This window comes from Pelodiscus sinensis, chromosome Z (assembly GCF_052426305.1).
Source record: "Pelodiscus sinensis isolate ZL-2025 chromosome Z, ASM5242630v1, whole genome shotgun sequence".
Classification (NCBI taxonomy): Eukaryota; Metazoa; Chordata; order Testudines; family Trionychidae; genus Pelodiscus; species Pelodiscus sinensis.
Window position 1 is genome coordinate 10,791,144 of NC_143085.1, and position 144,179 is coordinate 10,935,322.

Consider the following 144,179-nt stretch of genomic DNA (forward strand, 5'->3'; position numbering starts at 1 on the left):
AATCTTGCTCATTGCAAAAGAATGTGTGCCGATACATGCCCAGTAATATAAATATATCTTTGGGTGACAATTACATCATAAACCATTTGAGCTCCATTCTAATCCTGTTTGTTATGATGTCACCCAACAGATGTATTTATAACTTTGCAATTCACAATTTCCCACGAGAGTGAAGCGTGAGTGGTTTACAATTTCACCAGCATTTTGAGCTTGAACATGAGGCTTGTTGGCAGCATTCCTCGGTTTATGTATTGCCTGTAACGTGACTGCTCACATTAAGTCATGCCAGTAGGCTTAGGCCTTAGAACTCACGACAGCAAGAAAGGAGAGTCCATGTTTGTATCTTGCTTCACCCTTTTCTTTCCTACGAGCTGTAGCACTTCCCTATAGACACTCGCTACACTGACAGGTGGAGTCCTCCTGTTGTCATAGGTAATCCACCTCCAGCAACCTACTGTGGTCTACACTGAGGACTTTGGTTGGTTTAACTACACTACTGAATTGTGTGGATTTTTCGTATTCTTGAACAATGCAGCTGGGTTGACCTAATGTTTTAGTAGTGACTCTAGGCCCTCGTTTTTAAATAATCTAATGATTATTAAAGTGGCTCATGAGCCCAATGGTGACTGAGGTCTCATTAGGCTAGCCACTGTAGGTACAGATAATGAGAGAGAGTCTCTGTCCTGATGAAGTTGTCTAAATAGGCAAGACCAGCAAATGGTAGGTGAAAGGGAGGATTATGATCCCCATTTTAACAATGGAGAACTAAGGCCCCAGGACTCAAGTATTTAGGAACCAAACTCCCATAAAAATAAATGGGAATTGGATACCTTGGTATCTTTAAAGATCTAAATCGGTGATGTGTCCATGGTACATTGGAAGCATGTGACAGAACTGGGCATATAAAGTAGGGAGGCAGGCCAAGGCCCTTTCAACAATGCCATGCTTCCTCTCAACCCTGGTTGCCATTCCCTGGCCCTTCCTTTTAATAGCCCGGGTAGCTGACATCCAGCTTTTGAAAGCTTGCTGGCCTGGTTGCTGCCCTTGCTAACGCTCAGCTGGAGACTGAGCTACTTACAACCTTCACTTTGGATTATACAGACCCAAACTGTAACAGGAGCTGATTACATCCGTGAAGGCACAGAGGTACACACCTACATGACAGGCTACTTAAAGCTACACTACTGAAGGAATCGGGGTGAGCTTGCAGTGAAATTGAGCAGGCAGCTTAGTAGGGGTGCTCCAGGGTGACCACCAAGACCTGACCGTGAGTGGCACTGCATGAAAGCTGTGACATGGGGGAAGTGGCAGGATGCAGAAACACCGAACCAGACTGCCAAACTTCTCTGCAGAGCCCACACACTTCTCTGAACCATACACCAGGATGGAGCAATCAGAGCACTGGCTGGATTTCTGTGGCAGCCAATAGCCTGCCTGTCATTCTCCTTGTTGCCACACCAAAATGATGGAAGCCTGGAGTGTAGCTTCTAAATGTGGCAGGAACAAATGCACTTTTTGCCTATAGGGCTGATACTCTAAGTTCAGCCTGAGGATGGGGCAGGGGAAGGGGGAAGGCATCTCTGGAAGGAGCTGTCTCCTTTGGAGAGATCCACAGCATGGACAAGCTGGTAAACCAGTCAGCTACCACTTTGAATTAGACCAGTGCTGGGCAGAAAGTTTCACCCTCCCATTTTGTTAATGTACAACTGATATATTCCATCCCATGAGCACAGCACGAGGGGTTTAAATGTGTCACTAACTGTTTGGAAGATTGTCAGATTCTTTTCAAAGTAATACATCCAGAGTAATTGGCATGGCACACTTACATTCCTGGCATTTGCCCTTTCCTGCCAAATAAAATAGCAGATTTTGTTACCGCAAAACTGCGTTCTAGCACAATGAACTCCTAGGCATTGCTTTACCCCAGTGGCCTAATGTCTGGGGTGGCCAACCCATTAAATGAGGAGAGCTGAAACGGCAGCAGAAAAAAAGGATGCTGACCCTTTAAAAGAAAAGACAAGGCTTTTTGGCCACATCAGGCTCCCGTCGGCTGCTGCCATTCTGCCGCATCAGACAGCTCCTGTGCCCTGGTGAGCATACGGAGCCAGGGGTCTGGGACCATTTCTAGGGGCACAGGGGAAGCTTTGCAAGTCATGGCAGAGGCTTCACAAGCCTCACTTTAAGGGGAGAAGAGCCACATGCGGCTCGCGACCTGCAATTTGGCCACCCCTGGTCTAGAGAATGGCCTTGGGATGCAAGAAACCTGGAGTCAATTCCTGACTTGGCTGCTAGATGACCTTGTGCTAGTCATCACCCTGATCTGTGCCTTGATTTCCCCATCTGTATAATCAGTCTGACTGCCTTTGTAGAGTATTTTATGAGTTATGGATGAAAGGTGCTGTATGAGAGGTATTACTTGCTCTATGCCATTTATCACTCCATCTGTCCTTCTATCATCTAGTCTTCAATCTCTTCCAGGCAATATCTGTCTTATTGTATATGTGTACAGTGCCTAGTACACTGGGCCTTGAGCCCAAATAAAAGCCTAAAGGTGAAAATACAAAAATGACAAAGAAGAAAAATCATCTACTTAATTGGGGGTCAGGTAACAGAAACCTGTGAGACCTGAAAGGAATAGTGAAGATATTTAGCTAAATCAGAGGTTCTCAACAAAGGGGTCATGACTTTATGGGAGGTTAGCAACAATTGTCAGGGAATCATAAGCATCCTCCCTTTCTCATATTGCTAAATGGAAAGGGAACTCTGGCTAGATGGGAGGGGGGCTTCAAGAGAAAAAATGGGGTACTGCTAGCAAAACATATGAGAACCCCTAAGCTAAGTAACTGCAGTATGCAAGCTGGCTCTGTCTCTCTTCCTTTCTCTGTCAGCATCTTCCTTCATAATCACTCATTCTCTCTATAAACAGATTGCCTAGTAATGGTTTTCATTTTCTTTGAAGTGCCCCATTCATTCTCCTGCCCGCCACATTCATGTGTTCAAGATCCATTGACAGGGAGACAAACATCTAATGTGCTTGAAATATGCTTGGGAGAAAAGGAAGGAGGAGAGGGAAGAGAATAACCTACCTTAAAATTCTTTATTAAATGATGCTTTGATTCCTCTTTTACAGCTGTGCCTGAGCAGTGGTGAATAATTAGTAACATTTTTTGTTGTCCAGACATTGGCCCCAATTCAGCAAAGTGTTTCCACACATGTCTATTCCCAATCAGCAAATCACTTGAATACATGCTTAACTGTAAGCAAGTGCTTGGGTCAAATGGAAGTCAATGGATTTTAACTGTGTGCATAAAGTTAAACAGTGGTTTGTTGAAAGAGATGCTGAGCCAAATTTTCAGAAACCTTCAGAATCATAGAAATAATGGGACCTAGAGAGGTCATCTAGTCCAGCCACCTGTGCTGAGCCAGGATCAAGTACATCTACACCATGCCTTCTCGCAGGTGTTTGTGTAACCTATTCTTTAAAATGATGGTGAGTCTAGAATCTCCATTGGTATCTTATTCTACTACTTAACTATCTTTACAGTTAGAAAGTTTTTCCTAATATCTAATTTCAATGTCCCTTGTTGCAGGTCAAAACAATATTTCGTCCTACAATCACTGGATGGGCAGAGCAACTGATCCCCACTCTCTTTGTAATACTCTTGACTTACTTGAAGACTGTTATAAATTTTCCCCTTAATCTTTTCTCAAGACTAACCATACTCAGGTCTTTTAACCTTTTCTCATAAGTCAGATTTTTCAAAACCTGTGATCATTTTTGTTGCTGTCCTCTGGACTTTATCCAATTTGTCCACATTTTTTTAAAGTGTGTCACCCCACATTCATATGACAACCCAAATTTGACGTAGATCAGGCTTTGCATACAACATATCAGAGCAAGTTTAGCCTTTTTTTTTCTGCAACTGCATCATATTATTAATTCATATTAGGTTTGTAACCCTAAAAATACTCATCTGCAGTACAACCAGTACAGTAGTGAGTTATTCCCCACGTTGTAGCTGAGGGTATGTCTACACTACCCCACTAGTTCAAACTAGCGGGGTAATGTAGGCTTACCGCAATTGCAAATGAAGCCCGGGAAATTCAAATCCCGGGCTTCATTTGCAATTGTGGTATGCCTACATTACCCCGCTAGTTCGAACTAGCGGGGTAGTGTAGACATACCCTGAGTGTTCAATATTTCCTTCCCAAGTGTAGTATAGACGTTTGCACTGAGTTTTACTTAATTTTAACCTAATTGCAGAACAATCCTATAATTTATCAAGTTAATTTTTAACTCTTAATCTTGCCCTCCACAGTACCTGCAACACTTCTAGTATGGTGCCACTGAAATATAATTCACTTGTAAAATCAAGTTTATACAAAGTCTTTGGAAAAGAAAAGTCCATGTAAACTAAACAATACATATGCTTTAGTAACTCCCTCCTTTTTTTCATAGGTGCATTTTGAGCTGGAATTTTGTTACCATTTTCAAAGGAAGACCTTTCTTGGAAAAAGGCCACGAATAATGGCAATCACTTAATGATGTTTCTCTCTTGCACTTTCCTACAACCTCGTCTTCTACACACAGATTTTTTGCGGGTGAAACTATTTTAGTCAGGTTGAAGTCATTATAGCAATACAACCCGTAGGGCATCTCTACATTCCGAGATAAGGTCAAATCTAACATGGTCAGTTTCTGGACACCTGATTTTGAGAAGTCAAAGGTCCATGTCCTCACTAAGGGCAAATATCAAATGTTGTCCAAAGTAGTACATCCCCATTATGGAGCCTGCCATCAACTCAGAAAGCAATATGCTGTAGGCAGTGTGGTAGTCTGGGCTATACTTCTGGTATCCCCTGGCTTCAAGATTCTGTTGCTGTTGGTTAGAAAGGCTCATGTCGGTTGTGTCCCATAAGGCACTCCTCTAGCCCCTCCTCTCTTGTGCAAGATAAAGGGGATGCAGTGTGCTTGTGCTTTTTGTGCTCTAGTTGCTCATGCAGATGCCAGAGCACTGTGAGCATGGAGCCTGGTGTGCTGGAAAGCATCATCATGCTCATGGGTATTGTGGTGCACCTCAAGGCGCATGTTGCTCCACAAAGAAAAGGATGAGGACAATGTTCCATACAGCATGAAGGTGCAGCTCAGGCAAAGCCTGGTGCTCACAATAGCACAGCTGCCAGTCAGCCTCTTGGACACAGTACAACACCGATTCTGGTGCCATGAGATAAAGTCAGAAGTGGGACCACATTGTGATATAGAGATGGGGCGATCAGCAGTGGCTGCAGAACTTCCACATGTGCATAGACATGTTCCTGGAACACTTTGAATGGCTTTCCCTTGGCCTGCGGTGCCAGGATACCCATATGAGACTCTCTGATCATGCAGCAGTGCATGGCAATTGCCCATGGAAGCTTGTCACACCAGACAGCTGCCACTCAGTCAGGAATCAGTTTAGGGTGGAAAAACCTACAGTGGGGTCTGTTGTCATACAAGTGGCCAAGGCAATCAGTATCATTCTGCTGCAAAGGGTTGTGACTCTAGGAATGTGGACACCAGAATGGATGACTTTGCCACAATGGGCTTCCCTATTGCACATCCCAGTGTTGGTCCCCAAACACTGTGCCTCAGAGTACATCAGCTATAAGGGGTACTTCTCCATGGTGTTGCAGATGCTTGGGAATAACAAAGGGCTGTATCACTGACATCAACATGGAATGGTCAGGAAAGGCGCATGAGCCCCGTCTTCAGGAACTCCTGCCTTTTCAGAAAGAAGAACCATGGAACTTTTTCCCCAACCAGAACATCAGAGTTGGAGAGGTGGACATGCCCACTGTGATCCTGGGTGACTCAGCCTACCCCTTGCTCCCATGGCTCAGGAAGCCCTACCCTGGCAGCCTGAGCACCCTGAATACCATCTCCTGAACAAAGTTAGCTATGCTGGCAGAAGCACATTGACACTGGGGCCTGATCCACACTAAAAACAACCCACCCATTGGCACAGGTATTTTCTACACTGGAGCATTACAGTGGCTCAGCTGCAGCCATACAACTGTACTGCTGTAGTGTTTCATGTGTAGAAAAGCCCTGGGGGGTTTGTCAGCAGAGTTATGTTTGCTCAGGGGCGTGGCTTTTTCACACCACTGAGGTTATGTCTAGACTACGGGTTTTTTCCGGGATGTTTTTTCAGCAGGCATTTGAATATGGGCCACTGCAGAAATGAAAGCAATTATTACTCTCCTATTTATACTATTAAAGAGAACTGGAGGTTCATGTCAAAATTAACGGAGAATCTACTCTGGACAGGCTAAAGCCCTGTGCATGTGTGAATTTGTGCATGGTATCCTGGAAAAACTCTGCTGCATCCAGAGAACGTGTCTGCTCTTCCACTTTTTTTTTTTTTTTTTTTTTTTGGCAGAAGAGCAGATGTGCTCTTTTGGAAGCCCTGTCTTTCTCATTCCACGAGGAAGAAGGGCTCTTCCAAAAGAGGAGGCTTTTCTGAAATTTGGCATAGTGTAGACAAGACAAATTTCAGAAAAGCCTCTTCTGACAAAACTATCGGAAAAAGGTATGCAAATTGTTCTCCACAATTTGCGTACCTTTTTCCGATAAAACATTGCACTCTAGACATAGCCTGAGTGGTATATCTATTCAGCATTAGGATGCACAATGTAATTATCAACCAGCGGCAGATATAGGGCAGGGCGAGCGGGGTGGCTGCCCCTGGCCCCACACTGCAATAGGCCCCACACCAAGCCACTGAACAGGGCCCAAACGGCCACTTGAGCTGCTTGTTCCACACAGCGACCTGGCTGAGCAGCGCAGAACTCAGCTGAGCGCCACGGCGGGAGGCAAAGGGGGGCGGGGTGGTGATGTACATGGCCAGGGGCAGGAGGCGAAGGGCATGATGGAGGCTCCAGGTCCCGCCCCCTGGCTGTGTACATCGCTGCCCCGCCCCCCTTCGCCTCCCGCCATGGTGCTCAGCTGAGTTCTGCGCTGCTCAGCTGGGATGCCGCGCAGGGCCCAAATGGCTGTTTGGGCTCTGCGAGTGAGAGGCAGGAGGAGGAGGACTAAGGAGAAGAGAAAGAGAGAGTGAGGCAGGAGGGGGAAGAGAAGAGAAAGAGAGAGAGTGAGACAGGAGGGGGAGGAGACTTAAATACAAATGAAAATTGTTAATTCTTATTGCAGAATTTTGTTTAAGAATGGCTTACAATTTAATTAAAATAAAAATTATCCAACTAAATTAAGTTTCTATCAAATTTACCCAATTCACATTTAATATGAAAATAGCCTTAAATTTGCGCATTTGATGCCTTTTTTTCTATATTTTTTCCAAGGGGAGGCCTGGCAAAATTGTGCTGCCCTGGGCCCCACAAAAGTCTCATCCACCACTGGATGTACCCTAAGTGGTTTGTCTAACTCAGAGAGGGTGCCAGTGGAAAAAAGGAAAATTGAACCCAGAACACCACAGTTCTAGGGTAAGACCCAAAGCAATGGCTCTAAAGGGTTAGTTTGGTTTAACTCAAGCCAATTCTGTTTTCAACTGCAGTAAGATAAATCTGGTTTAAAATGAAATCATAGGTTTCACACAGGAGTTTACACTACATTGGTTTAAAAGCATATCTTTAGTTCGATTGGTGAAACTTTCCCAGGTTGGGTGTAATTGAACATTCAAGCTTCAAAAAATGCAATGAAAGACTAACAAATATCTATCTATCTATCTATCTATCTATCTATCTATCTATCTATCTATCTATCTATCTATCTATCTATCTATCTATCTATCTATCATCATGAGCTTTCATGGGCAAAACCCACTTCTCCAGAAGGCTTTAAGAAGGCTTCAATTCTTCTCCTTTAATTGTTTTCAACCTTTTGGGGAGGGGGGGGGGCACCTCCATATTTTCCAGTATAGATTGTGTTGATGTAATCAACATATGAGACTCCTGAAAATCATCTTTGGGGTTCATTTCTTGTAACAGAGTCCTTGAACTTCAGCTGGGAATTTGATTTTGTTTCAGTTGCGAGTTGTCTGAGAGGCGGGTTTTTTTTGTTATTTTTGGGGAGGGAGTGAGATGGGGAGAGGATTGTGATTAAAATATTGTACAATGGTGAGCTGATGGGCATCTAGTGTGGAGCTTGAAATCTGTGGAAGCTTTACCAGATTTTGCATTTTTTTATTTGTTACTAGGACATATGTGGCTTTGATTTAAGATTTATATTATACCTGGCTACAGCAGGTATTTGAATATGAGCCACTGCAGAAATGAAAGCAATTATTACTCTCCTATTTATACTGTTAAAGAGAACTGGAGGTTCATGTCAAAATTAACGGAGAACCTACTCTAGACAGGCTAAAGCCCTGTGCATGTGAGAATTTGTGCACAGAGGCAGAGGATTTGACTTGGAGGGATGAAGGGAATGTGGCCTTAGAATGAGGAAAGGGGTGGGGTACATGTCTGAACCAGACTTGGGAGAGGGCCAGAAGCAGGAAAAAAGGGAGGGGCAAGCCAGCCCCATAGCATTACACCAATGTGTTTTACATTGTAATATCAAACACTGCCAGCTCTGTATTTTCTGTTAAAGCAGGTAATAAAAGAGCTATTTAAAGGGAATTCCTCTCATTCATATCTCTATATATATGAAAACAAAGCAAAACATATGGTGTGCAGATAATACTGCTCTGTCTCCCATATACACACAAACACTATTGCCCTATTCATCTCAATGATTGAACAAGAAAGAACAACACTGATGTTAACAAAGGGAGGGTTTATTAATGTGATCCGAAATGGATTCTCAATTGGAGATGTTTTGGGGCAGGATGTAGGGTCACTGGATTAGGCAAAATCTCTCCCTCTCCCTCTCTCTCTCTCTCACACACACACATATATTCATTGAAGATACTAGAGTGGACAACCCCCTAGGCACTGATGATCTTGCTGATGATACCTGTGGCTGTGAGATGACAAGCCACATTCATGACCAAGTAGCTAAACCCTGGTCCCCTATCAGGGGCTGTAGATGTTCAGTTGTTGGCTTGGAGTGGGGCTGCCTGTCAGGATGGCAGTGTCTAACTAGTGGCAGGGAGCAGCTGTCATAGAGGCTATGGCTCCCCTGAAAAGTCAGTCCAGGCCTTTGTAAGGGGAATGGGGAGAAAATGTGGTGACACTCATTTATAAAAGGGCCAGATGGAGGGTATCAAAATGAGGATGCATGGAGCCAGTGGTGACACTGTTAGACATAAGCTAAGATATTGCTTAGAGCCCCAGTGAGCTCAAAAGCACCCCTTTAATATTTGGGGGGTCCAAAATACCATTCATCTTTTTGAATGGGGGCTTTTAAACAAGTGCATTAGCACATGCTATGTTGGCCTATTTCAGTGGTTCTCAATCTGTTTACCATTGAGGGCCATATCCAAAACAAACCTGGATGGCCCTGAGGGTGTCACATGGGCCAAAGCTCTGCACTGATTGTGTTGCGAGTGGCCAGTAAAGCTAATGCAATTAGTGAACTGAGGGAATGTGTGAGGGACAAGGGTGAGCAAAATTATTCCTGCTCATAGTCTCCCATTGGGCTAACATTGTCACTGCATGCTTCCCAGTTGGCATCTGCTCATTGTGGTGAGACAGCTGGATACAGTTTGAAGGGTCTCCAGTCCCAAATATGTGCCACACAAAGGCAGCTCCTTTGTCTACATGCAAATGAACTTTTCAAGCAGATGATCAATGAAGATGGTGTTATAAACATGGACAAGTAAAATGGCCAGACAGCCACAAATCCCCTTGCCTCACTGAGAATTCCTGGGAATGCTGGTAAAGTCTTTGACCGCCCACTATATCTTTTGCTTGAGTTTGCTTGAGTTTCTCCCTGGATTTTGGCCCCAGTAAAACATTTCCTAATAAGGTAGGTCAGGAACTAAAAGATCATCTCAAACCCTCTAGTCCAGGGCCCAGAGCGGGCTACCAGGGAAAACAAATAGGACAATTTTACCAGTGGCTACAGGAAGTGGCCCTATTAATAGGCATGAAAAGCTTTTATTCTTTTTCTTTTTGAAAGTAGAACTTGCTTTCCAAAATCTGGGCAACCCGCAATGGCTTGGAGTCACTGGGAAGTTTGGTTTTGTTCCTGCTTGTTTATTTCTTGGCATTTGTGCTTCAGTCTGGCAAGTGAACTCAGGGGAAAATGCAGCTGCAGGCTAAGGTGAAATGGCAGCGGAAGGACCTATGAACAGGCAATGTTGGGTATTTGAGCTGAGACTGGGCTTTTCTCTGAGTGGGAAATTCTGGAGCCGGTTGTGGTGTCAGTTGTGTTGTTCCCTGTCCGTTCCATAGAACTGGGATGAAAAAGGGTTAGAAGTGCTCAGCTGGGACTGGGAGTCAGTCAGCTTTGCTTTTTGGGGAGCAGATGAAAAAAACCGAGACGCCTCTGGGCATAAAGCCTCATTTCCTAATAATCCATAGGGCTGTGGATTGCTGGGCATTTTGCAAGAAGCCAGTTTCTGTCAGATTTGCGATTTGTTCTCCCAGTCAGTATCATGGCGGTGCCAGGGGCACATAGGGGTGACCTCGGGCCCGTCTGTAAAACTGGGGAGAGCAAATATATTTTGAGGTGGAGAGAAAGGACAAACTCCCCTTCTTGGGAAGCTGAAATTGATGATTTGACAGATCCTCAGGAGTCTAAAACTTAAATTAATGTAACACCAAAGTGTGAGGGGTGGGGAGGAAAAGCAGTCCTCCCATTATTCCGATGATCTCCTATTAGTACTCACTGAACATATCAGTCATCTTTTGTCCTGGTTTCTTCTCCTTCACCCACCCCGAAATGCGTGGGTTCTTGTGTCCTCATTGCTTGTGTTTTCCGGCGCGACTCAGGAAACAAAGAAACGAGTTAAAGATGGCTATAAACAAACCAACAAGCCAACGAAAACAAAATACTTTCGTAATGATCGTTCTTGTTGTGATTATGCAAAAATGTGCAGGGTTGCCTCACGCGGCCGGATTGAATTGAAAAGTAAATTTGTTGTTTTAAGATAATTTAGTGCAGATTTAAGAGTTTAAATGTATGTCAATTGTTGCCTTTCCCCTCAGTCAGTTAAAGATTACCCCTGGCATTTAAAAAAAAATCTGATCCTAAGAGCAGCTGCTGGCCGCAAATGTATACAGTTCTTTGTCTTGCAAGGTAAAGGTATAAAGTTTTATTTTACAACTCGCTTTCCTTGCAACAGCGGGACAGAGAATTTGAAAAATAGCCCCCTTTCCGTCCCCCCAGGTACTGGAAAGTCTGCTGGGTAGAAGTTAGTTCATTTAAACCGTATTCTTACACTGTTTGCCCATTACAAGGGGGGAATCTCCCAAACAAAACAGGGGTTTCTATCGTTTCTTCCTCCTTCTGCTCCTCTGAATCACATAACAATTTCGGAGTCAGTTGGCCTTTTCACTGCACAAAACAAAGAACAGAAGGGACTTCGCTGAGAGCACCTCAGAAAAGCTGAGGGTGGAGGAAGAGATCACAAGCCTGACGGATTTGATTGTTGTGTTTATTTTAGATCTGTGCAATTTTCAATGCTCCTGAACGGGAAATCAGACAGTTTAGCAACATCACGGAGATCGGCTTTGTTCATAACAAGGTTCAAGCTCCACTCCGAGGTTATAGCTTGTTTATTGATAGCAGAACAGAACAAAGAATAAAATCGCTTTATTTTTTTTCTGCATAATTCATAACACAGTAAATTTGACTAAACGACGGAGGTTTTAATGCCAAGAACCATGATTTGTGTATATGGGGGAGTTGTAATGTTGGAGGAGGGTCTGCCCCTGTATATAAATGTTGCGCGCGCGCATACACACAGGCACACACACGCGCGCGCGCGCGCTACGGTCCTAAGCATATTTGTTGGTAGATGGAGAATAATAAACCAGGAAGTTAAGGCTTTATTGGGGCTACAGAGCAATAGACTATAGACTGGGAAAGGAGGGGGAGAGTAAGAAGAAAATATTTGCTATTATGGGAAACATAAGCATGTCTTCAGTATTGTGATCACTTCCGAACACAAATGCTAAATGGGTTTATCTTTGCGAGGAAACTAAAGATTAGGTCAGATTAACAAACGCTATGCGTTTGTGTGTCCAGCGCCGATTACGGAATCTTTCCATTTTTAGACGCCTGCCAAACGCATTCGACTGCGATAATTTCATTAGTAAATGCAATTCACTGTCAGTTTCGGCATCTTCTCAGGCCGAGCAAAACTCTTGTCCTTTGACAAGAAAACAATCCTCAGATCAAAATGTTCCCAGCTCTTTCCTCCGTTGTGTGGATCGAAAAGCGAAGATCTCTCTAGCCCTCCATCTCCCAAGGAAACAGTGGGAGAAGAAAAGGTAGATTGTTTCAAAACAGAGTTGATTTCACTTTAAACAAACTTAATCCACATCCCATAATCGATAAAGTATTTTCCATGAGTGAAAGGATCCAGATGTTTGTTTTTATTTTGTTTTAATTTCTGATTCTCCCACCCTTCCCCAGTACAAATCCTTCCCAGGAGATCTTGTAAATTACAGGATGAAAACAACCGAACAATAACAAGTTGCAATAATGTTGAACGCGCACATTTTGTCTGCGTCCATCGTGTTTGTTTATTGTTTCCCATTCCACGAAGAGCGTTTTCTCTATTTCACACAAAATAACTGCAAAATCACCTTAAATGTCCCTTCGATTTTGGTAGCGTTCAAAGAGGAAAATTGATGGAGCATTTTACTAAAATGAGAGTTCTTTTAAACTTGGACTAATGCATTGGAGCCACTTGTATGTTGGGAAATTACAATCAGAGAGATTCGAGAAAGCGAGATGTTAGAGGGGTATAATTATTAAAAACACTTTCTTATAGAAAAAGAGTGGAATTAGAAAACAACAAAAAAGCAAGAAATGATCCAGATAGAGGGGACCTGACAAGGCGATACTAGGACATTACCTACAGGCTATAGGTACTCCTTGTATGTGCTTGCAGCAGGATACTGTGAAGTTGTTTTGGGGGTACCAGGAAAAAGACAGAAGAAAAATAAATTAATCGCTCTAAAATCCTCACCAAGACAACCTGGACATTAAGGCTGGAGAGACTGAATGTATTTGACTCACCTTCGAGGGATCAAACCAAATGGATGGGGTATCAATTTTTTGAGCTATAAAGAAAAAAGTGGAGTCAGAAAGAACTAGAAGTATCTGTTTTTCTTTTCTTTCGGGGATCGTTATCTAAAAGTTAACCAAAAAACTGTTCTAGCTCGGAAAAGGAACCCTACACACATTAGTTAAATTAGTTTGCTTTAGAGAAAGAAAGAAAGAAAGAAAGAAAGAAAGAAAGAAAGAAAGAAAGAAAGAAAGAAAGAAAGAAAGAAAGAAAGAAAGAAAGAAAGAAAGAAAGAAAGAAAGAAAGAAAGAAAGAAAGAAAGAAAGAATAGCTATGCATATATGTATTGATATGTGGTTGTAAGTTTATGTATATAGTTTTATCGTTGTATAAATATATGTCACTACCTATTCTATAGTATGTAACATCAGACAGAAAGACAGAGATAGATAGATACCACACTGATACTCAGTAGAACTTTATATTTTGATATCCTTAGTTCCATTTGTAGCCACAATTAACAACTGAACAAAGAAAAAGAAGTTTGTTTCCTTTTGCTCCTTTGAGACAGCGAATATAAATTGTATTTTTAAATACGGGGTAGCACTAGAATACAGGGTAGCGCTAGAGCTAGGGAGGTGCGATGGGAGCAGAGAAAAGTCCATTTGTTGTTCTTGGGAAAGGTACTTTAGCGGAACTTTAAAGCGTCCAACATGAGGAAAAGATCAAGCCTCATAGCCTAGCAGCTTCCAGCCCGTCCTGAGAGAACATTAAGGGTGGCTTGCCATGTCTGTTAGCCCTCAATTATAACTCCATTCATACCGCGAGTTCTGAGTGCCTATGGTTAGCCGCGTGCGTGAGGGACAGGAGAAATCTTGCAGCCGCAGCTGCGGGTCCCTTGCAAAGTGGACTTTCTGGCCAAGACGGGCGCCTGCCCTCGTTCAGTACTGGGCCCATTTGTGAATTTCTCCTGGTCCCGGCTTCCCCACCCCGCACTCGTATCCACTGGGAGGGCTGCAGTAGCCTACAACTTCGGTTTCTTTTCGCCCCACAGCAGGGCCGGGGGAGTGAGAGCGGGAGTCTGGCGAGCCGAGATGTGGATTCAAACTTGAAGCTAGACTGCTAGCGGGTTACTGAGAGCAAAGGCTGCCACAGAGACCAGGGCCTGGGGCAGGTAAACGGACATATTTTCAATAGGCTTCGTAGGATCCTAACGAAGGCGGAGCGGTGTCCGGTTAAGTTCTGGGATACAAGGGACCAGGCCCGGGGACCCGAGGGGCACACACAATGTGTCTGTGGGAGGGAGACAGAAGGAACGAGAGAGAGAAAGGAAAAATAAGATAAGACCAGTAAGTATAAGAAAAAGGAGCAAGATTGTGTGAGTGTGTGAGAGAGAAAGAAAGTAAGGCCGAGAGTGATAGTCTGCGCTTTTATGATTTATGGTCTTCTCTCTGGCAGGCCGGTGGAGCGAGGCACGCTTTCGGTAGTGCTGTAGGAAACGGCTTATGTTCCTTTATGGCCTTCCTTTCGCGGGAGAAGTCTATTACTGCAGGCGCGAGGAGAGTTTTGAAAAGCGGTGGTAAATATTTTCTCTTCTGGCAAGTTATTTATTGGCATTAAAAAAAAAGGCAAACGCGTATCTAGATATAATGTAAAGCTACATGTGGTGACCATCTAGCCCAAGACAATAACGTGGCCTTTCTGGGTTGAAGAACTGCTAATGTCATTAAAGTTCTTACCAGCGCGCCAGCGCGCGTTCAAAAGCCTTTTATCCTGCGCATATAGTTGGTGGTTTATAAAGTACAGACTTCCTTTTTCTTTTCTACAAGTGCATCAAGAGCAGAGGATTCCATGGTGCTGAAGCGGGGAGGAATCTGTTTCCAACTATATTCTGCTTGAGAATATCCCTGGTCAAAATAGACCCTTCACACTCCCCTATCCTCCACTATTTTTATATATTTCAGAGCTCTATAGATTCCTTTCCTCCCCCCGCACCTCCTCCCCCGGGCGTACATTCAAAGAGACAAAGAATTCTCCCCCTTTGCTTTACATAAGGAACCGTGCAGTCCACTAATTGTCCATTAGTGCTAAGAAGTGGCTAAAACAGTATTAGGAGATAACCCAAGCAACCTGTCTTCTTTATTTTAATTTGACTTACTGAGTCAGGAGCACTTTGATGAAGACCTAACTAGACATGTCCATGCAATCTGTGTACTAAACTTTTGGACTGTTGATTTTGAGGGTCAATTATCTAAGCTAAGTTCAAAGTGTCACCTGCTTTAATCCTATTTCTGTCATACTCTGTGGGAATTCGTATAGCACACAGTCCAGTTTTGAGAGCGTCTATTCCCTTCCTTTCCTCTCCCCCTTTAATATACCAAAAATTACATTTCTGGATTCTAGCAACTCTTAGGAAGACTTACTGAGTTAAATTATTAATAGGTTCCGGGTATGCTAGTTTAGCATGTCATTTGTAATATATATGGGTGAATTCTATCTGAAAAACATGATTAGGCGCAGGATGTTCAAATGTAGAACGCAAGAATTTGAAAACTGTGTTCTCTACCGTTGGAAGCTGATGATGCTAAAATTTCCACTTTGCTGCTTATGCAATTTATGGTGATATATGAGGGAACTCCCCATTTAGGAATGTAAAATATGCACGTAGAGATTATTTTTAATTACTTTTTCTCTTTCATTAGCGGTTGTGTTTGCGTTCTATTTGGAGAGTGAGACCCGCGAATGGTGATCTTCTCTTAATTAAGTTGTTTCTGCTGCTTTTCCTTGTCTTGCTTGTGCTCTGTGTTCCAATCAAGGAAGATGAAGGGGTGTAGATGTGATGGCACACAGCAGACATTAAGGGCTAGGGCTAATCTGATCGCATCCCCCAATACCGTATTTAGCCATTTTTGATCGTCAGGAGACAGATTTCTGAAACCATGCTTTTTGCTGTTCTGCTAACTCCACTGATGGTGGGATAATATTAATCAAATACACGATCAATTATTTTCCTTCCCCCTCATTATGGGTGGGTTGGTGCTCTGAGATGGTACAGAGAATTCTCTTTCTCGGGTGCTTAGCTGGTAAATCTTGTTCACATACTCAGGGTCATATTGATCTTCTAATTTCGGATTGAGTTCTCCTTATCAGCTGTTTACAGTTTCTAGTTTTTATTCCTTGCTACCCACTCCCTCTTTCCCCAGTGAAGTGTGTGTGTGTGTGTGTGTGTGTGTGTGTGTGTACACTCAGAGGGTTTTTGGGCATCTAGTAAAAAGTGCATAAGCAATTCCTAATTTTCACTCACTTTTCAAATTCTCTCTTTGGTTCATAACTGTTTTCAGCTTAGTGAAATTGACCCTGTTAATACATCAATTAGATACAACACTCATTTGGATTTTAGTCTCTTTGCACTTAAATGTAATGGAGTCATGATTCTTTGTAAATTTTAGTTCTGTGTTCAGTGCCTTTTTATCGGTTATGCTGGGTATGTCTACACAGCAGTGTTATTTTGGAATAAAAAGTGTGTCTATACAGCACGCCTTCATTTCAAAAGAATGGCAAACTGGAGGACTTCTTACTCTGACTCTTGTAACCCTCATTCCACAAAGAGTAAGGGAAGTCAACTTCCTGCTGTGTAGACAGTGCCAAAATCTGAGTTAAGCTATTTCGACTTCAGCTATGCAATTGATATAGCTGAAGTTGTGTAGCTTAATTTGACTTTTGCTTTGCTGTGTAGATGTGCCTGCTGAGGCCTAAAATAGAATTCCTTCAAACTGTATGCAACACTTTTTGAGTTGAGACATTAGCCTCTCTAATTTGTAGAGCATATTTTACAAGTGGTAGCATGAGATCTCACAATGAAGCTCTGAGGATGTTGCTAAATGTAAAATGGTGCTGTAAAGGACTTGCTGGTCCTCGAATTGCAGGCTCTGTTGGGACCCAACTGTCCAAACGCTTGACCACCAAGGGTATCAAAGCCTGGTTGATCAGGATGGTAAGCAGGCAGGAAGGGAGAGGGGGACTCAGGCCTGCCCCCGCCCTCTCTCTGAGTCCCAATCCAGGGCCCTAAGGTCAAGGGGTAGACTTCCAACCCTGGACCTGACTGATGGGGTGTTGCCCTTAACGTGCCAGTCCACAGGCTTATCTCCCTAGCCCTACACTGGGTCGCTTTCTCTCCCTTCACTCTCACTGGATTCTCCGTACTTCTCCAGTTTCCCCCACAGCATCCTCAGAATACCATACCCATTCCTCCACAGACCCTTCACCTTTGTCTCCTCCTTCCTCTGGGTCCCTTTTGGCTCCTTTCAGCTCCCTGTCTTTACCCTCTGTTTCCTCTGTCTTCTTCCCATCTCCACTCAGTGTCCTGGTATTTATATCCGGGGCACCTGCCCTCGCCCAATCCCCTGAGTCTCCACCCAGCTCGCTCCGCCCCCTAGCAGTTGGGGAAGCGTCAGGCTACCTGGCCACCCCAGAGCGGCTGGCTGCTGATGTGCCGGTGCCTCTGCTAGTGCCGGACTCCGTCTTCCGGCATTCTGCAGCCTCCTCTGACAGGGCCGGGTTTGGAGAGTTCTACAGCCCCAATCCCACCACGAAACTCAGCGGTATCTTTCTCCCGCCATTTGGCCACACTTCTCTGCCCGGAGGGGAGGGGACATGAGTGCAGGGCCGGCCTGTCCTGTCACAAGTGCAGATTGGAAAAAGTAATCGCATCTTTCCATTAAAAAATGATGAAGTCTAAACTATTTGTTTCCACTCAAGAGATCTTGGAGTCATCATGGATAGTTCTCTAAAACTATCTGTTCAATGTGCAGCAACAATCAAAAAAGCTAACAGACTATTAGGATCTATTAGGAAAGGGATAGATAATGAGCGAAGATCGCATAATGCAGAATCCCTGATCTACCTATATCTTGAATTCTGGGTGCAGTCTCCTTCCCAGGAAGATATAGCAGAATTGGAAAAAAATGCAGAGAATGGCAATGGAAATGATTAGAGGCATGGAAAGGGTTCCAGCTGTGGGGAGATTAAATAGACTGGGGCTGTTCAAATGAGAAAATAGAGGGTGCCAGCTCATGCCACGGCCCCACCTGAACATGGACAAATGCATAGCTGGAAACCAGTTTGACTCACCTGTCTGACCCAGTATGGCCATTTTTAGGTGCATAAAGAATAGTCAGCCTCTTCCCTAGTGTGATTTGATGGTCTCCAGTTGATGGCATGTAGTATCCCATCTTGTGCTTTATTGGTCAGAACATCAATCCATAAACATTCAAGATCCTTTGCTTCTGAGCTATCAGTGACAAGGACACTGAGCAATGGCATTTTTGACCATGTGCTACCTGCTCTCCCTTTTGCTCAGCTGATCCTTCTTAAACAGGTTATCTAAAAAGCAAATAATCAGTGATTTTAGCATTCCAAGCAGAAAATTCTTGCAAGGTTTCAATAATATCAAGAAGGTTGAATTTATGTTCCTAAATAAACAATTCTAATTGCTTTTGTTTTATCCCCAGGTTCCAAGCACTGGTGTATAGGCAATTCTCTTCACATCCCTGCAAATGGTCCAAGATAAAGGTGTCATAGAATCGGTTTTGGAACAATTTGATAAATTAAAGATTAATAAGTCATCAAAACAAAATAATAGAATCATAGACTTGAAGGGTACATCTACACAGCAGGGCTAAACTCGAAATAAGATATGCAACTTGAGCTATGCTAATCACCTAGCTTATGTTGAAATAGTTTATTTTGAATTTAGGCATGTCTACACAACACTTATTTTGAAATAGAGCACTCTTCCACTGACTTCCTTTGAACCTCATCAAATGAGGGTTAAAGGTTCCAGTGCTTTACCACCTTCTTAGTGAAATAGTTTTTCCTAATATCCAATCTAGACCTCCCTCACTGTAACTTGAGACCATTGCTCCTTGTTCTGCCATCCGTCACTACAGTGAACAGCCTCTCTCCATCCTCTTTGGAACCTCCCTTTAGATAGTTGAAGGCTGCTATCAAATCCTCCCTCACTCTTCTCTTCTGTAGACTAAATAAGCCAAATTTCTCAACCTCTCCTCATAAGTCATGTGCTCCAGACCCCTAATTATTTTTGCTGCCCTCCTCTGGGCTTTCTCAAATGCGTCCACATCCTCTCTGAAACAGAGGGCCCAGAACTGGACGCAATACTCCAGATGTGGATTCACCGGTGCTGAATAAAGGGCAATAATCACTTTTCTAACTCTGCTGGCAATGCTCCGACTAATGCACCCTAATATGCCATTAGCCTTCTTGGCTTCAAGGACACGCTGTTGACTCATATCCAGCTTCTCATGCACTGTAATTTCCCTGTTCCTTCCTGCTGAACTGCTACTTAACCAGGCTATGTCTACACTTCAGAGAAAAGTTGGAAAAAGATATGCAAATTGTGAACCACAATTTGCATATCTTTTCCCACTTTTTTCCAAAAAAGGCTTTTCTGAAATTTGGCCCCTTCTACATGGGGCTTAATTTTGGAAAAAACTTCTCTTTTTGATTATCTTTTATTCCTCTCACTGAGAAGAATACAGGAATGCCAAAAGAACACATCCGCTTTTTTGGAAACTATTCTGAAAAAGTGGACCTGTTCCCTGGACGTGGCAGAGCTTTTTCAGGATACCTCCAGTATCCCAGAAAAGCTCTGGAGTCTAGACATAGTCCCAGAGAGTCCCCAGCCTGTAATAATGCCTGAGATTCTTCCATCCCTTGTCCTTGTTGAAGATTTCTCATCAGATTTCTTTTGGCCCAATCCTCCAATCTATCAAGGTCACTCTGGACCCTATCCCTGCCCTCCAGCATATCTACCTCTCCGGCTAGCTTAGTGTCATCTGTGAACTTGTGGCGGATGCAGTCCATTCCCTAGCCAGGTGAATAGAAATTTGGCTAGAATTCATCAGGTTGAATGGGTATTGACCAATGGCTCGATCTCTAGTTGCTGGTCAGTATCAAGCGGAATTCCCCAAGGGTCGGTTCTGGGACCAGTTTTATTCAACATCTTTATTAATGTACAGTCCATTTATCTAATCCATACTTCCTCAACTTGCTGTCAAGAATACTGTGGGAGACAGTATCAAATGCTTTGCTAAAGTTATGGTATAGCATGTTCATCATGTGGTTCTCAACATCATGATTTAGTTTTAAACGAGTGCTCATTTGACCCCTGTTTTCACCCTTCTTTTTTTTGTTGTTAGTTTGATGCCCTGATGACTAGTTACATTCTGAGGAGATTGGTTCCTTTTCTTTGAGGGTGACAACATCTGAATTACAGAGGCCCTCTCCTCATAGAAAATGGCTCATTATTCCACAATACAAATCCATCTACATAGCCAGCGGTTCACTTCCAAAAGTTTTCAACCTTCTGTGTTCCTTCATTTCTGGGATAGGAAGGATCTCCAGAAAGATGACTTGGACATTCTTCTCCATTACTGCCATTAGCCTTCCCTGACATCATCTGTAATCTGTGAGCTATCCTGTGAAGCAACATTATTAGTACCAATATGCCCCACTATCACTAGAGTATTACCTGAAAGCTTCAGAACCCTATCTAATCTTAGAGAGAAGTGTCATTTGCAGCTCTGGGAAGGCAGCGCACCAGCCTTGTCATCTGCTGTTTGTTGCAGAACACCCTTTCTATTCTTCTTACTACAGAATCTCCTTGGACAGTTGGAGATCTCTTTGTGACTATGGATGATTTTCTATGCAAGTTGAGTTGATGAGTCCTCTATAGGCATGTCCCATAACCTTATCTTCCATTCAACCACCTACAATGTCACTGATATTTTCTGAAGTTTCTATACTGAGGACATGATAATAATTGGATACATCTACTTATGTAGTGTTCCTTCTTGTCCTCTTCTCACTGATGGTCACAACCTGCCTGTCCTCTTCTGCCTCCAACATGCAGAAAGCTATCTGGTCCTCTTGCCTCTAGTGTTCATGAACTGATGTGCCTTTTCTCTGGTTTCCACTTGTGCACCTGCAGCTCAAAATAAGCTACACAATTTGACATACGCACATTGTGTAGCTTATTTCAAGTCAATTTCAAAATAGTTTATTTTGAAATTTGGCACTGTCTACACAGCACTTATTTCTAAATAAATCTCTATTCCGAAATGTCCCTTATTCCTTGTGGCATTTGTTTTATAGCAAGCCCATTATATTTTGAAATAACCAGAACACTCAAAAGACATAGAATAGATACTTCTGGTATCCTGAAATAGCACTGCAGCATAGACGTAGCCTCTCTGTTTTTTAGGTGCCAATTCCTTTGCTTCTTGAATCTGGGATGAAGGTGCTTCTTGTACCTTGTCCAAAATCTCCTGATCTCTCTGTTGCTCTGTAGTATCTGTCTTTGTCCTTCAGACCTGATTGCTTTTAAATTCCAGTACAAAAACCAGCATGTATTTCATACAGAGGGAAATCTCCGGGTTCAGGCAGGAAAGAAAATGTGGCCCATCCAGTGCAGGTCACTGGCCACTACAGTAATGCATATAGAACTCTACCCACAAAGGAAGTCCCTCCCATTCCCTACCCAAACCTCCCTGTTTGCCAGTGTTATTCATGGTCATTGATGAAGAGTTCTCCATGCAACTGACTTATGATATTCTAAAAGCCTTGCTGCTCAGCTCCATCTCCTTGCATAACATGGAACAATTAACCACTCAGATGGCAAATACTGCAGCTAATCAAAGGCCCACAACCACACGACCCTTATTGGGACCAGCACAATATCTTGTCACAATTGGCCTGTTCAGGGGCCCACACAGAGAACAAACAGCAGAAGATGCACCAAACACACCACTCATCAAATCCCTCACCCTCTAAGATCAAAATCCATGGCTACACTCTCCAAAACACCCCTGTTGGGTGCTCCTGTTATTTGACTGTCTCTGTTAATGAGATATGTAGCAGCATTAATTTCCACACAGTGTCCATGCATTGAATGAGGTGTTGGTCATCTAACATCAAAGACTAGTTTAGCCATAGATTGCCAATTTGAGATGGGTCAAGTCACATCATCTTCTTTGTACCTCAGCCTCCCATCTACAAGATGGAGATCCTACATCATACAACTGTTCTAAAAATAAACCCAGCAGTGAGAGTTGTGCCACTGGGATCAGGATCAGTCCCCTCTCCCCTCTTACAGTAAAGTCTGCTTGTTAAAATATTAAGTGTCAGGATAGAATACATTAAAGTGAGTCTCAACAAGTGCAAACTGAGGCTATCTCTATTAGTATCAGATGAACTGAAGAACTGGCCCTAACTTTGGCAACATAATATATTTGCTATGCTAAATTTGTAGGGAGTGGAGGGAAATAAATTGAGTTTAGAAGCATAAAATGGCTTTGTACCTCCAAAAAGATTTTCTATTTTTTTTTAAAGGAAAACATCAGTGCTAATTGGAAAGTAGGAAGGAAAACAATGTCCTCCCCCACCTCCCCACCTCAAGTGCTACTAAGACTGTTTTTGGACAGTAGTTCTGCAGTATCATGTTTTAAAAGAACAGGACAGGCCTCCATTTACTACCTGCCCTAAACCTGAGGTATTTTAGAAGGAAAATGCCTGTCATACTTTAATGAGTAGGTTCATTAAGTGAAGGTAAAAAGAGAAGGATAGAAGAAATTCAAGCATCCAAATGTATGGGTTGCTAAGGAAGTATAAGGTAGATCTCAGAAAACAGGAATGGAAATAGGAACAGTGGCTCAGTGGAAACACAGTTGTTGCTTATACTCCAGTGATGACCTCTGAAGAAGTCTTACAAGCTGGCAAAATTACTGCAGTGTAGGCTGCAAGCCAGTTCTCTTATTCTCCTCAGTGAGAGTTGGATCAGACTGTTTTCTCAGAGACACAATGTTTTTATTACAAAGGTGAATGTGTCTACACGCCTTCAGAGGAAACAAGAAGCAGGAGCCAGCAGGAAATTCAGACCTTTGCTAACATCAGTGTGGGATCCAAGTGAAACAAGTGAGAACCAAAGCATTGAGCATCATCTTGTTCTAGGCTGGGGATTGAGTGACTGGGGGATTTCAGAATGCCAATGGCTGGACATAATTTACAAATCTAATTACATAATATGAATCCTCACAAACACGTTTTCTTGTCCCTAGATAAGGCAACTAAAACTCTGGTCAATGGCGTTTGCCCTCAAACCACAGTGAATGGGGAAGGAAGACGACAGTCTGTGTTTTACAGTGCTGCAGGTTCTATGTAGCATTTTTGAGTACGCTACACTAGCACTTTAAAAATGTCTGCTTAAGATAGTGCTTTGAAGTTGCAGCTCAGGATCTCAGGCCTAGCGGGAGTGGGGAATGCTTTACAGGGCAAGCTGCAACTTCAAAGTGCTGTCTACACAGCTGTTCTTAGAGCTCAGTCACAAGCTTCACTATCCCAAGTGAGTCAACTTGGGCTGAGAGGCTCGCTTCTGTGGGCTGTGTGGCCACTCTTCGCCTCAGTTCTCCATCTATAAAGTTGAAGGCAGTATCATTTCCTTACCTCACAGGGGTGTTGTGAGGAGAAATTTACTAAAGACAGTAAGGACACATCTACACTGGAGGCCTAAAATCGAATTAAGACATGCAACTTGAGCTACGTCATTGCATAGCTTAAGTCAAAATAGCTTAATTCGGCTTTTGGAGCCATCTACGTTAAGGATGTTAAATACCGGATAGCTTACTAATTGAGTAGTCGATGGAATTTCCATCAGCTACTCAACTAGTCGATAGGCACTTCCACATTCCTCCTTTGAAATGTCCTTGTACATTTCAAAGGAGGAATGCGAAACTCCGTGTGCAGCCCAGGGCCAGCAGGAAGTAACGCTGACTCCGGGCTCCATGAGGGCGCTTCTGCTTTGAAATGCACAAAGCACAATGCAACAGCGTTTCAAAGCAGCAGTGCTCATGGAGCCCTTACCAGACTCCATGCGGCACTGCTGCTTTGAAGTACTCCCTCTCCCCCTCACCCTTTGCTGCCTCTCTGTAATATAGTCTGCATGTGGGGGGGGGGGAGCAACTAGTTGACTAGTCCTTAATATCCTTAGTCCTGAGTGCCTTCTGCTCCCAAAAATTGCAATGGCTGCTGGTGCCAACAGCCTCTCAGGCAAAACTAGGTCCAGAGACCAAAACAAAGCAAAACCAAACAAATCCCCATGGTGGTAAAGGTCTTCTCTGTGGAAAGAGTCTGGACATGCTTACCTGATGAAGCATTGGTATTGAACTTATGGCTGGATTTTGGTTCTAGAACATGGCCAAAATTGCATGGTCCACAGCGGGCACGGGGGTGCAGGTTGGTCACCACTGCCCCACAGGGAATTTCAGTTCCTGCTGCCCTTGAAAAGGCACAATTTACCCCCACTCCCAAATATGCGGTAACTACTCTGGCCAGCAAGTATGGGGAGTGTAGCCAAGGCTCTGTTCAGTCCCACCATTCTGCACCCCCTTCATGGCCCATGTACTCAAAGGGGAGGGGCAATATTTAGAACATGCAGACTATATTACAAACTAGACCGGGTTCTAAGATCTGAATAGACTGAGGGGATGGGAGCCTATTTGGATGAGAAAAATTAGGACATAGTCTAAAGCCATCATCTCCAATCAACCTTATTCAAGACTGAAACCCATGGAATTGCTGACAAAACAGGCAGCTACAACACAATGTGATGAAAGCAAAGATGGCAGGAGAAAGTGGACCTTTGTGTGAACCAGAAGAAGAATATAAGTGCTCCATGTGCCACACATTAAACATGCAGACGTCTTGCAACATTTATGTGGACTGCAGATTTGCAAGCTAATATTTGGGCTTTTCCCCTTTAGTATCTGGCAAAAAAAGCTTAGAAAGGAAACCTGCAATATATAATCTCCAAGAGCATAAAGCCAAAACCATCACACTCAAACCTCAAGCCACAGGGCTAGACCAACAGATTTGCAACTGTAATATACTTGTGAATAAACTAATAGAAATAGATTCCACTCCCCCACTGACCTCCTTTCATCTGCACCACCCTCCGCTTCAGAAAGCAGCTTCACGTGGTAATGGACAGGCATGTAGGCTGCAGCATCAGTTGGACTCTGTTCTTGGCTCTGACAATGACTTGTTGTGCGATCCTGGTCAATCATTTCCATTTCTGGGTCTTGCTTATCTTGTCCAAGCTGTCTCTAACTGAATGTATGTACAGTATCTGATATAAGGGGATTCTGATCTTAGCTAGGTCCAGCAAGTGCTATGTAGTATACCCAATAAACAGCAGCTATTCCTACTTCTGCTCTGATGTCTACATTGCCGGGTCAATGAGAGACGAGCCCCAGCACAATCCCCATGCACCCCAGCATTTTACTCAGGAGGCATATAAGCGACTCCAAGACCAGAAAAAAGTGGGTTAGTGCTTTAGCATAGCCCTTGGTGGATGGATCAACAGTGAAGTTCATGCTTCACTACAGATTTCCAATGTGACCAAGGCCCAGATTTCCAAGGTTTTTAGAAACTAAATATGCAGATTATATCCTACTAGAATATTCAAAAGCATCTAGGGTGTCTATTCCTCTTGATTTTAATACTTTAAAAAATCCCACTTAGGCACCTGGCTGCATCATTAAATACCTTTGAAAATCTGTCTTTTCATCTCTTTATGCCGCAATTTCTCATCTGTAAAATGGGCATCATAGCCAAGCCTTACCTGTGGGAGATGTTTTAAGGATAATTACACTGCAGCTCGTGAAGTGATGGGCACCACATAAATACATTAGATAGATAGGTGGTAAGTAAGACAATGCCTCATGTGGGTTAACAATACATCAGTGGGTAGCCAAGACATGCACTGTGATGGGCAAGTTATCTACCCCAGGGAAACACATGTAGTTACCATGTGCATGCCTTTCTCCCCCCAACCAAATTAATTCTTCCCTTGGGAAGAGTATCCTTGTGGTAAGAACATAAGTTCTGTATGTTGCTTTCAGTAAAGCATGTCTATACTAATGTAGAGATCTAGCTGAGTGAAAATAAGCCAGCATAAGCCCACTTGCTATTTTGAGGAATTACATACAGAAGTATGTAGATGAGAATACATATCCTTGTATGGAAAATTTCATCAGGACTTTCACTCACACCATATATCTCAGTATCTAACCTCTCTGAAGAAAGGAATTCAGACTTTGTCTTTACCATAAATACAGAGAAGTTGAATGGGTCACATCTCCGGTGCTGCATGGTCCTCACTAGATTTTTTATGTAGGTACCTAAGGATGGAGTTAAGTGCCTAATATGAGGCACTGATGTGCAAAGGATACTGCTCTTACTTCTGTTGAGTAGCATTTTATTTTGCAAACAGACTTACAGTTTACAGTAGAGTCATTCAAGGACTCAGGGGCTTATTGACACAAGTATATACAGTATATCAAGCCCTAAATGTCGGCCATACTGCTAAGAGCCTTTCTTAAGTAGGCTTCCCACTGACTCCAACAGGAATATTGTCTGAGTAAGAAGTAAAGGCTTCAGCCCTGCATATACCTGGGGCTCTGTCATGACCATGAGGGTTAGCCAGCAGCCTGTCTCCCTCTGGGTATGTCTGCACTACTACCCTAGTTCGAACTAGGGTGGTAATGTAGGCAACTGGAGTTGCAAATGAAGCCCAGGATTTGAATTTCCTGGGCTTCATTTGCATATAGCCGGGCGCCGCCATTTTTAAATGTCCGCTAATGCAGACTAAGTGCTGCGCAGCTACACGCGGCACGGACTAGGTAGTTCGGACTAGGCTTCCTATTCCGAACTACCGTTACTCCTCGTAACCGTTACTCCTCGTAACGGTAGTTCGGAATAGGAAGCCTCGTCCGAACTACCTAGTCCGTGCCGCGTGTAGCCGCGCGGCACGGAGTCCGCACTAGCGGACATTTAAAAATGGCGCTGGCCGGCTTATGCAAATGAAGCCCAGGAAATTCAAATCCCGGGCTTCATTTGCAACTCCGGTTGCCTACATTACCACCCTAGTTCGAACTAGGGTGGTAGTGTAGACATACCCTCTGTAACTGGTGAGAAACTGCCCTGAGACAAAGGAGGGAAAAAAACCAAAATTTCCTTTGTCCCAGTTTGAAATTCCTACCTACATTTCTATTGGCTAACGGCTACCTGGTTAGGTAAGGGATATAGTTAACCCCTTAGTCCCCAACCTGCTGGCTAACCCTCATGGTCATGTCAGGCTCAGTTCTATTCCCAGTGAATCTAGGGCCTCATCTCCATTCACTACCACAAAAGCAAGATCAGGTCCTTACACCCTACCAGGAATTAGAACAGAAATGCCTGTGAATGGTATCCAGTGCTTTCTTGTATCTAGGTCTGGGAAGCTGCACTCTCTGTGCAATGCTGCCTTTCATCAGCTTGCCTATACTGTGACCTCTCTCACTGGTATGTCTACACTGCAACATTATTTTGAAATAACTAGTGCTATTCCGAAATAACTTTGTCCACGTCTACACAGCAGGCAGTTATTTGGAAATAGTGTCAAAACACTGTCAAGATGGAGGTCTTTTTACTCTGGTTCCTGTAGCCCTGATTGTATGACGAGCTAGGGAAGTCGGAGGAAGGGTGCTCTATTTCGAAATAAGTGCTGTGTAGACACTCCCAATTGCGAAGTAAACTATTTCGAAATAAGATACACAGTTGACATAGCTCAATTTGTGTAACTTATTTTGAGTTAAGTCCTGCAGTGTAGATGCACTCTTAGACACAAGGTGCTCCCTCTCCATGACTCAGCCCTCTGGCCAAGTTACTATGCAGTCCCAACAGACGAGCAATCTGGATACCACCTCAGATAGGCCTTCCACTCCACATCTCCACATCCTGTGCCACCTTCCCAGTGGCTGGTAGGGAAAGCGAGGCCTTTCCAGTTCTCCAGGTTTGATCCCAGGGATGCTCTGACTTGCAGTCCAGGTCTGCTCAGACTTATACCTACTGCTGCTCCCTGGGCTCCTTCCTACTCCACATCTCTGTCTGCTGTTTGCTAGGTTCCCCTCTTCTCCATGGCTACTTCACCTTCTCAGCCTCTTGCTAGACCTTAGAGCTTATTCTTCTCCTTGTCCCCAGTCAACTCCCTTTCCATTTAACTAGTCTACGTCTACACGGTGGGTGTTTTGTGGAAGAAGAAATGCAACTGGAGTGCTCATTTGCATATCTCACACTCTCATTTGCATATCTTCTTCCTATCCTTTTTGTGGAAGAGGTTTTTGCGATAAAAAGCCATGTGTAGATGGGACCATTTGTAGGTAAAAAAAACCCTTTTGCACAAGAGCCTGTAAACCTCATTTTTTACAGAAGATGATCTGCAAATGAGAGTGCAAGATATGCAAATGAGTGCTCCATTTGCATTTCCTCTTCCTCAAAACACCCAAGCTATGTCTACACTGACAGCTTCTTATGCAAGAACAGCTGTTCTTGTGCAAAAACTTGCCTGCTGTGTACACTGCACGTGCGTTCTTGTGCATTTAAATTTACAGTATAGCATTGTAAAACAGGACTTCTTCCAGAAGAGTTATTCCTCTTCCCATGAGGAATAAGCCCTCTTGTGAGAGAACTCTTCCACAAGAGGGCAGTGTAGACAGGCAACATGAATTTCTTGCACAAGAAGCCCCTATGGTTAAAATGGCCATCAGAGCTTTCCTGAACAAGAGAGCATCCACACTGCCATGGATGCTCTTGAGCAAAAGCACATCTCTTGTGCAAAAGCGCATGGCAGTGTAGATGCACTCTTGTGGAAGATTTTTTGCACAAGAACTCTTCCGCAAAACAGTTCTTGCCTAAGAAGCTGCCAGTGTAGACGTAGCAGTGTAGATGCTTTCCCTGATGTCCCCTTATATTGTCAGCTACATGGATTTCAGAGCTGCCTCAGCTTTTCCCCAACAGGGCTCCAGTCTCAGTTAACCCTGGTCTCCTGATCTCAGGCAATGCCAGGCCCCAAGCTTCCCATCACACTCTTTCTTTCTTTCTTTCTTTCTTTCTTTCTTTCTTTCTTTCTTTCTTTCTTTCTTTCTTTCTTTCTTTCTTTCTTTCTTTCTTTCTTTCTTTCTTTCTTTCTTTCTTTTCTTAATTATTAAATGCAAAAACCTATATCTATTGTTTCATCATGATCAATGCTTAGCCAAACACTGTGAAGTCATGAATATGATTATGGACTGGTAATATGAAAGATGAAGAAGGATACAGAATGTGTATGTGTGCACATGAGAGAGAGAGATATCCAATTAATAGACATCCATCTCTAATAATGAGCCATTTAGGAAGAAATGAAAAATGGCCAAAGCCTGGTAAAGTCAATTAAGTCACTTTCAAATAAGAGGTTACCCAGCAAGGCCAAAAGTTAACATGTAAAAGCTTATTGCCAGTGCAATAAAAATAAAATGGGGCTTGAATATTTGAAGACATTTGGTTGCTATTATAGACAAGTGAAGCTAATAGTGTGGGTACATTCACTGACCAACCGTGGGAGCTGAGCATTTGAGAAGGACACATAATGAGAAAAGACTGCAAGGTTCTCTGGCTAAATAATTCCAAAAGAGCCATTATAAAACCACTGATACAAGAAGTGTGGTTGGGACAAAGACCATTTATAATGGGAGCTTATCAAATAGATCCATAACCGGAAGCTAGCAGCATGAACACAACCAGAAGATATTTGCTTTTATAGAGCACACATGGCAAAGCTTTATGGTGCAAAGCCTTCTAATGATGTTTAAAGTGTACAATCTTGCCACTGTATCAAACTCTTTAGAAAATTAACTGAGTGCTTTCACATTCTTTAAATCCAGAACTGGGGGGAAAGTAACTACACCTTGCAAGGGAGAAAGAAAGAAAGAAAGAAAGAAAGAAAGAAAGAAAGAAAGAAAGAAAGAAAGAAAGAATTAAAATAAGCAGCCACTTAGGGAAGAGCAGTTAAAAACATAATTGCAAAATAAATGGACATGGTCAGTATTAAGACAATGGACCTGATTCCCAACTATGTTAGTCCAATTTAATGCTGGTATAATTAATTTCAATGGAATTAGGGGGTGGGTTAAAATGGATGTAATGCAGTAGTTAATTGATCCATGTTTTTCTTTGCCTTTTGGAAGAGCTTGATTCATTATTCCCTTACAAAAGGGGTAAAGAATGTTATTAGATTTGAGTGGTCTAGATGCTACAATCTTCAGGATAGATAAACATATGTGCTAAAAATAGTGGGTCAGATCCTCCACTGAGGAACATCGCTGTAGGTAAGTGTGTCAATAGATCTATCTTGATTTACTTCAACTGAGGAGCTGATCCAATAAATGTAAGTGTTTGTCTGGGTTTGTTTCCATTCTATGACCTCTAGTTTATGAAGGGACTTGGAATGCCAAATATGTAGATGTGCTATAGCCCTGTTGGTCAAAGGATCTTTGAGAGACTAGATGTTACTTTATCCACTTTGTCTCTGTAAATGTGTATGAGTTTGGTTTGTAGCTAAACACCACCCTGATTCTTCTAACTGCTGAGAAATGATGTGCTGCTTCTTTGTACTCATTTCTGTTTTAAATATGGAAATGGCTTTCCCAAAAACGGGAAGTGGAAACACCTATTAGATCATCTGGTTCGTTTCCTAGCCAATACAAGAGCTTTGTCCCTATTCTACTTTTACCAGTGCCTTTTCTAATCCATGTTTCAGTGCCCCCTAGCAATAGAGCTTCTCAGCACTTTTCTAAGGAGGTTATTCCTCATCCTAATAGAACTCACTGCCAGGAAAAGTTTCCTGCTATTCATCTTTGATGTTATTTTGCTTAAATTATGCCATTTATATCATTCCCTACTAATCCTCTTTATCTGCCTAATAGTCCCTCATGCTCAGAGCAACTCCGCTGTGAAATAAGGTAGTGCTACTTTACCCATGGTACAAGAGAGACACAGAGAAGCTATGATGCTTGGTCAAGAAGCCTGTAGGAAGCTGGGACTTAATCAGATCCATCTTCTCCTAAGCCAGGTCTACACTACATGAGCTTCTTCCACCAACCTAGCTATCCCTGGTTGGGGTGGTTTCATTATGTTGGGAGAGTACATTGTGCTATTGTGAGGTCCCCAGTGTAGACACAAAGGTGCCTAAAACTGAATGCAAGGGTAGGAGCATTATCTTCCTCCACACATTGTACCTCTTTGTGTTCAGTTCATAGGTGTGTTGCCCTTTGCCTGCAGAAATAAACACAAGTCTAATTTGCTGTGTTTGCCTTTCCATTCTGTGTACCTGATCATCAACTCTGCAGGGCTTTGGATGAAGCCCCATTTGAAAAATCTGTTTGTTGAGTTATTACCCCACAGCTGTATTAGACTTTGTTTCCCTAAATCTAGTCTAATGTATTATTTGCATTCAATATTTCTCCTCTTTCTATGTCCCTTTTATTTCCGGTCTTCTCATTTGCGCATACCTCCTCCCTGCTAGGAAGCATCTGCCAGCTTTACTAATGAGTTGCATACAACTTTCACTAGATCATTAATGAATATATTAGATAAGACTAACCAAAGGGCCTTGCAGAACCCCACCAAGTGCTTCCTGCAAATATACTTGATTTAAAATCTTTCTGTTTTCAATCCACAGAATAGTGGTGGTACTAAGATCACAGCCTCTTCTGAGTGCACACCCATTATTAATTAATTGATCAGGATCAGTATTAGTATGAGGTCTTAAACATGAAAATGCCTTAAATAAACGTGTGCATAGGGATGGGTATATATATATATATATACCCATCCCTATGCACACATATATATATATAGGTGTCTCACTGTGTGTTCAACTCGAGGTTTTATTCATAGGTAGACATGAATGACTGTATATAAAGCGTGTGTGTGTGTGTGTGTGTGTGTGTGTGTGTGTGTGTGTGTGTGAGAGAGAGAGAGAGAGAGAGAGAGAGATGAATTTCTAGGACAGGTCTCTGCGAAAGAAAAACAAAGGCTTCTCAGTTTGAGTAACTTTCAGAGCAGGGCATTTTTGAATTTCTCCCAGCACACAAACCCAGCAGCGCTGCTTACAGACTCCACTGTTAAACCCAGGCGAAAACAAACAGGCTTTCTCTGGGGGCAAAAAGACGAAGAAAGTTCCTATTGAAAAAGAAGTATCTGGCTATGTTGGTTTTATTGGCCTGGTGGAACCCTATAGATTAACAACCAGCAGCAGCAACCCACCCCTGAGCGCGGACTTTAGCAATCCAGTAGAAGGTGTGACTTCAAATTTGGTGGTAGGGATAAAGAGAAAGGAAGCCGGAATGTAGGCATTTGTGTGATGTGATTGTTACCAGAAATACCTCGACATCTCCCTGCTGTCCTGGAACTGCTGCCAGTAGTCCCGTGAAGCTCAGGGCTAAGGTGCTGACCGCGGACTAGAGACACACTGTGATACCTTATCAGCAAAACTCATTGGGTCCCCTAGTAGTTACAACCGGAAACGGGGCCAGTGGCCAAATGAAACTGCTGTCAGGGGAAGTGCAGTACTTATCATCCATGATCCCTCTGCCCTGGGGACGACTCCCTGCCCAGCAACACTGTCTCTAAGGTAATGTTCGCCCGCTTGGACCTTGAGCCTTTCCAAAGAAGAGGCGGGGGGGGGGGGGGACCTGACTTTTTGGCGATGACTGAGGAGTTTTCGGCAGGAGCAGGAGAGCCGGAGATGGAGAGAGAGAAAGAATCCCAACTTCAGGGAAAGAGGAAAACTTGGCGTGCACACCCCTAGCCAGAACTCCCCGCTTGCAGTGTGGTTTGTGCAGATAGCTGCGTGCTAATGTTTTGTGTGTGTGTGTGTGCGCGCAGCTGTTTCTATAGGCCTGGTGGGGAACACATCTAAATACTTTTGTGAACATGTATGTGTTTGTGTGTCGGATGTGTTTATGCGTGCTCTGTGTTTAGCTGTCCGCGTGCTTAACATGTGCCGGACAAGAGGTGACCCGAGATATTTGCTTCCCGAATGTATTGTCTTTTTATTGTATTACCCCGAAAGCAATACACGTCTCCGAAGCTGTGATACCACAGGGTAGGGAGAAAACAAAACACATTTTTCCTGGCTTATTTTATGTAAATGATTCCGTTTCCAAAGGGGGGGGGGGAGCAGGTAATCTGCAGCAGGTGTTCTGATTTAGGGCTACTGCTTGAAAGACGAATATCACCAATTGTGCACTTTTTTCACCCTGGATGCCAACTGCTCCCTCCTCCTCCCCTCCCCGGATCTTGTGAATTCTTTGGAGTCTGAAGAAATTCGCTAAGACAATTCATTTTCCACTTCATAGGCAATAAGTGCGATAGGTCAGCCAGTGCAAGAATAATAACAAACAATAAAGGGCACGGAATAAAAAAGATGCTGTTTTATTAAGTGAATTTACGAACATACCTGCCTGTCTGCAATGGTGGACGGGGGTGACTGGGACTAAGGGGCTGCCTTCCATGACTGGAGTGGGAGAGAGTGTGGGGGAAATGGAAATCCTCAATGGGAATCCCAGACGGCTGGGGATACGAGTGCGCGTGCTGTCTCCCCCACAGAACGCTGCTCGGGATTTCAGTCGGCGTGGGCAGACAGTTGCCTTCCAAGCCACAACACCACTTACGTGACACCCGCGCTCTGCTGTTCCACGTTTCAGGGTTGTGGGACTGGAGCGCGTGCGGCCTCGCACTGCCCCAGAGCTAGGACTGAGGGGCAGGTGGGTGGATCTGAGGAACAACGATCCAGGCTGCTGCCTCGAGGAAGCGGCCCTTTGATAATGTCTAGAGGGGGGGGAAATGTCAGGGCCAATACGTGCACATAAGGCAGAAGTCTCTCCGGGGAATAGCATATGGCCAGGCAGTGATAAAACATTTTCAGGGAGGTTTGGACTAGATCCACGAAGTTCTGTGTTGGCTTCTGTGGATGTCTAATACATATGACAACATGCCTAAGTGTATTATCTGAAAAGTATGAAAGCTATTATTCATATAACCACCGGCCCGGGCCCTGCGATTCCCAGTATGTCAATCAATCAATCAATCAAGTCATCAGGGAGGAACTATGCCTGAGTGAAGATTGCAGAGCTGGGCCATACTTTGCACAGGTATATATATATATACATATAAACATATGGGCTCAATTGAATATGCAATGTATGCAACAGATGGATGTATGCTTACAGATTAACGCTAAATAATAAAAACAATGTTCACAGATGGTGCTCATTGCAAGACAAAAAATACTACAAGCCTTCAATTGAAAAAGGTATTGCATTGAATAGGCTTGTGAGTAGAGAAAGGGTAGGGTACTTCTGTGTACACCCAGGAGTGCAGAAACTGCATTGGGAGAAAATGAACATGCTTGTACATTGCGTTGATGTTCACATGTATTTATTTTGTGTTCGAATGTAATGCTATATTAATGCACTGATATTTTTCTAAAGGCATTGGACACTATATTCGAAAGCGCCTTCGGGGCAAGTCCAATTTTCTTTCAATGAAGACTTCAGCTTTTGGGTCACTTTATAAAATTGTACCCAAGAACTGACAACTCAAGAACCTAATCCTGACAATACAGGCGATTCATTCTGAAGTATCGCTGTGACCACGTTCGTGATGTCACTGATGGTGTATACTCGTGTGCATCAGTATTTTCAGGATTGGACCCGCCTTTTGTTAATTTGTTCTTTTCTTATGTTTTTCAAAACCCAAACATTTTTTTAAATAAATTTGCTGTACGATCAATATATTTCTGAAACCCTTGCCGGTCTCCGATATCCTCCTCCTCATCTTCCTCACCGCCACAAGCCGGGCATCAACTTGGAACACCTGGAGAATATAGAAAAATATGTTGAACATTCGATGCTAGGTTTAATGAACGAAACCTACAATCGTTTTGCTTTGCTTGGAAATTTGGGTCAAAAATTGTGTGTACGAAACCGTTGTAACAAATTTGCGCCCTGCTGATTTTGAAGCAGCAGAAAGGAAACCAGGAGCAATAGTTTTCAGCCTAATTTGGAGAAAAAGCCCTGGGAAAACTCTTCAGACACTCATACCCGCAAGGGATCTGAACGGGGAAAAGCACATTCATGACTTTTCTTCAAGGCAAGCAAGTGCATTGCAGGAGCTTACAGGCACAGATGATGTATGTGTTTTAGATTATGGAAGGGAAAAGAAAAGAAAAAGTGAAGTGTTTTCCTTCTGTTGAAGTAGAGGGGAATGATTTTCTTGCGATAGATCCATAGGTAGAAGTGTGTTTTTGCTCTTGTGTTTCAGTAACAATTCATCATTAGAAAAGTACTGAAATAAAGAAGGGAATAAAATGACAATTTAAAAAAATGTTGTGTGTGTCCAGTGGTCTAGCTTGTTCATTGGTGCTCTAACTCAACAGCCAACTATGATAATCAGAATAGGCAGGAAGGTATCTCCTTTATGCTTCTTCGGAAATAAAGGACTCGGGTTTATTTCTGAAGTAACCTATCGGGCATACACCCAAACACTTAAGAAAACACTAAAATCAAATCCAGACCTGAATGTACTAAGGAAATCTATAATCTCGACTTGCTAAGTGAAGAAATCATTCGTCAAAGTTACTTCGAACACGAATTTGTAAAGTGTTCCTTGGAACTTTTCTTCCTTTCTCAGTGATAGCCGTGGAAATAGTCTCCTTCCTCCCCCCCAACACACACACACTTGTCAGATAAATCTCAGTGTTTCTATCCTTCTAAAGGATTCCAGGTTTGGCGCGAGGGAGAAGTGAATGTAATTTCAAAAGACGATTTATACAGCCCAAACAATGGAAACCATAACACGAGATGACTTTAGAAAGTTGTCGGGAGGGATTTAGGGACCACAAACACATTTTTTCGTAACCATACAATATGGAAACTCTTAAAGAGCTGTATCTGCAGACATCTTGCAATGACTGGTCTTCCTTGTCATCTGGAGGAGAAAGGGTAAAATATATTAACTGAAGACACAATCTAAAATTACTTATACATTTTAAACATGCTGGCAGAGGTAACTGCCTGAAAGATTTCCTTCTTCTGGGGTAAATTAGTTCAAGTCGTTTCACAAAGCGCTCTCTCTCTCTCTCTCTCTCTTTCTCTCGTGTCTGTCTCCTTTTCTCTCTTTCACGTTTTATAAACATTTTAATTTGAAATACAAGAAAATCCTTCACACAAATGCCAACATTCAGATTCTTTCAAGAAGAATACACCGGATTTATCATATGACATATATATAGACCCAATCCTGTAAGCAATGTGGTCTAATGAGAAAAAAGTATTCACCTGAATAACTTTACTTACATGTGCAAGAAATGTTCCCAAGACACAGACCCTATTTCCGCATGTGAAGATTGTGGATATGTACACATACATGTATATGCACATTATCTACCATCATATGTATGCCATGTGGTTACATGTTATACATGTGTGTGTCCAAAATACACTTACGAGAAAATGTGGTTTTTCTCTGCAAATGAATATTCTATCCAAGACAACTTTGCCCAGACCAACAATTGAAAAATACATGCTTCTTTGAAAACTGCCTCTATAAACAACTAACTGCATTCTAAATTTGTACTTCAAATAATGAATCTAAATTCTCAAATATTTTCCTTCATTAATGTTTAAGGGCTTTTTTTATTGGAATTTCTAGTAGAGAACAGTTTAAAAGCAGGAATTGCTTATTTTCTGCCTCTTTTAACTTTGTAGCAAAGTTCCTCAGAATCTCTTGGAAAATATCTTTGAGGGAAAGTGATTGATCGGAAAGCCCTTGTTTTGTGCCCACAGCTGTACAATGTACTGGCATTTGTGAAGGGCACGGTAATGCAGCGTATAAGGACATTTTTCTGTCTTTATTAAATCATATATGTTTGAATAACGCCTACATAGAGAGAGAGGTAGGCTAAGGCAGGGACAGAAAGTGGTATCTAGCATATTGTACCAAACATTGTGGGTTGTATCAACTGGTTCTGCACTAGGGACGAGGGGAAGAGGCGAGTAAGGCGTTGTGAGATTAAAAAAAGATGGTCCACTCTAGATTTCCTCACTTAGGGGCTGATCACGAGCCCATTGAAATCAGTGACAAAAGGCCCCATTGACTTCAGAGGCGCCAGTCGCATGAGTGCCCCCATGATTTCCATGGGGGCTATTCCTGTGCATAAAAAGAGCCCGATCCAAACCCCATAAAAGTGCATGGGAGTCACTACTTACTTCGGTGGGCTTCGGATCTGGCCCTAACTCAAGCGTGCCAGAATCGGGCTTTTGCTTTGTCAGCTTTATTCCCACCCTGCACCTCCATTTAACCCCTTTCAATTGCCAGCGTGTACATAAAAAATCCCCCCGGTGGGTCTTCAGGCTGCTTTGCATTGAACAAGAGGATTAAAGAAAACCTCTTTCAACTCTTTCAAGCTGAAATGATGTTGGTGCGATGAAATGCCCTTCTGTGTTTAACATTTCCAATGATCATTTGTTTCATTTGCTACATTAGCCCTTTACGAGAGCGCCTTTCGCCCGGGCATGTTGATCAGACTCACTTACGTAATATTTTCTTTGGGATAGATTCACTCAGCCTACTACATATCAATGATTTCCCTACAACTTCGCTGCACACCAGCTGCCTTGTTATCTGACCTTGCCCGAAAGCCAGTGATGGGAGAAAATGTTTGTTTTTTCTAGGGAAAGGGGGGGGGGGAACCACCCCACAGCCGCATATTGCGTTGAAAACGCTAAGAAATCTCCACGGAAGTGTTGCTAGGAAGCGGCGCCTGTACGCGTCCCTGACAGTGGTTTAAGGGGGCTGTAATAGAGTTCAGAGGGTATTTGTTGTGACTGAAGGATCAGGCCCAGATGTAGACCAGGTGATTTTCCTTTTTTGAGAGATCACCGCAACACATGGAACCAGCTTTTATAGCAGAAGGCGAACCGCGTACAAAGTGCCTCCCTCCCCTAAAAGGAGAATAAAAGTTCCACAACCCTTCTTCATCCAAGCGGCCCCCCGATTCACCTTTCGGGATAGAGATGTGCCCCTATTAGCGATCAAGCTGGCAAAACACTGCCCCTCAAAGAGCCAACAGAATTAGTTTCCTCCCGGAGTGAGCTCAAAAGTGCGCCCAATCCTTCCTTCCAAGCGCAAATATCCGGTGGGCGCACTTAACTGTGCGCTCCGCTTTTCTCAGTTCCAACCAGTTTGCGCGCTCCTACCTCCGACACTAGGCGCTGGCAGAATGGAGAGAATGCGCCTTTACAATTCCCCTGATGAGTATATATGTATATACACCCCGGCCTCTGCTTTCTCCCTGTGCATCCAGTTCTCACAGATTCCAGCTACCGCCATGCCCAAAGGGAAGGTATATCTGGGGAGGGCGTAGGGAGAGCCCTTTTCATTTGACATAACTTTATGGTGAGTTTTATCGGGATCTTACATCGTAAACACGCTGCCAGAGCTGGCTTGTATGTGCCGACATTTGAGGGATTTCTTTCCTGTAGTTCTCGTGTAGGGAGGGAGTTCCATCAGCACCAGCAGCCTCAGGCGTATACAATCTCCGAGTGCAGCTATTTCTTAATCCCTCCCCTCTCCTTCGCCCAGCAAATACTTTCCCGAGGAAAAGTCCTGTCGGCATATGGGTGCGTTCAGTCACCAGATATTTCCGAAAGAGTTGAGTCTATAATAGCGACCTACCTGCTAACGAGGGCAGGAGAGAGAAACCTTGTACGTTGTGGACAGGATCCCAAAACACGCGCGTGAGAAGGTTCGGGAAATGGAGGAGAACCCTGCCTGGTTCTGTCTCGCCCTGTCTAGACTCTGGTGTTCCGTGTAGACCTACAACGGATCCTTGATTTCATGGAGCCCCGCTCACTGGTTGCTTGATAAAACGTGCAGGGAGGGGATTTGTGTAGAAAGCCGGATTTGTGTAGAAAGCAAGTACACACACACTACTGAGTCAAACGTAGACCCAGGTCTGTGAGGCCTCACCAGCGTTCACAGCAGAGTTTATATCTACACCACATCAGCTCTGGGCACGCGAGTATTCCCACGTTCTTTTCACACCCGTATCGCCCTGTTTGCGAGCAAGACTGGGGATTGTACAGTGCCTGGCGTAAAGGGGCTCTGTCCTGCATTTTGGCTCTACCCTACAGCAACCCAAATAATAACGAAATATATCACATGCATAATTTACAACGTCCCCCACCCATCCTATGTTTAATGTGCTTTCAACTAAGCGCAATGTTGTAAAAGTTGCAACCACCTGTTAATCTAGCCCCTCCTGTAGCCATTATTCTATTGCCTGAAATTGATCGCTGGGTCACATCTTGTTCTACTACACAGGTGCAAATACAACATATTCTGGATTTACACCGCTGTTCCGGCCCGGGAAAGTGAATTAGGTTTATGTAGCCCTAAGCAGTCATACTAGAACTTGACGTTCTTCAGTGCCTACCTTGAAGAACATTCAGTGCCAGGGCTGGTCTGTAAATTAGGAGAACTTTAGTCTTATCATAGAAAATACGTGAGCCCAAGTGTGTGTGGCTCATAGAAACAGAAAAAAACTTTACAGCCGCCTCGTGGGGTTATAGGGTCGAGCTCTCCTGTCTCCCGCATAAAAGCCTCTCTTTTCCACCCCTATGCAATAAAATGCTTGTGACAGACAAACTCATAATTTCACCACAATTTCTCTTCTGCGGGACTCTTGTGTCTTTCAGTTTGGCTGTTTACATATTTTTTACCCTTCCTGCTACACAACGAGAGCAACTAAGTAAAATGTCCGCTTGGCTAGACATTCGGTAGACGAGGGTTTCCAAGCCTACGGGAACAATCATATTATTTTTCAGTTAATCCAGTCTGGATCATAGCACAAAATTTCGATCCCGAAGGGTATGGGTGACATTAATTGATTTAGGATATATCTTTATGGGGGTAAATGTGCCTTTGTACGTGTTATAAAGTGTGTGTGCGTCCCTATGCATGGCGGAGCACGTATATCAAGGTGAAAATGAATATTCCCATGAGCCATGCTGTGGGTTAATAGAATACATTGATTTATAAACTGCGCCAGTTGAAGGGCGCAGTAGTGCAGCGTTTGATTTAATCGGGACGATCTCCTATAGGATCGGAGGCTAGAGACCCTCGTCAATAAACTATTTTGCAATCTATTTGCATCCCCATTATAAACCTTTGCCTTCATTTCTGAAGGTTGTTTTCATAGAATCATAGGGCTGGAGGGGACCTCGAAAGTCATCAAATCCCATCCCCTATCCTACCGGCAGGACCAAACCCCTCTCTTTAATGCAGTTTTACATAGACTTGCGGCGCGAACCGACCATAGAAAATAAATTCAGTATTAAGAATTTCGACTTTGCCCATCCCTTTCATCTGGGACAAAAAGTCGTTGGTAAGTTACAAGTTCCAGAGTTCATCTTGTGTGCGGTTGTGTCTCAAGCATTGTTACGTGAATACACCAACACGTACACACTGACACACATATGCAGTCAAACATGCTGAAAAGTATTGTCTTTAATTCAGTGAGCTGCCGTTATTATTGTCTGTACTCTTTCAAACGTGTCATATACATCTATATATCACACGTGCCAACGCTAAAGTTTTACTAGCGGCAGGTCACTTGATCACAAACACAGTAATTTGAAAGTGTCTATCCATATATAACTGTGTATGTGTGCCTTTGATCTTACTGCAGAAATAAAGTCCTTAATGTATGGTTGTCGTGTGGTTGGTTAGTTAGTTAGTTAGTTAGTTCGTTAGTTAGAGAGAGAGATTTTGAGTGCGGTTGGTTGGTTGTCGGTATTTTGGGGAGAGGTGTCTACTGTCTTTTGTACTTTGAGAACAAAAACACACACTTGTTCTAGTAATACGGGAAGTGTGTGTCAGTTTTCTCTGAGTAGCTATGGCGTTTAAAAGGAGAGGACTTTATTAAACGTATATATTTAAACCTTGTTTATAACTATCAGTTGCGTTAGAAAAAGGCGTCCGTACATCCCATGCCAGTTTCTTTCCAGAGTCCCACTAGATCTTTGCTAGTTTAATTTCCCCAATAGTTTCTCAGAACGCGATTGTAAATAAAGCTTCGCTGCGAGCTGCGGGGAATGAGGAGACGTGTTTATTTTTCAGTCATTGTTGGCTCCTCTCCATTCAATTATTTTACGGCTGCAGTTTTAAGCCCATTATTTATTCTGATTCTCTGCAAGCTCTCGTGCTCTGGGATTTCTCTGTATCCCGGTTCTCAGCGCAGTGAAATTACAGGGCATAATGGAAATGTGTAAATTATAGGGTTATTAAAATGTAGGCAGCGCAGCCCTATAGCCTAAGCAGATGTAGGGTAGCTTTAAGTCAGCCCTCCTGACAAACAGCAGAGCACAAAAGCAGTGGAATCGTTAGGGGATGTCCTCTCAGGCAGGGAGGAAACTAAATCTTCGGGTGGGAGACACGTATTGCCCTTTAATAAGGATACTCCGTGCAGTGCAGGAGATATTCTACCTGCCGAGGGAAGTTAAGGCTGCTTGAGGCTAATAAAGCCATGGAAAAGGCAGCTTCAATCAGAGTTCTTTCCTATTACACACATAATGATCATAAAACAGCCAAGTACTTTACCGTGGGGCATTGTGGCTACAAAGGAATCGAAGGCGAGGCGGGCTAGTTTGTCATTCTACCCAGTATTAAAGATACCGTTCGTGATTTAAAAAAAAAAAAGGCCTTGTCAGAGTGTATAGTATCTAACACCTAACTCCCTCTCCTTCCTCAGAGTCACCCTGAGTTTGACGGGGAGCAAATGAAAGAACGTTTTCTCTTTCCCCTTTCCCCCCAAACTGGCATTGCGATGGATCCAGGGGAACTGGTTCATTTTGGCTAATTCTCACTTTATCGTTTGGCTTTCGCCAGTATTCATCACAAACGCTTTTATAGTCCTCTGATGAAAAGTAAAGAGTTATTGATGGAGAAGGAATTTTCTACCCGCAACAGAAAATTATTGAAAGCAGCGCGATTTTTAGCCACAAAAAGCATGTGTGTGTGTGAGAGAGAGAGAGAGTAAATTTTTCCAGCAATGTTAAGGGACATACAGATAGGAAAGGGAATCCTCAGTATATTTTCAGGGGTGGGAAATTAATGTGACAAAAATCATTCTCCAAGAAGCAAATTTTCATGGAAACTCAGCACAGTGTGCTTTAGAAGATGCCTTCTTCCCTGTATCTATCGTATTGTTCTTTCAATCCAGCCAAGTCCATTGGCTGCACAAAGGAGAATAGAGGCCATAAGAAATGCGGAAAGATCCCAGACGGAACCTGTCCTAGATGTTTGTTCTGGGCTAGTTGTTTCTCCTCCCTCCCCCCGGGGAGCAGGGGAATCCTGTCTTCTTTCTGATGTGCACCCAACAGAAGGTTTCAATATTCCAAATGGCCCCACCACATTGATTGACTTTACTGCAAAATAGCAGCGGCCGTGCCAAATCTCTTATTGCTGCAGGTTTTTCAATCACCCGTCTTCTTCCCAGCTTGAACTGGTTACTCTTTGTATAGCAAACAATGCGGTGTGATCTTCGTACAGAACTACCCTGGACCTCGTCCCGCACGAGCTCCCTCGTCCTCCCAAATCTGCCCTTTGATAGGACACAGCTGCCACCAGTGACGGACTTTGCTACTGCTGAGCACAGTACAAAGGCAATTTTAACTATTCCATCCTGGCTGGCCGGCCCCATACATAAGAACCCATGAAGGACATTTGGTCAGGGATTTCCAACATGACTGAATCTAGCTGAATATCAATAGGTTTTGGGCTCCAACAGATGGGAAATTCCATCCTTGGAGCCTGAGCCAGGCAAAGTCCAGGGAAAGACTTTGGTTGCCGTTAGTATAGCCTCACTATAAATCTCAGGAAATCCACAGCTGCGGGTCTGACTGTAGCCAAGACTTCAGCCACTGAAACTCTCTGACCATCTGTCAAGAGAACATGGTCTGAATTCAACCCAGCCAGGTGCCCTTATCTAACATCTGATCTGGCAATTGCCACCCTCATCTTACTAACTTGGATACAACCCTCTGAAAATAGAGTGGAAAGAACTAAAGTAGCACCAAGAAACTCTCTAGCCAGATTAGTTATGCTAATTTCCCTTGTTTTTGTGTGACCCAAAGTAAACATCTATGTAACACAGATTCTTATTATTAGGAACAAGAAGGTTTACCCAGAGTCCTTCAGAGCAGAGGCTGGGAGCTTGGGAAGTCAGGAGTCAAGGCAGGAGGTTAGGGAGGTGTGTGTTGGGAGGACTCAGGGCAGAAGGTGGGATGGCCAAGTGCTGCTGCCCAGCTGCCAGCGTTGCTCCCTTAGACGAGTCCAGGGGAGCTGGATCTGCACTGTCTGGCCAGTGACTACTGCTCTAAGCTAGTTTGGGGCAGTCAGGGCCATACTGCTTGGTTGCCTGATGCTCTGGGACTATCAGGACATGCTTGGTTGCTGCCCCTCTGTGGTCAGTCTGGAGTATAACTGACCCTACTAACAGATTTCTCCCTTTCTGTTTGATGAGAAACAATCACATTTCACACACATCTGATTGTCCTGGAACAACCAAACCATGATCTTGCTTTAAGGCATGATAAAAGGAAGTTGCACACCAATTTGGTGGTCCTAGCTCATACCATTTAGGGGGAGTTCTTGAGTAAACAGACTCACAGAAGGACAGACACACAGACAGATGCACAAACTCTCTCAAATATATAGGAGATGTAGGAGATGAAAGGCCAGATCCTGACTATGACCCAGAAAGAGCAGTAGGTACCTTACTCCCTGACTGGCTCCCATTGAAATCAATGGGACTACTCAGCAGTAGGATGAGTAAGGGTGGAAGAATCTGGTCGAAGGATAGATAGTACATTAAAAACCTACAGTACTTACTTCAGTAAAGCTCTAAGGACTATGTTTTTGGGGTCAGGGAGCATCTTTTTATACAACACCTAGTGGGGTGGAATCCTGGTCCATGACTGGGGATCTTAGCTACCAGTACAATACAAATTTGTGGCCTCTATTTCCTTTTCTACCAATCAGTGAGGACAGGCAAGTTACTTTGCTCATCTCTGTGCCCTTTTTGTAAAATGGAAACCATGATATGTACTTCCTTTGTAAAGTTCTTGGTGGTGAACTAATGAAAAGCACCATCTCAGAGCTAGGTATTATTATGCAAAGTTTCCAAACTATGGGCCACTGATTCCACAGAGAGATTACTTTAATGGCACCTTCACATCCATTCACATCACAGGCCTCTGGTAACGTCCCTCTAGCAACTACAGCAGTGGCTTGCATGGAAACACATTAGGAAAGTATTCAATGCATTCTTAGTTCACTATATCATGCAATTTAGCAAGAGAAATCAGTGAAGAAAGCCAACTAGGTGACTAGCAAGTTCTTCATGAATCACCAGTAGTCCAAAGAACACAGTTTGAGAACCATCATTATACGGTCATGGCATACTAGTCTTTCTAGGAGCTTTATATGTCCACACCTTCTCTCAAGGAGCAAGATGTTGCATTGGCTCTGCAGAATTGAATAATGAGAGTTATCACAGATCCCTATTGGTTCCCTAGTGGCTGAACATGTAAACTGTTACCATAAAAATAAGTGTTATTAGTTTTCTGTAGATTTCTGGAAAAAATTGAAGCAAACAATAATATGCTGTCAAAATGAGCATAACTGAAACATTTTAAGCACTCACATGGTCATTCTTTGAAAGTATGATACCTAGAGGACATGCCTCCTGTGTAATTTGTGCATCAAAATGGCAGACATCTGAGCGCCTCTCAGTGAACCAATTTAAATTCTGTGAATTGTATTCTTTGGTTTCTCTATATCACTGATTCTCCAATGGTATGTCTACACTTGCACACTCTAAAGAGAGGGATGCAAATGCAGCTGAGCGAAATTGCAAATGAAGTGGAGATTTGAATTTCCAGCACTTCATTTGCATATTTGTGTTACGGTGCTATTTCGAAATAACAAACGCTGTGTAGATGCGGTTATTTTGAAAGAAAATCCTTCTTTTGAAATAACCCTTATTCCTTCTATGATGAGGTTTACCAGTTATTTCAGAAAAAGTAACCGCGTCTACATAGCGTTTGTTATTTCGAAATAGCGCTATTTTGAAATAGTGCCATAATGTGAATATGCAAATGAGGCATGGGAAATTCAAATCCGTGCTTCATTTGCAATTTTGCTCAGCTGCATTTGCATCACTCCCTTGAAAGAAGGTACACGTGTAGACATACCCCTACTGTGGTTCAAGAATCACTCACTGTTGCTTTTCAGAAAGGAGCCTGTCACATGGTGGTGTCTCCTTGTACACTACGTTTCTGGCTACTCCACTATATTAAAACACACATTAAAATTAAGCCTTTTTCTAATGTTAGTATTCCATGTAAGCAATTCCAGTAGTAGCCACAGGGGTGATATGTGCTCACAAATGGAAAGGGATGATTCAGAAAACCAGGAATGGAAGGGGGGATGATGTCCATATGATCATGAATGGGAAAGGAGGTAGGGAATGGGGAATGGAAGGGGAGATGAAGCATAGATAATGGGGAATGGGCAAGAGAGATTATCCCTGAGGCAATCTCTGTGTTGTATTATAGAAAATCTTAATAACCTCTTATTTAAAAGAATGCAAAGCTTGATGAGTGCTTTGATTTTAATGAACAGTTTGCTATTTAAAAGGCATGTGGAACGGTGAGTTTGTGAAAGATCAGCACTGGTTCTTGATTTACAATTTCCATCTCCTTCTAAATGGAGATAGGCGCAGAAAAGGGCTGCTTTTGGAATAAAAATAGGCCTGTTTAATGTTTACCCCTTTCTCTAGATCATTTATAAATAAGTTGAATAGGATGGGTCCCAGGACAGACCCTTGGGGAACCACACTAGTTACCTCTCCCCACTCTGAAAACTACCATTTGTTTCCTGTCTTTTAACCAGTTTTTAATCAATCCATAAAAGGACCTTCCCTCTTATCCCATGGACACTTACTTTATTTAAGAGCCTTTGGTGAGGAACCTTGTTAAAGGCTTTCTGGAAATCTAAGTATACTACATCCACTGGATCTCTCTTGGCCACATGTTTGTTGACCCCCTTCAAGAACTCTAGTAGATTAGTAAGGCATGATTTGCCTTTACAGAAACCATGTTGACTTTCCCCCAACAAATTATGTTCATCTATGTGTCTGACAATTTTATTCTTTACTATAGTTTAATTTTTATTATATATACCTATTATCAGGGCTTGCCAAGTGGCGGCGAGCCCTCCTCACCAGCCACGTGGTTCAGCACGCTGCACATGCGCAGACTGTACTGCGCATGCACTTACTGCGCTGCATGGCTGTGCCGGCTTGTAATCTACTCATCATGGGCAAGTAGATTACACTAATTGTTGAACCCTGCCTATTATTATATAAGACAAGTCCCAGGAAAATCTGAATTTCATTTCCTGTGTGGCGAGCGGACCTCAGAGCAGGCAGCACACCTGACCATGAATGGCCAGTGTCAAATATGAGCTCCAGCATGGAGCGTGAAGGAGGTCCTGGACCTGATTGCTGTGTGGGAAGGGGAATCAGTTCAGGCAGAACAATGAAGCAGCAAAAGAAGCGCTGAGATTTAGGCCAAGATTCCACAGGGCATAGTGGAGAAAAGGTGACCAACAGTACTGGGTGAAAATAAAGTGAGGCGGGAATAACAGAAGAAAAGGAGGCAAAACAGATGGTCAGAGTCAGCGCTGCAAACATGCCACTTCTATGGGCAGCTGCATGGGATTCCAGGAGGGACCTGACCAGTTTCCCTACCCGGTCCATGTATTCCTGCAAAGACACTCCTCAGAACAAGGAGGAGAATAGTCTGCAGGTGAGTGGAGCATCTGATCTCAGGGAGAGCCAGGACCCTTTTATAACTTTAGAGTCAATCTCCTTCTCCTAGGATGTATCGCAGCAGCGCCCTGATGGCAGGGAGGGCACTTCTGGTGAGTTCACATTTTTAATCATGTGACATGTGGGGAAAGGCAATTGGGTGTGACCTATGGCAGCCACTCTGCCTACAGCAGGGTTCCCCGGGACAGGCTGTTCGTATGTCTGGAGACAGAGCGGGAATCCTCCCTGCACACCTCCATAAAGCTCAGAGGTTCTTTTATCCTTCTCACCAGGTCTCCAGGGAGGCCGGCGTCATTCCAGCCTCCACAGTAGGACCCCTTTCCACGCCAAGTCCGCAGTAAGTGGTCTGGTGTCGCAGAAGCACACCACATTGCAGCCTAAGGTCCAGGTTTCTGGCCACAGTCATTCAGCATCCGCTCCCATGGCAACTTGGATGAAGCAGAGGAAGCTCTGTAACTGATACCAGAGCAGTGCACTTTCATTCACTCATGCCCAGCAAAGCATGGTCTGAGCCCCTGCACTGCTGCCATACCTGGATTCCCTCCCCGTCCACCCACAGGCTCCTTGGTGTCCACATGAGCCCCTGCCTTTCCTCTGCACCCAGACCTCCTCCTGCCCACAGGCTCCTATGGGAAGGGAAATTTTCATTTTCCTAGCAAATGGGGGGGAGGTGTTGAACACATGGTTACCATGTGAGCCCCTGTCTCACCACCATGGCCCCCCTTTGCAAATGCAGAGGCCTGCCTAGCTGCAGGAGCTGCTAGCTGCAGGCACTGTGTTACATATGCTTTCAAAGCAGAAGCAAAAGAGTGAGCTCCAACCTGTCCCCTATCATGCCTGCCACCAAACCAAGTCCAGCTGCTCCCTTAAGATCTCTGTGATGTACCTGCTGCATAGTGGGTGCTTAACCGCTTAACTTTGGCCTTGTTTGTACCACATGCCTGTTGTCTTGAACAGATTTATTTTATGCGAAGAGATTAGGATCTACATTCCACCATGTTTCTTCTGTAAAGTTTGCCTGTCAAGGGGCTGATTCACCACTGTGGCGCCTCCAACTGGTAGCCCTGGGAATTAGCTTGTCAACTCACTGGACACCTTCCTCTAGCCTGTGTCTCCCCATGTTCTCACTTCCCTCTCCAGTCCAAACCCATGTCATTCTAGGACCACGCTGTCCTCTTCAGGATACCGCCCTCCATCAGGGCCCACTCCAGTGTCTCTGAGCCCCCTTCCAGGGGTAGGTGTTTATCCAACTTTGCACTTCAGGATCCTCCCCTCTCCAGGGGCACCAAGTTCTCCTCCCAGGGAACACCCAGTTCCCTTGTACCCACCCTGCCTCAGTGACCCCCTGCCAGAATCCATGTAGTCGCTGCATCAGAGACAAACTGCAGTCTGTAATGACCACTCTACACTGGCAAGGGGGTGTGGATCTGCTGCCTTTGCCTACCCTGGCTGCCTCCTTGCAGCCCTGCTAGACTCAGGCCTTGCATCAGACCCTGCAGCCTGAGAGCTTACTTGACCAGAGCTTCCCAGCTCTGCCTTCCTTTCCTAGGCAGGTCCCACCTGCTCTCTGTTCAGAGCAGCAGTAAGTCCTCCTCTTCCTCCAGGAACCCCTCTTTATATAGCCTCCAGCTGGGCCCTCAATAGTGACAACTACCTCAGCTGGGGCTTCGCACTCAGCCCTCACTTTTGGGTTTTTGCCCTTAAAGGGCCATTGCAGGGCAAGCACCCTGTCACACTTCTCTTCACTTTTTTTTTAAGGTGGGTGCAATAGCAAGCCTGCTGCCCACTCCCTTGGCTCCTCCAGCTGTTTGGCTAGCACAAATAAGAAGGCAAAAACATAACCAGTATGAAATATTCCATGAGGAAATGCAATCCACCTATTTGGAGAAGGCACAATTAAATGAGTAGAGGAGACTGCTGCTGCAGCAGATGCAAGCAGAGCATGAAAACAGGGAATGTGAAGTGAAGACATTGGAGAATGTCTTGAGCATCATGGCAAAGTTGATGACCCACCTCATGGACTCACAGGAGAGTCAGATGCATTGAAACCCCCTCTGGCCCATGCTGACCCACATTCCTTCCTCACCAAGTTCCACTGCTTCCTCTCCCAGGCACTCTAGAATGTTGGGAAGGGGGGAGGCGGGAAGGGAATCATAGGCATCCTCACACTCAAACCACAGGGATATGTCCCAGAACAAAAGGCTGCCATTCTCACACCCGTGCAACTGCTAAACAGGGGGATTGTGATATGCCACTTTCCCTTCTACTCTCTCCCCACTCCCCACCACAAAGCTTCCTCTCTGAACTCCTTTTCTGTCTTTGCTTCTTTGTATTCCTTAAATAAAAACACTTGATTTATTAACAACAGTATTGCTTGTGTTGCATGGGGGAGGGAATCACAAGGTTTACAGGTTTACAGGTGGAATTGTTTACAGGTTTACAGGTGGAGTAGGTCTAACCTACTCAATACATTGTGAAACCTTCCCTTTAAACATTTATCACCATTCTGCATTTGCTCCACCTGTAGTTGAATTGCTCCTTACTGTGGTCCAGGCAACCTGTGTATGACTTCACGAGCCACAGGAGCAAGGATAGGATGGGTCTCCAAGAATCATTATTGGCATGTCAATGCCTCCAGTGTTAATTTTCCAGTCTGGGAAGAAAGTTTCACCTTGCAGCTTTCTGAAGAGACTGGAGTTCCTAAAGGTCCATGCATCATGCGCCTTTTACAACCATCCCATGTTTAGGTCAGTGAAATAAATGGCCCTTATGATCCATCAATACCTGCAACAACACCAAGAAGTACCCATTGCAGTTTATGTATTCTTTGTCAAGGTGGTTGGGCGCCAAAATAGTATTATGACAGCACAGTTAAGGAATTGCCGCAAAGTCCTTCAATATATCCTGCATGTTTCCCAGAGTCATCATCCTCTGTAATAGAAGTGTACTGATTGCCTTGGCTACTTGGGTCACAAGAGCTCTCAACGTGAACATTTCCCTACTCTGAATTGATTCCCAGTTGACTAGTAGCTGTCCAGTATTGCAAGCTTCCACAAAGCTATTGCCACACACTTCTCAGCTGTCAGAGCAGATCTTTTTCCAGTATTGTTGCACTTCAGGGTGGGAGAAAGCGACGTGCAAACTTCCATGAAAGTGGCCATACCATGTAAAAGTTTTGCAACCATTGCTGATCGTCCCATACCTGCATAACTATGCAGTCCCACCCATCTGTGCTTGTCTCATGGCATCAGAACCAGAATTCCACTGGTATCAAGAGGACTGAGTGCCACCAGCATCTCCCAATTACTCAGCTCAAGTGCTTCACTCTTCAGTTCATGGCCTCTTCATATGCTTCCTCACTCTGGTGGGCCCTGGATAGGATCTGGACATACTGGAGTATAAGGTGTGAGATACTCGTTATGATTGCCATAGTACTTTGCTGCTGAATGGGGTTCATATTTGCCTTGCTTGGTGTCTTCATGAACAACCAGGGGAAAGGGTGCAAAAAGATTGTTGCTTTCAAGCAGTGGGGCATGAAGATGAGTGCACTGATAACATGCATCCAGACCCACTCACTGTACTGTTTGGTCCCATTGGGCACTGGTAGCCTAACTCAGAATGCAAAGGGGTGGAAAGAACAGTGGGATAGTTACCCACAGTGCATCACTGTCAAAGTCAACAGTAGCCACCTTGCTGGGGATGTACTACACTGAACCCTTGCACACAGTTGGGATGTGCTCCTCCAACTTTATAAAATCAGGTGCTTAGAAACCAATTTTAATTCAATCTTATCTCATAGTGTAGACAAGATCTGAGTGCAGATAATATTTCTCAAGTAATATGGCAATGCCATCCAGCAGAGGTTGTAAAAGTCTGGTTGTGCATATTGGTGCTGACATCTGCATTATTCCAAGTGCAACTGCACAATACATGGGAGATTGGTCTTCACTCATCTCAGGTTCCACTTGCAAAGACAAATGGATAATTCCACGACTGTCATGCAGACTTTATAGTTGCTGTTATACTCCATAAGAAGACTTCTTATGCTACAAATGCTTCTAGGATTATCCATCCAGGTCATGGCACAGGAAGTCACATGTTTTTTCATCCCCTTTCCTGTTGCAGTTGGCACACCTTCAAAAGATGCAGGGTGCATCTACACTGCACCCTTAGCTTGAAATAAGCTATGCAATTTGAGCTATGAAAATTGCATAGCTATTTTTAGTGTATTTGGAAATACTTTATTTGATAATTTGGTGCTGTCAATACAGCACCAAATTTTGAAATAAAACATTATTCCAAAATGTCCCTTAATTGTTGTGGAACGTGGTTTACAGGGATGTCGCAATAGCTCACCCATTATTTCAAAAGACATTTCAAAATAACAGGCCTTCTGTCAAGATGTGGAATAGCTTTTTTTGGGATACCACAAGTGTCCAGAAATAGTGACACAGTGTAGATGTATCCTAAGTTGCATTTTGATGATCTGCCAACAGAGGCCACTTTTGTCACAACTGTAGATGTTTATAGGTTGAAAGTCTTTTAAAGTCTTTGTTGTTGCAACAATTTATTTTCTCCATTCAGTGGAAACGGTTGTGTCTACATTGTTTTCTTTTTCAAATAATGCTTCTGTCCTGGTTGAAGCAGGCATCTAAGGCAGAGTAATATGTTTTCTTCATGATAAAGTCAAGACCTTCTAGTTCATGCACCAGCTGGACAACTGAGGGAGGGGCAAGGTGAGTGTGTACATATACTGCATGTCACTTCAGGCCAATAACTGCTTTGTCCATCTTAACAATTAATTTCCCAGAAAAAAATCCATTTCCTTTTTCTTCCTATCGGGGTTCTGGTTTTCCTTCCAGTTACTCATGATTAGATCTCTGTTTCATGTAGAAAGACAATATAAACAGATGGACTTTATAATGCAGTACTGTACTTCTTCAGGGTGAATTAAGGCAGGATTCCCAAATTGGTAGGCTCAAAGGACAGTAGTCAGGGGGCAGGCACAGATAATTTGAGACAGAGTAACAAGTGGCAGTGTAGCATACAGCTAACCTTTGAAGGCTGGAGAATCTGCAAGGCATGGTTTTGGCTCCCTCAGTTGGGAAGAAGATCCAGGATTCAAGGATGGGAGGAATATAAGGGTTCATGGCACAGGGAGGGGAGAGAGATAGAGAAAGATAGAAGAGTTGTAAAGGAGAACCAAAGCTGTCTTTTAAATGTAATAACTCACCTACTTTGTCTCTGAGGCAATATAATTTGGATCCATCTTTATATTCCCACTGACCGGTTTGGGGAATTAACTCTTTTTTCCCCATTTATAGTGGCATTATCAACATCTTTACATTTGATAGGATGGCAGGTATGTGAATACAAAATACAGAGCACCAAGGAGACCTTTCCTAAGTGCACAAATGAAACAAATCAGTCTTTTTCTAGAGTAGAAGTGACAGCAAGTGAAACAATCCTCAAATTTGGCAAAGAAGTGGCAATTATATTGCTATGATACTCTCTTGCTAATTAGCTAGCTAATCACAAGGCATACCTATCAATCTAGTGACCATTACCATAACATCTAAAGCATTTACAATGCAATTACTAGTGATGCAAGGTATCCAGACATGGAAATCATCATTGTATTATCAACAGGGGGAACCCTTAAGCTATATCCCAGTACTGTACTATGTGTTGCATTGTGAGCCACATTGTAAAATATTAGCCTATGAAAAAATCAACATATAAAACTATTGGTTATATTTTACCAGTGTTGCAAAGAAAGAAAGAAAGAAAGAAAGAAAGAAAGAAAGAAAGAAAGAAAGAAAGAAAGAAAGAAAGAAAGAAAGAAAGAAAGAAAGAAAGAAAGAAAGAAAGAAAGAAAGAAAGAAAGAAAGAAAGAAAGAAAGAAAGAAAAAGTTTCATACTGGTGCAAAGTGTAACTTACTGTCCCAGGCTGAGGTAACAACATATAATAAGGCTCATCTTACACCAATCACCCAACATTTAAAAAAAAGCCCACTTTAAAACAAAGCTATTCCAGCATTCCCACTATACTAGCAATTGGGGGGAAGTAGACTTGCAAGTCTTTCACCCTCTGAGATGCCTGATGAGTACTGTAAAGCAGAGTCTAAGACCAGCTATTCTCAGTACACACACACACGATCCTTGTCCTGCAGCTTCACAGGAAATTGAGACATGAAATCAAGGCAAAAATAAAAGTCACCATGTACACTGATCTGACCAGGTCAGTAAGAGCTGGGTGGCTGAAATGAGAGACATAGGACTAAAGAGTTGTAGGTGCATTTCCATAGTGCATTTGAATATGCAAAGCTCAATCTGGCTCTTGGAGGAATACCTTATGTGGACTCCTCTACAGACTGTGCCTCCAAATTCATAACAAGTACCTCATGATTGCATTGAGGTGCAAAATGAGGAGATCTGTCTTTATGGGAGGAAATATAGAGAATTTAACTTAGAGTCTTTCTCTAGAATTCTATATGGTGTTCAAACAAAAAGCTATACAGATGGTGCAGTGAAGACAGTCATGCACTAGGGACTGCACAGAGACCATGCCACTATTTTAACAATAGGATATGGAACAGAATTTCCAAAAGAACTAAGGAAGTTAGGTGCCCAAATCCCAATGAAATTGAACTGAGCACTGAACTCCTGTAGGTTCATTTGAAGCCCCCAGTCTCACCAGCCAATATCCTGCCCCAGAGAACTGCATATTGAGATTGAATTACCAACATTCCTTGAGAGACAAGGTGGGTGAGGTAACAACTTTTATTAGACCTGCAGGTCCCTTATTATTAACTGACTGTATAACTCACTGATGGGGAGCAAAGCGGAACTATGATGGGTGGGATATAACCATCTACCCAGGACCTCTCCGATTATATTTCTACTTTGCTACTTATTTGTGTCTTTGGGAACAAGAGGGGAGGGAACAAACGGTTTGAAGGCATTCTTCCGTATTGCTAATATCAGCAGCACTATACTATCTTGGGCGCTCACTGAAGCTAATAGCAAAAATAAAGCAAATGACCCTCCCCCCAAAAAATCCCAAACAAAATCTGAACTTCTCAAAGGAAGCGGGACTGGGCGCAGACGTTTGCAGAAATAACAGAAAGTATTGCGAGTTAAAGGGGGAAGAGAACGAATTATTTTGATGGGGCACAGATCTTTCAAGAATGATCATATCCCCCTCCTTATTTGGGGGCCCTCCCATGGGGTCATTGATAGGCAGACTGAGTCAATCCCAACACATCTGACCATTGGTTTTAAACGAGATCAGCCCCATTCCGGCTCCAGGCGATACAGGATCAGGAATCGGTCTATATTTGTTCCTATTTAAATCAGCAGGAGCTTTGCCACAGATTTTACAGGACAGGATACATGCCGCAGAAGCAAATGGCAGGCTTGCCAATGGTTTCCAAGGAGGAGCAGGATCGGGCCCCCTCTCTTGCAGCTGCACTAAATTAGAGTCGCACAAAAATTAGAGTCTCACTAAATTACAGCCATCCAACTGTAGCGCTTATTATTTGATCGTCACCGAGGTACTTACAACTGCTGAAGAGCCAGTTGCTATTAAGAGGGGAGGCTGTCCCCTCTCCATGTGTAAACTGGGTTTGTTTCCCTTCACCCGGGGCAGGTTAAAAGCAAGTGCAGAGTTAAGTAAAAGCTCTTATTACAGAAATAAAAATTGCCCCGGTCAGCCTGGGCTTGGGAGTGAGGGGGAGGGGGACGCATTTAAATCGAGGTTGAATCTGGAACTTTGACAAGACAGAGAACGTTCTACTTCAGCGATTCGCTTCTGCCCCAGTATTCTCCGGAGCCAGACTCGTTCCGCTAACCGGACGCGCCCGGCCCCGAACTGGGGTCAAACTTCACCGCCCGGGGGCAACCCCGACCAGTCTGTGAAAGAGTAAAAAGAGGTCTTGCTAACTCGGCTAATTGGCTTCCTCGCTCACTCCTGTTCAGTCCGGTCCTGGGAGTGTTTCCCTACATCGCTGAACAAGGACGAGTTTGCGCGAGTGCTTAATTTTGGTCTTCTGGGCTGGTCTGCATTGGAGACCCTGGTCCTATAGGAATCGATGGCACAATCCCAAGGAGTTCAGGCCGGCCAGAATGTTCACCCCTCTCCCCCACCCCACCTCCAAAAGGCTCTTGATCTCGTGCAGCCCTTACTCTGGAAAATCGATTTGAAATCGATGATCCCAAAAGGGAGTGAGTGTTGCCTGATTAATGGCTGCAAGAATGAGAGACTTTCTCGTCCCCCACCCCCTTTCTTTTTCTGGGGGAGCAGGAAAGTAAAACAATCGGAACATGCTGCTGTGTGAGCTTTACGCTGCGATGTCTTTCCGAATTCCCTGTCCTCGTTCCCGTCTAAACAGCAGCTCGCCCAGGGAGGTGCGCAAGTAAAGGCAAACCGAGCGTGGAACTGGCGGAGCTGTTTTTTTCTATCATTGTACAATTAAGCAAATTTTACGCGGGCACGCAGAGAGAAACCACACACAGCTCGCTCATTTCCCAGGACTCATGAGTTTTATGGGATAATTTGAAACAGAAATACTTTTTTAAAAATTTAAATGCACGTGGAGACATTAGAATAGTTCATAAAGAAGCAACAACTGGAGCGGGTTCTGCCTGGGAGAAAGGAGCAAATCCGGCTCCAGTGAAATCAAGGGACGATTTCCACTGACTTCAGCGGAGTCAGGTTTTCCTCACCGCTTTGCCGCAAGGCCGCTCGGAGTCCATAGATGTTTCAAAGGGGGCTTTGTAATTCACTTTTGTGGGAGCCGAATGGGGCACGTGATAGACAACTGACCTCTGCAGTAAAATAATGTTAAGGCAGAGAATTGCTTGTACTGAGGGAAAAGGGAATTATACTTATTCGCTCACCTCCCCACACAACTATTCTGGAGCTTTACAAAACACACCAGACACAAAGCCCGAATCCTCCGGCTCGGCCCTACCACACAGAACGCTCCCCGAACAGCCCCCATCCCAGCCATAAAGGACGCACTCAGGAGTGTAACACTAAACCAAACAGGCCGTTAATTCAGAATTCATTAATAAGCTTATTACCAGCCTGTAAGCGCACAGGGCAGCGGGAAATGGGTCGAGTTTGGCCGGAGCAGCCCCGCCTGAATGGGAACCTCAAAGAAGCATTTACTCAGGAGTAGGGGTCAAAGTAACCTTTACACCGGACTCTTTGAATCTGTTTGATTCATGCGCACCCAGCAGCGGTAGGTCACACCGTCCATTAATCCCCCATCCCCTGGGTACAAATAAAAGGGGTCTCGGCAAGTATTTTAGCAAAAAACTTTCCAAGATCCCTTTGGGGTTTGCACACGGAGTTGGACACGATCACGGAGTTTGAGAAAATGTGAACACGCGTGAATCCAACGGCAGATTGCTCTTCAGTCACACCATGGAGGAGAAAAGAAAGGCTGGGCCATCGGTGCAAAGCCCGGGACCCGGGGAGGAGGAGGGTCACCCAGCCACGAAAGCAGGTCTCAGCTCTAGGGTCTGTCCAACAAGGACTTGTAATTGTGCGCAGAGCTGCTCCGATGGTGGGGCGTGTTTCGCGAGGTGTGCGCGGTGTGTCGGCGTGCGCAACGTGCTTGTGTAAATGTCTTTGTCAGGGTGGATGTGGATGTTGACGGGATGCGCTTGTTGCGGGCACATGTCCCTGCCGGGGCATGTTTGTTTGTGTTCCTGTGTGTTCCATGCCAAGCCAGCACAACCGGAGAAAGTCAATGCGCTGCAATCTAGACTGTCAAAAATAAAACTGCAATCTAGACTGTCAAAAATAAAATAGTCAGAGAATCCCTACTGAGCCCAGCGAAGGAAAAGTTTCCTGTATAAGTAAAATACCTAACACACCGCTACCCGCTTTGGGAATAATCCTTTGATAACGTCTTCCTTCAGGGCTGTGGCTGCTCTTGCCTATGCCACACCGCTCTTTCTTTTCTATACGGTTAAAGGAAAGAAAGTCACTCAACCGAACGATGGCATTTTAATCTGGAACAAAGCCTCTGTCGCTGTCCTGTGTACCAGCCAGGAACGGTGTGTAGTGGATTAGTTTTAATTCGTATTCCATCGTTTACTGACGATTGCTGCTATCTGGATCAGTGACGAGAGCTGGCCCTTTTGTGTAGACTAACACACCCCACAGATAAGTTTGGGTTCCTGTGACAATAGGAAACATTTGATTGTGGAGCAGAGATCGAGAAAAGAAAGTTCCCCAGAGTTTTAATTATAGTGCCATTGAAGTCAATGGCGACACTTCTGATGACTTATGAATCTATCAGATAGTTCTCGCTCTCCCCTCTCAAAACTTAAAAAAACAACAACAAATATTAGAAACATGTAGGTGGTATCATGAGTTTTCTAGGGCACAACCCTCTTTCTTATGATACCATCTACACGTTTTATTAGTCTCTGAGGCTACTAATTGTTGTTTTTTAAGTTTTTCCAGTTACAGACTAACTCTGCTACCCCTCCAAAGCTTTTAACTATCTAGAGTTAGTACAGTTATACAGTATTTACACACGCTTCAAAAAAGACTTTCAGATTGGTTCTGAGCCTGGAACGTAACCTGGTTTTGGCTTGCATTTTCCCTCTTCTTCAAGCCCCCGTGTGCACCCCTAGCTTCAATAATCTCTTCGTTTCTACTAGCGAAGCTATTTTTCCATGGCCATGCTGCATATGGGATATCATTAATGAGAGGTTTTAGGGTCAGGAGTCAGTAAAATGGTGGGAATAGAAGCCATAAAGAAAACGATCTGGTCTCTTTTCCGAAAAAAAAAAAAAATGGTCCGGCAGTGGGTGAACAGAAAGAACACAGCGAAATTAGTTTGGAACATTATCCCTCAAATATCTGGCTTATAAGCTAAACCATCTACTCCTTTTTACTACTATTATTATTATTTCTTCTTGTTATTATTATTTTAGTGCCCCAAAAGGCCATAAACGAATTTAAAAGACTGTGAGAGTATATAATTTAATGTGGTTGGCACCATTAAATAGTATGGGAGGGCAAAAGTGTCAGTACAAGACACTCCAGAGCAAAGGGGGAAAACTGCAGCATGTCACGCTTCCAGTCTGAGAGAAACAGCAGTGCATAAGGCACAAGGGAGCAGGGGGTGGGGGTGGGGGCGCTGGGGAGGAGGCAGAGGTTTAGCTCCTTTGCGGCTGAGAATAGTGTCTAAGGAAAATCAGCGCTTCGGAGACCGTACTGGCAAATGACCAATTAGGGGATCTTTGTGAGATTCAGAAAAGCCTAGATAAGTATGTTTTATCAGCCTATAAAAACACCACTTTCACTTATCTGGAGCTACCTTCGCCACACAGCTGCAAAATATAAGGAGGAGGCGGGGGCAACCCTGTACGTGCACAGAGGAGGAGTTATGGAGTGGAACTGACATCCAGGGCTTAGAAATAAATGTTCTATTAGCAGGGAGATGCAGTTTCCCCCAGATCAACATTTCAGCATTTTAGCCACCTAAAAGCTCGCCGTGTTGGTACCATGTGTATAATAAGGACTCCACCAAAGGTGCGGTTCTGTCAGTATGGAGCTGTGACCTGCTTTTTTTGCCTTCCCTCTGGGGAAATTTCGATGGCCCCGTCTGAAGTCTATATACCAGACTGGGAATCAGTCAGATGAAACAGGAGATGAATTCTTTTGGCAACGTAAATGTATGAGATGTACATGTGCATAAACATGATTACTTGTAATTTATGCATGGCATGTACAGACATTTTTATACACACGTGTATGAATACACACAAAAACATATATATGTGTGTGCGCTCGCATTTTTGTATATACATATAGACATGTATCTGTAATTTCTCTCCTAGTGTTTTTGTGTGTGTGTGTGTGTACGCGCGCGTACATAAGTATATGCAGGTGCATAATAGCTATATGTGTACTATAAACACATTACATTAATATCTGTGTTTATGCATATGTTACACACACATAAACATCTGGAAAGGGACAGACATGCTCTCTGGCTCTCTCTCTGCATATACACACATCTCCATTTTCTGGCAGTGATAAATATTAATGGACGATTGTATATCCAATTGTGTCCGAATATGGCACTATATGATACCTGTGTCTGTATATATGTGAATCTGCACATATGTACCTAGATGTTTATATACATATACGTGTATACTATAAACATGTTTATGCATGCACCTACTCACACGTACAAATGTCTATCTACATATACACTTATATATTGAGGCTAGATACATATACAGCTGCACACATTTGTATATATGTGCGTATATGCGAATATGTACCCAACTACCCATCTCTCACCAATGCTACCATTTCCTATGATTGTTCAAGGGAAAAAAAGGTACTTTTGCTGCTTACTCTGACTGGCTCCAGTATGGCATGCGAGCAGTTGGAAAGCCATCGTGGAGGTTTTCTAAGCTGGCCATACCGGCAAATGTAACTCCAAGCAAGGAGAAGGGAGAACTATTGGACTAGAGAACTCCAGTCCTGGCAAAATACCAAGGCTAGGAAAAAGCTTGTTGGGCAGTCAAATGTAACGCTTTCCTTAAAAAAAAAAAGTATTTGCCCACGAGCTAGGTTTGAGGTATAAGCAAACGTGCATAACACGTGCATGTGTGCACATTTACTGTCAATGCAACATGTTGCCTTTTTACTTGGGATTCCTGGAATGTGACTCTCCAGGACTCATGACACTTTACAGGTTTTCAGTACAGTAGCTACAGAGCAAAGACAGTACACGAGAGACATTTTAAAGGTAACTTGGCATGTCCTGATTCGAACTCCACACACACATTCTCTCCCCCTCCCGCGAATCTAGAAGTTGCTGCTGAAGCGCATCTCTGGTGCCGGATGTAGCACCGAAGTGGGATATAGAAAGAGGGGGATGGAAAACTAAGATCAAGGTAGGTGACTCATGCAAAATTCTGCTTTCTCTCCACCTGGAAATAAATCAGGCTTTTGAAACTTGCAGGCAGGCTGGTTTTTAAATTCCCGCTTAGCACACTGCCATCCCGCATTCATGGGAAGAATGATCAGCGCACTCTCTCTATCCCAAAGAATCTATATCCAGAGATTAAAATGAACTAAACAGCTCAGAGGGAAGCTCTGGGGCTTTTGTTAAGCCTTGCAGTGAGCTCTTGGTTTATGCAGGCAAGGTTGTACCCACTGGGTGGTAGTGGGCCCCGGACCTTTCTGTGTTCTTACTACTAAACGAGATGTCCGCTTATTTCAGAACCTGAGGTCTAGGGAATCAATCCCCCCCGCCCCCCCCCCCCGCATCCTTCAGGCAGAAAGGATTCAAGTCGCAAATGTGTACAACAAAATCTGCGTTTCTTCTCTGCGAGTAGAACGTGTCTTTTGCTTTAAGGAGATTGACATTCCGTCATCGCTGGGGGGAAGAGGTAGCACCTATGTAGGTAGCATCGGGGACTGCCTGTCAGCCCCGCAGTGTTGTAATGCAGCCCATCCGCCTCCCCTGCCTGTCGGATTTGTCTGGTACCTTTTACACAGTTTTGCTGGAAAGACTTATAAATTCTTTTCCAAATATAGCGCGAGAGAGACCTTCTTCCCTTTCGACCCTCCCTGTGCGTGCCCTGCACAAATATAAACCGCGAACTCTGAAGTCAGACAAGGCAAGAAGGAGTTAGAAAACTAAAAGTATCGACAATAAAAACACACACCACGCAACTCCTGACCGAAAAAGAGTTAAATATTGCTGCACGCCTGTCACATTTATGACCTCTGATTGTTGTCTCCTATACCCCCTATCTCCAGCTCACACTCACTCACACACGGACTCTTTATTCCTAGCATTGCAATCAGGGAAAGACACCCCTAGCTGTGAACAGTTAGGTAGAATAATTTCGACTCAGGTTCACGTAGTGTGTGAAATATGATTTTAAATGTAAGATGAACAAGAGCGTTACCAAACGTCTTCGAGGAAAAGAGCAAGAAAAGTCAACCCAGTCCACTGAAGGCAAATGAATTTGTAATTAGGCAAGGAAAGTTTACATTTACCATTAAATCTAAGATTAAATTTACTCATTAAATTCAGGCTCTCACTATAATGAGCTTTTATTCTGGCGAAAAAAACCCTTTCAGGTGGTTTGTACTGGAGCCTTCTACAGCTGCGGAATAGGCTAACGCAACTTTCCGGAGGCAAGAAATAATTTGCAGTGTTATGGAAAAATCTAGCTTTGAAGGTGTAAAATATGAAAAGAATGGTTCTATAGCTTTTCTATGTGTAAAGCGGTAGCAAGATATAAACCAGAAATAAACTGAGGGGCATTTGGGACATAGTATATTTTTATTAAGTTACTTTATTTTTATTTATGGTTTTCATTCGTATTCTTTTAACTTCGGAGAGGTTTTCTTTATATCTTAGATCCCATAAATATCAGTTTGAGGATACTTAATTTATCTCTGATTGTATTTAAATCATGATTTATTCTGACTATTGAACTTAAATACAGAAAAAGTTACACAGAAAAGTATTAAAGAAAAGTAGACCATCTCAAATAAATTACTGGACAGACTTAGTTCGAATAAATGTATTCAGAGAGAGTAGAGACCCCGTTTTATCACTAACTACATTTTTTCCATAATCAATATTAGATATGATGTAGAATACAACTACACTAGTTTATTTATTTTAATTGCATCCACAAGAACATTACTATCTCTTTTAAAAATAAGACTTGATCGATTTCAAAAGAAAATATATCTGAATAAAATCAGAACCACGAACTTCTTCAAGTTATGTGAAAAGGAAAACAACCTTCGGCCCACAAAAAAATATCTATTGTCTATACAGAAGAAACCGATGTAGTCTCCTACATATTATTTTCCTTTCATTATATTGACATTCCTTAATTTGCATTAAGACAGCCAGCAAAACTCGAGCATGTTTTATACTTGCAATGTAATTAACAACGCGCAGAGCTCCAAAGTGACATCTAAAATTGCACTTATTCTCTTGGCTTTTCAAACTGCAACCTACCCCAATCTTTTCACCGTGAAAAGGGGAGGGGAACGGCTTGAGAAAAGCCTAGAGCTGCAATAAGTTCTTTCTTGTGTAGCTGTCTCACATTTTTAAAATTTATTTTTCATTATAAAATTCTTGCACTGTATTATTTCCCCACCAGCTTTTATTGGAAGATCAAGGCAAGGGCTTTTATAAAAAAAGAACTCTTCAGGTTAAACGTCCGAAAAGTTTGCAATTTGTTCGGCGCATTTTTTTAAAAGAGAAATATTTGATTGCCCCCACTAGCTGGGGGATGGGGTAGGAATTGATTCTAGATTTCTCTTTTATGTTGGGTCTGGTTTCTAGTGATTAAATTTCTCTCTTATGTGTACTGGACCTATGGACAATTGATTAATAACATGCCACTTGGCGCCAACACAGAGGCTCCAATGAGGTCCGAGGCCTTTAATCCGCAAGATGCTGAAGAGAACAGAGAGAAACAGAGCAGGACAAAACCAAAGTAACCTACCTCAGCCTGCTGCTCTCCGGATTTTTTTCCCCATCTATTCAGTATTTCCTGCTAAACTCGTAAACTTTATTTGATTTACAGCTATTTCATGAACTTGCTTAAACTAACATGTGTTCCGTCTTGTCCAACTGAACCATAAAAGCAATCTTGGATCCAAACAAGAATATTGTAATGTGCTATTAATGACAAAAAGTAAGCATTGTCTTGAAAACTAGCTCTCTCGGCCACTGGGAGTATGAATGTATGGATTCTATAGGCAGTCAGAAGAGGTTTGAGTACTCCAAGGTAACGACTGTATTCTTGACTGTACCTAACAAAGACTTGTGTGCAGAGGTTGTATTCACTTTTCAGGCTGATAATTATTAATTAGGAACAGTTTATTACGCATTTCGCCAAAGATACGCGTATATAAATATACAAAAATACACTCACACCCGTACACACACAAAACCAGGCACCCACACAGGTATAGAATGAGATGAACGTAAGGGTGAGATCCTTATTCAAAAAATCAGTTACCTCGTGATCAAACTATCTTGGGAGACTTTATAATTGATTTTTCTTACACAACCCTAAATTGAGTCCTTATGTGGAATAAGTGTCTATGCCCACTGATGCCCACAGAAGAAGCAAAACCTCTGGGAGTCAGGGGAAATGTGGCTGCTTAAATGGTTTTGCTCCCATGTAAGAGTATTTTTCAAAAGGAACTCTAGTCTCAAACATCTCTCTCTGCCAGGAAATCTCAGCACGCTTTGGACAAGAAACAGGCGCATTTTTTTCCAAATGAGATTTCTGTTTGTTTTATAATTAGAATCTTTTTAAAGTAATCTGTTAAAATTTGGAGGGGAAAACTGTCGTTCCACGGGGAAATAAGAGACAAAAAGAAACACCGACGTACAGGGGCCAAATGAAAAATTGATGCGCCCTTTCAGCAAAAGGATAGAGGATTTACAAAGATAAATTATTCTGCTCATCTGTGGAAGTAAGTCTCTGTGTGTCTCTGTCTCTGGTTCTCTCTCTCTCTCTCAATCTCTAAAATGCTACAGGACTATTCCTTGTTTTTACAAAGGGGGGGGAGAGAAAGAGAGAGAGAGAGACAAATAAAGAGAGAGAGAGAGAGAGAGAGAGAGAGACAAATAAAGAGAGAGAGAGAGATAAAGAGAGAGAGAGAGAGAGAGAGAAGAAGAAGAAGAAGAAGAAGAAGAAGAAGAAGAAGAAATCTGTTCTAAGTCTGATCACACACATACTATCTTGAATATTGACTAGAGAAAGATATGTTGCCTAAATGCCATTGAAACTTCATACTTTGGACAGGCGAATCACATGTAATGTAATATATGGGTTCCCCGCATCTAAGATATTATGTGTATGTGTATATGCATATGTTTGAGTTTGTGCTATTTGAGAAAGAAAGAAAGAAAGAAAGAAAGAAAGAAAGAAAGAAAGAAAGAAAGAAAGAAAGAAAGAAAGAAACCTGTTTTCCCCAGATGACAAAGTTGTTTGAATGACCTTCACGTGTTCTTCCATCCCCTCGTCTGCGTCCCCCCCCCCCCCCCCAAGTACTTGTCTTTCAGAAATAGCTGTACCGCAAATGGTATTTAGAGCCGTTCCTGACTTGTGTTATGGAAAAGAGGGAAAGAAAAATTGCAGGTGTCACTAGTGCAGCATTTTTCAGTGAATAATTCTGACCATTTTAATTCGGTTCCCTCCCAACTCCAAGGCTCTTACACTAGAGATCACTTTCAGCAAAAGGCAGAGGGTATTGAAAAGTTTACCCCCCCAATGCCCCTTTAACTTTCTTTCCAGGGCCGGAGTGACGGCCTTATCTTATTGTATTTTCTTCTTCAGACCAAGATAAAGTACTGATTGACACTGTGTTTGGCAATAGAAGATTAGTGTTGCTATTCTGGCATCAATAACGGACTTTTACCCAGCTGTAGAGTTAGTAATTGATTCAGGAGGAGTTTTTTTGGAGGGGGGAGAGGGGATTGTAATGGGGAAAGGTGGATTCAAGCAGATAAACCCAAGAAAGCATTACCTTAAATGACTCAGTTATTAAAGGGCCTGATTTAAACGCATAGATGTTAGAAACATATCCCAGGCTCACCCTACTGTCTAACACTGAAGCCCCTAGGAGCTGTGTACACATAGGAATACTCTGCACAGGTAACACTCCTTGAGTTATGTACAGGAGAGCAAACGTAACTTTGATTTTTCTGGCTTTAAACCAGCTCTTCAATATCATTTGAACTCTGGTTTGTGTGCGCGTGTGCATTTAATTTCCGAGGGGTTGATTTCCTTAAAACGGGTGTGGGGAATCTATTACTGAGATGTGTCTAGTCTCAGAGGCCCATTCCTGCTTAATCTGTAGCTGCAAAAACGAGAGGCCCTGTGTCACCTTAGAGATTAACAGATATATTTGTGCAGAAGCTTTCGTGGGTAAAACCTACTTCCCTAGATGCCTCTTGGAGGAGGCACAGAACCCTTGGCTGTTTCTGAGATGAACCCTGATACAGTGTTCTGGAGCTACATCCTCTCGGAACCAACAAAGATTTTATGCTTATTCCATTCGGTGCCTGACCGTCCATCTGAGAGTTAGGGACAAAATTTAACATCGGTGGGCTCTGTCTCGCCAACAGGTATTTTAGCGACCCGAACTCAGCAGATTGTGGATAGGAGAAAGCTAATGTCTCATTCCGTCTTCCAGTGGCCTCTTATGTCCATGTAGTTATAGGGAGTTTTCTAAAATGGGCAGGACAGAGGACAACGTTTTTACACAACCCCACTCCTAAAACCTACCATTCGTGGCAGTTTGTTGAGACCAGATTATTCTGGTCTGTGGACCAGTCTGTCATATCAGTGCATACTGAAGGGATTCTTAAAGTGCAAGTTATTGACACAACCGCCACAACACTGTATATCTAGGGGCGATTAAAAAAACCCATGCTGCAAAAAAACCATGGCCCGCCATACCACGCACTGACGGAGTTATGGATGTTCTGAAGATGAGTTACTTTACTTGTACAATAGACTTTCTAAACTTCAGTGTGTTTGCTCTTTTGCTTATTTTTTTTCATTTAGTAACTATGCTAAAGCTTCAGTTCGCACGAGAAATAAAAGGGTGGCAGTACAATGTTTGTCTTTTTTTAAAGTAGCAAGAGGAAGGAAGAAGACAAAAGCACCCTTGGAACTGAAAAACTTCTAAACCAACATACTGTCCACCTGTAATTTAAAAATTACCCGCCCGGGCTATCACAACCCCAGAAGTTTCATTCTGCAATAATCGAGTTATATACTAGTGAAAAACGGGATTTTGTAATGGAAAGACTGAAAAACCCCAGTCTGCCTCTAATGGCAGCTTTTAACTGTAAAATTATGAAAGACAGCCAGAGTGGGCACTATTTGCCACAGACATAACTCTGACAATCCTCAAATTAATACTTTAAGTCAGTGTATTAATCCCTAACAACCTAGGAAAGAGTGAAGTTCTTTAAATACTTAAGAAACTTAAAAACCCATATTTTCCCCAGTATATAAACAGGCGGGCATAGAAAGAAAGAAAGAAAGAAAGAAAGAAAGAAAGAAAGAAAGAAAGAAAGAAAGAAAGAAAGAAAGAAAGAAAGAAAGAAAGAAAGAAAGAAAGAAAGAAAGAAAGAAAGAAAGAAAGAAAGAAAGAAAGAAAGAAAGCTTACTGCTCTGATGTTTTGGAGAGAACAATTGTTCCAGGGAAGTTTGGAAAGAGAAAATGGAAAACTATCAAAGGAGGTATTTATTTCTCGATGCATTCTCTGCACCATCTTATTTTGTGAATATCATCATGGTTCTACTAAAATGCTCAAATATCACTCTAAAATGTGCGTGTGAAATCCTTTACCGAAAAGAGGGCCCTGAATAGTCACGAGAAAGTTATTGATATCTCGAGCCACTGCAAGACATCCGTTTTGCGATCTCCCTCTCCTTGCCTGAGTAAACATTTGGCTAAACAAATAACTGGTGCGATTGACACAATATAAAGCTGTCAGGACGCGCTGCAAGGCTTTTGCCTCTGTTTCTAGCTAAACGGGATACCATTTGCAATGTCTGCGGGGCACTGTAGGCACGGCAGGTTTTCGAAAGGTCCCCCAGTTAAAAGCCTCTTTGTAGGCCTGCCCCTGTAATCTTTACTCAGGCAACAATCCCACTGAAGTCAATGGGTGTTATTGCTGGCAGAGAGAAGACAAGGATCGAACCCCTGCAAATAAAGTGAGAGAATGTCACAGTATATACATACGTAAATGCAAACACCGCTATATATACCCACACGCAAAGGGTGCGCTTACCTATAGATCTAAATGTATGCACATACATTAGGTATGACCAATAGAAAAAACACATATATAAGCAGGTATATATGCGTATAAAGATGTATGCATGTACTTAGGTATGTATGCATGTTTCGTTGCTTCGTTTTAAAGCATATTTGGCATTGTTTGCAAACTTTAAAGAAAAAGAGTCAAAAATCCTCCCACCTGCTTCAGTAGAAAGGTTCCTTGCGCGAATGAAAAGGGAGAAAGTAAACTTGCCTATTCTCAAAACTAGAAGTTGATTTGATTATTTTGGTATTGGGAAGAAAAGGCTTAAACAGATTTAAAAAGTAATTGCAGCTACTCACCTCCTTCCTCTCTTGCTAACAAGAATTTGTGCATTTCGATACATGGGCCTGGAGTGGGGTGGGAGTAACAGAAACAGCGCAGTGTGTGAATGGGCATTTGTTTTCATTTTAAATAACACAGCGTCAAGACCCTTCAAGATGAGGAGCACAATTAAAGATTAGAACTGAAACTGCAAATAACCACAAGTGAATGCCAGCCTCATGCAGCCTAGAGGGAAGCAGGACCAATTGTAAAGCAAAACGTTTCCGAGGTGATTGCTGGTAAATAGTCCTAGATTGGCTCTTCATAAAAAAGGGACTAACTGCACGCGTGGAAAACGAGCATGTTTGTTTTTTATTTCGGGGTGTTCTGAGTAGGTTTTGCTGGCGACTAAAAGCGGCCATGGTCAGGCTGCGTAGATCTGTGGGGGTGTCCCCCCACGAGTTGGGGCTGCATTGCTGTTGCATGGCTTTGTGACCGGCCCACACTCCATTAAGGAGAGGGTAGCTCTGCTCTTGTTTGTTTGGAATGCTGCGGGAGGACTTGGAACGCTGCAGAGTCCGCACCCGCCGTCTCGTTAGCTCGGGGAGTACGGGGAGCACTAACTCCACCGGGGTTCTCTGGATGGAAAGCGAGGGTGCGGGGGTGGGGTGGAGGAAAGGCGGGGAACAAACTCGACCACTAGAAAAAGCCCGGTCACTTGCATGAAATAGGGGGAACTGTAGGGCACAGAATCAGTGAAACAATAGCTGGGACGCTCACGGGGTCTCTGCTATATTCACTTACCTCGAAGTCCATAGATCCTGCAGCAACTTCTTCCTTTGTATCTAGGGGTTTCCTGAGAGTTGCATGGTGTCCAATTTATTCACTCTCTCTCCCTCTGTCCCACTCTCTCCCTCTCTCTTTCGCTCTCTGTTGGAGGACATGGTATTTTAGCATCTTTTGGGAAAGCTTTGTGCCCCACGGGTGGGGTGAAATGCAACATAAACTGCACCAGTTTAACAGATTTGTTTTACAGGCTCTGGCTATTAATTTGCAGCGACTTGGTTAGAATTTAAGAGAAGTTTTTTCGGGTCAGTTTCTTTTTGGCAAGAAACCACCTCGATTTCCACTATTAATGATGAATGAATTATTGTTACCAATAATTATGTCAGACCATAGTCTCCCGAAGCATACTCGGTTCTGTGCAAATTACCAGGTTGTTCTTTCTACATACAGCCCCTGTGCTCCCGCCCTCAGAGGCGCCTCAACATTAATTTGACAAGTTTTCCTGTTAATACTACTTGCATATATATATATATTATATATATAATATATATATTAAAGAAAGCTGCATCGGTCAGTACCATTGGATTAGATGAGTTGATCGTGGTGAGCCAACGGCTTTTTGATAGTCATTTTCCTTTTCCATTCCGAGACAGCATCGGACTCTGATTTTCCAATCCTCCCCCTTTAAACGTATTAAGCGCGTTTGTTTGGTTATATTACTCCCCGCATCCCCCTCAGGCTGGCTGCATTTTGCATTGCACTGAGTGGTTTCTTTGCAGAGGGGGAAACCTAGCTGATAGGGCTTTAAAGGAAAAGAAGAATACAAATTAACCTTCCATTACTGCTGCAGTCAACCATGACAGAATGGGCCAGTTGCGTGTATGATGACGTCTCTGAGTCCTATAGGTGCAAGGGTTGGTGAGATAGAAGCTATCGCCTTGAACTCTCTTTATTTTATTGGAGTATGGCTGGTAATAAACAGTAATATTTAATTTGTCTGAGACCACAAATCGGCTTCTAGCTGGAAGGCTCCTTCGTCTTGCTATATACAGTCGTATAGCGTCCGGACTTGAGGTCCTTTTCTTAGATTGTTATTTTTTTTCCAACCCGCAGAAGGAAATAAACTCGAATTATTTGCGTCGTTTTCAACTTTCCTTCAAAGTCCTTGAAAAAGCTGAGAGGTGAGTGTTTCCATTGCAATACTAGAGCCGAGAGGCAGATGCGTTGCCTAATGTTTGACTGTAATGTCCCTCGTTGTGGGTTGCCCCTTAGAATAGATCATTTCTCCCTTTGAGTTTCTTTTCATTCATGCTATTTTTCTGTGGACTGGAAAACAGTCATTCTATGGATGCAACTTTCTATCTTCATTTTTTAAATCTCAGATTTTACTAGCAGTATCCCATTTCTGATCCTCACTGTTCTGAGAACCTGCGCAATTCTGGGGTTTTAGAAACAAGCTAATAGTTACAAAATAGACAGGAGACCTGACCCAATGCCTCCAAGTTACTTACCTGGAAACTTTCATTCAGAAGGCACTTGGGAACTGCAGAAAGGCAGAAATGTCATTCTCTTTACTTAACAACAACATGGATTTGAGCTAATGAATTTTACAAGATAAATATCAGGCATGTTCATGCTAAGGCCAAAGAAGAAGTTTGATTTATTATGGCATTTACAATATTCGTGGAAAAAAACACTTCTTTTGCATTGCTCGGCATAGAATTTTCCTTTTAAAATAATAAGAAAATAATACGTTATAATGCCAATCTTTAATTGGTTTGGTTATAACTGTAACTATGCACAGTTTAAAAAGAAGTTAGTACTTTGCTGATTTTTTCCAGTTGAAATTAAACTGAAGGACCCATGAAGAGTTTTAAGCAGATGCCAAACTCTGCACACACACCCGCCCACACACGCGCGCAAGAACACACACACAAACATTTTGCACAACGTTTTTTCTTATCTTTACTTCACTTCAAACTTTCATAGGAATCCAGAATTAGCACTTCAGGGGCTTGTTGATAGAAGTCTAGCTCTATTTTTAAGCTTCCATGAGAAAGAAAGAAAGAAAGAAAGAAAGAAAGAAAGAAAGAAAGAAAGAAAGAAAGAAAGAAAGAAAGAAAGAAAGAAAGAAAGAAAGAAAGAAAGAAAGAAAGAAAGAAAGAAAGAAAGAAAGAAAGAAAGAAAGAAAGAAAGAAAGAAAGAAAGAAAGAAAGAAAAGGTGGGCAGAGCAGATCTGAATGATGCCATTTATTCCAACTCTTATAAAAAATACAGCCCCCCAACCTGGTTCTCTTCAGGCTGCAGAATGCGACAGGGGTGGCTGTTTACCCTGCGCTGACCTATTCAACTTTACCCTCAAAATAATACATTAAAACAAGAGAGCGAGAGAGAAGGAAGATGCAGATGAAAACACATCCCGCTTCCCAACTGACGGCTTGATTATTTTAATACAGCCGAGCCTCTGAGCTTTTGTATATATTTGCATCTAGCAGTGGAAAGGTTGGAAAATTCCTGCTTGCTTGGCAAAGGTGGTGGGTGGGGTAGGGAGGAATCTATGTTCTAAAGAGAGCTTTGATCTTTCTGCAGATACAATACGAACTGCGAGGCACCCCCTTCCCTTTGTGTTCACCCCCTTTGGATTTAAGGGGGTTGAGTAACGAGGTGCCTCGCTTCATTCTTTGCTCGGGGCAGCCCTTTTATCCAGTCTGGCGTGGGACAAGGAGACCCCTTTTCGTATGTCAAAGGCCCCCAAGAGAACTAGAAAATATTTTTCGTGAGCTAGTTTAAAATATGTACCTATCTATTCTGCGGTGTTCGGGGGCGGGCGTCCGGGGGCGGGAGGTGGGATGGTTTGCATTAGGTTTCTTTGGGGGATTCTGGAGCTTTGAATTTGGTCTCCGGTTGGGAAGAGATGGATGGAAGAGGGAGGGAGTGGGGAAGCAGGCGCGCGGAGGGGGGATGTTACTAGTGAGTTTCATGGGTGTCTTTCTGCCTTGTTCTTGTTTGCCTGTCAGAAAAATAAGCTGGGGAGGCGGGGGGAGGTCTGAGAGAGCGAGAGACTCTTGAAGCACGATCAGAGCTGGTTGGACAGACGATCTCAGCCCTTCGCGAGCAGAGCTAAGCCTACCCGACGGCACCGCCCTCAGCTCGGCATCTATTTCCTATGTGCGACTCGCTCTGCTCTCCAGAGAGAGGGGAACTAGCCAAGATCACAAACCTGCTTGGGGAGGCTCCGTTTGCTGCACAGCGACCGCCCTCTCTCAACTTTGCCTTGTCCTCCCCCCCCTTTCCACGTCCTTAGGAGGGGGTGGGGTGGGCAGGGGAGACCCCGCATCCTCCCGATCAGGCCGAGAAGGACGGGTTAAGCTCGGTCTCAGGAACCTTTCTGGTGCGGCTGATAACCTGGAAGTGGTTGGCGAGAGAGGGCCAGAGGCCGTGTGGCATTGGAGAGCATTTTTTCCCCCTCCAGGCTGTGTTTTTTTTTTTTAATAATGCGGGTCGGAACATAAATAAATCCAAGGACATGCAAACCAGAAGCCTGCCGCCCCTGTAATTTCCATTGCAAAGGGGGGAAATAAAGGAGATGCTTTGATTGCATGGAGTTCAACAAGCAAGGTAACGGTTCTTCCACTGCCCTGTATGTCCGTCACTGTCTCTCTCTCTCTCTCTCTCTCTCTCTCTCTCTCTCTCTCTCTCTCTGTGTGTGTGTGTGTGTATGTGTGTGTGGAGGGGGAGGGGAGGCAACCAGAGCGAATACATGAGGGAAGGAAAGGAAGAGTTGATTGCTAACCCTCGCTAGCAGCGCGAGATGCATTTTTCATAGAGCGATCGAGGCCTGGTTCTGTCAAGCCCCATTTCCTCTCTGGAGCTCTTAGCTGGGGAGGAGGGAGGAGACGGGACTGATCTCAAATTGGACTGAGTCGCTGTAGCTATTCGTCCCCCACCGTTCCCCCGCCGCTTAATTATGTTTAAAACTGCCGACGTGTGGAGCTAGCCTGCACGAAATTCGTCTCTGCAGCGGCTGCTGCAGCCATCTCTGAGCTCTTTGTTTTGATGAACGTGCCTTATATCTAACTTCGCCGGTTGAGGGTAAATAATAGATACACGCGCGCGAGAGAAACCGATTAAAAATGCATAAGGGAGGGTGTCTAGAGCTCGTTTAGAAGCAGAGTAAAAACATCGCCCGAAAAAGGAGCCTTAAATGGTCCCTGTCTCTGGTGTGGCTAGAACAACCTAATTGCCATTAGCGTTCATGGTTTTTGAATGGGCCAGCGAGACACCAAATCCAGCAGTCATGGCTCATCCTTCCTACCCACCACACGCTTTTCTCACACACCTTCGCTGCAAGGAGACCTGTTTTCCCCCCCTCCTTCCTCCCACTTCGCCCTTCAGCCACTTATTACAAACCATCTGCCTTTCGTGTTATGGGAAAAGAGTATTTGAAAGGGGGGAGGGAAGAAGGGAGGAAGCGAGATCGTTTTATAAGATGATCTTTGGAAGAAGAAATGGCATGTGTTCCCCATTTACTTTTTAAAAATGCATCCTTTCGCCCACAAGTGCCAATGCAAACACACCACATTGTGCTTCTCTGCTTAAAGGAGATTGTAAATATACATTAATATTTAAAGAGAGTACTTTAACTACTGTTGGCGAAGCAAAGACCTCATTGAGACGCAATTATTGTATTATGTTTAAAGCACCAGTGCTCTGAATCCTTTTTTTAAAAAAAGAAAACAAGCAATTGAGTTGCTTTTATCCCTCATTTTTGCCTAAAGGATAATTTTAAAATATCTTTGAAATTCAGTTTTTACTGTTAGTATCCGATTGAATTAAATATAGATCCCCAGATTTTGCATTTCTGCTATAATATTGTAGAGAGATCAATTTAGAGACAAGTATAACAGACACATTTAATACATGAAATTATACAATAGCTTGATTTTATTTATGTATTCTTCGTTTCCACTCTAATGGCACTATTTCATATGCTATAATTGCTATGAAAGGCAACTTCACACGTTACTTGCACTTAGATGGGAAAGTCACTTTCATGTGAGAATGCTGATTGCTTCGTGTTTTCCCTTTGCAAGGGAACTTCAATTTTCTTTACAAATGTGGTTGTATAATTTGCTTCACGTGTCTAGGAGGTAGCCCTTTGAAGGAACTTGGTTCTCTCAAGGAATCATATTAAAGCAATATCAGCTGTAAATATCTCCCTAAATGTGGCGCTATTACTAGTTCACCAGTCAGGCTTGTATATTTTCTTTACAAAGTGAAATTTGTGATGAGCTATTAATTCCATCTATTAGTGCTCCCCCCCCCCCAATCCCGTTTCTTATCTTTATTGGTCTTTTCAGATGTAGTTTGCCAACACCTTACTGTGAGGGTAGCTAACCTATTGGTAGCGCGCGCGCGCGCGTGTGTATGAAAGAAGTATGATGATGATGATACATAAAAAATCTCTCTGTGTGTATGTTCATGGTGTTTGATAAAAAATTTAATTTCCTCTGTGGGCTGGAATAACAAGTGGAGCCGTCTATAATTTGCCCTCTCCAGATAAAAGATCCAATATTTTCCTCTCCAAGCAGACGAAGAAGAGTTGCTGCCAGAGGGCGTGTTGGGGAAGAAGGTTGTCTATATCTGTAGCTCTCTCTATACATTTGCTGAAATGCCAGCTTTGACTTATGTCTCTCTTATCTCCTCTCTCTGCTGTGTGCCTGCAGTGGGAGATTCAGCGAAGGAAGCTTGTAATATGGCGGATGCTGAAGAAGGCTTTGGGCTCGCTCATACGCCAGCTGATGCAGAGTCTAAAGAGCTCCAAGCGGAAACCAAACAAGATAGCCAGCTAGGGGCCAGCAGCAAATCGCCTTCCTCGCCGCAGGCAGCCTTTACCCAGCAGGTAAGCAGCGGAGGAGAAGCTTGAAGAGAAACATTCGCGGCTCGCCTTCTCTTGTAGCTGTTAGTGTTGGTCGGTTTGTTTCTGAGATTTGTCCGGTTTTACTGTGCTGTAGCGGTGGCTAATGTCAGAATATACCCGCTGCAACAACAATTAGGTATGCTAATAACACGCACATACTCATCTCTGCACAAACGGGCACAAAACTCACGCAAATGTACACACAGTGACAAACACACTCTCAACACACATATCCACGCCGCACACAATAATACCATTTGCACACCCACTGACCCGGGCATACATGCAACACATACACACAAAGCACTCACCTACCCCCCCCCCCACACACACACACGTGCGTATCTTCTGCTTGCCGCCCCTAGCTCCTCCGTGGCTCTCTTCCTTAAGTTGAAGGGTTTGTTGGAAAACTGTAGCAGGAAAGGGGGTCTCCCGGTGCGCGTTCCTTTTGAGACGCGCCGGCGGGCCGATGCTGTGAAGTTCTGAGGTTTGAACCGAACCAGTTCGGAAGGAAGTAGGCCAGGATGCCGGCGGTAGAGTTAGCGGGCTGTTCTGGCCTTTTAAACTATCGCCTACAACCAAAGCCTTGGCTCTTGTGGACTAGAACAAACCATTGCTCGCCTGGAAACAGGGACACACAGCGCAGCCCGTTCTATGCAGGGCAAAATGTTTTGAAGGCTGAAATTAAAGAGAGTCTCTCTCTTCTTCCCTTAAATGAAAACAGAGCGCAAAACGGTTGGCAGGGTAGCTTCGCGAAAGAGAACCTTGAGCACAGTTTAATATAGCTCGGTGATTCCTCCCAGGTAAATCTGCACACGGAAAATTAGTAGGGTGTGAGATGAAACACAGAGGGGAGAGAGAATCTCCAGTGTATATGTCTATCCTTATTCAGAGAGAGATCGTGTATGTGTCTGAGTGTAAATCATATAGGAAGAAGTGAATTAAAAAAAAACCGGAACGCCCTGAGAGATATACTTTCTTTTGTCGTACATTGCATAGATTTTAATTCTGTAAAGGGAAAATAGATGTCTAGGCCCGATCCTTTTTTCCTGGTGTAGTTTTTTGGGATGCTCCAAGACTGCAGACTCGGGGTCCTCTATTGCCAGTACTGTATTGTAGCATTTCCATTCCTCGCTCTGTACGTATAGAGCTACATGCTGGGCTGGTGCTAAGGACTGTCTGTGCTGGAGCTATGGCCCATTTATACTAGTATAGGAGCTGAGCAATTGGAATGTGCAAGGGGCTGCTGCTGGCTTTGCAGATGGTATTTTATTCTCTTTGTTGTTTGTTTGTTTGGATCGCCTCTGCCCACGATCATTTTCCTTCTAATAAACTCGCGTATTGTCTTGCCCTAATAGAACAATCTGTTTTGATTCTCTCGGCCCCGTGCCTATCTCTATAGACAGGGAGCAAAAGGCTACAAACTTCTCCGAACTCGGGTGCTGTGCAGAAATCCGGCTCCCCGCCGCATTGCTTCGCAACAGCTTTGAGTCCCCGCCACCCCCTCCAGAGATTTCCCTTCCATGAATCACTCCTTTGCGCTGTTCTGGGAGTTACAGTCTTTTAATGTCACGTCAGTTAGGACTGTATAGAAAGCAGAAGCGCTCGATGTTGACATGCCAAAGTTCAACCTCTCTTCTGGGTCTACTCTCCTGTTCTACCATCTCTCTTTGAAAGCTTGCAGCTCGCCCGCTCCTTTGTTCACTCATTAACTTATTTATTTGCAGGGTATGGAGGGGATAAAAGTATTTTTACACGAACGAGAACTGTGGCTAAAATTTCACGAAGTGGGGACAGAAATGATTATAACAAAAGCTGGGAGGTAAGGTTATAAAAGATCGCATGCTTCTATTTTTAAAAAGAAATATATATTATATTGTATTATGTTATATACACGGGTTCTTATTATGTACATACATATATACAAATATGTTTATGTAGAAGTATATACTTTCGTGTGTATACAGAGTATGAAAAAAACTTGTTATGACCATCCTTCATAGAGACATAATACACACAAATGTTTACATATATTTGTCTATTTGTGTGTGTTATGTCTGACACATTCGTGTCACGTGAGATTCAAAAACTCATTTTAAATCACTATAAAATCGGAATAATAATGTGTTATCAAGACCTTTTCACAAAATAGAATTAAAATAAATAGAAAGATATAAAAATATGATGATTGCCTATTTAAAGCTACAGACATTTTGATGACATTTTGGATGAGTAGCTGAAGGATTCTGGGTAGATTAGCGACAAAGTTTGCTTGGAATATTTTCAGAGAGAGGCCTCCAATATAGTATGTGCTACAAAGATTTGTTTCTTCTGGCTTCTTATTTAACCAGGATAGGGTTATTCTTAATCCATTTCATTGGAGGAATTCCAAACTCAGTCTAGTTGTAACTGTTTGGCCAAACCGTACATTGTGTCAGGCAAAACAACTCGGTGGGCGTTTTAATTTTTTTAAAAATACAAGGAGTACTTAAATATTTTGTATTTAAGTATTTTTCTCCATTTCCTGACATTTATTTTGTGTTTAGCTCTAGGCAAATACATACAGACAGACACATTTCCTAGTCATTCTGTTAGAACCTATATATATGATCATGAGCTATTTATTGTATCTGTATTGTGACATAAGGTTTGGAAATCTCCGTATACAGTGTGTGTGTGTGTGTCTGTGAGAGAGAGAGAGAGAGAGAGAGAGAGAGAGAGAGAGATCACGTCCATGATCATGGCCTGGTGAATCTAATCACTTAAAAAAACCAACTTCTGTTATGTGCATTTGGTGTAATTTAACATTTCTCTTGATATTAATGCGTTGTGGGCACCACAAAGCCCCCTTTGCTGAAGGAGCACTGAAACCAAAGTTAAACAGAAGAGGAACTGATGATCAGTTGAGATTCAGTATTTCCTAGCGCCATGCAAATTCCCATCATTTAGCTCGGGGAAATCGAAATGTATTGTTGTCTTCATGATATTACATTTAACAATGTAATCCTAGAGAGGGGTTCGTTAGATATGGGAAAAACGTCACCAGATGCGAAAATAGAAATAACTCAAAACTATTCCTATATTGCAGACAATCCAGAGTCAAATCTGCATTCTGTTTTGTTATATAGTACGGCCTCCCCAACTGTACTTCAGAGAGACAAAGTTTTGCAGTGGATAACAAACAGATCCGCATTACGGGTCGGTTTCCCGTTGAACATATGCCACAAATAAAGTGACATGGTATAAACAATGAGACTGAGCTTTTTAGAACCAGTAGGAAGTACGGTTTGCATAGAACAAAGTTGACTAAATGAATTGTTCTATTGAGCAGAGGGAAAGAGGGATATAGAATATAGACCCCCATGTTGTGGAATGGCAAGCCCGTTGACTTGTTTCAAAATGCCAGGAATAAGTTGCTTTGCAAATGATCAGAGTATACAGAGCAGTGAAGAAAAAAAAAGACCATCTCTATAAAATTCAAACAAATGTTCCAAGTATAGACGTGGATAAACGTCTCATTTGGATGGCAATGAAAAACATTTACAATGTTGAGCGTATAGAGAAACAATTGCATACTTCTCCCCAGAATAAATAAAGTGGTTTTAGCTATTTATGTAACACATAATTAATACACTACTAAAATAAAATGTTTGCGTCTTACTTGTTAGTTACATGTTTAGGGATCTGGGGATTCATTGTTCAGGTCTTCTTCTCTTTTCCTGCAAATGTTAAATGTCAGTTTTTGCTCTTTTTGATTATTTTAATACGGTCTGCATATGCTTCCCCCTTTTTTATATCACTCAACAACCTGAATTTCATATTGCAAAGATATGAAAGCAAATATAGTTTCAGAAATAAGTAAGTTTTTAAACTATAGGATACAGTTTCATATGCCTATTTCTAAACGCTGAGAAAGCTCAAATCAATATAACATTGCTTGTTATTTGCTTGTAGTAAAGGAAAATATTTCTAAAACTCACTTTTTAAGGGTGTTTGCATGTTTCAAAATATTGTCAAGTGTATTTATGTATATATGCATGTGTATGTATCCTATATGTATATATCACAGTCCCTACTTGCCCACACAGAGATGATAAATGTACAAGCATGTGTTTTATTAAAAGGCCAATATTTCTGCAAAAGCAATGACTCATATTTACATAAGTATAATTTACTCTTTGTAGGGATATAAATATAACTATTCCTGAAACACACTATCCACCTCTCTGTGGTAAAATAATGAAGAATTGAACTACTGAATTGATCACAAACACAAAGAAGAGATTTAAAACATCCCTCATAACAATAATTAATTAACTATTTTGCTTGGGATAGGAACTATAATAGCGGTGCAATACCCAGCAGAAAGAAAAAAAAAGTCCCTGTTGCATCATAAAGGGGAAGTTAAGTTTTGTGAGTCTTATTTTTGGAGGATACGGAATGGCATCTAGTTTAATATTATATAATAGTCTTATCGTATAATTTCATCACAAGTACCTGGGTTTGTGATTCTCTTGTTATGTTCTCTTCTCTATATTTATATTTATATTTGTTTGTTTGTATAGGCGTATGTTCCCCAGTTACAAAGTGAAGGTCACTGGACTCAATCCAAAAACTAAGTACATACTGCTCATGGATATTGTACCAGCTGATGACCACAGATACAAATTCGCAGATAATAAATGGTATGCGTGCATGGGCGGACGGGAGAGGAGCAGAGATCTTTGTGTCTGGCTTGCCCGGTTAGCAACGCCTAGTTCAAATGGCCTGAGAAATACCGTTTAACTATCAGCTGGAGTTATGAATAAACTGCAAAAGACGAAATGCTGGATGGGGGCGGGGAAAATGTTGCAGGGGTTCACCAGACTGTCCCGAGATAGTTTCAGCCTGCCAGCCAACTCCTTACGGGGTGGGGGTGGGGGGACGACAAAAGAGAAAATCTATTGTAATTAGCGAACAATCACTTTAATCCTGCTGGACCATGAGATTATTGGTGATTGTGGGGCCAACAACTTAATTGAGTTTAAGAGAGAAAATCGTCCTGAAGGTGAATGTTAAGAATTGCCACATGGTCTTTTCTTTCGTCGTCGCCTGACGCACGCTAATTAGAAAGAGGAGGCGACGTGGTTACATGGGAAGGGGGAGGAGATGAGGAGGGAGAATCCAACGGAAAATGTGTCAAAAATCTCAATTAACTTCCAGCACGTTGTGTCTTCGGGTCTCCTTTCCCTAAAAATAGGGTGCGACCATCCAAGGCGCATTTCCTTTGACATACCCCAGAGGCGATCGCTAGACACATTTCCAGTGGTTCTGTCCCGCGCTGCCCGTCCTGTGATTCTGGACGCGCTTAGCTGGGGCGGTGTGTAGGTCTGACGCGGGTCCGGAGGGCTAAGCTGGCTTTGTGTACATTTGGTTTAGGTCAGTGACAGGGAAGGCAGAGCCTGCCATGCCAGGCAGGCTGTACGTCCACCCAGACTCACCCGCTACTGGGGCACACTGGATGAGGCAGCTAGTTTCTTTTCAAAAACTCAAGCTCACCAACAACCACCTTGACCCATTTGGACATGTAAGTACCTCCGCGGGGAGACGCACTCCTCTGTCTGTTACCCATTCAGCTCCCCGGCGGGCTGCAAGTCGCCAAAACCCTTTGCAGGGCACAGAGCCTACATCTCCGTTCACCACTGAACGCCGCGGGTTGAATGTGAGGGAAACCCAGGGGGCGAGGCAAAGCCCCGGGACAGAATGCTTGCAGCAAAAGGCTGCCGGCTCAGGGCGCGTAGGGGAGGAGGTCGGGTTGTTGTCCAACACAGTGTCTGAACGAACCGGGGAGCTAATAGGCAGGCTGGTAGTTTTGGCACTGGTTTACTCTTTTTGTGGCATCGCTGTTTGTAACTCGAAATAAAAAGTCAGGACCGGGAGAGGGGGAACCTGAAGCGGGAAAGAGATTCAATACTAATAACATTGGTATTAATTTCATTAAATGGCTTTGGGTGCTTGCTGAGGGTTGACGAAGTCCTAGGACGGTTGTCAACAGTGGTATATAATTGAGCTGTTACTCTGTACGCTGCATTTTGAGACATTCCTATAAGACACATGGTGTGTGTGGGGGGTGGTGGTGACGCTTGGTGAAATATAAAACATGATCGCATGTCTCTGTGCAACGTGGTAAATTGCTGGGTCTGATCAGATATAGTCCCAACATCTTGGCAGCTGTGCTAGGACACTGCAAAGCACAGACTTCGGGCCTATTTAAAGAAACAGTAGAGAGTAATTCACAGGAAAAGGAAAACCTTAAGAAATCCGATTGGGGCCAGATGCAAAACTTTTGAGGCTGTGGTGTAAGGGAACAATGCAAGGGGGCGGAGAGGGCAATGGAATTAATTATCCTTTAACATAAACAGCATGGTACTTTTAGTATAAATGTATGAAGCAAAAATACTGATGTCAGCATTCTCACCCCCTTTTTTTTCACGCACCACCCATCCTATGTCAGAGCAGGTGGCTGGAGTTGATAACCTGTGACGGTCCCACTCTTAGGACTCTCTCGCTCATTAGGAAAATAATGCAAAATCCGCTCTGCGCCCTTTGTTTCATTTGCGCGCATTGTGGCCGGCGTGTGCGTCTGGCACTGCGCTGCCTAGTCTGTATTGCACGACTTGGTACGTTTGCAAGGAATGTAGGGGAAGTCGAGGTCATTTCCAAAGTTATACTGTTGGGAAGGTCTGTTTTGGTCAGCAGGCCATTGGGAAATCTGAATTCATGTTCCGTCTCAGCGTTCTTTCAAGCTGAGTATTTAGCTGTATGGTCTGTGAGTTGCTTAGGCAAACCCTTCTCAGGACTTGGACCGTGGCTCCATTCTTAAAACAGGTTAAACGCTCTAGGTTCCAGTGAATAACTATCTAATTATCTGTTTTTTAACCTCACGTGGCGCCTTAGAGCTTCAAAATCTGTTTGCTGTCTCCGTGAATTTGTCTCATAGGGGCAGCCGCGTTAAGTTTCCATGAGCAAAAACAACCAGGAGTCCCGTGGCACTTTAAAGATGACCAGATTTATTTGGGCAGAAACTTTCGTGGGCAAAGTCCCACTATGTCGGATGTATCTGACAAAGTGGTTTTTAGCCACAAGAAGCTTACGACCAAATAAATCTGCTAATCTCTAAGGTCCAACGGGACTCCTCGTTGTCTCTGTGAATTTAGTTAAAGGCAAAAAGCAACCAGACACAATTATTTAAGGGAATACGACAAATATATTTTGTGGTCCCCAATTCAAAATGCAACAAGGCTAAAAGCCCACTAACTCTTCATAAACATAAATGATCTCTGCAAGGCCCAGATAAGTAAATACAAGAAAGAAAGAAAGAAAGAAAGAAAGAAAGAAAGAAAGAAAGAAAGAAAGAAAGAAAGAAAGAAAGAAAGAAAGAAAGAAAGATCGCCCACGTGTGTGAATTGCCCAGCCATGAACAGTCTTTTTTCAAACGCCTGCCTTTGAACAAAAACATGTAGAACTAAACAACAGGGTATGAATCAAGATCCCCAGTGTCCCTTTCCAAGGGCGTATTTTCCAGTCTCTTTTCAACACTGCGATTGTTTTGAACAACGCATCTTGTGCCATTAAATCCATACACACACGGCCTCCACTGATGGAATGAATCCTCCACGTGGACCGCTATGGCAAATGGCAAGCAAAATGAAGGGGAGGAGGGGAGGGAGGATTATTAACTAAGGAACTGTTGGGCAGATGTGAGATCCCAACCTAATCGAACCCCCCTTCCTCTTAATGATCGTGTGTTTATCTCTCCTCCCTCTGCTCCCCCAAATAGAGCATACACTCTCCACGAGGTTCTCCAATAGACCAGGGTGGAGAAACGTCCATTCCAGAAACTGAGATTCTCTGTCAAACTCCAGTAGAGGGGGAATAATCCGTAGCTAGAAGATCTTGTACTGTATTTGGAGGGTTAGACTCCAACAGCAACCCCTGCCCCCCTTGAAGTTCTCCCACCCCGAGGATCTACGCTTTAAAGACAGAGTTTTCGGGAAAGAAGGGAGTGGTGGGCTGATAGCAAGTGCCCTTAGAAGAGAGAGGCCGCAGCCATATTACCCCCTACAGAGAACAGGCGGCGCTATGAAACAGTCTCTTTAAACAAACCTAAGGCCGTGCTAAACAATAGGCCCTTCAGAGAAGAGGTTGCATCAGTGGTCTCTCAATTAGAGTCGCTGTAATGAAATTAAAAATCATTAGATCGTTCACCGTTGATGTCCACGACTTACCGGGATGTCAAAGCAATTTGGCTAAATCCCCAGGATGACAGGGTCTTGCAAGCAAAGATGACTTGCAGGGGCCGGGACTGTCTGTCGCCAAGTACTGCAGCAGTCATTATCATTACAGAATACAACCCAAGGAAGGGTAAAAAGGGTGTGTGTGTGTGGGGGGGGGGGAGGGGAAGCCAGAGAGAAACAATCTTTTCTCCCAAAATTAATCCCAGTTGAGTGCCACGCTTTGGAAAGGGACATAATCTGGTTTTATGGTGGGACCTAGACAAGCCCATGTAAAGATGGGTGGCTTGTTTAAGAAAATAATTTAAGTCTCTTTGGATACTGTCAGCCCGGTCAGAAACATGTTTAGCTCTTGGAGAAAGAACTCCGGGTCAACGCTTAATCTACAATGGGGGCCATCAGCGACCAGCATTGTCCTGTATCCAAATAAGTAGCGAGGCTTGCTTATTGATTTTATATGTGGAAACAGCTGGAAAATGGTGATTCTCTCCCCAGTGATTGTTCTTGGGAAAAGTTCGATGCTCTTTCAAAAAAGAATTTCCTGAATGTTCTTAAAAAAGTTGTGTCTAGACTACCGTTTTCAAAAAGCTTCACTTGCATCTACACTGCCACCGCGTTCTTTCGAAATTAAATCAAAAGAACATGGCAGGGTTTATTTTTTTTGACAGTGGTAAACCACATTTTATGAGGAAGAACGCCTTTTTTTTTCAAAAGAGCTCTTTCGAAAAAAGAGGTTCTTGACCTCAAACAGGACTTTTTTGAAAGAAAGCGTCCAGATTGCCTGGGCGCTCTCTTTTGAAAAGTGGATCACTTTTTTTTTTGAAAAAGTTGCGCCTGTCTAGACGATCTCTTTCAAAAGAAGCTTTTTCAAAACATTTCCACCTGCTCTAATTTTTAGCTTTCAAAAAATGGACAAGTGTGAAAAGGACACAATAGGAGAGTCAAAGAAGTGGGGATTTCAGGGGAGAGTCCAGCTATATCTTAAGGCTGTAATGTATATACACAAACACACATTTCGACCAGTGCTAAATAGTCTTCTCCAGATTCGACAGAGAGAGACAGCTTCATCCTGTAAGAGGGCACTAAAGGGAAATCGAGTTCAGTTATCACGCCGCACGGGTCTTCATTTCAGGCCTTTCTCACAAGTTGAGCAATGAATAACTTATGATCCCCAGGAATTCTATTATGTAATTTCTGATGGGTCGGATTTCCTTTCGTACGCATCCCCACCCACAATAAATGTGACTAGCAGGGCAATAACTATAATGCGTAGGCAGTCAAAATAAAACAGGAGCCTAACCCTTCCACTGAGCTACAGAACCACTGAGCCAAATGCTTCAGTTTGGGGTTACACTGCAGCCAGGAGAACTGCTGGCCCATGGCTTTTATTAAATGTGAATATGTATGTTAGACTCAGGCACACGCAAGTCCCTCAAGTTCTGTAAAGTTATATTATTGCAAGATCGTGTTTAGCGAGGAACCTGATTTATGGCCAGGCGGTTTGTAGATTCCTTGCTGAGATGAATTTTATATTCCTGTTGGAAAATATTCCCACTGCTCATGTCTGCTTCCCGTGGCCAGGGGCTGGCTTTCAGTATAGCAGAAGGTCTGCCTTGTTCGTGGAAAAAAAAAAAAAAAAAGCTCAGCTATTTCTGCTCCTCGGGAGACCCATAAAGATGCGAAATCCACACATTTTTAGAGGGACGCAAAGTCTATAGATGCTAAATGCAGTTCGCCTGGGGTTTCCTTTAGGGCCCCCCTATCCGTCCCCCCTCCAAAGCCCTTGCAAACCTTAGCCTGAGGAAAGAGGGAAGGATCTTGGATCCTCGATGCTTGACACCCCCCTCCCCCCGTGTGTTTCTTTCTTTTCAAGATCATACTGAACTCCATGCACAAATACCAACCCCGGCTCCATATCGTGAAAGCGGACGAGAACAACGGATTCGGCTCCAAAAACACAGCCTTCTGCACCCATGTCTTTCCGGAGACGGCTTTCATCGCAGTGACTTCCTACCAGAACCACAAGGTAACTGGGATGGGTGAGCCATGGCACGTGCAAGAGTGAGGTCTGGGGCAGGAGGGGGAGGGGGGAAAGCTTTGTTTGCACTTAAAAGTTTAAAGCGCAGCAGCCTTAGCCAATTTGCCACTAACAGGCACAGTATTTCCCTCTGCCCCGCTCCCACAACCACACAAATCCACTTTCGCCCCAGAATCACACACAGACCCCTTCTTTCTTTCCACACCAGAAACTAAGCCTGTTTGCACAGGCGTGTTTTTCCTGGCATTTCAGAAATACTGTGTAAAGATGGAATTTCACGCAAGCCAAGTGGGGCTGGGAGAAAGAGTTAGTTGAACTGGATGGTTTACTCAGAGGTGAAGCGAACAACCCAGGACGGTTGTTTTATCTCCCCTCCACGCCCCCTGTAATCCGATGTAGGAGCAGAGCGCCCCAGCGGTATCTCTTTCAGTTGTCTCTTTTATAAGCCAGGCTGGCTGCATTGGGTCCTTCTATGTTAAGACTGGTTCCTTGCTGGCAATCTCTTCAAGCAGGCAAGGTACTTGCAGCTCAATAGCTCGTTTCAGGGCTTTCGGGGTATAACCAGTCGCTATCAGGGAAGCAATGGCGAGGCGTTGGCCACGGAATGCCTCGTTTTGCGTTTCTGCACGAGAAACCGCAGTGAGAGAGATGTGAGAGTGAATCACGCATAATGCACGTATATCGGCGCACAGGCGCGGAGACGTGCGCGCACACTCCTGTATAACGACACATTGACGTCCACACGCACCTATTGGTGCTTTTGAAACCCCATGGAACTGTGAGCTAAGGGCTATATTCCTCCTGTTGGCTCGCGTGTAGCTTTGGGGCGTGGGATTACTCCCTGACCTCTTGGGCTGAGGCAGACCCAGCAGTGCTTTTTACCTTTAAATCCTGGAGAATTTATTCCTGACACAAGAAAGTTTCCCAAGGACTGCAGTGGCAAGTCGTAGGTATTCCCTGCTGGTGAAGTGGTCCTAGCAATATGATGGGGGTGAAGAAGACTTAAAAAAAAAAAAAAAAAAAAAAAAAAAAAAGGAAAGGAGTTTTAGAAGGTGAAACACCGATCCAAGAGTAAATGTATTTTTTGGGAGGGGGGCTGAACATAATAAATAGCAGACACATGAGACCACTTATAAATGGGCTAATGGGAATGTGTAGATCTTTTAACTGGAGCCAGATCATTCTTAATTATTCATGCAAATATAAACCTGTGGCAAGAGAACAGCATTAGATTAGAGGCAAACAGATTACTTTCAAAGCAAGGAGGTCATGCTAAGGTAAAATTTAATTTTAAATTCCTCAGTAAACTGTTTATAAGTCAGGGCGAGGGGGCTTTTAATTACACTGCTGGATGTGTAGAATGGTTTCTTTGTGTTTAAAAAGTTAAATCATGTGGTTAATTTCAAACCAAGAACATGTCACTTTAATACTCCGGATAAATTATGGATCTTTTCCTGGAGAGGTGGCTACGAAACGCCTGAACCACTTCAACCATGTTTCACTTTCTCAATATCTTCAGTATCTCCATCAACCAACTAGATACAAAAGCAGACATGGGGTGATGAAGAAAAAAGCATCCTACTAACACTAAGGAGAAAAAGAAAATGGCGCCAAGCCCTTAAAAATAGGAGATGTTAGCACTAAAAGAACAATCGCTGTTAGCAAACTACAGTCCAACTGAGTCTTGGCCAATTTATGGCTTAAATTATAACCCTGCTGTGGATGCTATAAAATCTGATTTAAGTTCTGGTTACAGGTTCACCTATATTATATATATAAAATAGAATTTATGGTAATAAAAAGGACAGAATAAACCACTTTAAAATATATTTCCTATAGGAAATCAAACTCAGTTTTTGAGGTACTAAAATTTACCTGCTCACTGCCGGAGGAGTGTCTTATGAAAGTCCAAAATGTGTAAACTTCCATAGGGTGAGAGGGTTTGTAAATCTTCTGTATCTGGTTGATAAGACATAACACCTGTGTATTTGCCTGTCTGGAAATACACCTGTGTGTGTCTCGTATCAGCAAACCCATGAATTCATCAGAACCATTCAGGAACCACCCAATATCTTTTAGTCCAGGATACAGAACCAATTGAAAAATTATGTAACTATGTAATGATCTACACTAAATGGCATCTCCCTCCAGGGAGGGGAATAAAATTTGCTGACTGCCTAATTTCAGTAGGAGCCAGTTTTCCAAGACCCAGCACTAGCTAATATTTTAGTGCTTTGTGTGTGATGAGTGGAATAGCTTAAAATAATTCATATTACTCTAGAAAGAAAATGAAAAGCTATGTGAAAATGTAGGTAAATTTAATTAACAGTAGGGACTGATTTTTCCTATGGATGACATGTGGATTGTGCAAAATATATTTTCATAGTACAATAGTAAGCATATTTGTAGGCAACATAAGTATTCAGAGTCCCATACATTTGCCTAGTTTGTATATACATATAAGACACACAATTATACATATCAATCTACTTCTATACACACACATTTCCAGAATTATATTGCAAATGAATTCCAGTATTTGTTGTAAAGGGCTTTAAGTGAGCCTTAATTCTTTTTGCTGAACATCTATATGCATATCAGAGTCAGTGTGCTTATATATGCTGTTGAAAGACCCCAATGATTTCAGATCTGTGGATTTATTTCACTAGCACCACTGCAATCTCCCTGTTGGAGTTGTGTTTATTTCCCCTGATATTTTAGGCAGCCTGAAAGCATATTTAAACAAACTGGGTCTCTCCTCATCAAGTGAGGGTGAAACCACGAAGAAAGTTTTTGTAAGGTTTTCACTGCAGTTGTCAGCAACTCAGAGGAGACGCTCCCCCAAACACCTACCCCCCAGAAATATTTACCCCCTTAAAATAGGTCACATGCTTATTTCATTTCCTTGCCATTTTCACAATGGATGCATGCAATCAGGTTGATTCCAAAATATTAAACTTCCCCTGCAGTTAAGGGCTATTTTGCTGCAGCTTAAATCATTGTGTTACTTGCCCATATTTATTAGGTACTAGTTTTCTGGTTAGGACCAGGAAATGAACCCTAATAGACAGAAATAATTAAAGTTCTGCCCTCATGAGGTTTCTTTCCAAAGCAAGAATTCTCAACAATTATTCTCATTAATTTTTACAACCTACTGCCCTCCTAGCTGGACCCAGGCTTTATATTGACTTTCCCCCCTCAGGATATCCGGTTTTATGCTTATTTTTGTAAGTTATTTAACATACTTTGTAGCCCAGATCCTTTAAAGTACAGCACTAGGAAAGAACAGCTCTACTTGTTCATACACAGGTATGCTACAGTGCATAGAGATGTGCAGAGGACAATGCTTAAGTATACATTAGAACAGCATGTCTTCACACATGTCATGTGTCACTGGATGTTTTAAATGTGGGTTGTAAGGCTATATCTATATTACGTACAAAACTTCTATTAAAAGAATACTGCAAACATAATGGAGTCAAGAGGTTAGGAAATGCCATTATGAAGATTGCTTGAGCAATCATAATTTGGCTTTCCATGCATGTATGCATTATTGGACAGTCTCTAATTGCATGATCATACTAGTTTTTCATTGGGCCACGACCTCTTTCAGTGAACAGGATGGATGGTGCTCAATTATGAGCAGCTATTCCATATTTTATTTCATATTAATTGTTTATTATATGTCCCTTGGCCTTAGTTATGGCATACCATTCACATCTAGCTTTGAAGACAGGTCTCCAGCTCTGGAGATATTTAAGAGTAGGTTAGATAGACATCTGTCAGGAATGGTCTAGATGGTACTGGGTCCTGCCATGAGGGCAGGGGACTGGATTCAATGACCTCTTGAGGTTCCTTCCTGTTCTAGTGTTCTATGATTCTATGATTACTGGTTTTCTCAAGGAGTCTATGGCATTCAGTATCTGAGTGCTTTGCAAACGTTTATCTCTCTTCGAAACACCCTTGCACGGTGAAGAGTTTGTTTTATCTCCAGTGTTCAGATCAGGAGTGGAGGTAGGGAGATGCTCACCGATTTTTGGCTGCCCAATTTGAGATGCCTAGCACCTGGTTTTATACAGCACTTTAGATGCTTGAAGTGTAGCAATTCTGCACTCCTACCCCAGGTCTCAAGTTAGGCCCCAGAAAGCAAGGAACACACAATCAGTGACCACCTGTGAAAAAGATTGTTTAATTGACTCACCCAGCATCACACAGGGTCTCTGTGATAGAGGCAGGGACAGAATTCATTCCGCCAGAGCAGCATTCACTCACCTTAACCCAAGATCATCCTTTCTCTTCTTGTAATCCCCTGCCTTTTTTACTACCTATATTTCAACTTCAGCTACAATTGAAGCAGAGGTCCTACAGACAACAATCTCCTTTCTTTCACAACCCTAATTCATCCCTAGAGCAGAATACATTCTGACATTCTGTGAATTGGATCCTTGAGCAAAAATAGCACATGACCTCATAGTTTGCCAGCAAGCTTCACCTCCAAAATCTCTGCCACTTAAACTAATTGAGTAGCTGACAGCCATAAACAACTTGTGGTAGCACTCAGGAGGTGCGCTGCCTCCCTGTGCCCCCACCAAAATTTTAATTGCTAAATGGGGTGCCTCCTCATGCACCCTCCCTGTACCTGTGAGTGGCCCTTCTGCACCCCTTTCTACTCTGGCACCAGTCACCTATGCTGATAGCAATAGTAGGTTATCATCCTCCATGGAGACTAGCACTTGAAGGTGATGAGAGACACATTTTACCAGCAGGTTTCAGAGATATTTGCTGACAGCAGAGGACCATGAAACTTAGATCTTGAGTTTCATTTTGGGCCTTGGAAGCTCTGCCATTCTAAGCTACATTCTCATCTGTCACACTCCCTTCAACTTGTCCCAGTCCATCTCTACACCACCTCTGGTTCCTTATCCCAGTCTTCAGTCTCTACTAAGCAGGTTCTAGTCTCCTTGTCCAACCAATCCTATTCTCATACCAGGTTCATTGCGTGACTAATCCCAGTCATCTTTCCCAGCAAGTTCCTGTCTCCAACAACTTGCCCCCCGATGCTTTGCACAATCAGTTCCAGTTCTTCTGCCCTGGTTCCTCATCCTATGTGTCTCTCTCCCAATCCTAGCATCATAGAACTGGAAGAAATCTCAAGAGGTCAAGTTTAGTCCCTCCTACTCGTGGCAGACATAGTCTCCCACCTAGTCCCTGATCCTAGTCTCCCACCCTGGATTTTTCATCCAATCTCTTTCCAGGTCTTTCTAGTCACTCCCATCCCAGGCTGTGTGTCCCAGTCTCTTTGCCTAGTATCAGTTGCTTTTTCAAAGATCAATGTCTTCTCCCTCTGCAATGCCTGTCCCACTCAACTAGCTCTTAGACTTCTTTTCCCACCATTCCCAGTCCCTATCTCATTTTCCTCACCAGCTCCCCATTCCAGTCTCCTTTTCCAGCCATTCTGTCTCTCTCCCCCTACCTCCAATGGATGCCACCAGATCCCTTATCCCAGTATACTACTTTCCCTCCCCTAGACCCAAGGTTTTCTCCCTCTGTATCTGAATCAGTGGTCCTCTCCACTCTGCCTGGATGGGTACCAGCAGGAGTGTCACAGAGAGCACAGGGATGATAGGCCTCTTATCCTTAGCTCCTGTGTCCAGCCCACCCTGGCCTCAAGTCATTTCAGAGAAAGTCCAGAGAGCCCCTGTAACTCTGGGCTATAGAATACTTAGCGTTCAATTGCATGAAACTTAGTCAGTGAGTATGGAAACTTCAGATTTTAGCTGTTAAATTCAAAAAAGTCTCTAACAAACATATGCAAACTGCATTTTTTTCCCAAATTCTTAAAGCTTGACCAAATTTGGGCCAATTTTCAGAGGGACAGAAAAAGGTGCCTCTTAGTCACAAAGGAGAGACCCTACTCTAAAATATAGGGAGGCTGGAACTGTTCAGAGAAAAGATTTCCATATTTTTTAAACATGGGCCAAACATATTATCTGCTAGTCTTGTTCTCAGAAATGGCTGTAATGTATTGGCTGAAACGATTTAAAAATACCTTCAGGCACAGGAAGGCATAAGATGTGGAAAAATATCAGACTTGCTGGTTAAAGTTTGGTAAAGTTAAAAGCAACTGAAAATAGGGATTGATAGTGAAAAATGTTTATAGGCAGCACTAGGAACACAACACATAATGGATCTAAAACTGTACATCTATAAAATATGAATATATAAACATGGATATATGTATTTTCACTATTTCTCTCAGATGCTTAAAGCAAACAAAAGGAAGTTTTTCTCCATTTTGAGCACAGTCACCTCTGGAACTCCTTGCCAGAGGATGTGGTAAAGGCTAGGTCTCTAACAGGATTCAAAAAAGAGCTAGATAGATTCATGGAGGTTAGGTCCATCAATGGCTATTAGCCAGGATGGGTAGGAACGGTGTCCCTAGCCTCTGTTTGTCTGGAATCGAGTGACAGGGGAGGGATCACGTGAGGATTACCTGTTGTGTTCCCTCCCTCTGGGGGACTTGGTATTGTCGGCAGACAGGACACTGGGCTAGATGGACCTTTGGTCTGACCCAGTATGGCCATTCTTATGTTATATGAATGAAATATTATCATTATGGATACAGTTTTCAGGTGATCCTTTATGCACAAGCTCCCTCCACAACCTCTGTTGTGAAGTACTTTGTGCCCACTTTATCATAATAGTAAATTATTATTTACTTAAGCAGACTGGAACTCCCTCTTTCTTCCAGGCAGAAATGTCTTAGTAACTTTCCTCTTCTCAGAATATATGGCTAGATGTCTAAGCTATCAATATATTTTGATTACAGATTTGTTTTGTCACATAGCTGAAAATCACTTAAAAAGTTAAGTGAATCAAACAGATTGTCATTTCTCTTTGATATCTGAAATGACTGACAAAATAGTGCTATATTTATGTATTGTATTAGTCCTCAATTTAATGGGAAATCACATGGGTCTGTGATACCTGGCCTCATCAAGGCCTTAATCAGTGAAAAAGGGGCAAATTAATTCAATGGTTTTAAAAAGCTAGAAATAGCAAAAACATAGTAATAATTATGGAGTGAATTCATGATCCTGCTGAAATGAAATGGGAGTGTAGCCACTGACTTTAATACAGTCTGGTTTTCATCCCTGGATTCTTGCAAAGATTGTGACCTTCCAAAGACCTACAAATGTGCTTAACTTTATACATATGAGAAGTCTCACAGAACTCAAATATAATGACACTTCACACATGTAAAATTAAACAAGCATAGAATAAAGACCTGTGTACTTATCCAGCGTCAACAGGGACACTGGAGGCAGCATGGTCGAGGTGTCAAAATACTGAGGACCAGGAGAACTAGATTCTGTTCTTCTATCAGCTGCTATCAGACTGTGTGACCTTGAGCAAAAAGTATGTTTCCTCAGTTTTATAATGGACATACTTCCCATCTTTGTAAAGTGCTACATGAAAGACAGAGTAGGTAACTCTTAGCACAATCCAGCAAGTGCTACATGGGCCAGTTAGTGCAGAACACGGGGGTACACTTTAGAATTCACATTCCTCATCGTGCAGAAAAGCCCTAAGATGAAAAGTACTGCAGATATTTGTTGACTGAAAGAAAGGGGAAATTTTCTATTCACTTCAGTTATATCTGATCAGATGTATAAAATAATAAAGAATAATGGGTCCATACTCTTTGAGTTCTTGAGATGCCACTACATTATAAATTACTTTAAATCTAAATGCAAACTAATTGTCATATGAGAAAGGGCTAGCTCTGTTAAACCCCCACTCCTGTAAGTGTCTTTAATAACACAATTTTATCACAATGGTTGCAGAATAAATCCTAAGGTAGAGGGGTTGTTGACTGAGGACTTCTTGTCAGATCAGGGACTTCTAATTCTAGGAAGCTCGATTAGTAACGGCTAATGCTTTGGAGTAGTAATGAAATACTCACGATAAACCACTTCTGGTTCCTTCCTTCAGATCACCCAGTTAAAGATTGAAAACAATCCCTTTGCTAAAGGATTTAGAGGTAGTGACGATATGGAGCTACACAGAATGTCAAGAATGCAAAGGTAAAATCTTTATACATGCAGTATGAAAATATTTATTGCCATTGAAGCAATTTGCCTCATACACAGTACTTTAGTTGCTATCAAATTCAGTCCTCAATCCCACAAACATTTATGTGTATGCTTAACGTGATGAAAAACCCATCAAGAATGAATACAGAAAAGGAGAAAAAGATGACTTTATCATGGTTTATAAATACCTGTATGGGGAGAAGATTTCTAATGTCAGAGTTATTTAATCTAGCAGGCAAAACAGAACTGGAGCGAATAGCTAAAAGTTGAAGCCAAACAAATTCAGACTGGAAATAAGGTGCAAACTTTACATAAAAAGATAATTAACCACTGGAACAAATGAAATAGGGACCTGATGGATTGTGATGGAGATAATGTCTGGCTAAATGAGCTGCTTTAGCTCAACCACAAGCAATTGGACTTGATGCAGGAATCACTAGCTCTTTGGCCTGTGTTATTCAGAAGGTCAAACTATATGATCACAATGGTCCCTTGTATCCTTAAAATTGAAGAATCTATGAACCTCATTCATTTCATTGTGCTCAGAACTCTTATGTAAAGTTACTCACATGTGCAAGTGCTGGCAGGGTTAAGGCTTTTAATGGGTATGGAAATCATACAGCTGGCAACCAATAATGTCTCTGATACTTCAAAGACTTATGCATGTGATTGATCTTACTCCACTGGACAAACTTCCTCATAGGTGCAAGGGTTTGTAGGCTCATGTGCAACAGAGTCAAAAATAAAAAAGCTTCCTTATTCTCTTCTGAATCCAACTTTGTGATAAACAGACATTGTGTCCTGTGATTCCTTATCATATAACCTTTCTAACAGCTGCACAAATCCTAGCAGGTGGCATAAATATATTTTAGTTTAGTAAAAAATGCTTTTCCTTCCTTACTCCCACCTCCTTTAAAAACTGACAAGTTTTTGCTGTTCAGTTACCCTATAATCTTGGTGAATGTATAGTCATGAAATTTTACATTCATTAATATTTTTCCTGGGGGTAAAACACAAAAAAAGACTATTAGAAAAACTTTAAGACAGATAGAAATCATGGCACATAGCCATGCTGAGCTGGTGTTAAAGTGAGTCAATAGTTTTATGCAAACCACCTGTGGTTGTGGTGGTTTTAGTAAAAAGAAACTCTTGGAAATGCTAGCATTGGGAACTGGAGTAGTTGAAAGGGTTAAGATACGCAGTGCCAATTCTGCAAAATATTTTCTGATAGTTAGTTTGCTTCCCAAACAACTTGGCAGAGGACATAGAAAAAGTTCTTTACACTTTCAGAAAGCTGGGATAAGATTATTATTTTGACATGAAGAATTATTCGTGACCATTTCCTAAAGGATGCTTTAAGAAAGAGGAGTGACCTGACTTTTTTTGGTTTGTGTTGTGTGTATAAAACAGTTTTTAAAATGAATGGGCCAGATGCATAGCTGGGATAAATAGATACCGCTTCATTGACTTCAGTGGAGCTGCATCCATTTCTGCCAGCTGAGAGTATATATAGCCCAGTAGTGGGCAATAGCCAGCCTGTGGGCTACATGCAGTTTATGAGGGTTAGCCCTGGTGGGTCGCTGGTGCTTTGGCCACTTGAAGCTCCTGTTTACTGTGGACCATTGTTCCTGGCCAATGGGAGCTGTGGGAAGGGGTGTGGACCGGGACAACTCTTCCCTCAGCTCCAATTGGCCATGAACAGTGTGTGCAGCCAATAAGGGCTTCAACTGGCCATACCTATAGAGATGCAGATAAATAAAGCATCGGTGGACCACCAGGGGCTAAACCTTGTGAGCCATGTCAGCTTATTGGCTTATTGCCCACTCCTGATACAGTCTGATCTTTAGTGTTGCTACTTATTATAAAAAGGCTCTGAAAATATGTAAAAATAGACCACTAGAAATCAGTGACCTAAGATCCTCTAGGTTAAGGATCATCTCACTGAGTAATGTAGCCATGGTACAATTCCTTTCTCACACTGAAGGAAAGGCAGTGTTATCTTCTTCTAGTTAGAGCTCAGTTCTGTTTTGTTTTAAATATTTGTCTGTGGTTATTGCAGAAGGGCATTTAATGTACAGTAGTTCCAGTAGAACCAAAACACAATTTGCAAAACCATGATAAGAACAAAAGGGGACTATCACCTGCTTCTGGATTCCTGAGTCTCTGGCAGGGCCTGTGCTGGCACTGGTCACCATAGTGCAGAAGGCTGAGATCATAAGATACCATACCCCAGCTGAGGATCTACCTTAGCACAAAACTTCCTTCCCCATAAATGTCCGCTAGTACTGTGGTGGGAGGACAGAAGATACAGTGACACTACATAAGGGGACTTCTCAGCTCCCCAGCATCTTTGAACTACCAGAGTGGAAGAAAAAGGGCCAAAAGGCAGGAGATAATCCAGTCCATTGGGTTTAACACTTTCTGAAGTTGGTCTGAGTTTTGACATTCAGTTCAGTGGGAGCAGGACAGGCCAAACACTATCACTATGAACATGTATCTCTTTTCCTTGTGGGCACCCTTAGAAAAGAGCAAGTAAAAAGCAGTTTTGTGTCTTGAACTGCCCTGTCTCTACCAGGGTGACTCCTTCACATGAGAGGAGACATTCTGGCAGTGCCACCGTTATGTGTGATCTGTGCAGCCAATATTATCCTCTCCATAGTAAACAATGTAGGACAGGAATCTGAAAATCACTGCAGTCTTCAGGGACCTGGAGACTTACAGGGTGTCCTGGATACCAGGAGAGGAATGGGGGCTGATGGAGATGCAGCATGGCAGAATGTATGTGTGTAGAGCAGGGGTGTCCAAACTTTTTTCAAAGAGGGCCAGATTTGAAGAAGTGAACATGTGTGAGGGCCGTCCCCGCACTCTCAGCCCCAAGGCGGAGGGCCCGCGGGGTCGGAGGCGGGCGGAGAGCGCAGGGCACGCCGGCCTCACGGCGGCCCGGGGGCAGGGCGAACCCGCAGCCGAGCGGGGGAGCGGGGCTGCGGATGTGCCCTACAGGGCAGGCTCTAGGACCGCGGAGGCCATAGGTGGTGGCGGCGGCGGCACGGCCGGAAGCGGCGCGCTGTGCGCGCCAGTTCAAAAGAGCGCCGGGGAGCCAGGAGAGGGGGAGGAAGCGGGGGCCGTATTAAACCGGAACACGGGCCACATTTGGCTCGCGGGCCGGACTTTGGACATGCCTGGTGTAGAGGGATGCTACATTCCAAAGCCAGCAGTGGGCCTTGGTCCATGGAAATATGCAGCAGGATCTTTGTAGATCTTAGGCTCTTTGTAGAAGCTCCTCCCTCTGATTCTGGACCCTCCAAAGTATTCCCCACCACACACCATGGGAAAAGCTCAGCTTACCACACTTTCTCATTCGTTTATGCTCCACAGCTGTCTGTATTCTGTTGAGCTTCCATCTACAGAGAGGACGGGGGTGCGGGTGGGGGGGGGGGGAGAGCGCCTACAGCAGAATCATATGCTACTTGGAGTAGCATTAATATCCAAGGGCGTTTGGTGCAGTTTCACCATTTGGGGAAAGGAATACACTTTTATTCCGGTACTCTCCCCTGGTACTTCCTCCTCTTTCCTGGACATGCACATTTTTCTAGCCAGTCTATCAGCCACATGGATGTTTGAGATGGTAGGGGGCTTTCAGCTGTGTAGAGCACATATGTATGAGTTTGTGAGAACAAGCTGCTTTCCTCTCTGCATGGCACCTCCATTGGTTTGGTCTCCTCTACCTACACAGTAGAAGTCAGCACATAGGCCTGTCCAAGTAAAAGACTTCAGTCAACTGGGTGATCAAACCAACACCTTTCAGCAGCTAGTAACTCATCTGCAAAGAAAAGACTATGTCTGTAATGAGATCCAAATTCACAGGCCTTGGATAGGGATATGTCTTCCCCTCCCCTTCTCAATAGGACTATGCATGGTCATGTCAATTGCATATATATACTTTAGGAGTAAATACTTTGTGAGCTTTAGTTTGTGAGATCAAGTCTGTTACTTTTATAATAAGAACGTGTGTGTGTGTGTGTGTGTGTGTGTGTGTGTGTGTGTACACTCACACACAAATATGTTTTGTGTATTGGGTTACTGCTGAAATTCAAAACCTGTTCAAATGAAAATATGTCATTTTAATGCATGTCCATTTTGGGCAAGATATTTCTTTCACATTCATGCCTCCCACCTCCCACAGAGGGGGATCCTGGGTGCACATTTTGCCCTAGATCTCCCTGTCAACACCAATGAGATTTCAGCTTGGAGATCAAGTGCAGAATGTTCTGCAGACCCACAGCAGATGAAATTAAAGCCAAAGCTTGTACTGCACATTCCAGAGTAGAAGTTTGCCCGTAAACATCTCCATGCATGAGCTAGTGGAGGTGTATTAATAAACAATATCTACTGGGGGATTTTGGAAGGGGAGGGCATTGCACAAAGAGTTCAGATTTTTGTGTCTGCAGCTGGTAGAATACAGGGTGGGAAGAGAGTTTGAGAGTTCAGGGCTGAAGCAGAGTAAAACATTCTTTTAAGGCCCCTCATTTTGAGTCTTTGATGAGCACCACCAGCTCCTGTTGACTTCAAGTGGAGTGACAGGTGGTCAGTGTTTCTGAAAAGAAGTTCTAATTACCATTCAAACCAATTATATTGCTTTTCGTTTTTCATTGGGGAAGCTCTTATTTGGAGAAAGGATGATATGAAAGTAAAGCTTTCAATGAGTTAAATGGGTATCACTAGCCTTTATAATGTGTTGCAAAGATCTAGAATAGGGTATATAACAAAAAAAACCCCACACACAACAGAAAAGGCTTCGCATTAAATAGGTTTTCTCCAATACAGATAAAAGGGACATATTTTGCTTTTATTAGTATAAATTCAGAGTAACTGCCTTGGCTTCAAAATCTAATACCTGTATAGATGTTGGTATAACCAAAAGCAGAATCTGGTCCAACATCTATCATTGCTGTGTTTAGATTTTACCTTCACAGAACAGTTTACAGAACTAAATGAGGAGATGTCCCTTGGTTTGTGAGGAATGAGGATCAATATGGATCACAAGGTAGTGCCATGATTCCAAACTGGCACAGCGGAGACATGCATGTCAGTGTATATGCTGATGGGATTTTGGGGTGCATCTGTGGAGTCACCAAGAAGTGTCTTCTCAGGATGGCATGCTAAGACCAAATCTGCTTGCTAGGTCCATCATGCCTACCATTGTAACTCCATATTTTAATTTCTCATGTTCTGTCTCAAAGAAGACTCAGCAGATCCATGTGTTACCTTAAACACCTCCTAAGAGAACCCCCCCCCCTCCCGCCACACATTAGAGGTTAGCAATACCACTGGTCTCATCAAATCAGTTCTCAAGCCAGGAGGTGGGGGGAGGTGAAGGGGGGAAGAGCAAACAGGATATTGGAGTGTGCAGCTGTGGATATGGAATAGTGCAGCCCTATGGTGTCTCCTGAACTTTTAGCTCATTCTGTTATATGAACCACAGCCAATGGGATCTGCGAGGCTCCGTGCCTATGGATGCTTAGATAAACAAAGCATCTTGCGGCCTGCCAGCAGCTTACCTAGGGAGGCCCACAACCCAGCTTTGAAAACCCCTGGGGTTATGTCTACTCTGCTCAGTCTTGAGCACGAACATATGCAAATGAGGCGCGGCAATGAATATTGCCATGCCTCATTTGCATCCTTAATGAGCCACCATTTTTGTGCAAGGGTCTTTTGCTCAAGAAGGAGCAGTCTAAACTGCTCCTTCTTTTGCAAAACCCCCCTCTTGCGCAAGAGCTGTTCTGCTGCTTATTTTCAGGGGCTACATCTACACTGCAGGATTCTTGAGCAAGAACAGTTTTGCACAAGAATTCTTGCACAAAAGAATTCTTGCGCAAGAGTGGGTCCACACAGCCATGTGCTTTTGCACAAGAGATGTGCTTTTGTGCAAGAGCATCCATGGAAGTGTGGACGCTCTCGTGCGCAAGAAAGCTCTGATGGCCATTTTAGAGGGTTTGTTTATTCATCGTGGGGAGAGGAATAACTCTTGTGCAAGAAGCCCTCTGTTCTGATACTTTACTGTAAATTTACTTGTGCAAGAACACACGTGCAGTCTAGATATTCTTCAAGTTTTTGCGCAAGAACAGCTGTTCTTGCACAGAAAGCCTGCAGTGTAGATGTAGCCAAGCAGAACAGCTCTTACGCAAAAGCCCTGTGCACAAAAATGGCAGCTTATTAAGTATGAAAATGAGGTGTGGCAATATTCATTGCCACGCCTCATTTGCATATGTTCTTGTGCAAGACTGGGCAGTGTTGATGTAGCCCACTGCAGTAGGAGATCCGGGAGTCCTCTGGTGAGGGAATGTAGTGTGTAATAGCTTCTTTTCCTCTGGCTTCTTCCAGAATGTAGATTAATTAGATTCAGGATCCCAGGACACTCTCCTAAGAATGTTCTAGGATACTTGGGTTTTAGTTACATATTATTGTAATGCATGCAAATATATTAAAATGAATGCAAATTTACTCTCTGCAGGCTTTTGTTGGAGATGGTATATTAATGAAGTTTTCTCTTCCTCTTTTTGTATCAGTTGTGTCTAATCTCCATTCCTCTCCTGATCCCTGTTCCTAGCAGTAAACAAAAAAATGGCCTAAAATCAAACACCTTTGTGCCACATCTGCACTTAGATCCATCCCCAGTTTTGACTCTGTTGTGGTAGAGGGGGCATCATAAACACAAGCCCTCTGCCTAAGGTAGCTGATTAGGTCAGAGTTCAAGATCTTAAAGAGCTAACAGAATAAAGGGTAATTTCAGTGTCTTGGCAACTTTCCTTTTCAATCAAATCATTCCCAAGGCTGGTAAAATCAGTGGATGTTAACCATTGGGTTTGTGATTCCAGTATATGAATGCACACACAAGTCAGTGGATAACATTTTTGGCTATACAGAAGACCAGTCTAAGGTGTATGCATCATTTCAATCTGCAAAATAGGGGGTAAGTCAGATTTGATTGGTAACTAGATAAAAACAGAACAACGCTTCAATCTATATAACCTATCAAAATAATACAAAAATTGAATTCTGCCAAGCTTATTAATACTAAATAAACCCAATATGGGCATGTGAGCTTCACCAGCACTTTGCCTTTTAAAAAAGTGGTGGAGGAGTGGACTTATTGCTGATGATGGTTAGGGGTGGAGACGTGCCTCTCTCCACTCTAGCATTCTCAGCTGATTGCTTGTTCTGGTCACCTCTGTACTCGTGCCTCAGCCGTCTGGCCAAGTCACCTTTTAATTCCACCCTTTCTGGGGTAACAAAGTCCACAGACAACAATGTCTTTACAAAAATTGTTTAACTCCCACTCTGGGCCACACACAGCTCTTTCAAAGGAACAGGGGAACCCAGGTCCTCTCACAACACTGTTTCCAGTCCAGGACTTTATAACCAGCAACCAAGGACCACTGGATCAAACTCATTGCTGCTGCTTCTCTGGCTTTCTTTCTAGCAGATCCTGTCAACAGGCCTTTCCTCACAACTTCTCTAAGTTCACCCCTGGGCCAGGGCTCACAAGGTTCCCAGCTAGAATCCCCCTCCAAAACTCCAAACCAAAAGTGCAAAGTTAACCCAACTTCTGCCCTCCTCACGTTTGACTCTTCATCCCTCCCACATTTCCCTTATGCAGCTGAACGCTTCCCAAGAAGTTTAAATTCTGCCCTTTTATCATAGCTTCTCAGCACCACAGTTTGTTCCAGGCCCACAGGCCGGTCTGTGCCCCTCCTGTCACCTCCACTTAGGAAAGGACCTCAGGGCTAATTCTCCCCCGGGCTTCTTCCTTGATTTTCTTCTCTTCTCTTCCCTTCCCCCCATTATTTCACTTATTAGTCCTACAGCATTAGTGAAAAGTTCTTTCCTGCAGCTCTCATGTAACCCATATTTCCCTTCTTTATAGTCAACTCTCAGCTTCTTCATCTTTAAATAATCCCGGCCCTCCCAACAGGTGCAGCCAGGTAGCATAACTGGCCTCAGTCTCAAATGGACCCTTTTACTGCCTGAGCATCCTTTGCTGCATAGGCCTTGAAATTGGAAGTGTGTCTGTTGCTCAACTGGTAGAGCTTGGGGCTAGCATGGTAAAATTCCTTGTGATGTCAATGGCACCATGACCTCAGGATTGGTTCCTTTGAGCATGCAACGGATTTCACTAGAAAGGAGCAAATGATTCATCATAGATCATTTATTCCTCCTTCCCTGTCTCCCTTAAATGTTTCCTCCTTTCTATTCATGACAGAACCACTGGTAATTTTCTTTGACTCTCTAAGATCCCTGTGGGTTGTGGCTGAGTAGTTTGTGGTGAGGGTTTGTATGAAAAACAAGCTGATTTGACAGTTCACGTTGGACATGTGGCGAGTTCCCTACTTTGCACCCAATGAACTTGGCCACCATGTAGGGGAGCTGCTTTCTAGCACTTCTAGCTTGTCCATACAGAGACATTCCACATCCCCACCCATACAGGCTGCTTTTGGTGCTGTTGCTTGGCCGGCAGATGATTCTGCAGGAATCTCCCATCCCTTGATCTCCCTCCGCTGGTGGTCAGGGACATGATGAAGGACCCTCTTCACCCTACCTCCCCTCTTTTCTCTCTCCTTTCCCCTGTCAAGAGGGCTGATTCTGAAACAGCTGTAAAAGGTTTTAGCCATGCATTTTCCATTGGATTCAACAGGCACCAAGAGGCCTTGTGGTTTTAGCAGTGGATTCAGGGCCCATCTCCACTGAAAAGTTAAATCTGCACAGCTACATCTCTCCAGGGCATGAAAAATCCACATCCTTGAAAGATGGAGTTATACTGGCCTGACCTGGGATGTAGATGGTGCTAGGTTGAGGGACTAATTTTCACCTTTCAGGGAGATGGATTCCCCACACCGAGGTGAAAACCCCTCCCATCAGCGTAGGCAGTGTCTACACTGAAGTGCTGCACAGCAAAAGTTGTGCTGCTGTAGCAGTTTAAGTATCGACATCATAGCCTGAGACTCAGCAGAACCAGCATCTGCTACAAGCTTCCAGTTTGATCTTGAGCAAGTAATTTTACCGCTCTGGGCCTCCGTTTCCCATCAGTAAAAAGGTAATAAAACAAAAATAAGACAGTTTTCTGGCCAGGACCTCTGACAGGGAGGGGGAGAAAGAGGACAGTTGCTCTGGCCTTGGAAATTTTAAAGGGCTCTGAGCCACCACCGCTGCTACAGTGGTTGGCACCCCAGATCCCTTTAAATCGCCTCCGGAGCCCTGCGCAGTGTGCTCTGTGAAGGCTGGCTGCGGGAACGTAGCCCTTAGTCCTAACCCTTCTGCCATGTACCTTCAAGGTGGCCCCAAGCCAAGCCCCCACCTCCCCACATTGCCCAGGACCCAGTGAAGTCTGTTGAGAGCCCTGCTTCTGGCTACCTCTTCCTTGTTTAGACTGTAAGCTCTTTGGGGCAGGGACTGCCTCTCATTGTGTGTATGCACGTTGCCTAGGACAATGGGGTTCTGCTCTCAATTGGGGCCCCTCAGTTCTACTTTAAAACAGTAATAAAATACAGCAAGTGAACCTTTGCCATTAGTCCTTTAGAATGCTCTAAAGAGCTTCCCTCCTTGTAAATTCTTTCCTAAAACAGCCCTTTTATATACAATGTTTAATGTGAAAAAACCATAGTGCATTAACATTGTAATATAAAATAGAGCCCAGACATTCCAGCTGTGTGACAACAGTATCTCCTTGCTGCTCATAAGGCCAAATACACTTGCCAGTAGTATGCAGCTGTTCACAGTCTCCTGTCCCCCTTTATGCAGTTATTTGGAAAAGCAAAAGTCCTACTCCCGGTGATCTTTCTATGCCAGCAATAAGTAAACCCTTTCATTCCATTAAACCTTTGGCCTACGATTACAGTTGGCTATTTTTGGAACAGTCACTTTGCGGCACTGAAGAATGTCTAATGCATTTTTAAAGACCAAGGGGGCAATCTCAGATGATAAATGTTCATTGTACATATCAAGTGTGCTCTGCAAACATTAATAAATGTTTCAAGATGACTGCTGCATTAGATGTTGCCAGAGAAATCTCTTTGAGAGAACTTAGACACTAGAGGGAAGACCAAGCTGTCCCTTTGTTGATGTCTCTCTGGATTGACAGATGGGTAGATAAATAGTTAGGCAAGTTGAAAGGACTTTTTAAAGAGAGCTGGTCATAAAACAGGGTTCTTTCCAGGGAAAATTTTGACTTTCTGGCAAAATAACAAATTAATATAAATTTGAGCTGAAAATGGAAACATTTCTGATCTGACAAATGCCACTGAGGGCTCCCCATGAGACCTGTAGTTTGAGTTCTTTCTCCAGACCAGCTTCCTTGGTCAGACTACGTCTCCCAAAGGTATCGTCTAGGCAAGGAGAGCTGATGCACCATGGAAATGTCATGACCATTGTGCATCTTCAGGAAATTCAGTCTGATTGCGGAACCCAACCCAAGGAGGAGAATGGGAGCATGAGATACCCAAACTGCAGGTGGCATTTCTGAATAGAAATATTCCGGTTTTCAGACATTTGGTATTTTTTAACAAAACAAAAGCAAATGACACTTTCTGCTGAAAACAGATACTTTTTGCAACAAAATTCATTTAGTCAACCCCCCGATTTCCCATGGAAAAACAGATGCCATACAATTTTTTTGAGTATCCCTGGTTTTCCATTACTATTGTATACTGTGTACAGATGTGGTCTCCTCACCTCAAAAAAGATATTTGGCCTTGGAAAGGGTTCAGAAAAGGGCAACTAAAATAATTAGGGGTTTGGAATGGGTCCCATATGAAGAGAGGCTAAAGTGACTGGGACTTTCCAGTTCAGAAAAGAGGAGACGGAGGGGGGATATGATAGAGGTCTATAAAATCATGAGTGATGTGGAGAGGGTGAATAAAGAAAAGTTATTTATTAGTTCCCATAATAGAAGAACTAGAGGACACCAAATGAAATTAATGGGTAGCAGGTTTAAAACAAATAAAATAAAGTTCTTCACACAGTGTGTAGTCAACCTGTGGAACTCCTTGCCAGAGGAGGCTGTGAAGGCTAGGACTATAACAGAGTTTTAAAAAAAGATACATAATTTCATGGAGGTTAGGTCCATAAAAGGCTATTACCCAGGGGATAGAAATGGTGTCCCTGCCTCTGTTTGTCAGAGGCTGGAGATGGATAGCATGAGACAAATCGCTTGATCACTGTCTTCGGTCCACTCCCTCTGGGGCACCTGGTGTTGGCCACTGTCGGAAGACAGGCTACTGGGCTAGATGGACCTTTGGTCTGACCCAGTATGGCCGTTTTTATGTTCTTACGTATGTACTTCTTGAATGTGGTGGTCTATATTGTCTGAGTGTTTGTGTAACTTCGGTGTGACTGTGAGTCATGCATGTGACTAGAGAGTGGATGATCATCCATTTCCACAGAGACTTCTACTTGCTGATTATAATGTGCTGGGGATAAAGGCAATGAAAGGTCATCTTTATGTTCGCCAAAGCAGCCACATAGAGGGCTAGGAAACCAGGTGTCTTTGTCCTCCCACTTCAAGCCTAGGGGAGCCCTTCCCTCCATTTGACCATGCACAATGGAGGCTCTCCGAGGACATTAGGGCAGAGGGAAAATGAGCTTAGGATCGCACTCCATGCAATATTCTCTTCTGGATTCAATGGGAAATACAAGGGGCAATGAAAGCCTCCTTTAGCCTATGAGAGGGGTAGTATTTTGATGTAACATTGGGAGCCATGCTGCCTGTGGGTTGAGCACACTCCTCATTGATAATCCATGTAACTCCTCAGCTCACCTCCCCTTGTGACGGGTCTCTCAAATGCTGCAGGCCCAGTCAGGGGCTGTGTGCTTAGACTCTGGAGAAGCCATAGCTTGTTATATAAATAAAACACAGTTCTGATTTACACTTTGGCCATGTCCACAGTACAAGTTTTTTGTGCAAAAACCTGTGGTGCATCCACACCTCAACCATGGTTTTGCGCAAGAAAATCTACAGTCAATCAACACAACAGAGGGGTTTTTGCGGGGTAAGTATACCTCCTTCTGAGAGGAATAACTCCTTTTTGAGCTACAGCTCTTGTGCAAAAAGGCATGTGTGGATGCTCTGCAGGGGTTTCTTGTGCTCTGTTGGCCATTCTGTGAACGATCTTTGTCCATGCAGTGTGGACGTTCTTTTGCGCAAAAGTGCATCTCAAAAGCGATGTGCTTTGAGGTGTGGACGCGCTTTTGTGCAGGAAGTTTTTGCAAAAAGCTTCTTGCACAAAAACCCTGCCATGTAGATGTAGCCTTTATGTTCCTGGTCTCACTCTGGTTTTTGGAATATAGAGGGTGCAGCTTACACCCCAAGGAAAACATTCTTGGCTGCTGGCTGTGTTAACAAGAACAATAAAAGCAGGGACCCTGAACTCCCTGATGTTTGAGGACCATGGTCCTTTGCTCTTTCCACAATGCAAAACCTTTCCCTGACATGGAATAAAACCTGCACAAGTTAATGCCTGTGGGAGTGGAAGGTGCATCTCTGAACCCCTAGCAATATATAACTGCTGTTGGCTTCCCTGCAAGGGAAAGGGGCTGCAAAATCAGGCTGGTGCATTCATACCACTTCCCGTCCAGTGTTCTTTTCCTGTCCAGCCTGGGTCTCAGGCAGGTGAGAGGTTCCTTTGGGCTTCTAGCCCTTCCCAGCAGCAATACTGGGATTCTACTATCCCCTCTTGTGAGCTTACTCCGGGGAAGGGACCTCATCTTTGCAATGCTCTCTGCCTGGCAGACAACCAAAGCCCAAAATTTGGCTGGCTCCAGAACACAAGGCAAGACTCATTTATTTGGCTTTCAGCTCTTGGTTGACTTTTTTCTCCCCATGACAGCATGGCTGCTGGTGTTTCTGGAAGGGAACACTGCCTACTGAAGGGAACTTTATACACATGGCTTTAAGTTTTATAAATAAGCTCCTAGTTGCCACGGCGATGGCAAGGGGCCTGATCCTGCACAGGGCTCTGTCCTGCAACCAGGGGTCTCTTTGGATCAGGCCTAGACTTCAGCTCGCAGTCCTTAGTTGCGTGAGTAATCTCTGTGCACACATTGGAGGTGGATGCAGCAGAGGATTTGGAGAGTGAAGGCCTGTGTTCTGTTCTGACCTCTGCTACGTACCTGACGGGTGAACTTGAGCCATTTGCTGCACTTCTCAGAGCCTTAGTTTCCCCTTCCATTCTCGGCCTGCCCTATTTACAGTGTGAATTCCCTGGGGCAGGGACTGTGGCACTAAAGCCTCCCACGCCCTCACAGACAAAACAGTGAGGCCCTGATCTTGGTTGAGGCCTCTGGCGGCTGCTGTCACACAAGTAACACAATGGGTGCAGCTGAACTCACTGGAGCCTCTCCATTTCCTGAAGGGTGATAATCATGCCAACCCAGGTTTTTAAAGTGCTTTGTGATCCATAGATGAAACTGCCCTGCAGTCTTGCCTGCTGGAAGGTTTTCAGCTAGCAGGGTAGCTACAATGTTGCTTCACACCAGGTTGGTTGCAGGGAGCAAGTACAAGTTTATACTGATGCAGCAGGTCTACACTGGGGTTTGCATCGGTTCAGCTACACTATTGCTGTGCCCCCAGTATGGGGCAGGCCTAAGTGCTCAGCTAGATTATTTATATCTGACTATTTATCTATGGTAGTGTAAGTGGTCTAAGTGCCACTACATGCCACCAGGGGCGGATGAGAGTTTTGCGGGGCCAAGGGCCCGGGGCCTACTGAAGCGTGAGGCCCAGGGCAGCACAATTTCGCACATGCACTGACAGGCAGTAGCGCGTGCACAGGGTGCCCCGCTTGCCCTGCTCTATATCCGCCACTGCGTGCCACTAGGAGTGTGGGTTACAGTGCCACCACTGAATAGTGGCTGCTTTCTGGACACACTGCTCTGAGACCGTTATCTGAGGACAGACTAATTGATGGAGGTTGTTGGGAAGGAATAGAAACAGCAATAAGCAAGTGCTATATAATTTATATCCAAGTCAGTTTGATTCACTGTAAACAGTGTGGCAGAAGTAGGTCTGATTATTATTATACATATATAATAGTAGTCACAGGGTAGAGATACACGTTTAAAGAGACCTAGAGGGAATAAAAATAAGCTATGCCAGGAGTGTTGTACTGACAAAGCATGAGCAAGGCGTAGATTCTCAGGGAATTGTTCTATTGGTGGTTGGAGCAAATGGATGACACTAACATGCTGCATTTTTTTACCTGTGTTTTTCAGTAAAGAGTACCCGGTGGTTCCTAGGAGCACGGTGAGACAAAAAGTGTCTTCTAATCACAGCCCTTTCAGTGGTGAGACCAGGGTTCTCTCGGCCTCCTCCAACCTAGCATCCCAGTATCAGTGTGAGAATGGGGTGTCTAGCACCTCCCAGGACCTGTTACCACCTGCCAATACGTTCCCGATCTCCCAGGAGCATGGCCAGATCTACCACTGCACCAAGAGAAAAGGTCAGGCCCTGGCAACTTCCCCCTTATCTCGCTCATTGGTTCCCCATGCAAACATGCATGTTAAACCCATTTTGCATTCCTCACAAATACCTGATTTCCCAGCCATGGCTTAAAATTAGGCTCGAAATTGTCCTGTATCATTGTCACCGGTGTTACAAGCTTTGGGCCACATTCTCACACATTGTAAATCACTGCAGAAGCAGTGCTGAATTGCACTGGCTAGAAGTTGCCTCACGGCTGTTAGTCAGAGCAGCCCTAATGAAACACAGAGGTGGCAACACAGCTGTATACAAGTCAAATCCACATCTAGAAAGATAGCCAGTGGCTGAGATAAAGATGACTTATCAGTCTTTTATAGCCTCTGAGAAGGTCTAAAGCTCAGTCTAAACAGGCACTTACCTAATGTATTATGGGTTACAGGTGGTGTTTGATAGACACACTCTTACATTTGGGTCCAAAACATCCCAATGCAGACAGTCCATTTTAAATTTTTGCCCAGTGAATAGGGAACTGGACTGGGAATTAGGAGACCTAAGTTCTATGCCACTAACAGGTGTGTGACTTTAGCCCAGTCCTGCCAAAGCTTTACTGGGAACCCTGGATTCAGACTAAGGAGCAATTCCAGGCATGAGTGACCCTGCTAATATCAATGGGACTGCTTTTGGGAATAACTGCTCACCAGCAGGAGTAAGGAGTATGTGGTCAGTGGGGAAATGCTTGCAAGTTTGGGCTATATAGGGGGAGGAGGGAAATAGAGGCTTCCCCAGCATTGATTTTCAGGCATAAAGCTGCTATTGGTCACTTTTATTGGCATTATGGTAACTTCGAGAGGGTCCAACTGAGATCACCATACCCTTCTCAGTATTGTACTTACATGCAGTAAGACATGGTGACTGGCCAGAGGATCTTATAAGCTAAATAGAGGCAAAATGACAAACAGCAAATCAGTGAAAAAGTCAGGAACAGAACCCAGGACTTCTATAGCATGAGTCAACACCCTGTGCAAGTAAACCAGCCCCATTCAGAGACAGATTCTGATCCGGTAGCTCACTTAGTGATGAGAAATCTGCCACCCTTCCCTTCTCCCCCGTTAGTTTGAGCCCTGCCTCCAGTGCATCTGAGCTTTGCTCCCTTGCACAACTAGCTTAACCTTTGCCAGACCCTCTTCCCCCAGCCTCTTTTTTTTAAAACAAGAAAGCCCGGAGGACAACAAACACGCCGGGCAATCTTTGACTGCTCTGTGTCCTGGCCACAGAAAGCAATTCATCATCTGCCTCCACATTGTAAAGTGATAAGGAATCAACAGAGGTTTCCTTCCAGTTTTGGGATTCCCGCTAAGTGGTGGCTCCATGGGTGGTTTCCCTCAATCCCCCAATTATCTCACTTCCTCTTATTGTCACAGAAGGGAAGATATCTCCTCGGTAATAAGTGCACCAGCCCCTTTTGGCGTGCATGGTCCTGTGAAAGTGCAGGGGGGCTGGCAAAGAGAGCCCGCGTCTGGGCCACCGCTGTCTCCTTGCTATCTCTCCAATGGCATGAGTGGCACAAGCAGTTAAGGGCCTTTTATCAAAGCCGCCAAATGCTTTAATCAAAGAGCGGCAGTGTCCTGTCAGATATCACTGACTTCTTCCGTGAGCCTACGACTGTCCCTCTCAGGAGCCTGAATCTCTGCCTTTCTTTCTGTGCTTCCCCTCATGCATCTAATAAATCGAAAACAGCCATCATGGCATAAAGGGAAGAAACAAGAAGTTAATGGGAACCAGAGAGCGCTAACATAGCTGCCAAGCGGCTCTTTGCAAAGTGAGATTAATTAAAAAGAAAAGTAACAAAGAATGAGCAGACTGGTTGGGATAAATCAGAACCTGACCTGAGCTTTCACCTGAATCTCAGGCTGCATTTGTCACGTGTCACTTTCCTCTAATACTGAAAGAAGGAACTTTATTAGAATGAGGAAAACAGTCTGCCCCTAACATGCGCTCTCTCTCTTCACTTCCCAGTAGAGCCGCCAACTTTCCTGGTTCCAGCTCCTACCTGGCTTCCTGCTACAGTTTTAAAGACATAGTGCACATCACCTCACATCTTTTCTTCTCTCCCCCACTTTCTTTTCTTTGTAAAAAACTTTTAATGAGCTTGAATACTTAACAAAATTATAACCTTCAGAGATTCACTAATAACCCAGCTCTAGTCAACTTCTAGCCTTGAGGAAGATTTTCTCCAATTGATTTACTTGGTTCAGCAAATCCCCAGAGACATTAACTCCTTTATATTCATCTCAACAGGAATATCTCCTTTCAGCAAGGCTGTGCTGTGGGTACCAATTTGCTCCCTGTCCAGCTGGGTTCAGAACTAGCTGAAGATGCTGCTTGCCTCTTTCCCTGCTAAATACTTTGATCAGCTTCTACCATGAAGGCTGTTAAGAGTATAACTGCAACAGCTAGTCATGTCCAGTTTTTCCTTATCCATTTTCATCAGAAGTGGATCTCTCTAGGGTTGGTTAACTTTTGGTCTGTATGCCAAAGACTTAAGGAGAAATTCTGAGGCATTGCACATCTCTCAGCTACTTGCTAGGACAAAGACTTGCATCTCTGGTGAGTAGCATTGTTCTAATCTGTTGAGCAAAGCTGTGCTTACCCTGCTGACTGATATGGGAGTTACTCTGTAGGTGAGCAGTTGGGCTAATATGGGATTCCATTGATGTGGAATTCTTTTAACAATCTGTACTGCTCAGAGACCACACTGAATCTTTCTACTCATGGGTGACAAGAGCTGAAAGTATTAGGGTGAAATATTTTATCCCCAAAGCCTGTACTTGAGAGCTAACAAACTCTGAGAGAGACAGTTTCTTTGGGGATGGTAAAAAGAGAGAAGAAAAAAAAACTTTTAATTTTCCTCTAGCTCATTGACTTATGCATCTATTAGGAAATAAAATTTCTACAATATAGAAAAATAATCAGTGGTTCCCATTCATGTATGTCCCTTTTTGTCACACAGGTCTCTGTATAATTTTGTGTATACAAGTGATTCTTTGATTTCTGGTAATCCCATGACTCTACTTTGTTGTTCAGCACCTACCTATTCTAGGCCTCCACATCAGCATTTGGACCATCTCCTAAAATTTCGAGAAGTCCTTAGGTAACCTTCATTATTCAACATCCTGCAAAGACCAAAAGACTAGAGTACACGTGCTACAAATAATCAGACTTTCAGCTTTGAAAAGTTCTCATCTTTTTCTCTAGGAGTCACATGTTAGATGAGGATGCCCTGACAAGTAATTGGTTTTACTGGTCATCCGTATGAAACTGGATACAGTTTGTAGTTGTTTATCTAGGCTAGTATTACAGTACTACATTTCAGTGGCGAATCTGGCAGGCTACTTAAGAGGGCACCCACCTAAGCTCCTCTATTATATTAAACGTCTGCAATCTTCAGTATGATACAAGTCAGAACTAAGTGTTTTTCTGGGGCTCTATTTTGAATAAATCCTAATTTGAAAAAATTTAGGGGCAGTTTCAGGAGATAGCTCTAGGTTTTTATTGTTTTTAATGGCTTGACTTGCTTGCAGTTATTCTAAGCTTCATATAGAAAAATGAAATATTTTGTGGCCCTCTTGCATGCACATACAATGGACATTCTCTATAATTGGGCATACTTGATCTCAGCATCTGAAAGTCATCTAGAATAATATGCTACAGGCTTCCAGTCACCATGGTGTAACTGAGACTTTTGTTGTTTGTGTCTTCTGAAACTGCCGTAGTCTTGAAAACCTCATAAAATGGCAATATTAGAGATGAGATCAACAGAGTCTTTAGTTACTTCAGTGCATTCCTGTGTTCTGTTCATACAGAGTGTTTAAAGTAGTTCATAAAGAGAATGGTTTTTAGATGACAGGTTAGTTACACAATATTTAGCTCCAAATTGTTGTGCCAGCGAACTTGGAGATAATCCAATCCATGGCAGGAAAAATATGACTCTCTCTCCTTACTGCTTCACTAAGCCTCATTAGGTCTGCACAGATATGGAAATAACCATTTTTCTTATAATAGGCACTATTAGGGGACATGCCTCTGTCAATTCAGTATTGCATTCTTATACCATTCTGTCCCATCCTACACATTTCTTTCTTCCCTTTGGAAAGCAGCAGGATTGGTGCCTTCTCTGCATGCTGGACAAGTTAGCTATAGCCCGATCTTTCAATAGAATTTGCAGAAGTTCTCCTTTAAGGCCTCTCTCTTTTTTCCCCTCCATATATCATCCTTTGCCTCGGTGGTGCTGTTCAGTTAAAGCAATTACTTATGGTTATCCTGTTAATACCAAAAATACCAAATACATATTCCCTGCCATTGTTGCATTGGTTTTGACTTGACCATGTGAATTTATCTGTTTCTATAGGATATTGAATCCTACACCCTGGCATGCTTCACCTATGGGCTCTCTCCTCCATATTTTCCATACAAATTGCAGCCATCTTTGCCCCTGAATCTATTTTATGTTTAACAGCAGTACTGCAGATCTTTAAATTGTTGTACCAATAGAGCTATGCTGGTTTATAGGAGCATAGCAGTTGGTCCTAAGTCCATTTATGAGTCCTGGTTTTGAACCCACTTCCCACGATACAACCTTGCTTCCCTCAGATTAATTTTTCTCTTTGCTTCTTTTCATTGGCCTTATAACTTTTGGCTTGTTATTGAAACCCAGGGAGAGTAAACTAGACTGGGTGGAATAATAATAACAAAAAGCATTCAAGCCTTCACCATAAATTCAAATTGAACCCACCTGCATTTTTTGAGCCTGCTGAATGTGGACAAAGTTTTTCTTGTAAACAAAGCAGGACTCAATTCTTCATTGTCTTGAATCTAGAGGATCAGATCCTCATTGACTTGAAGGGAACAACCCTGCTCTACATCAGCTGAGGAGCTGACCCACAACATACAAAACCATCCATATAGTTTACATTTTTGTACCTCGTTCTGCATGGAACCAGCGACAGAAATGTGCAAATTCCATTTGAAAAGCTGTGCTTGTGGTATTTACGACCCAGCTGGAAGTCATAAATACCAAAAATCTTGAGTTCAATTATATTCAAGTCCTTTCAAGAAAAGGAGCACCAAATTCCTTGTGAGGAAGCCAGTTCTCCTGAAGTTTCCAGCTAATTTAGCAGTCTCCGTTTTGCTTGGATACACTTAGGAGAATCTTTGCCCAAATGTTGTCTGCTTCTCCACACACTGCAGAACCTTTGATCCTTTGAGATTTGCCCATAATAATAGATTGATTTTATGAGATGATCAGCAGGCCCAATTCCTCGTGATGGCAGCCAGAAGTCAGGGTGTTTGGCTCAATGCAAGACTGGGCCTAACAAGAATTAATATATTAGAAAGCTATGAAGGTATTAACATCAAGGAAAAATCACACAATACCAGTTCCTCAGATGATGTAAATCTGCCCACTTAAGATTCTATGCTCTGTTCCCTTTAAGTTAGGCTGAGGGGGAGATGTCTGGACAAGGGTTATGGCCCTTGGATTCTCGGTTCTGGCCCCAGAACAGTTTAGAGTTGTTAGGGGGTTGCTCTAAACTGCACTAGATAATGATGAGTCCATTTGACAGCTATAGGGCAGGGGACACAGGAATCCGATCTGTACGCTCTGTGCCTGTGCAGGGCTCCATGTGGGGACTTCCAGTGGGGAGCTCTAGGAAGAGAGGAAAGGGAGCAGAGCAGAGAATCTGGCCACATGGAACTTGGCATCAATTGCACAACTACACAGTGACATCTATTTTCAAGATGAGCCTGGCATTGAAGAACTTTTTCAGAGAATGAGCATGGGTGGGACTGGAAAGATGCTCCAAAGGCATCATCTGGGAACAGTGAGGATAAACTGCAGAATTATTTTTCGGGGCTGGTATCAGGGTTTAGGAGAAACTGAAGCAGAGAGCCTGTTCCTCAGCCAATATCAAGCAGCATAGTTCCAGAAAGGTCACAGGCGCTTTGCCAGTTTATATCAGCTGAGGGTCTGACCTATCGTGTCCTCATTTTACAAAATGAAAGTCAGGTTTATTTTTCCTCTGCACCTGACAGCAGATCTGGAAAAGGGCCTATAACTTGGAAAGGTTTGCCTGGTTATGCTGTGGTGGGGACAAGAATGTCCTGACTAAATGGAAAAATCAACAACGTAGGTTATAACTCAAGCAAATTCTCAGTACAATGGAAAAACACAGAGTTCATCTATTTTTTTCAAAGGAAAATAAACAGTAAAACCCAGGGCTAGTGTTTCCCAGTGCCAGCAGAGCATGGCTGAGGCTGTCTTACAGCTCAATGTTGAAAAATTTATTAGCAGAACAATGCTTCATTTTACAACGCAGTGTTCTCATTATTCAGTTGCAGTCAGAATTTTGAAATATTCAGGAGCATTCACATAGGATCTTACTCTAAATCCTTCTCCTGAGATAGGCCCAGATTCAGGAAAGCATAAAAGCATGTGCTTAGCTTTAAGCATGTGCATAAATCTCATTGGCTTCAAAAGAATTTTTAAATGTATGTACCTTTGCTGAATTGGAGCTTTCATGTCCATGCTTCCCTGACATGGGATGAGCTCTGTCATAGTATTAATGAGATCCATCAGATCAATGATAATGAGAATAATGCACTCTTATATTCAAGTAATAATTGTTTAGCAGCTGAAAGCATATAATATATCCACTGATTATCAGTGTAAACAATTTATATCTGTGTCTATAACTAAAGACTCAGATTTCTGATGTTTGCTTAAAATGTGGATGTGTTGAAGATAGAATTGCAATCCTTTAGAAATGAATTTGGCCACAAATATATGAATTTGGATATATGGGAAATTGTTTACAAAATTAAGGAGCCCAATCTTCAAAGCAGTGAGCTATGGGAAGTCCTGCAAAAGCTTGTTTCACTGGTTGCATCAACAAAATCTTATATATGCATATTTTCCTCATGTCCCCGTTTTCCTCTGTTGTCTGGGTATTGCACAGGAACACATTTGCCACTATAAAATGGCCAGGTACTCCCATGATGCACTGTGGTGGTCCAGCAAGAGGGGATCATGGGAGGTATAGTCTGAGAAGCAGCATGTGCAAAGGCTAGATTTTGCAGGCACCCAGGTACATGGGCATTTTTTCAGGCACAATATGTTCAGACTTATATTTGCAAGAGAGTATACATGTGCAAAGGTAATGGTTGTACAGTACATGTATTTTGAGGGTAATACGTGTGTTCACATATTTTGGTGTGTACTATCACATTCATTCTTCACTACAGCTGGTCTGACAGTGCTCATTCCTGTCCCTTCCCTCCCCACATGCCCATGACAATTTTGACTTCCTGTCAAAAAAAAATCCAACATTTTTAGCCCCCAAAAAGAACATTTTGATTTGAACAAATGTGACTTTGGTACCTCATAGGAGTTTCAGTTTGCAAGCCACATGCCTTGATTCTCCTCTATAGAATGGGATATCAGGGCAGATTACATCTCTCATGATGCACCAGGCTCTCCCCCTCCTGGTGGACCACTGCCGGGGATCAAGGGAATCTCTGGCCTCTCTCTGTCATGGAAAATGAAGTCTTGTTGCATAACCCAGGTTAGGAAGGATAATAGGGACCCAAGGAATATAAAATACAACTCCTCTGAGGCACTGTGATGATAATTCCAAATAGATTTTTTTTCCAATTTCGAACCAAAAACTGAAAACCTTTCTATTCTGAAGAGTTTCATTTTTCAATGAGAAGTTAATTTTAGTGTGTGAAAAGCAGATACTTTTCACAGAAAAATCTTTGAGAGAGAACGGGGTTTTCAATACACCATTTAGATAGAAAGTTTTTGACCAGTTCATCTTTGCAACTTTCTTTGAAGACTCGGCTTCAGGAGTCCATGTTTCTAGATATTTTCTAGACGTGATTTAAAGTATGGTGGGTTCTCCAACATTTGGAGTCAAGAATGGCTGTTTATTCAAAAGAGATGCTACAGCCACAATTACTAAATGAGGTTCTACAACCTGGATTCTGCAGGAAATCAGGTTAGATCATAGACTAGATCCTCACCAAGGTCCCATGTGTCGTTAAAAATACAGGTGAAATCTTCTCTTGTAGAAAGCAATGGGAGTTTTGCACCTGGTTTCAGTGGAGCCAGGATTTCAACTGATGACTAAATACATATTTATTTAGTATTGCTCCTGAGATTTGCATCTCAGCTATTTCTCTTATTCCTCTTACTGCCATGAACTCAACCACTGATGCTGCAGAATCCAAAGACAGCCCTGGAAAAAACTCTTTATAATTTAGTGGTAGAAGCTGCTTATGTGTTCATCACAATTGATTAAGGGGTGTAAGCCCTGAAATTAGATCTCTCCAATCAAGCCTCACTAATGTGACCCCCAGGGTGGGTTTATGGTGAGCTCTATATTTATAGCTGAAGTATATCATTATGTATTATTTGAATTACAATCAAACTTAGGGGCCCCAGCTATGATCAGAAGCTTATTGTACTAGGCATTATCCATACACATAACACTCTCTGGATTAAAGCATTTGAATCTAAACAGAGAAGACAGAGAAAAGGAAGGGAGAAACAGAGGCACAGATGTGCCATAGTTTACCAAAGGTCACACAAAGGCTCAGTGACAGAGCAAAGATAATATAATCCACATCTTCCAGTGCCAGGCTCATGAACTACCCACTGTCTCTCACCACATGCCTACACATAAACTTAGACTCTAACCATGAAATTTTTAAATTGCTGCTGCCCATTTCTCATGTTTATTTCCATAGGATTTCCCTGAGACTAAGGGGTTAAGGTGAACTGTAAGCACTTCATGAGGAAAACCTAGCATAGCAAATAATTTAATTACATTTTGCTAAATTCTGTTCTGGCTGGTCCCTTTTTATGCAGTAGACTGTTTTCCTTTCTAAAATACAAAGTAGTGATCTTGGATGCTTGGAGACATGAAGCCAAATACTATTCGTGGTTTCACCAATATAAATCTGGGTCAGATCCATGGAATGGTTCAGGCTTTCCAACAGGGCATCCAACATCAGAATTTGACCCAGCTCGCAGCAGCCTTGGTCAAGTCACTTAATTGTGCCTCAATTTGTCTTCTGAAAAATGGGGATATTGATGACACTGACGCACCTTTGCAAAGCACTTTAAGATCCTAGTTTGAGAGGCCTAACACAGGGAAACATGTTCTTATTTATAACTAAGCTTTTTATTTCTTAGCAGATGAGGAATGTTCCACCACTGAGCATCCATACAAGAAACCCTACATGGAAACCTCCCCAGCAGATGAGGATCCCTTCTACAGATCCAGTTACTCCCAGCCACAAGGACTGAATACCTCATACAGGACTGAATCTGCCCAGCGCCAGGCTTGTATGTATGCCAGCTCTGCTCCCTCTACGGACCCCGTGCCCAGCCTGGAAGACATCAGCTGTAACACGTGGCCTACTGTGCCATCTTACAGCAGTTGCACAGTGGCTGCCATGCAGCCTATGGACAGACTACCTTACCAGCATTTCTCTGCCCATTTCACCTCGGGTCCTCTTATGCCCCGTCTTGCTGGTGTAGCCAATCACACATCACCACAAATAGGGGACACACATAGCATGTTCCAGCACCAAACATCTGTCTCTCACCAGCCCATCGTCCGGCAGTGTGGACCTCAGGCGGGCATCCAATCTCCTCCCAGCATACAGCCAGCAGAATTCCTTTATTCCCATGGGGTGCCCAGAACCCTTTCACCTCACCAGTACCACTCAGTCCATGGAGTGGGCTTGGTGCCAGAGTGGAGCGAGAACAGCTAACGAGACAATAAGAAAAATGCAAGAAATCTAGCCATGAAAAATTTAAAACAAACAAACAAGATTTTGCAAGACTCCATTAATCGAATGTTCACAGTTAGCACTCGAGAGATGGACACTGATCAGCTGTGAGAAATCACAGATTAAATAGTAGCCATCCTCATTGTGACCTTTTTCTATTATTTTGTTCCAAAAGAAAATCAGCAAAAACAGCGCACTTCCCCCCATTCTCTTCCCCAGACACACTTGCACAAATTTTGTGTTATTGCTTCATAAAATTTGTGCCAACCCCCCTTCCATTCTTCTGGTTTTCAAGTGAACACACAATTCCTGCTGCCTTTCTTAACACAATCTGAGTGGTTGGATGAAAACAACTAGGATGTTACTTTTTTGGGGGGAAGGGGAGTATGTTGACATTGTTATATAATAAATAATAATAATATATATATATATTCTTGCAATTATCTCATAAAGACACCCTCCCTTTTTACAGAGGCCTAAAGAAAGTGGATTTCAGTGTGTATTATCTTTTTTTTAAACTAAAACAAACGACACTCCCACAAATCAGAAAAATAGGTATCTACCTCTGCCACGTGTTGTTTCATGATTGCAATTACTCACTGCATTGTGCTGTGTTCCAATATAAATGCGAAATGCCTGAAATTTGTCTCTAAAAGAAGCTGTCAAGTAAAATAATTTCCTTGCCAAGCTGGGCTCTGTATTTCTCTCTTTTTTCTTCCCTTCATATTTCTCTTTCTTCCTCTTCAACTGACTGGCTCTTATAAACCTTATGTCCTGGACTACCTTAAAAGCCACGTTGGTGTTCAGGAGTAGTCTTAAAGGCAACAAGGAAACAAGGCTTTGGGTCAACCAGGGAGTTGCAGACAGCAACAGCAGTAAAAACCCTGTGTTCTTAAGAATTGTGAAAATATGGCTATGTCTACACTGCTGGCTTTGCCAGCAGAGAATATGCTAATGAAGCATTCATTAGCAACTTCTCGTGCTTCATTTGCATATTTTCTGCCCAAGACTTTTTGCGCAAGAGGTTTTTCCGCAAAAACAAGCAGTGTAGACAGATCCGTTTTGCGCAACCCCCTCCCTTTTGCACAAGCTCCTTATGCTTCAAAAAAGGAGGTATATAGATCTTGTGCAAAAGGGGATTTTTGCACAAAACGGATCCATCTACACTGCTTGTTTTTGCGCAAAAAACTCTTGCGCAAACAGCATTGGCATTAGCATACTCTCTGCCAGCAAAAGCTGGCAGTGTAGGCATAGCTTATGTGTAGAATCAGTTCTTTCCTTTCAGTCTTTATTCTTCTTTCTCTATCAAAGAAAAGAAAAAACTGTAGTTCACATATGTTAAATGAGACACTGAACAGAGCATATTGAAAAAGTGTAGCAAATAATGAGGTAGTGGGAAAGCAGAATATGTATATAAATAAAAACTTCTATTGCAGGGTTCTTCAGATGTAATATTTTTACTGGTACTATTTATTTATAAACACGAGTTCTTATAAGTAATAACAGGTAATAAAACCAGCAAAGGAGCTGGTTGAGAGTCATTTTATTTTATTGATACTTGAATTCAAATATGGTTCCTTTTCTTTTTTCAAACTGTGCTACATATATAAATTAAAAGTGACCCTAATTAAGAGAACAGGGTATTGATGGATACGAAGGAAAATGAGGATGTGGGTGAATGGTGTGTGACTATGGATCTGTATGTGGGAGAATCTACAGAAATGCAACCACAACTATGTTGCTAAGGGTGGGGGGGGGGGGGGGAAATCCCTAACTATTCATATCACAGTCTTGTGTGCCGGTTGATGTCTAATAAATACCATGTGCTATGAAGTACAAGGTACCCAGACATCCATCTTCTGTTCTTTCTAGCAAACATCCATATGTTACATTATTATTTGTTAGTATTATTCTATAGTAGGCTCCAGTAGAGTTTGAGACCCCATTTTGCTGTACATACAGATAGTGAAAGACACTCCCTGCTCCAAAAGGCCCACAATCTAAACAGGGAAAAGATGGGACAAAGGAAATATTATCATCCCTATTTTACAGCTGGGAAACTGAGGCACAGAGAAAATTAATTGTAGTGGGTCATAGCAGGAGTCTGAGGTTTAGACAGGAATTTTACCCAGAGCTTTCAAGTTCCATTTCTGTGGCTTAAGCACAAAACCAAGCTTCCTTCCAGTATAAAAGGAGTTTTAATAACAGGTGATATTTGGTTTAATATTCTTTTGTTTTGCTTATCCTTCTTTATGTTCTTCCATCTACCATTCATTATCCAACCTAGAATCTATCCTTAGCACCTTCCGGAGGCTAGATTCCACCAGCTGAACTCTGCAAATGTAGTCAGCAGAATAAGGCACAATGAGGTTGATTAGGCTGCAGCATGGTTTCAGTAGAGGAGTAGCAGAAATACCATCTCTTGGACAATTTAAAGCAAGATGTGAACTAGTATTAGAAAATATATTGTAAGGAGCAAACTGGCATTGACTCCCACACTGGGGATGGAATGAGGTGACCTAAAAGTTCTTCTCTAACTCTATTTTATATGGGCCTCATTCTGTTCCTATTAACAGCATTGGAAAAGTTCCCTTTAACTCCAATGGAAGAAGGCCACTGATCTTGTGACTCCCTGTGAACCCACCTTTCATTTCCATTGTACTTTCTGATGTTGTTATCCTGCCATTAAAGATGTCATCAGCTTATCACCAAATGGAAATGTACCTGTAATTAAATGACCATTAAGTAACCATAGTAAAGGACTTATAAGAAATTTGTGCTGTGCATGTTAATAGCATTAGGGGAAATAAATCCATATTGGTCAATTATTTCTCAAGCTCCTAAAAAGCTTTTGACTCAATTAATTTAATTCCTTGTTTTGTTCATCCTTATTTTCTTAACAGAAAAAACAAACAAACCCTGAAGTCCATTTCTGGATTGTGTGAAATTGAGTTAGGGTTGGTAACTCTACTTTATATATTATTTACTTGAATTATGGTAGCTCCCAGAGTCCACAATTAAAATCAGGGCCTGTTTGTGCTAGGTGCTGTACAAACACAGGGAGAGAGAAACAGCTTCTGTCTCAAGGAACTTGCAATCTAAATGGACAAGACACCCAAAGGGTGGGACAGGAAAAAAGAAGTTTGTTTGACTTGCCTAAGGGCACATAACTAACTGGCAGTCCCAAGAAGGTGTCTCAGATCTACTGACTCTCAACCCACTTTCCTGTCCTTAAGGATAGACCATATCCATGTCTAACTCCTATGCTCCCTATGGAATTCAGATCCCCGAGTTAGGGGCCCAAGCACTATTCCTAAGAAAAGATTCCCAGAAACCGCAAGCTGAGCAGCGAGTTACTTAAGCTACACAGGAGCAAAATGCAGAGAAAAGGGGCAAGTGTCCAGATCCTCAAAGTTACATAGGTCCCCAGCTTTCACTGGTCTAGCCCTCAGGTAACTGACTGATATGCCAGAAGAAAGTGCCCACCTCTGCTCTCAACCCCTCATCCTGGAGTCAAGCGCCTAATCCAGCTCAGCCTTTTCTTGCAAAAATGTCACCCAGTGCCCCCTCCCTTTATAAACAACCCCGTGGTTTGAAAGGCTATCAGGAGGGTGGAAAATCTGCTTGCAAATCCCTGCTCTGCCTGATTTGGATCAGGGGCTTGAACCCACATCTCCTACGTGGCACAAATGTGCCCAAATCTGTGGGATATTGGCTATTCTGGGGTGTTTATCTGTGTGCGTGTGTGGAGTTTCTCCTGTTGGAACGTTCCTACTTTGTGTTAACTATTCAGCAGGCCGAGAATGTGAGATTGCTTGGAGGGGGAGAAGAAAAGGGGCTGGTATACAGGCAGGAAGGGTGTGCTCTGGGAATACGTACTGGCTCAGGCCTTGCAGGTGAGATAAGATAGGGAATGTCTCACTTGAGAATCCCATCAGAGTTCAGGCATGAGCTCAGGTGCCAAACAGCATAGTGGCTGAGGAGTGGATCAGGACTTTGGCAGTTTGGTGCATGACTCCCTGCAAAAACTTAGGCACCTGTGGCTCAATGGTGGTTTGTGCATGCTAGTGGCACCTAAATGTTGGATTAACATATCTAAAGAAGCAATTAGGTGTTTAAGTTCCTTTGCAAACCTGGTGACTGTGAAATATTAAGGGAGATTAGAAAGGCTATAAAAACATAAAACCCTCAATAGTGGTGATTTCAGCTCTCCCCATGTTGACTGGGGACATGTCACCTCAGGACGGGATGCAGAGTTAAAGTGTCTTAACACCTTAAATGACTGCTTCTTGGAGCAGCTGGTTCTAGAAACCAGCAGAGGAGAGGCAATTCTTGATTTAGAGCACAGGATTTAGTCCAAGAAGTGAATATAGCTGGCCTGCTTGGAAATAGTGACCATTATATAATTAAATGAAACATTCTTGTGGCAGGAAAAACATCACAGCAGCCCATCACTGGCATTTAATTTCAGAAAGGGGAAGCTACACAAAAATGAGGTGGTTAGTGAAACAGAATTTGAAAGTACAGTGCAAAAAGTAAAATCCCTGCAAGCTGCATAGAAGCTTTTCAAAGACACTATAATAGAAACTCAAATGTATACCCCAAATTAAAAAACATATTAGATAACCAAAAAAAAAGGTTCTGTGGCTTAACAACCAAATAAAAGAAGAAGTGAGAAATCTTTTAAAAAGTGTAAGTTAAATCCTACTGAGGAAAATAGAAAGGAGCATAAACTCTGGCAAATGAAGTGTAAAAATATCATTAAGAAAGCCAGAAGAGAATTTGACAAACAGCTAGCCAAAACCTCAAAAAGTAATAGCAATTTTTTTAAGCACATCAGAAGCAGGAAGCCTATTAAATAATCATGGGAGCCATTGAACGATCAAGATGCTAATGGAGTACTCAAGGACGTTAAGGTCATTGCGAAGAAACTGAATTAATTCTTTGCATTGATCTCCATAGCTGAGAATGTAAGGGAGATACCCAAACCTGAGCCATTCTTTTTAGGTGACAGATCTGAGGAATAGATTGAGGTGTCAGTAGTGGAGGTTTTGGAACAAATTGATAAATTAAATAATCATAGGTCACCAAGATCAAATGGTATTCTCTCCAGAGTTCTGAAAGAATTCAAATGTGAAATTGCAAAACTACTAACTGGTTTGTAATCTACCCTATCTCAGCGTCTGTACCAAATGAATGGAGGATAGCTAATATGTCACCGATTTTAAAAAGTACTCTAGATGACTGTCATGGAGAAATTGAATAAAAAAAAGTTATTTACTGCTTTCTATAACAGAAGTACTAGGGGTCACCAAATTAAATTAAGCAGAATTAAAACAAATAAAAGGACAAATTTCTTCCTCACACAATGCACAAACAACCGTACACAGCCAAAGTTCCTGCCCACAGTTCCCCTGGAGGATATTGTGAAGTCTAAGACTATACTAGGGTTCTAAGAACTAGATAAATGAATGGAGGAGAGGGCCATCAATGGCTATTAGCCAGGATAGACAGGGATGGTGTCCCGACCTTTGTTTGTCAGAAATTGGGAATGCGCAACAGAGGGTGGATCACTTGATGATTGCCTGGTTTGTTCATTCCCTCTCTCGCACCATGGCATTGGCCACTGTCAGAACACAGGATACTGGACTAAATGGACCTTTGATCTGACTCAGTAAGGCTGTTCTTATGTTCTTCTATACTTTTTACACTTTTCACATTCCCTGGGCTGACACTAAGGCCATGTTGACACTAGCACCATATGTTGGCAAACTCAAGGATGTGAAAAAACCTCTTCTGGAGAGGCTCTCCCACCAACCTACTTCTGTTGCTCATGGAGCTGGTTTCATGAGGTTGGCGGAAGAACTCTTTTCAGTTGGCGTAATGTGACTGCACAGGCTCTCTTACAGCAGTGCAGTTGTATTGGTACAGCCATGCTGCTGCAAGCTGGTAAGTGTGGACATGGCCTAATACTGATAGATAGATAGCTTCTCTTATGTGTGTTACAATATATTATTATTGATTCCCCTAAAGCTCCCCTGATTATATTCTTGAGGGGCTTGAAAGACAGCAAGGACATTTTATATTAAATACTAGGAAAATATAGAGAGGAACTATTTAGGCTGTTGAAAAAAGTAGTCAAAGAAGGTGTGGAAATCATCTTCTTCAAGGATTAATTGCAAGAGGGGGTGCTTGGCAATGCAATCCATCCTGCTTTGGAGCAGGGGATGGACTAGATGCCTCAGCAGATAGAAACATTTAGTCTGGAATGGCTATCATTTGCTAAATGGAGGTTACTGGCTCTGAGACGTCTATATTACAGAGGAAGATCGAAGCTGCTGCTGTTGATCTTCCAGGGTTTGAATTAGCGATCTAGTTAAGACAGCTCATTCAAAGTGAGAGGGCTCTCCAGTCTATGCCAGTAACACTGCTTTCACGAGGAGTAAGGGAAGTTGAAGAAAGAGTGTAATTCAGCTTTGTCTCGCAGTGTAGACATACTCTTAGGCTTTGTCTACACTGCAGGGTGTTTGCACAAGAAGCTTTCTGCGGAAGAGTTCTTCCACAAAAACTTTTTGTACAAAAGCACATCCATACCTCAAAAGTGCATTGTAAAAGCGATGCGCTTTTGCACAAGAGAGCGTTGGACACTCTTGCGCAAGAAAGTTCTGATTGCCATTCACAGAATGGCCATCAGAGCACCTGTGCTTTTTCTGATAGGCTCTTTTTGTGCAAGAAACCCTTGTTGAGTGTCCCACATGCCTTTTTGTGCAAGAACTCTTGCACAAAAAGGAGCTATATATATATAGTATCATGAGCTTTCGTGGGTAAAACCCACTTCCTAAGATAAGCTGGAAGCTGGACTGGAAATAACAGGAACCAGAATTTATAACAGAAAAAGAAGGGAAGAAAAAAAGGTACCTGTCAATAGTAGTGCAAGTGCTAATGAGGTTAATTGAGCAGGCTGGAATGTCCTATACTTAGCTTTTGATGTCAATTATGTGTTAAAGGCAGGGGAGGCTGGCTTTATAATGCAACATCCAGTTAATATCTTTGTTCAAGTCCAGGGATGAAATGTCAAATTTGCAAATGGAGGTCAGTTTCACACCCTCTTTCTGTAGTTGGTTGGTGAAATTCCTTCGTAGAAGAATGGCTACTTTTAAATCCATTCATGAGTGCCCAAGCAGACTAAAATGTTCCCTACAGGTTTCTCTGTGCTATCATTTCTGATTAATTGTATCCATTTATCCTTTTCCTAGAGACTATCCGGTTTGGCCAATATACATGGCAGAGGTGCCTTCCTGGCATTTGATGGCATAAATCGCATTATAGGATGTGCATTTGTATGAGCTTCTGATGTGGTGGTTTACCTGGTTAGGTCCTGTGATGGTGTCTCTTGTATAGATGTGTGGACAGAGTTGGCACTGGGGTTTATTGCAGGGGTAGGTTCCTGAGTGAGTGTGTCTGAGGTGTGATGTGTGGCTGCTGGAAAGTATTTGCTTCAGGTTAGGGGGTTGTCTGTAGGTGAGGCTTGGCCTTTCTCCCAAGGACTGTGAGAGTGAGGGATCGTTTTCCAAGATAGGTTGTAGATTGTCAATGATGAGCTGGAGGGGTTTAAACTGGGGACTGTACGTGATGACCAGTAATGTTCTATTATGTTCATTGTTGGACATGTCTTGAAGAAGCAGAGACCTGGGTTCTTGTCTGGCTCTGTCAATCTATTTCTTTACTTCCCCAGGTGAGTATTTAAGCCTTAAGAATGTCTGATAAAGATGTTGTAGGTGTTTGTCTTTGTCTACGGGATTGGAGCAAATCCGGTTGTATTTTAGGGCCTGGCTGTAAACAATTGATTGTGTGATTTGTCCTTGATGGAAGCTAGAGGCTTGTAGGAAAGAACAGCAGTCAGTAGGTTTCTGTCAGTAACTACAATCAGTAATTGTACTGTAGTGTCAAGGAAATGGATCTCTTGTGTGGACTGATGGCATTTTGCAGTGAGCTATCTTCACAAGTGAGCAGCTGTAAAATAAACCAGGTATATTACCACTGGATAGAAACCAATGTTTTCTATATTAGTTGTTATTAATAAATGTGTTCTGCTCTACCGCGTAACTAGAAAAAAATTATTTTTAAACATAGCGAGGGAGAATATCCAACCTGTGGTTATGAGCTCTCTATTTTTTCAGCTGCCTTCCTGGGCTAAAATATTCTCTGTGTATCACATAATTTCTGCCTGAAGGGGCTGAGGAAGTACAGACTGGGCAAACACAGGACTCTTTGTTTGCTTGCACCAGCCTCCTTTCAATTTTCAAACACAAGTGACTTTATTTCATTCCGTCAATAAACACAAAGGCAAGACTCCTTGCACTTGTCCTCGATTAAATGCTAAATATTGAAAGTCTGTCTTACAGTGTTGCCAACTCTCACTATTTCATCGCAAGTCTGAGGATATTTGGCATTTTACTTCAAGACCCAGGTCCTGGAAGCCTGTGATTAGGTGGGGATCTTAGCTGCTACTTCTCTTTTTCTCCTTCATGACTATGGAGTAAAGCCTGAAAATGCAACCTGAGTACACTCTGGAGGCTGAAAAGCCAGAAGTCAAATAAAAAGAACCCCTACAAATGATTGTTAAAAACATCCTATGATTTTTAATGCAATCTCACAGGGGTTTTTGGAGGGAGGGGAAAGGTGAAGGGTGTCTGACTAATGAGTTTTAAATGTTTGGGTTTGGCAATACTGATTCCATATACAGATTAGCTTGGGCCATGTCATTTGTTTTTGGACTTTCCCAAAGTTCAGGAACATTGGTCTATTTTATAGACTGATAGACCAATCATCACATTGAAATCTGAATTAGGTCCATATCTGAATTTTGATAAACTTTGGGATTGTTTGGATTTGTGCTGTAATCAAACCTTTATAAAGTTGGCTCAGTGAATTGTCATGCTTTTTGGACTGTATACTCAAAGATTGGATGTCCCAGTAAATACATCAATGTCCTAACATTGCTTCATGACAACATGAAAGCAACTGTTCTGAGGAGAACTGGCTCCCAGAGTGAACCTCTCAAAGTACAAACAGAAGTCAAAAAGGGCTGCATCATCGCCCCAACTATGTTCATGGTCTTTATTGACATAATTGTTTACCTAATTGCTGGGAAACTCCCAGCTGGTTTTGGAATCATCTATGGAATGAATTGAAAGCTGTTTAGGTTTAGCAGGCTGAAAGCTAAGTGTAAGATTTCCACCACATCTAATGTGGAATTTTGGTATGCTGATGACAATGCAGTTTTTGCCCATTCTGTGAGAGATCTTCAAACTATCCTGAATGTTTTTGCTGATGCTTATGCACATCTTGGTCTCACCCTCAACATCAACAAGACCAAAGTGCTCCATCAGCCCTCTCCAAATGAGGTACCATATGACTCATCTATTAAAATCAACAGAGAGACACTAGCGAATGTCGATAATTTTCTCTTCCTTGGAAGTTATCTTTCAACCAATGCAGATATTCATAGAACCATATAATCACAGAATACTAGAACTGGAAGGGACCTCGAGAGGTCATCAAATCTAGCCCCTTTCCCTCACAGCAGGACCAAGCACTGTCTAAATCAGTGGTCCCCAACCTTTTGGGGCTGCCATACACTCGGAGCGGGGGCTGCGCATGTGCCGTGTACTCAGGGGCGGCACTGTGCATGCTCCACGTGCCCGTGGCAGGGGCCGCACATGCACCAGGTACCTGGGGCCCAGGGCGCAAGAATGGCTCAGGACAGCCCTGGTCACTAGGTGGCGCACATAAATGCCCCAGTGGGCGCCACGGCACCCCTGAGCACCACGTTGGGGACCACTGGTTTAGATCATCCCTGATAGATGTGTATCCAACCTGCTCTTAAATATCTCTAGGGATGGAGATTCTACTATCTCCCTAGGCAATTTAATCCAGTGTTTAACTACCCTGACTGTTGGGAAATCTTTCCTAATGTCCAACCTAAACCTCACTTACTGCAATTTAGGACCATTGCTTCTTGTCCTATCATCAGAGGCCAAGGAGAACAATTTTTCTCCCTCCTCCTTGTGACACCCTTTTAGATACTTGAAAATCGCTATCATGTCCCCTTTCAGTCTTTTTTTTCTAAACTAAACAAACCCAGTTCTTTCAGTCTTCCCTCATAGCTCATGTTTTCTAGATGTTTAATAATTTCTGCTGCTCTTCTCTGGACCTTCTTGAAATTTTTCTTGGACTGTGGTTCCCAGAACTGGACACAATATTCCAACTGACCCCTAATCAGCATAGAGTAGAGCAGAATGATTTCTCGTGTCTTGCTTACAATACTCCTGGTAATACATCCCAGAACCATGTTTGCTTTTTTGCAATAGCATCACACTGTTGACTCCTATTTAGCTTGTGACCCACTATGACTTCTAGATCCCTTTCTGCAGTACTCATTCCTAGACAGTTGCTTCACATTCTGTATGTGTGAAACAGATTGTTCCTTCTTAAGTGAAGTACTTTGCATTTGTGCTTGTTAAATTTCATCCTGTTTACCTCAGACCATTTCTCTAGTTTGTCCAGATCATTTTGAATTTTGACCCTATCCTCCAAATCACTTGCAATTCACCTCCACCCCCTTCAGCTTGTTATCCTCTGCAAACTTAATAATTGTATTCTCTATGTCATCATCTAAATAGTTGGTGAAAGTATTGAACAGAACTGGTCTCAAAACAGACCCCTGTGGAACCCCACTAGTTATGACCTTCCAGCATGATTGTGAACCATTAATAATGACTCTCTGAGAATAGTTATCCAGCCAGTTATGCACCCACCTCATAGTAGCCCCAGCTAGGTTCTATTTCCCTAGTTTATTGATAAGAAGGCCAAATGCAACCATGTCAAATGCCTTACTAAAGTCTGGATATACCACGTCCACAGCTTTTCCCGTATCCATAACACTTTTATCCTATCAAAGAAAGCTATCATATTGGTCTGACAAGATGTGTTCTTTACAATTCCAGGTTGGCTGTATCACCTTATTGTCTACCAGATTAATTCCTTAATTACTTGCTCCATTATCTTCCCTGATACAGAAGTTAAACTGACTGGTCTGCAGTTTCATGTGTTTTTCTTATGTTCCTTTTTATAGATGGACACTATATTTGCCCCTTTAGAGTCTTATGGAATCTTTCCTGACTCCCATGATTTTTCAAAGATGATAGCTAAAGGTTCAGATACCTCCTCTATCAGCTCATGCAAGATATTCTGGTTGATCCAAGATGGTCTAAGCCATACTTTCTATCTTTCCTATGCAGTGAACTGCTTTGCTTTTGGGCTCTTAATAATATCCCTTTAATAAACTTTCAACTCTCTTCAGTTGTTTTTCCTCTTAGTCTTGTTTCCCATGGGACCTCACCTACCAGCTCTTTGAGTTTACTAAAATCTACCTTCCTAAAACCCATTGCCTCTATTTTTCTGTTCTCCCTTCTACCATTCCTTATAATCATGAACTCTGTGATTTCATGATCACTTTCACCCAAGCTGCCTTCCACTTTCAAGTTTCAACCAGTTCCTCCCTATTTGTTAAAATCAAATCTAGAACAGCTTCCCTCAGTAGCTTTCTCAACCTTATGAAATAAATTTTTTTCTCCTATTTTATCCAAGATTTTACTGGATAAAATGAGTCCTGCTGTGTTAGTTTCCCAACAGATGTCTGGATAGTTGAAGTCCCCCATCACCACCAAGTCCTGCACTTTGGATGATTTTGTTAGTTGTTTAAAAAAAGCCTCATTCAAACCTCTTCTGCGTGGGCAGGTGGTCTGCAGTAGACTCCTAGCATGATATCACCCTTGTTTTTTACTCATTTTAACTTAACCCTCTCAACAAGTCTGTCTCCAATGTCCATCTCCACCTCAGTCCAAGTATATTCATTTTTAATACATAACACAACATCTTCTCTCTTTTTTTACCTGCCTATCCTTCCTGAGCAAGCTGTACCTTTCTATACCAATATTCCAATCATGTATTATCCCACCAAATCTCTGTGATACCAATTATGTCATAGTTGTGTTTATTTATTAGCACTTCAAATTCTTCCTACTTATTCCCCATACTTCTTGCATTTGCACACAGGCATCTAATATTCTGATTTGGTTTTGCCCCCCAGTTCTGCTTTGTCCCTCCTTTATCTCTGCTATTATAGCCCATGCTTCTTCCCATTTCTGAGCCATCTCCCAAGTCTCCATGTTTTTCATCTACCTGTGGGCTTTAGTGACCTGCCCCTGTCAAACCTAGTTTAAAGCCCTCCTCACTAGGTTAGCCAGTCTGTATCCAAATACTCTCTTCCCCTTCCTCGATATTGGTGTAGAAATCCAACATCATCTGTGCTGTGCCAGTTCAGGCTTTGCTCTTTTATGGCACTGGGTTTTTGAAGATCATGATATTCAAAAAGACACCATTTGTCTATCAAACCATCATTCTCCCAATTGTATAGGTCTGAAATTTGGATAACCTACAGACATCACTTGAAAGTCCTTGAGGTATCACCAACCCTGCCTCCTCAAGATCTTTAAGATCAAATGGGAAGAGGTGCATTGACATCAGTGTTCTGGAAGAGGCAAAGACCACCAGTATTGAGGCAATGATCATCCATCAGCAACTTCACTGGACTGGTCACATTGTTTGGATGCCAGACTATCATGTCTCAAAACCGGTCCTATTTTTTCAGTTGAAAGAAGGATACCATAACATAGGAGGACAATGGAAACATTATAAGGACTTGCTAAAGGATAACGTAAAGAAGTGCAACATGCATGTTGACACTTGGGAGACACTCGCCCAGGATCACTCAAAATGGAGACAAGTCCTATGCCCTGGCTCCCTGCATTTTGAATTTGTTCACCAAGCTGAGGAGGAGAAGAGGTGCAAGAACCAGGGGAGACTGGCTTCTACTCACAGTCAACAGCCTTCTGCTATACCTAGAAACATCTGTTCTCACTATAATAGAACTTGTGCTTCAAGGATTGGCCTTATCAGCCACCTGAGGGTCCACAACTGCCATGGAAGATGATCATACTTGGCAACAAGTGATCACCCCTCATCAAAGCTGGCTTCAGAGCTCAATCTGAATATCCCTAAAATTCAAGGGGGGCCTTGGACCCTGTGTTCTGGTTTGAAGCAATTTCTGCGTTTATATCAGCAAAGCACTGAACAACATGGCTAATTTAAACTTCAATGAGACTACACAGGTACTTAAAGTTAGGCCCAGTCTGAAGCAGCTTGCAGAAATGGAGCCCTTATTATTCCAGATCATAAGACAATAATAGTTAACATTTCCCACATGCAGCCTTCATTTTCCAAGGTGCTCATTAATTTGGGGTCTCAGTTTGTGTGGTGCCCAACTTCAGACACGTAATGTCTGGTTTCTCTGGCTGCTATCTGATACTCTCAATAAGTAAAGTTGGAATCAGACTTAAAGCTATTTAGCTACAACATCCCTTGGGGAAGATATGCAGATAACAGATGGAGAAACTCATGCAGAGGACTGGAATGATTTATCCAGAACCACGGAGTGGTTCAATAGAAGAACCAGGATTCAAACTCAAGACATGCTCAGCCCTAGTGCACACTGCTTCTCATGCAAAGCATTCACCTACATCTAGACTGCATTCCTCTTTCAACAGAGGAATGTAAACGAAGGACTTCAAAATTGCAAGTGAGGTGCTGATTTACAAATTTCACGCTTCATTTGCTTAATGGATTCCGATCACTTTTTCACAAAAGATTTAAAAAAAAAAACACCACGGTCTAGACGCGGTTCTTTAAAAAAAACCACCCTTTTTTGAAAGAATCCTAATGCCTGAAAAAATGAGGCTTACAGTTCTTTAGAAAAAGGTGTGTTTTTTTTAAAGAACCACATCTAGACCATGGGTTTTTTTTTGAAAAATCCTTTGTTGAAAAAGTAATCGGAATCCATTATGCAAATGAAGCGTGACATTTGTAAATCAATGCTTCATTTGCAATTTAGAAGTGCTTCATTTACATTCTTCTGTCGAAAGAGGAATGTAATCTAGACATAGCCTTAGAGTTGAGGGAAAACCATTGTTTTTGGTTCATTGAGGTTAATCTAAATATGTTCTTCAGTTCCAAGCTCCCTCTTTTCACACCCACTGAGAACTACTTCAAGTTTCAGATTTGAGTAGCCCCAAATAACTCAGTCAAAAATGTCTGAATTTCTTTTGGCCTTGAAAAGGAGATTGCGAATAAAATTGGCCCAAAACTAAAGTAAAGTTCCCTTGAAAAGCTCATGAATGCCAGTAACCCCCGAAAAACGAATTGTGCATGGAATTCATAAGGAAATTAGAAATGAGGAGAATACCATGTGACCTGGGATTTTATTGTGAACATATCACCAAGTTCTGCTCTCTCTGATGATAGTTAGACAGCAAAACTCTTTATGTTCCTGCTTTTGTGTTTAGGTACATTTATTCCAGTAATATGTATTTCTTATTCTAGCAACAAAAGCTCCGGATATAAAGTGGCACTTCCCATATACTGAAGTGATAGTTTCAGTTTCAACTAGCTCTCTTCCAGTTAGATACTGATTGGCTGTGTCAGGGTTTCATCTGGCTCAGCACTGACTAGTTTTTTTTTTTAAATTTTTAGAACTCATGTGTGACAAATATGAACTGTAAATGCTTTTACATGCGGCTGTATGGTGCATTTCCTTATCAGTAGTGAATGAGGCAGGGGAGTAGACTGTGCATATTGGGGGTGATGATAGCACGCTTTCAGTGGTCGTACAAGGCACAAAGCTAAGATGATTTTCTGACCATCTCAGAGCTGAAATAATCCCCTTGAAATGCATTGTCCCCTGAGGTCTGGGAATGAATGTATATAAAAAAGGGGAATAGCCAAGTGCTGTACATTTCCTGACAGCCAGATACATGGGGATAAATCCTGAATCCTTAAGCAGTCAACACTTCCATTGATTTCCATAGGGAATTTTGCCTGAGTGAGAACTTCAAGATTCGATCCATAGGTTGTATGGCTACAAAGTTGTAAGAATTGTGAAAGCAGTCGTGCAGTATTGCTTATCTTAAGCATTCAAAGATCATGAGTCACTCCACCACCCAACCCAAATGTACAAAACAGACTTTAAAATGTGACATTAAAAAAAGACGTGGTGGTTTTTTTGTGTGCGTGGGTAAGTAGGGGAGGGTGATTTATATATGTATGTATATATATATGCATGTATTTCCTTTCGTGCTTTTTAACATTTAGAGGCCACTAGCTTCATGTTTTCAGGCCTTACTTCTGCAAACACAATGGCTAAACATGTGCTTAAAAATGTGAAAGCTGAGATTCTCATGTAAACACTTGCCTCCTGGAGCTGAGGATTTACAGAAAATGTCATATATTGCAAAACTTGCAACAAAATTTAAGAGCTGGCAAACGTCTTTCATTCTGCAGGAACTATGGGTGGGACTTTCCAAAGGACACAACACTGGCTTACCTCTGCTCCCACTCAGTAAACTGCCAGGGAGCTCAAGGAGAGCAACGTGAGGTCAATGCTGTGTGCTTCTTCTAACTCCCTCCTGCATATACATATCTCCCGAACTGCATTGCAATTAATGTTGTTAAAATGGTCTTAACATCATACATCTCTGCAGACCTATCTGGCTCAATGCCAAATTAAATAAGATGAGTTTCAGGCAGTGTAGGTCAGCACAGAATTGGGTTCTGTGAGTCTGAAATAATCCCACACAAGCTGGAAATGCAGGACCAGCCCCTTAAAAGCATTTAGACACCTAGCTCCACTGGGATCAATGAGAGCTAGGTCTTTAAACTCCTTTGAGGAACTGAGCCTCCATGTTTAATATTTTGTTCTAACTCCCTGTCCTTAATGTTTACATTACTCTCAAGATGTCATTCCCATTAGAGATGGATCACAAAAGCTGTATGAAACTTACTAGATTTTCCTGCTCAATATGTCTTGTCAATATGCAGTGACAGATAAAATCCTGAATAGTAGGGAAATAGAGAGCCCCCAAATTCACCTTGGTTTGGTGCACTTAGACTCCACATCACAATGTAGGAGCAGCAAGGCCAAACCCAATATATGCTGCAACTCCATCTGCAAGGTCACAACAACATCCACCCAAGTCTGAAGGCCAGGACCTCTCCTGAGATGGGGGCCCTGGGCAAGTGTACTTGAGTGTGGGTTGGTTCATCCAGGCCCGTCAATACTTTTTCTCCTATATTACAACAGTTGGCTCAGATTATTTGCATCAGAGTAGAGATTACAGCCTGGTCTTTCTATGGCTCACCATCTCACACACCGCTGAAGCATTAGCTCATTGCTACAGAGCTACTATTGCAGAGATGGTACCATTGCATATGCTGTCCTTTGCTCACTATGGTGATCAAAATGTTATTCCTTTGTAAATATTAGAGGGACAGAAATGCACACTGCATTAGATAGATTTCTCCATATACACACCCATGAATACTCTCTAACATACATATAAATATAAGCTCTGCATGAGTGAGAATCAGGTACATGATGCTGACAAGGAAACTGGCTTTTATGAATGGGGTTTGTATGGTGCCCGCATAACATTCTCTCAGGGGTGTCTAATGTGTGAAAAACCAGGGGAAGTTTGACCTCAGCTTAAGCCCTAACAAATTACTTTTAGCCTTCCTGAAGGCAGAATAATGTCTGTATTCTGAATGGAATGGGGCTGTTCTAAATAGGAAAGGGAAGGGAGAGGAACCTGCAGCAGCATACAGGGAAGCCTTAATGCAATTTGACTGGGACCATTGCCTTTCTCTACTCATCACTGCACGTGGCTGGCACACAATTCCAGCTGCTATTACTACCTCTACCCTGGTCTCTAATGCTCATTATATTTCCTCTTTTATTCTTTGTCTCTCTTCTCTTGCCTACTTAGTCTATGAGGGTATGTTCCACGAGGCGTACAGCTAGTTCGGATTAGAAGCCTAATCCGAACTAGCTACTCCGTGCCGCGTGTAGCCGTGCGGCACGGGGTTCGAACTAGCCGGCATTTAAAAATGGCGCCGGCCGGCTTCATGCAAATGAAGCCCGGGAAATTCAAATCCCGGGCTTCATTTGCAAATGCGGATGACTACATTACTCCCGCTAGTTCGAACTAGCGGGGTAGTGTAGACATACCCTGATTCCACCACTGACAGCATAGATTCATTGTGGCTCCACAGGGACAAGCCAAGCTACTTGTGAAATCTCAGTTTCTGTACCTGGAAAGATGTACACTTTGTAGGATGCACAGTACCTAGCACTGAACCTCATGAGGGATCATTAGGCATTGTTTCAAAAGCAACCACAGCAATCATCACTGTTGGCTAGATTTATTTGATTCTATAATCATTATCATTTCATGAAGTCCCAGATATTCAGCCAGGCCTCATCCTGGCTCCCTTTTCACAAGTATGCCACCTTCAAAAATTGTGCCTGCATGCTAATTAGAGCTGTGCAAATAACTGATTTATCAGGTCTCTGAGGCTATGTCTATACTAAAGGGTTTCTGAACAAAAAAGGCCATTTTTGCACAAAAACCCATGGAGCATCCACACCTCAAGCTCATTTTTGTGCAAGTGTATTTACAGTAAATCAAAAGAACAGAGGGTTTTTTGCAGTGTAGGTATTCCTTTTTGTACGAGAAATAACTTCTTTTTGTGCAAGAGTTCTTGCACAAAAAGGTGTATATGGACGGGCAACAGGGGGGTTTTGTGCAAAAAGAGCCAATCAAAAAAAGCACAGGTGTTCTGGTGGCTATTCTGTGAATGGCAATCAGAGCTTTCTTTCAAGAGAGCATCCATGCAGTCTGGATGCTTTCCTGCGCAAAAGCACATCACTTTTCTGATGTGCTTTTGCACTAGCGCTTTTGCACAAAACCTTTTTGTGGAAGATCTCTGCTGCAAAAAGCTTCTTGCGCAAGAAGCCTGCAGTGTAGACATAGCCTGACAGTCCCAAAAAAGAGGAAAGATATCTATGTCATGGTCAGCCGATATCCATATCTTTTGGATCAACCTGAAATGATTTTTCTTAATTTTTAAATTTACTTATTTGGCAAACTAATTCTTTTTTAAAAAAGTGTTTTGGGTCAAACAAAATGTTTTGCTTCACTTTTGAGTGGTTTAGTTTAAAAAAAGAACAATTTTCTAAATAAAGGTAATTTCCAATAGAAAAAACAAAACTCTTCATTTAAAAAATATCAGAGTGAAACATTTAGTGGGTTTTATAAAGAAAGAAGTGAAATGGACATTAAGTCATGAAACATTTGTCACCAAAACCACATTTTTTGTTGAAAAAAAGGTTCATCCCAAAATTTTCTCCCAGCTTCAAGTATAGCTCTGCTGGAAGATGGAAATATTAGTCACTGGATACTTTTGAGGAAAAAAAAACCTCTCTGTATGGGGTGTCTGCCCTGCAACGGGTTAAAACTCAGCCTGGGAGAAGACTGAAGCGGTGGAGCTGTGGAGCCAGCAGCTGTGGCAGGAATTAGACAGTTAGGGCACAACTGAGGGGAGTATAAATAAACGCTCCTAGAAGGACAGAACAGACTTACTCTTGCTATGCAGTAGGAGGGACCTGGCTGCTGGGGAAGCCAGAGGCTTCCTGATTTAGGGCAGGTCTGGGGAAGCTCTGGCCAGGCAAGCTCCCAGGCTGCAGGGTCTGAAGCTACTAGAGCTGCAGAGAGCATCCAGGGTAGGCAAAGGGCAGCAGGCTTGACACCAACCAGAAGGGGGAGCTCCAGAACCAAAGAGGGTATGTCTACACAGCAGCATTACTTCAGAATAACTGATGTTATTCCGAAATAACAAAGAGCATGTCTACACCACAAGCCTTTACTTCAAAATAATGTTGAGCTGGAGGACTTTTCACTCCGACTCCTGTAACCCTCGTATGACGAGGAGTAAGGGAAGTTGAAGGAACAGTGTTCTTCCTTCAACTTCCTGCTGTGTAGACAGCGCCAACAGCCAAAATAAGCTATTTCGACTTCAGCTAGACAACTGATGTAGCTGGAGTTGCGTAGCTTAATTCTATGCAGCCCTGCTGTGTAGACGTACCCTGAATGACCAGTAGGAGGTGCCTGTGGCAGTGAGTGCTACACCCTTCCATTGGCAATCAAAGGATGATTACAGCAATTCCTCACGAGAGCATTTAATAATTGGAAAGCATTGGATTATTTGAATGGTTTTTAAATTAGAGGTAGCAAGGAGAAGAGACAATATCATGTGATCCAATGTCATGAGATATTGATGCCTCCCCTACAGAATATATGATTTTTAAAAAAGGTTTGCTGAGATCTGGTTATTTACAAACCTACAAATGGAGGGTACAAAAAGCAGGACAGGTTCTGAAATTGCACTCATAAACAGGTAAAATCACTGTTAACAACATCCCTATTCCCCCCCCCCCCCCCACACACACACACAATTGTGAGAGCTATGGAGAGTCTCTCTATTAGTAATAAATAGTTTATTATTATTCTGGTAACACCTAGGAGCTCCAATCATGAGCCAAGATTCAGTTGAGCTAGGTTCTGTACAAATATATACATCTTCCTTCTATTCCACTAATATACCCTGACCTGAACCTGCTAGGCCAGCATCTGGAATGACTGGATGAAACCCTGTCTGCCCTCAAATCAACAGGAGTTTTGCCTTTGACTCCAGTCTAGACCACAGTTTTACTTTCAAAATGGTGTTTTTTCGAAAAAGCACCATGATGCGATTATGCAAATGAAGCATGGGATATTTAAATCCCCACTTCCTTAGCACTTTTGAAGTGCCTCATTTACATCCCTCTGCAGACAGAGGGATGTAGTCTAGACACAGCGTCAGTTAAGAGCACAGAAGCAGTAAGCAATAAACCAGGGCAAAAACAGAGTCCAAATTAGATATTTTCTGCTAGGTCACAGGTGAGCACTGAACAAGGAACAAACCAAAGCCCTTAACTCCTTGAAAAATGTAATGTTTTTAGATTCCACTGGTTCTGTGTAGAGTATGCCTTGGCAAAATACGGCCTTCAGGCTGTAACCAGCCCACCAAGCCACCAGATCCAGCCTGCAGACACTGCGGGGAGCCCTAGGCAGGCTCCCTGCTTGCCTCGCCCTACCTGCATGCCTGTGGGGTGTTTTTTCTTTAAAAACTATGAGTCCGGAGGGGCGGGGGGAACTTTAGGAACTGCTCCCACTCCCAGCACAATCCCATTGGCCGGTTTCTGGCCAGAAACTGGAGCTGCCTGTTTCAATAACAGGCAGCCATGAAACACAAGGGGCTCCAGAGCACATGACTGCAGTCTGCGTGGTGGCGAGACAGCAGTGTTCCCTCCAAGCTGTGCGGCAGCATAGCTTCACAGGTGATTAATCAGCTTCACCCAGTCCAAAACTCAGAGCTCCATGCCTGAGCTGACTGACCGGATGGGGCTGATTAATCACCTGTGGACTGTGCAGCAGCTCAGCTTAGGGGGAACACTGACTAACAGGGAGGCTGATTCAGGAACCGGCTGCTGGATGGTAAGTCTCCTGGTCAGACCCTGCCTCTGCCATCACAGTCCCTCCCTTCCCAACCCTCTGTCCCCCACTTCTGCCCCTATTTCCCATACCCAAATCCTCTGCTCTCCTCCTGCACCCATATCCCTCCCAGATCCAGCATTCCAATCCTGCTCCAGATGACAGTCCCCTCCTGCCCTAGCTCACAGTCCAAATATCTATACCCCTCTTATACATCAGTTCCCTACCCTAGTTCACAATTGATTCCCTGCACTCCAGTCTAGTGCCCCAAGTCATAATTGCCTTCTTCACCCAAACTCCCTCCCTTACTGCAAGCTCCCTTCTGAACTCAACCTCCACCCCAGACCCCACGCCTCTTCTATTAATTTCATGGAAGAGTGCAGCCCTCAACCACTTTCCAAATTCTTGGAGTGCTCCCCCCATCAAAAATTATTGCCTACCCCAGGCTAGCCCAAGCCCTGGGCTGTGCAACCACAGCTACTTTTGTTGTGGTATTGAAGCAGAGCTTGTGCTTGCCTGCCTCCCCGGAGTAGAAGACCACTTCCAGCAGTCCTGTTGACATACTGTTAGGCACTGGAATAACTGTGACGACTAGTCCAATGGGTCAAGTTACCCAAGCCTGTGTTTGCAGGGGCAGGGCCAAAAACACATGCATTTTAGGAGGCTACATCATTAGAGGAGGCATATGTATGTACACAGGCTGGGGAAAGTGTTCCCTGGACCCAATGCCATCTCAAATGTGCCCTCATGGGGCAGGAAAAGGCATCATTTATCAATGCATTAAATGCAATTTGAAAATGAATTACTGCAAATGCTGAAGGGAGGAGCAAAGGAATGCAGCAGCAGTAGTTAACAAACAAATTAGCCACGCCTTCAGAATTACCCGGTGGAACTCAGTGCCACAAGTTATCACTGAGGCCAATTGTTTGCAGGCTACAAAGCCTGGATTAAAACATAAACAAAATGCCAAGAACCTTGGAAAAGATATAGGTCCTCACATTTTGGGACAAAGTCAGAGGAAACTTTTCCTGTGGGAAAGATATTCCATAAATACCTACTGTAATGTTCTGTGCATCTTCCTTTGAAGCACTAAAGACTCCATTGGAGACAGTAAATAGATTACCGATCTGATGCATGAATACAATCTCCATGTGCCTGAATATGAACTCACGATTGCCTGTACATTCAGTAGATTTTGCACTGTTTCTTGAGGACCCTCAACAACATGAATGAAAAGTGTTTGTGGAGTTTGCAGCCCTTTCTTCACTCCATCCTGTCTATCGAAGCAGAATGGAAAAATCATCACTACCTGTCTCCATTTCTTGAAATGAAGGAGATGAGGGGAAGTGGAGGAAAGCCCCTTACATTGCTATAATTTCTAAAACATAAAAGCTTTTCTTTGAGAGCAAATCTATTTTTTTCCTTGTGGCATTAAGGCTGAAGAAATTCCTCAGAAAATAATTTGTCAAGACCCCGACTGATCAAAGACACATATAAAAGGACCCTTTTTTTAAAGGGACTCCCCCCTCCCTCCCCGCCCCCCGAGCTCAGAATGAATTGGCAATTCATTTACTGACTGTCAGATAAAGTAGCTCACTCCTTACCACGTCTTCAGCTGGAGCTGCAGCCAGAAGGAAGCAATTCCCGGCCCACTGTGCATACATGTTTTGGGGTATGTTAGTGATTAGGGTATTCCTGCCTGGGGGACGCAGAAAAATATGACTCAGATTCACAAAAGCGCCATAAATCTCCCTCCTTTTATTCAAAATGTGTGTTTTATAGCCATTTCCTGGCCAATTGCTGCCTCAAATAAATATGTAACATATCTATGTGTTTAGCTTCTAGGGCCAGAATTGGGCTCTGCCTCATGGGCTGAAGTACATTCATGTTTGCTAAGGCAAGGAGGGACTTAGAACAAGGTTCTCTGCTGTTATTTGTGTTTCCACCAAAAAAATAAAAAATTGGGAATGTGTGCTAATTGGCTCAGCTTTAGTATAATAGCACCTGCTAATAACCTCTCTTCTCTCATGGTGAAACTGGCCTCTGTGCAGAGAACCAGCACAAAGCCCCAGCATCACATAAATCTCTATTTTGAAGGCTGATGTAGAAAAAAGATAATTACAGAATAATATGATAAAAATGAGGGCTGGAAAGGGCTTAAAGAGGTTATCTAGTCCAACCCCATGCTCTGAGGCAGGACTGAGAATACCTAGATTATTCCTAACGATAATGTACAGGTTTTGTGTTGGCCCTCAGTGTAAAGGCAAATTCAAAAATGTCAATGGTTGCATTATACTATCACACCCAAGTACAGAGGCTTGTCCAATACTTAGATGTATGAGCCCTTTTGGTCTAGAAATGATGCTGAAGATCTAAGCAGAACAAGGTTTGTGGTAGTTCCTGTAGAACTTCTGGTTCTGGATGAGAGAAGTATTCAGTATTTCTGTTTTCCATCAAAACAAGTCATTCCAGATGCTCATGGAGATTATGGCAATAGAAAAAAAAGGTTAAACATCCTTTTCTTATCCTCAAGGTAAGGGTTCATGTCCTGGGTGAAGACAAAGAACAGTAGTTCTCCTTTTATCTGAACAAAGGAGTAACAGGAGTGTTTTATGTCTATATGTATGCTAGTATTTAGTAAGCTATCACTGGACAGTGCTCAAGAATATGTAGTATAATTATGGGATTTTGTAGGCCCCATCTACCTTGCCGCTGTGCTTTGCAAATGCCTTCCTCTGTGTAACTCAGCACATGGAAGTAAAAATACAGATGCTTATCTCCAGTCTACACCTGTACTCCTTTACCAGCACACACTCACTAATACCAGTCGTAGCTGGATTTTCTAACCATGTAAAGAGATATGCCAGATGTTGCCTTCCCATGAATATACTGTTAAGAACAAAGATGCAGAAATGCCTACAGAATGGGAATCAGAACTCGTTAGAACTGAGGTGGAGGAGATTTTCATTCAAACCCTCCCTCCCCACCCCCAAAAAACTCTGAAATAGTTACGAAAATATTGACAAAAAATTTTAAACCATTTTTCAAGAAGCTCTGCATCCATATTGGAACCAAGGATGGATTCCATTGAGATGGAAATATAGAGTGCATGAACAGCTTATAAAAGAAATGGCAACATTACAAGACTTTTCTAGTACAAAGTTTGAGTCTTCCAGCTGCTAAAAATGGGCAATCACCCTAAGAACAGCAACAAAACAAAAGTTGGAGACCCAATGATATGTCATCGTTATCTCTTCTTCTGACTATTACTGAAGCAAGGAGCTACAAGTACTTTGGGTTTGATTCAAATTCTTGAAGTCAAAGGCAAAATTCCTATTAATTTTAATTGGTGTCAGAGGTAAATATTATGTGGGAAAAGGCTGGTGAAAGTATATTTAATTGAAGTCTTACTCCAATTACCTGCCAGTGATTTTAATAGGCTTTGGATCATAACTTTATACAGAGCTTTTTCACTGGCCACCACAATATTTTAAGTACAGATGCTCTTTGAAAATAATACATGCATGGTTACTAGAGACTGTCCCCAAAAGTTTGTTTGATATTTGTCCAGGATTAGAGCTCTCTTCACCCAGACAACATAATAGGGCAAAAGCTGGTGGAAGATGGCAATTATAGATGAATCAGATTAACAAAATCATCATCCATTGATCAGATCAACAAAATTGTCATTCATGTATAAAGGTTTATTTCACCTTAAGGCACATAGAGGGAGAATGTCCTCTGTGTCAATCAAAAAATGTTTTTATTCTTCTCTATTTTGTCTCTGCAGCCTCTTGCTTCCCCTCTCATTCAGTTTGCTGCCCTAGATCCAATCACCTTCTCTATAAAGTCACTCCCTTCACTTTGATTTTAGAAGCAAAATGTGCATCCAGATAGCCAAGCAAGCCTGTGGTCTTCACTGTAATTAGAGCTGGGAGGAAAGGGGTGAAGACATTTTTTTTTGGCCCAATTTGATGGTGTGCTGACACTTGAAAAGGACTGCAGAGAGGGTTGGCCTAGAGTTGGGGCTCCCAAGAGATTTGGCAAAGAACAGGATTCTGTTTTGCTGGGCATTTTGAAATTTGGGATCTTAATTCTGAATTGGAAGAAGATCAAATTAAAAAACATCAAAATTCCACAAAATGGAAAGTGCAGGTCGCTGCTCAGGTCCACGTGATCTTTATTCTCCTCTCTCCTGCTCACCTGAGTACTACAAATAGTCCCATTCGCCCCAGAACAATGTTTCAGGACTAGGCCAACAGAATGTTAAAAAGTGAAGGAACATGACTTTTGTGCACTCTGTTCAAGCCCAACATGCTTCTCATTTTCAGAGTGCTGAGCTCCACTGGCTACAGATTAGTGATGTTCAGAAACCAGAATTGGACCCTTAAAAGATATTAAGTCTCAGATGGGGGTAGGTCCATCTCCCCTTAATGTGATAATATAAAATATAATATAATATAATATAATATAATATAATATAATATAATATAATATAATATAATATAATATAATATAATATAATATAATATAATATAATATAATCTTTCTATGTGAGAAATGAAATGTCTGTGTAAGAAATTTTCCACCAGATTTGGTAGGCAGCTTCCTCTTACCCTAACTTAAAGCAAGGTCAGAGTTTGATTGGGTTGAGAACATGGGAAGTGGTGGGAATGGGACTCCCCCCTCCCTCCCCGTTCATGGAAAGGGAGGGGCAGAGAGAAGAGGGATGCAATCCTCACACTCACCACTGGGGGCAGCAAGCAGGGACAGGATACTACAAAGTGAGCACTGGGGACATTCACAGCAGCATGAGACTGACCAGCTGAGGCCAGGCCACTTTCTACATGTAAAGTTCCTCTCCCCCCCTCTCAGGTTTCCCCCCTGAAGCTACAGGGCCTGGGCATTACCTCCCCAACCTGTTGGCACCCTATGGGGTCCTGCACACTTCTCCCCCACCCCCGCTCTGTGGCTCCTATGGGACCTAGTAATTTCCCTCCACCTCCACTTCATCCAGAGCGTGAGAAATCCCTCCTGCCCTCCACCCCTGCTTGGCTCTGCATGGGGCCTGGAGACTCCCTTCCTCCCCTCCTCCCCACACAGCTAATCACAGGGCCAGGTTGGGCCCTCCTTTGTGAAAATTACAATAATTTCCATAACACATCTGCATTTTCCTTTTATTTCCCAAGAAAACATTTCTTGAATCACACATCCAAGCAATGCCAGGTTAATAAAATAAAATAAAATAAAATAAAATAAAATATAAACAGACCAGAAGACGGCTTCCTGCAGCTCTTATTGGACAGGAACAGCTGTCCGTGGCAAATAAATATAGCAGTAGGATACCGCCAGAGCTAACCTTGGCAGATCAGGACTGGCCCACAGGCTGGTATTTGCCCATCCCTGAGCTAGGCAAATGTTGGTGGGACTGGAAGCAGGGAAGACCTGGAACGTTTCCCACTCCTATTAGTAAAAGAAAATCAAAGACATTCCAGGACTGGTTTTGTCACTTCCTAATGCATTTAGGCTGTGACTATCAAAGTTATCTATGGGAATTAAGAAGTATCCCCAGCAGAGGCATAGCAAGGGTGTGATGCGCCATGGGGTAAAGGCAAAATTTGCTCCCCTCCCCCCGCAGCCATTGTGCTGTGTGGCCCCAAATCTGGCACACGTCTGAGCCCGACTCTGGGGTGGGGGCGGAGCTTGTACGATGTCTTCCCCTGCCCACTCCATTTTGGGGCCCGGCTCCCGCAAGCACTAACCTGCCGGCTGAGATGGAAGAGAGTCAGGCTGGGGGCCCAGAGGTGGGGAGGAGGCTCCAGCCAGGGGCGTCAGGCGGAGGAGGAGCAGGTGAGCTGAGGGATGATGGGGAAAGGAGGGGGACTAAATTGGTGCCCCCTAGCATGGCACCTGGGGGCAACTGCCCCTCTCTGCCCCCCTCACTACGCTACTGCTCCCCAGTCCCGACTCTTCAAAAACCATAATTCAGAAATCCCTAAAATTTTGAAATTAGCTTAAAAATCAAGAGGTTTAAAATAATAATAAGTAATATATTTTAAATTCTATTTATTTGCCTTCTTGGTTTTGAGCCATTAAGAGACAATCAAATCATATTTCCAGGCATGTCGCTGCACCCATAAGGGCTAGATATATTTTTTATTTAAACAAAATATGAGCTCCTTATGACTCCAAGACCTGAGGCTTTAAAAACACCATTTCATTGTGAGATTCCCACTGAAATCATGAATGCAGACAACATTGTATGAGGTGACTGACTCCCACTGGAGGCATATGCCATACCCAGAAGCAGAACACTCAGCTAGTATGATTTGTCATAGCTCCACTGAAATCACTGACAGCAGAGGGTCTACCCCCTAAGCTCCATTTTGAGGGCTTAAGTGGGACTTAAATGGGCTTTGGGCAGACTCTCTTAAGCATATCATGACAATTGTGCCATAGCATGGCTAGTTAGTGATGGTTCAGTGGTGTAAACACAAGGGACTGAGGGAGGGATGATGGGCCAAATGATTATGGAACAAGACTAGAACTTGGGAAACCCTGGTTTAGTTCCCAGCTCTACTACCAACCTCCGATATAATCTTACACAAGTTACTTAGACTCTCTGAGCCTCAGTCTTCAACTGTAAAATGGAAATAAATAGCTGTGTTGTGTGGATACACTAAAAAAATTGGAAGGTTCTCAGACAATGATGAATACCTTGGGTAGGACTTATTGAAATGAAATAATTTTCCAATGATCCCAAATTAGGATTTGAACACAGATGAGAAGCTAGTGGCAATTAACACTTCAAATCCAATTCCAGTAAAACAAAGGACATGGTGTGGGTGACTGACCACAAGATATCCTCTAGGTCCTCTTATTTTTACATTATTTTCATTCCACTCTTTTTTCCAACATACCACTAATTGTGAAGAAGAGAGACAAGGGTCACAGTGGATTTTCCATAGAAAGGAAGGACTGAAGGATAGCTGGTTCAACTGTTGGATTTGAAACACTAACAAATCTGAATTTGAAATTTCA

The 144,179-nt window shown here is 43.0% G+C and overlaps 1 protein-coding gene and 1 long non-coding RNA gene across 4 annotated transcripts; one reads left to right on the forward strand and one right to left on the reverse strand.

The window, feature by feature from the left end:
* Positions 1–32,990: 32,990 nt before the first annotated feature.
* Positions 32,991–68,772, reverse strand: LOC102457715 (uncharacterized). Its single transcript, XR_332390.5, has 3 exons — positions 68,519–68,772; positions 67,959–68,084; positions 32,991–34,928 (listed from the first exon to the last, which is right to left on the reverse strand). It is a non-coding gene; the product is annotated as an uncharacterized LOC102457715 (long non-coding RNA).
* Positions 68,773–68,937: 165 nt separating this feature from the next.
* TBX5 (T-box transcription factor 5) lies at positions 68,938–118,343 on the forward strand. Of its 3 annotated transcripts, none has more exons than XM_089775203.1 (9): positions 68,938–69,121; positions 73,667–73,842; positions 75,588–75,682; positions 78,426–78,545; positions 79,279–79,426; positions 84,007–84,159; positions 92,167–92,258; positions 106,530–106,756; positions 115,991–118,343. In XM_089775203.1, the coding sequence occupies exons 2-9, from the start codon at positions 73,696–73,698 to the stop codon at positions 116,572–116,574; spliced, it is 1,566 nt and encodes a 521-aa protein (XP_089631329.1). In that variant the 5' UTR covers positions 68,938–69,121; positions 73,667–73,695; the 3' UTR covers positions 116,575–118,343. The 3 variants fall into 3 exon arrangements, with proteins under 3 accessions (XP_089631329.1, XP_089631328.1, XP_075754308.1); XM_089775202.1 differs by lacking the exon at positions 68,938–69,121 and adding an exon at positions 70,950–71,558; XM_075898193.2 differs by lacking the exon at positions 68,938–69,121 and adding an exon at positions 70,953–71,558 and having other exon boundaries at positions 115,994–118,343.
* Positions 118,344–144,179: the final 25,836 nt, after the last annotated feature.

What these genes read in the sequence shown, in the direction of transcription:
- TBX5 (XM_089775202.1), top strand. An exon ending in ACCTTGACCCATTTGGACAT is followed by an intron (nt 79,427 to 84,006) that starts GTAAGTACCTCC and finishes TTTCTTTTCAAG; the next exon opens with ATCATACTGAACTCCATGCA. An exon ending in AGAATGTCAAGAATGCAAAG is followed by an intron (nt 92,259 to 106,529) that starts GTAAAATCTTTA and finishes TGTGTTTTTCAG; the next exon opens with TAAAGAGTACCCGGTGGTTC.